The 144,179-nt window shown below is 37.0% G+C and overlaps 4 protein-coding genes, 1 long non-coding RNA gene and 3 pseudogenes across 22 annotated transcripts; 4 read left to right on the top strand and 4 right to left on the bottom strand.

The window, feature by feature from the left end:
* Positions 1–16,629: 16,629 nt before the first annotated feature.
* On the top strand, positions 16,630–18,370 carry LOC148867450 (acyltransferase GLAUCE-like). The gene is made up of 2 exons (XM_088980691.1): positions 16,630–17,121; positions 17,223–18,370. The coding sequence occupies exons 1-2, from the start codon at positions 16,669–16,671 to the stop codon at positions 18,111–18,113; spliced, it is 1,344 nt and encodes a 447-aa protein (XP_088836817.1). The 5' UTR covers positions 16,630–16,668; the 3' UTR covers positions 18,114–18,370.
* Positions 18,371–28,322: 9,952 nt separating this feature from the next.
* LOC148867449 (nuclear transcription factor Y subunit B-1 pseudogene) lies at positions 28,323–29,265 on the top strand (annotated as a pseudogene). The gene has a single exon (XR_016110571.1). The product of XR_016110571.1 is annotated as a nuclear transcription factor Y subunit B-1 pseudogene (transcript).
* Positions 29,266–38,081: 8,816 nt separating this feature from the next.
* Positions 38,082–54,201, bottom strand: LOC148867448 (cullin-1-like; annotated as a pseudogene).
* A 12,266-nt stretch (positions 54,202–66,467) lies between these two features.
* LOC148867447 (uncharacterized) lies at positions 66,468–72,195 on the bottom strand. Of its 5 annotated transcripts, none has more exons than XR_016109337.1 (4): positions 71,989–72,082; positions 69,241–69,344; positions 68,049–68,567; positions 66,468–66,787 (listed from the first exon to the last, which is right to left on the bottom strand). XR_016109337.1 is itself a non-coding variant. In XM_088975493.1 (3 exons), exons 1-3 carry the CDS (start codon positions 72,049–72,051, stop codon positions 68,344–68,346), a joined length of 348 nt encoding a protein of 115 aa, XP_088831619.1. In that variant the 5' UTR covers positions 72,052–72,190; the 3' UTR covers positions 67,701–68,343. The 5 variants fall into 5 exon arrangements, 2 of the variants coding, with proteins under 2 accessions (XP_088831619.1, XP_088831618.1); XR_016109335.1 differs by having other exon boundaries at positions 66,600–66,787; positions 69,241–69,325; positions 71,989–72,195; XR_016109336.1 differs by having other exon boundaries at positions 66,600–66,787; positions 69,241–69,301; positions 71,989–72,190.
* A 3,338-nt stretch (positions 72,196–75,533) lies between these two features.
* On the top strand, positions 75,534–82,373 carry LOC148867446 (kinetochore protein). Of its 12 annotated transcripts, none has more exons than XR_016110834.1 (16): positions 75,534–75,684; positions 75,863–75,893; positions 76,009–76,061; positions 76,633–76,672; positions 76,784–76,857; positions 76,950–77,063; positions 78,029–78,239; positions 79,247–79,578; positions 79,650–79,778; positions 79,852–80,009; positions 80,114–80,211; positions 80,396–80,487; positions 81,048–81,184; positions 81,655–81,809; positions 81,906–82,002; positions 82,103–82,373. XR_016110834.1 is itself a non-coding variant. In XM_088981335.1 (15 exons), exons 1-14 carry the CDS (start codon positions 75,661–75,663, stop codon positions 81,973–81,975), a joined length of 1,563 nt encoding a protein of 520 aa, XP_088837461.1. In that variant the 5' UTR covers positions 75,535–75,660; the 3' UTR covers positions 81,976–82,002; positions 82,103–82,373. The 12 variants fall into 12 exon arrangements, 7 of the variants coding, with proteins under 7 accessions (XP_088837461.1, XP_088837462.1, XP_088837464.1 ...); XR_016110837.1 differs by having other exon boundaries at positions 75,535–75,684; positions 81,038–81,184; XR_016110835.1 differs by having other exon boundaries at positions 75,537–75,684; positions 79,873–80,009; positions 81,051–81,184.
* A 765-nt stretch (positions 82,374–83,138) lies between these two features.
* LOC148867445 (uncharacterized) lies at positions 83,139–84,077 on the bottom strand. Its single transcript, XR_016110839.1, has 2 exons — positions 83,919–84,077; positions 83,139–83,781 (listed from the first exon to the last, which is right to left on the bottom strand). It is a non-coding gene; the product is annotated as an uncharacterized LOC148867445 (long non-coding RNA).
* Positions 84,078–92,059: 7,982 nt separating this feature from the next.
* On the top strand, positions 92,060–125,956 carry LOC148867444 (cullin-1-like). Its single transcript, XM_088975769.1, has 20 exons — positions 92,060–92,401; positions 92,923–93,099; positions 93,196–93,295; positions 115,613–115,798; positions 115,994–116,041; positions 116,127–116,330; positions 116,431–116,508; positions 116,656–116,745; positions 116,851–116,931; positions 117,024–117,086; positions 123,066–123,101; positions 123,189–123,275; positions 123,591–123,740; positions 123,849–123,904; positions 124,011–124,131; positions 124,232–124,393; positions 124,475–124,618; positions 124,750–124,968; positions 125,101–125,268; positions 125,354–125,956. Exons 2-20 carry the CDS (start codon positions 92,960–92,962, stop codon positions 125,453–125,455), a joined length of 2,235 nt encoding a protein of 744 aa, XP_088831895.1. The 5' UTR covers positions 92,060–92,401; positions 92,923–92,959; the 3' UTR covers positions 125,456–125,956.
* Positions 125,957–129,145: 3,189 nt separating this feature from the next.
* LOC148867443 (protein LATERAL BRANCHING OXIDOREDUCTASE 1-like) lies at positions 129,146–131,011 on the bottom strand (annotated as a pseudogene). The gene is made up of 4 exons (XR_016110263.1): positions 130,675–131,011; positions 130,270–130,519; positions 129,779–130,106; positions 129,146–129,650 (listed from the first exon to the last, which is right to left on the bottom strand). The product of XR_016110263.1 is annotated as a protein LATERAL BRANCHING OXIDOREDUCTASE 1-like (transcript).
* Positions 131,012–144,179: the final 13,168 nt, after the last annotated feature.

The raw sequence follows: 144,179 nt of genomic DNA, 5'->3' as shown, positions 1-144,179 counted from the left end.
GGCAACTGGTTTTGTTTTATCTTAATCTCGGTCCCTAGCCAAAAATCATTGAATCGATCAACGACCCATTGACCTAGTAGTCGAACTGTTGACCCGTTCAATGGTTTTTGGTTTTTTTTTTATCTTTTTAATTTTTATTGTCAGAATGGGCCATCCATTTGAACTGAACAGTCGAACCGTTGACCTGAAAACCAATGGCCATAACGATTTTGTTTTCAGGTTATATGAGTCACACGTTCGAATGACATAACACATATGATACTACTTAATGGACCTCACAAACTCATTTTTTTTTCCTATAATTTTTGTTGTCAGAAAAAACTGTCAATTCGAACCGTTGACCCAAAAATCGGTGGCCATAATGGTTTCGTAATTTTTTGCTTGTAACTTTTATTGTCAAAATGGGACATCCGTTTGAATCGGACGGTGGAGCTGTCAGTTGTCAAAATGTTATTAACAACATTTATCAATAATAGTAAGTAATTATACTATTTAATTAAATAATCATTAATTATAGTTTTAATAATATTATTTAGTTATCTTTAATATAACATTAGTTATAAAATTTATGAATATGATTTATTAACAATATTCATTAAATTAATAATTACCAAAATTAAATTAAATTAACAATATTTATCAGTAATTATAATATTTTATTAAACAATCAATAACAATACTTTTACTAACATCTTTAATTATTTTTAATATAACAATAATTACTAAATTTATTAATAGTATTTATAATTTTAATTTAAAGTAAAAGTAAAGTAAATATCTTTGTATTAACAATATCTATAAAAATAGAAATATTAATTATAATCACTAATTATATTTTTATTAAACTATTATAATAATCAGTAATTATTAAAACTGGATTACTAAATTTATTAATAGTATTTTTTAATAACAATATTTATAATTTTAATTTAAAGTAAAATTGATGTAAATATCTAGCTATTAAAATAATATAACAGTAATTATTAATTATAATTATTAAATTAATGTAATAATCAATAATTATTATTACAGTAATTAAGATTATTATTATCTATAGGAAATAGGTGATCGCATGTGGGATCTACTTGCACGAGTAAATTCCATTTCCTGGATGCAAAGAGCACCCATTTATATATATATATATATATATATATATATATATATATATATATATATATATATATATATATAAGATAAGGTTTTCTTAATTTTTTATAATTTCTATAGCGTTTTATATTTGAAGTGGTGAATTTCAAATATAATATATAGATAATATTAATTAAAAAATTTAAGTATTAGCATTTAACTAATTTAATATTTTTACAAGAAAAACTATTTAGTATTTCATTATCATTTCTATTAAGGTTATATTATCAAAATTTAAGCTTTAAGTTGTTATTTAAATAAATAGATATTAGCGGAGCGACCCTGCTTCACAGGGGCTGGAAAGGAACCGTTGACCCGGTCTTTGGCCAAAAACTATTGAATCAGTCAATGATCCATTGACTCAAGTGGTTGAACCATCGACCTATTCAATGGTTTTTGGCCTTTTTTTAATTTTTTATTTCATTTGGAACCATCCAAGCAATCGGTTCGGCTTTATCATAATCTCGGCCCCTAGAAAAAAATCGTTGAATTGATCAATAACCCATTGACCCGTCTAATGGTTTTTGGTCATTTTTTTTTTTATTTTTGTTGTCAAAACAGGCCATCCTTTCGAATCGAACAGTCGAACCATCGACCCGAAAACTGGAACGGTTCCGTCTTCAGGTCGTATGAGTCACACGCTCGAATGACATAACACATATGGTACTGCTTAATGGACCTTAGACACTCAATTTTTTTCTTGTAATTTCTTTTGTCAGAACGGGTTGTCCATTTTTTTTTCAAATTGGGTACCGTCCAGGCAACCAATTCGTTTTACCCCAATCCTGGTCCCTAGACAAAAATTGTTCAATTAGTCAACAACCCATTGACCCAAATGGTCAAATTGTTAACCCATTAACCCATTTAATGGTTTTGGGCTGTTTTTTTTATTTTTTTAATTTTTGTTGTTAGAACGGGCCATCCATTAAAACCAGACGGTCGAATTGTCAACCCGAAAACCAATGGCCAGAATGGTTCCATTTTCAGGTCATATGAGTCACACGCTCAAATAACATAACACATATGGTACTGTTTAATGGATCTCTCACACTCAATTTTTTGCCTATAATTTTCGTCGTTGTCAAAATGTGTTGTTCGTTCAAATCGGACGATCGAACCGTCGACCCAAAAACCAATGGCTAGAATGGTTCCATAATTTTTTGCTTGTAATTTTTGTTGTCAGAACGGGCCATCCGTTCGAACTAGACGGTCGAACCGTAGTAAGTAATATACTATTTAATTAAATAATCATTAATGATAGTTTTAATAATATTATTTAGTTATTTTTAATATAAAATAAATATTAAATTTATGAATATGATTTATTAACAATATTCATTAAATTAATAATTACCAAAATTAAATTAAATTAGCAGTATTTATCAATAATAGTAATTATAATATTTTATTAAATAATCAATAAGAATACTTTTAATAACATTTTTAATTATTTTTAATATAACAGTAATTACTAATTTTATTAATTGTATTTATTAATAAAAATATTTATAATTTAAATTTAAATTTAAATTTAAGTAAATATCTATTTATTAACAATATTAATAATAACAGTAATTATTATTTGTAATCATTATTTATATATTTATTAAATTACTGTAATAATAACATAAGTAAATATCTAGTTATAAACAATATTTATAATAACAGTAATTGTTAATTATAATCACTAATTATATATATATATATATTAAAATTACTGCTATTTATAATAGTAATTAATAATTGTTATAATAATAATAATAGTAATTTAAATAACAGTAATTTCTGTAAATATCTATATATTAAAGTAAATATCTATTTATTAACAATATCTATAATAATAGTAATTATTAATTAAAATAACTAATTATATATTTATTAAATTACTATAATAATCAGTAATTTATAACAATATTTTTTTAATAGCAATGTTTATAATTTTAAAGTAAATATCTAGTTATTAACAATATTTATAATAACAGTAATTATTAATTATAATCACTAATTATATATTTATTAAATTACTATAATAATTATAACAATAATTAATAACTATTATAATAGTAATAGTAATTTAAATGACAGTAATTACAGTTATTGTAATTAATAGGATAAGGGTGCTCTCACGTAGGGAATCTACTCGCACGAGTAGATTCCATTTGCTACATGGAGAGAGCATCCCAATCATATTAATACACACACATAATTTTTAGATACGTTTGAATTTTATTTGTATGCATATCCTAGATATCTGATCTGAATTCGGATCCCAATGGATAAAATCAAACAATGTCCAATTCCAGTCCAACTACTAATGGATTATATTTTTATATCCGATTATGCCTAAATGGATATCCAAGATCAACTTAATATTATAATACTAGTGGAGGGGACCCTCCATTGCAAGGGCTCGCTCATAAACTATCAAGCTTGAACTTGATTCGAATTAGAGAATTGAGCTTGAGACTCGAGCTCGAGCTCGAGCTCGAGTCAAGTCAAAAGCATGGAAGTTCGAGCTTGGCTACCTTTGGTTGCAGGTCTCTCAAGCAGTCGAGGTGCCGAGTCGAGGTCTCCCTCAATTGTCGAGGTGCCAAACTGAGGTCTCCCTCAACTGCTGAAGTGTCAAGCTAAGGTTTCCCTAGCAGGCGAGGTGTCGAGCTAAGGTCTCCCTTAGTTGACAAGGTGCTGAGCTGAGGTCTCCCTTAGTTGTCGAGGCGCTGAGCCAAGATCTCCCTCGGTGACCGAGGTGCCAAGCCGAGGTCTCCCTTAGTGGTCGAGGTGTCATCTAGCTCCAGCTTGATTCAAATTAGAGACTTGAGCTTGAGCTTAGAAGTTCGAGATTAGCTCAGCTCGAACTCGATTACTTTTGATTGTAGGTCCCCTAGTAGTCGAGATGTCGAGCTGAGGTCTTCCTCAGTTGGAGAGAGAGAGTGTGGCATTCTTGTAATTTGAAAGAAAAAAAGCAAAAGAGAGAGAGAGAGAGAGAATTGGTGTAGAGTGACATTTTTGTAATTTCTATGAAAAAAAGGCAAAAAATAATGTTAGATTCTATTTCCCTCATCCTTAAGCCCTCTTACGTACACATTTCAGCTTAATAGATTTATATAGATAATATGCAGCTCTATCGATAGGCTATAGGGAAGGCTGCCCTCAAGGATCACAACTTTGGCTAGAAATCGGAATTAAGCAATTAATGTCATGTTTGGTTCATTGCTCTATGCCCTATTTTTTTAATTCTTGTTCATTTAGGGAAAGAATGAGCAAGAATGAATAACATTAAAGTGTTGATTACAAAATTTTTGCCATGGGCCACATTCTTTTTATAATGAAAAAATATGCCCATAGCACAAAAAATTGAGGTAACCTACATCATGAAATGCCCCATCTTGCTCATTTTCATTCTTTGAGGAAACTTTGCCTACAAAACTACTACAATAGATGTTTATTAGCGGACTACCATGGAAAGTACTTTTATAAAAACACTTTTATAAAAGTAATTTTACACGAAACAACTTTATGAAAGCACTTTGACGAAAGCACTTTTATAAAAGTACTTTCATGAAATAATTTTTGTAAAAGCACATTTATAAAAGTAATTTTACATGAAACAACTTTATGAAAGCACTTTGACGAAAGCACTTTTATAAAAGTACTTTCATGAAATAATTTTTGTAAAAGCACTTTTTATGAAAGTACTTCCATAAAAGAGAAGTATTTTTATGAAAGTACTTTTATAAAAGCATTTTTACAAAAGTACTTAAATTACTTTTATAAAATTACTTTTAGAAAAACACTTCTATGGAAGTACTTTTATAAAAGTACTTTTATGAAAACACTTTTATGAAAGTAGTTTTATAAAAGTATTTATACTTTTACGTAGGACACTTGTCAATTTGAAAATAATTCATTTTTAGGAAAAAAGTGTTTGGTTCATAGTAATATTTTTCTCATTCTGCCTATTTTTACCCATTCTTGTCCATTTTATAATTTCATCTTGGGTAAGAACGAGAAATAATGAGAATTGAACCAAATATGGCCTAACCCATCCCATCTAGAATGTTCTTAGGCCAAGAGCCCATTATAAACTTTGGAGCCCAATTATGACTCAAATAAACTTACTTCCTTCATGTTAGAACTATTCAATATAAGATTTTTATATATATTAAAAACATAATGAAAATCACTTTTGGGTTGTCTTTTGAACTAATAGACCAAGCCGATAAATTAACCCAAATTGATTCTTCATAGTAGGGTCAATTTTACTAGTGGTTGGTTAGTTTTGGATGTCAAATTTCCCAACCCAACCAAGTTGGTTCAATTGGCCAAACAAATGAAACCAAACCGAACTGACCAAACACCCCTATATATTCCATTTATTTTAGTATAAAATAGTAATTTTTCAATCCATCTTTGATTTGACAATTAAATTATTTGAACCATCACCTAACCATCGTACTAGGTCCAGCTCTACTAAAACCTGTGAATTAGTAAAAAACCATTGACTTGGTCAAAACTCATTTGATCATGACAATTGGACCATTGACCCATTCAATCTAATGATCCGATCATGAGTTGCACAATAAATCTATATGCAAACTTTTGGATGCCATAACTTTATGCTCCAATGTCTAACTGGGGTGATCTTTATTTCCCATATAAATAAAGCAATGACCATTTTAGGCATAAAAATCCATTATTAAAAAGGGCATTTTTGTCCCATTCAAGTATTGGCAATTTCCCCTTAGGTGGGAAAGTTATTTATCCACTTAGGAGATGGGTACCACTTACCCGTGTAAGTGGTACCCAGGAAAATAAACTTTCCCTAATCCCCACATAAATCTGAAAAAAGAACATGCGATTCTTGGCCAATGAGAATCAAAATCCCATCCACCAACTCCCCCTCTCAAAATTAAGAAAAAGTACACCCCCTATATTCCAACTTTGAACATGTGGGAATTCGACTATTTCATTATTTGCCAGAAAAGTCCGAGTATGTAGTAGCACAACCCAAAAAAATAACTTATGGAAAACCTAATATTAAGTTAATTAAAGATATTTCCTCACTATAATTCATGGATGATTCGTGTTTATCCTTGCAATTGTAGATCCAAGGGTTATTCTCAATCCTTTGGTAATCGTGTCCTCTTGCACCAATCATTTTTTCCTCTATTTGAGTGGTTTTGAACTTCGTTGGGCTATGATTGGTTGTGGTGCAAATCTGAACCAGATATAAATTTTGCACCTAGTTCAGTTTTGCATTTATTTATTTCTAATTATAATTTGCATTTTACCCATTACAAAATTTGTACTTGTTATTTCATTTTCACTCACTAGAGGTATAAATTTAATACATTAAAATGATATATTTTTTGCACCACCTTAGTCCTCCTTCAATTCTCTCTCATATAAAGTGCAAACGAAGGACCACACCATTTTACTTTTCACAAACAAACAAGATAATATCACATTTGAAGGAAAAGTAAATCAAATTTTAGAAAAATTTACACTCAACCTATACTCTCATGCATTTGCACCAGTGCAAATGAAATATACACCACAACCAAACACAACCTTAATAACTTTACCTTGATTTTATTTTTGTTCTCTCTTATTTGCTCTAAAACTAAAAATAGCCTAAACATTGAATAGCTGCTAAGCAACAACATTTTTATTCTACCGTGCAAAATGAGGTTCAATTACCTTGATGGTTCTCTAACCTCATATTCACGTAGAAGTGTGCAGGTTAGACCTATTCATGGGTTGGGAAATCCTACCCAAAGTCCAAGCCCAATAATATTTGATATAATAAAAACATGTTATATATATATAATGTTATTCTCCTCTTTTCTAGCTCTATAACGAGATCTTTCAAAACTATGGGTTCCAAGGTCATTTAATATAAATAAATCAAAAATTTTGAGTAAAAAACAGGCTTTATAGTAGGGTCGAGCTCAGGCCTGAATGTATTTTGTTAATAAAGAAGGCAAAGCCTGGCTCAACCCGGCCCATGAACAGGTCTAATGCACATATAGGGGTGCAACTTGGGTAGGTTCAAGTTGGGCTTTGTCAAAATGTGAATGGGTCCAAGCCCAAAATAGTGCAAAATACTAACTACTAACTCAAGCCAACCAGAGTTGCACCCTATGCACATGAGACCCATACAACCAAGAGCCTTGTCCCTACAAGGTTTTGAGGGAAGCATATGATTAGAAAATATAAATAAAATATTGTAAGTTGAAACATAGATTTACACATGTATTTGAGGTAGATTAGATCAAGTTAACATTTCTACTAACTAGACAATCTTATGGGGAGTGGGATCTGCTTACAACAAAAATTGTACCAACATAGTGCCAACATGATTTGTCCACACATTTCACCATGAGGCTGGGACCACCATGTCTATGATGTGTGGATACAAATCATGTTGGAATGTGTTGGAACAATTTTTTGTTGTGAGCATATCCGACCTCCCTAAAACTGTTTAAGATGTCAATTCTTGGTTCAAACAATTCTACCATCCAGTCTAGTTAATGTTTGACAATACTAGTCAAGTGTATGCAAGGCAACATTTTTTGGTAAAAGCACAAGAAAGGTATGTGATGGATGGCTATAAAGTTAAACATGTAAAATTCTTGCAACAAGATTAGTAGAGCCTGCATCTTACAAGTTTTGCGACTTATGGAGTTTCTAGAGCACTAGTGTAAACTTGTACATCAATCTATCTCTACCCCTCTTTCTCTCTCAAAATGAATGGTTTCCTTTGACTTATTTCATTTAGAAGAGGGTTTTAGACAAGGTGACCCATTGTTAGGGGTGCTCACAGTTCGGTTAACCGAACCGTGGGGCATTTTTTGTAGCCGAACTAGTAGTACCAGTTTTCCAAAAACTGGTAACTGAAACCTATCGGTTAATCGGTTGACTGGTTGGTTCATCGCTTTTTTGTTTTCTTAATTTTTATAATATATATTATAAAAATATATAATATATAATAAAAATTTATAAACATATATAAAATATTATATTTTAAATAATAAATAATATATCATATATTATAAATAAATATATGTATGTAATATACATAAATATATATAAAATATTGTTAGACAATGTATGCCCTTAACTCCAATCAGATTGATGTACATTTGACATTTATTGTAAATGAATAAAAGTACATAATTGATTCACGTTATATCTAGTATGTTTCTGCGTAATTACCCTTAAACTGGACAATTATGAGACTCATGTTATTTTAGAATATTCTTAGCCATTTGATAAACTTGGGGATGTTTATCCTGCCAAGACTGACACTAATGTTCTTAGCCATTTGATTTCAAACTTGTTTGAGATTTGTTTTGCAATATATATATATATATATATATATATATATATATATGTGTGTGTGTGTGTGTGTGTGTGTGTGTGTGTGTGTGTGTGTGTTTAAGAAAAATGTTTGCAAATGTTTTAATTTAGGGATCCATCTAAGTAGAGAGTGTGACATTGTACCTTGCAACCAAAGGAGAGGTCCTCTCTTGTCGGGCAGTGCTTGATCATTATGGACTGAGAGGTTAAGTGTAAGACCATTTAGGGATTTCATACCTGATGGGCTAATCTCACTTAATACCATAGTCCTCGGGCCTTCATAAGGTAGCTGGACTTAAGGACCATTTAGTGTAAATGTTGGGTCCATTAAGAGCCTGCTGATGGACTTAGGGTTCACCGTGTTCAGTAGTGAATTTGGCCAGGCCTTGTAACAGAGGCTAGGCTGAACCCATATGGCTTTTGTGAAGATCAATGTAGGGTCCCACGCCATTCAAAGAGAGCCAAGTTAGTCAGCAATTAAAAGGGAAAATGAGCCCACTTACTTAATGGGCCTAAGGCCGAAGATTAATATGATTAATCAATATGGGTGAATCTGGGTTTAGATATGGGTTTGGATCATCAGATAAGGATAAGAGGATAAGTATTATCCATTTAAAGAGTCCAGATCCAAATAAAGATTTGGATTAGGAAATCCTAATCAAATTAGGAGATAAGCTCTTTAAGATCTATTTAAATAGAGGAGGGTGTACTGCAAAAAGGTTACATACTGCTTTCAGTTCTCCCTCTCCTTCTGCTCTTGCCGCCATATACCCTGTTCGATCTCCATTCTTGGACTGATCAAGATTGGATCTTGATTATGATTTTTGTAAGAAAAATCAGATCTAAATTCATGCTCACTTCCCTTGCCTGATCCTTGTTGAAGGATTGCAGTTCTTGTTGAAGGACTGCATTGCTGATCCTATTTCATCTCAAGTTGCGCCATCTTCAGTGGAGGCAGGATTTGGTACCCTTGTTGGGCGTGAACACCTAGTTTGGGAGTTACGTTTGTGGATTTCGTATCAGGTATTGCTCTCTCTTATTTTGGTTTCAGATCTGGTCCGGTTTGGATCAAGAACGATCATTGAAAATGTAGTTTTTCTAAAACTATGAATATGATTCTTGGAAGGGAGAAAGAAAATTTTTGAAATTTTGCCTAGCCACCCTGCATGGTTTGGCCATCCATATGATGGATCTCCCTTCCCTTCAAATGTATAGAAATATATGTGTATCAGTCGGTTCAGTTAATTGCCAGTTTTTTATATTGGTTAACCGAAACCGAACTAGTACCTTTGATTTTTTAAAAACACCAAACCGACTGGTTTAGTTAACCAATTTTTTGGTTCGATTTCGATCGATTCAGTTTGTTGACCTTCAAACCTCCACCCATGGACGGATGGGCTTCTCAGGTTGGTGATCGGTTTGAAGGCATCAAATGGCCCAAAAGGACCTTGGATTCCCAAGTGTCCTAGTGACTACACATCTACTAGCCTTCACCTAATTGGTTGATGGGTTGCTATATCTAAGGCAAGTAAGTGTATGACATTGTGAGCAATCATGCGAAAGCAAATAAGTTTGGCAAACAAATTATGCATAACATGGACACATGTTTGAAGTTTCAAATCCTAGAACTATTGCATATACCCTAATTGATTTCTAGGTGGCCATGCTTGAGTAATGCAACTAGTTCTTGCTTTATTTCATAACCCAATTGGGGGAGTGCATCCTAGTTGTAGTTTGAACTTACACAATATCAAGCACAATGAATCACAACATGAATGGAAAGCATATTTCAAAAAAAAAACTTTCATTTTTGGGTTATTTTCCTTGTTTGGCAAGAGAAAAAATCTGTCGGAAGATAATGTAAGTGGGTGTGTAAGGTGAGCACCAAGCAAGCAAAATATAATCAAGACAACATGGTGATTTATCTTTTGATGACAAAGGAAATGAGCATAACAATGATTATGTAAAATTTACTTCCATGAATAGGGAACGAAGATAATTTTTGAAAAATAATGCCGAGCCCATGAGTATTTGATAAGGAATAAAGTGAAAAACTTTTAGATGAATGATCAAAAGACTAACTCCAAGAATCAAAGGTTGAGGTATGAAAGTCTTGTGTCTTGCCTAGAAAATTTGCAACAAGCTTCAACATATAAATAAAACATGCTAAATTAAACTTTGACATAGATGGAAATGGGATTAACCAGTAGGTCGATGACAATAAACTTATTGTTCGGTACAACACAGAAAGTTAAGTTGGGCAAACATAGAAAATATCATGATATGAGGCAAGGTGTGGACAAAACAAGTTTAACCAAGATCCAAGTGAGTCGATGACAATAAACTTACCCTTCAACACAACATAAAAGGTAGGGCAAAAAGTTTAGGTGAGAAACACATATAATGTGTCCGATACAAGTTTAACCAAAATCCAAGGTCAAATGAACTACCATCCATTGTACAACTATACCAACTTCTTAGCTCCAAGTTATTACTGTTCCCAAAAATTAAATACAAACAAAGATCACTATGCACATATCCCAATATCAATAAACAAGGCAACCACCACCTTAGACTTGCTAGTTTTTTCTGTTCCTTTGTCCTTTGTTTGTTTACTTTTGGTAACAACCAAATCTTAGCAGTTTACTAGCCTTTTAAAACAAATAAACCAAGTCTGTTGACCTGATTCTAGATTCTCCTTTCCCCAACAGAGGTCTGAAATCACCTGAGACATTGATGTGGGTAGCTAGCTAGCCTTCTGAAACCTAGTGCTACCAACAATCTTGGGTTAAGTTCAAGACTTCAATCATTGGGAAAAGAACTCAAAACCTCTATCCTACCCCTTTGTTGTGAAACCAAGAGCCTGCACCTTTCCTCTCTTTCCTAACACTTCATTAGTCCTAAAGCAGCTTAGGTACCATTAAGGTCTAAAATTTTCTTCCACAAACATGATTTTAACACAGACACATTTAGCTAGGCACCAATAGCAAGACCTGAGATTAAAGCTGAGCATCAACCACTTTTTATAATCCTAAATCACAGAGGTTCAAGCTTGAATTGAGTTTGAGGATTATCATGCTGCATATGGGTCCTAAAGGAACACCAAAGCCAATTCCAAGGGCTACTAGTTGATATCAAACTTGAGGGTTAGAATGCCTTCTTTAGTTGTCCTTCTTTTCCACCCTTTCCTATAAGAGATTTTGCTGCCCAAAAGCAACAAAAGCACAACTCAAACTTGACTAAGATGACTTTAAAGCCCCTTCTTTACTCCCCTTCTTTGCTTTAAAACCAACCAGGACTTGCAAAAGTAGTCATTTCCACCATTTTCAAGACATAGGTTTATACTTCAATAACAAAGGGTGAAATTACACATACGTGCTTCAGAGGATACAAGCTAAAGAGTTCCTTAGTCCCATTTAAAAGAGAGCACCTTCAATTAATTGAAGCCATAGTCTCCAACCTTCAAGATGAAGACCACCATAAACAAAAGATTTCAGAAACCCCAATGGCATAGGGTGGCAAGTAAGCATATTCTAGCTCTCATACTTTATGATTTTTAACTCGCAGTCTACTATGAAAGTACTAACTTAAGCATCGGAGCGACCTCGTCGGACTAGCCACCCCGAGCTCTCTGATCGTCTCCTTGCAGATCAACCTTGTCTGTCGTCTAACTAGAAGCCAGGTCACCTCTAGCGGGGAACAACTAGATCACGCTACATCACCATACATGTTGACATTCAACTTCAATTGCAAAACATGATTAATAAAACCTTGTAAATGTGCATAGCTGAAACAAAATTGTGATATGGAAAACTGAGATTTCAAACCACAATCAGCTTTAAGACACAATTATATTGGAGCTTAAGGTTCAATACTATGAGAGCCAATGCATTATGAGGTTAAACTTGTGTCAAAGCAGAATTTGGTTTTTCATGCAATTATAACAACAATCAATTAGTTGTTAAGGCTAGAGCTGCATTTATTTGAGCACAAAATAAAGGAAATTGTATATAGAAAAAACACATTACTTTGCATGCCATTTTCTTCTTTTTTCCTCTTTTTTTTTTTTTTTATCTTGACTTGCTTCAATAAAAGTAGAGAACCAATCAATTTATTTTGGGAGACAGACATAATGGTCAAAAAACACAGCTAAACTATAGTGACAAGGAAATTACAAACTAAAACATGAAACTTGTTCAAGCATCAAAATGTAGGACTCCTTACCAATTGTAATTTAGTACGAAAAAGAAAAAACAAAGCCAACCATCCTCCTTGTTGGAAGCTGAAATAAAACAATAAACTTTCAAATAGAAGATACCACTCTCTAAAACAAAACTTAAATCTTTGAAAACCTGTCAAACTTGAGATTAGACTTGTAACAGGGTTTGCACCTTGTAACTTGTTCTAGATTTAAAAATGGGTTTGAGATTAGTTGTTCAAGGTTTCATATGAAAAAAAACTAAATTTTAGCCATCCTTCCCTTTTTTTTTTCTCTTTTTTTCCTAAAATAGAACAATAAAGAATTTAAAGATAACAAGGCTCATCTTGCTATTAAATCCAAAATCAATTTGCCTAATAATAAACAATCTTGAGATAACCTATAAATCAAAAAGCCCATACAGATAACAAAACATTCACTAAGTTGTAGTGATACAAATAGGACCCATTCAAGTAGAATTAAACAAGAGCAGGTACTTGAAACAAAGTCAAGAGTTGTGAAATCTCTAAGAAAATCCTTCGGTGAGAGAGAAAGAGAGAGCCCTTGCCTTTCAAGGGCTCACTTTGGCTCAACCCCAGTGGAGTTTCCATATGTGAAGCTGAAAATTTGGCTAGAAGCCTCTTGGAGTTGCCACTCACCATGAACTCATGGTGTGAGTCCCTCCCTAAAATTTGTATAATTTTCTTTTGAAATTTCTCCATAGTGACTCCAAATACCTGGGCTGCTCAAATCTAGACTCTGGGATTCTTGGCCTAAGAGAGGGAAGGGGTGAGGCACCCCTATCTCATACATGATGAATCCTTAACGACATAACTAACGTCTCTTGCAAAAAAAAAAGAAAAAAAAAAAAGATATGAGAAAGGAGTAAAGATGAATCTCCATGAGTGCTTTACATCCAATAAAAGAACCCTTAAATCATAGAAGTGCTTCAGGTTGGAATCCAACAAAGTTGGTGATATTGGGGTTCCCCCTTCACACCTTTCTTGGAACCAACCCCTACTTGAGATGAAAATGGTATAGAGCTTTAGATGGACTCTTCATCCCTCCATTTTCACCTTAATAATCATAAAAGGCAACCCAACAATGAACAAAAACTTAACCGAACATGTAGAGAGTGAGAGAGACTTGGTAATCACCATTTTGCTCAATGCATCTCTCCCTTCTTCTAATTGGTCACCAATGAGGGTGGATTTAATGGGGTTCTCCCTTCTAACCTCTCTTGGAACGAGTTCATGCTAATGAATGGGGAGATACAAAAGTCAAAGACACTGACCAGACCTCACGTCTTAAACATAGCATGGAATAAAACCAAAATCCAACATGGGAGAAGATTACCAATGTTTGTGTTTGAAGTAGATTGTAGAGAACTATGCATATATATTTTTTTTTGAGAAAATAAGATATTATGCATCTCGAATCTCTATTTTGCTTGGATCCTAAATAATTGCTACTACAACTGGAGGGAGGTGGGATCTACTATGGTCTTGGGTTGATTTCAGTTCAATCCTTTGGTGTCATTAGAATTGACCTCAAGGGGATAAACACTAGAGAAAGAGGGGCTAGCAAATGTAGGTTCGAGGACAGGTGATGGTTTAGACCCTTATTTAAGCATGCTCCTGACTAGCAATTTTTTTCTGCCTTGAATCTCTCTTTCTCCCGTTTAAAAAATGTAGTAAGAAAAAGGAAGAATGTAATACAAAAAATGATGAAAGGGGGAAAAAGGAAATAAATTAATTGAAACCTCAAAATATATCAAGAAATCTTGTATGGTGGCAAGAATAATGTGTCTCGAGAGTAGTTTTTTGAGAGAAGTTAGATAGCTCGGTTCCCAAGGTTCTCCTCATTATGGGTTTCCCCTCCCCTCCCTAATTATTGGCTTATTGTAGGGGAAGTTTGGGTATTTAGAAAAGATATAGGGGTATGAGAGTCCAAGAATTTCATAAGCAAGGGCATTTTGGGATAAAGGGAAACTGAAGATAGTTTAGATGCTTTGGAATTTTTGGGGGTAGAAGTGTTCAAAGGTGATAAGAATATGAGTATTTTGGGGAGAGGGAGGGAAAATGAGGGGTATTTTGGATATTTTGAGGGTTCTCAACGATAAACTAGTCCAATTAGGGTGAATTCAGGGGTATTCTAGGTAAGAGTAAAGGTGAGGGTTTAATTTTGGATATTTCCAGGGTTCTTATGGATATTCTATTAAAAGCTACAAGAATGAAATATTCTCATCTAAGGGTTGGCAGATTTGTGTGGCCAAGATTACCTCTGGAAGGGTTATCATGTTAGTGCTAGACCATAGGAAAGTTGTGCATAGCAAGGACAACTTGCGAAAAGGAATCTTGCCCGATTTGAATGTTAGAGAAGGAGTTTTTAGGTGAAATTTGGCAGGGTGGGGTTTTCATGGGTCTTGGACTTGTTGGTGGGATCCAATGGGTCTAAAGAATCTTGTATTTAGGGGATTCATGAGATGATGACTCTTGATCAATGAGAAGAGCTGAAAAAGAATGTTGCTTTGATTGAGGGGTAAACGAAGATATTTTAGGGCAAATTTTGATAGGCAAGGGTTATAGGGTACCTAGAGTCTTCTAGTAATGTCCATTTGGTTAAATGAAGTGTCCATATGGGAGGTTATTTATAATTTAAGGGGGTGAGGTATTCAATTTTTTTGTGGTGACACCAATGGCTAAACCAAACCAAGGTAATCTATCTAAAATAAAAATAGGAAATAAGAGAAGTTAAGGCTCCTCTTACCACAAAGCTCATATGGACCTCCTCGTCCTCTTCTCATCTCTCACACAAGTGATTAGTTTTTTAATAATCAAATTCTATGATGCATCCATTGCACCGTGTAACAAAAGATGTGATTGATTGAATTAATGTGATGGTAAATGTAAAATACACTTTTGTAAAATGTGAACCAATGGAAAGTAAGAAAATTTTAATGTCATTGGTTGAGATCTAAATATAATGTGCAACTAATGTTATTAAATGGACCATAGTTGAACTCTAATTAAATTAAATTATCAAAAATACAATAAGTCAAAATAAAAACCCGTAATTGTTTCTACAAAATCCATCATTACTCAAATAAAACCCTCTATAAAATCCATTATTACTCTCTACAACAATCAATCAATCTCTCTCTCTCTCTCTCTCTCTCTCTCTCTCTCTCTCTTTCTCTCCAATTGTCAATGTTTGTTACATATTCCCTCCTCCATTAAATCTCTAATTTCCTCTTAAATCCCTCTAACACTCTTAAAATATTTTGGCTCTATCTAATAAAGCAGGGTATAAACTTGATGGACATGGGTCAGGCTGGTGTTTAAAGTTTAAACCCTAAATCCTAAAATCTATATTTGAAGAATTTAGATTTTAATTCAACTATGGTCCATTCACTAATAAAATTAGTGTGTACAATTTAAATTCTGAACTCAAAAACCCTTAAATCCTAATTAAATTAAGTGTGTAAAATGGGTAGTACTCCAACGTGATAGGAGCCAAGTATTTCGCAAACTGGATGGCTGAATGGCTTAATTAAATTAATAAAGAATATATATATATATATATATATATATATATATATATATATAATGTATCTCTCTAGAGAGGTCTTTACATACATGTTCTTGGAAATCTATAGTCTATGACTATATAAATGAAGGAAATGCCAATGTCGTGTCCACATCTTAAGATGCATGAATGGGGAGCTTGCATCATTATTCAATAAAGAACACTTCTTCGACCAATCAATAATCAATATAGACTTGTGAGCGAGAAAATCCTTCTCATGCTCTTCATGCCCATCATTAGTTCTAATCTCTGGCCCTACACACAATAGATATCCATTTGGTTATATATATTTATATAGAATAAGATTCACATGCATTCGATCGTTCAAGTATCAATCCAGAATATTGTTACAACCAGCTGCGGTTTCTGTGTCCATGGAGGTCGTCGTGTCCATCTCAGTCCAAGATGTAGTGAAGGAAGAACCAGTAACACTGTTTTCTCCCAAAAATCCAACCCCAGTAGAGAAAGTTTTCCTGTCTAACATTGACCAAGCAGTGGCGTTTCCTGTTGAGACAGTCTTCTTCTTTGAAGTTCCTCCATGCAAGATTTCATGGACGCTAGGTATATCAGAAAGAATGAAGAAATCAGTGTCTGAGGTGCTTCTCATTCCTTACTATTTCATGGCCGGCAGGCTTAACTTCAACCTTGAAACCAAAAGGTTGGAGCTTGTCTGCAACAATGCTGGGGTCCCCTTTGTGAGTGCAAAATCAAGGCTAACATTGCAGGAACTCGGAAATTTATCTCTTCCCAACTCAACCTTCCATCATCTCATTCATCGACCTGATCGCTCTCTAAGCCTATCAGAAAAACCAATATTCACAATTCAGGCAATCTATGCTCATAAGCCTGTCAATTCAAAAGCAGAATATCTCCATGAAAAAAAGCTCTGATTCTGTGAAATATGCTGTGTTTGTCCAATGTTTTGCAGGTCACAAGGTTCGAATGTGGAGGTTTCTCAATTGGGTTCATGACAAACCACAGTGTACTTGATGGGAAATCAGCTGGTGAAATGTTTCAGAACCTTGCCTCCATTTGCAGCGGGGAAGGCCTGAATATCCAAGCCATCTACAACGACAGAACATGCCTGAAAGCAAGAAACCCACCTCAGATCAAATACCCACATACTGAGTACACAGAGAAATTAGAGATAGCTTCAGTAACTTCCTCATTCTCCTCTCCCAACCAACCCACCCGACTGTTACAGTTCTCCAGAGAGTACAGTCACCAGCTCTTCTGTTTTACCTCTAGCATGCTCAGCATCCTCAAAGGCAAGGCCATGGTCAAGTGTTCAAACTTTGAAGCCATTGTAGCTCACCTATGGAGAGCAAGATCCAAAGCAGTGTTTGATAACCCAGATGAGACTTCAACCATTCTATTTGCAGTGGACATAAGGTCCAAGATATCTCCCCCTTTACCACATGGGTTCACAGGAAATGCTGTTGTCACAGCTTTTGCCAATGCAAAGGTGGTGGATCTGGCTGAGAAGCCACTCTCTTTCTGTGTGGAGCTGGTGAAGGGAGCAATAGACAGAGTGTCAGATGACTACGTAAGGTCAGTGATAGACTGGTTAGAGATCCATAAAGGGGTTCCTGCAACCATAAATGGAAATTTCTATTTGTCAGCTTGGTGGAAACTGCCTTTCCATGATCTCAACTTCGGCTGTGGAAAACTCATTCATTGTGGGCCGATTGTGAGTGGGACTGATGAGTTTGTGCTGTTGCTTTCTGATTTCATGGGGAATGGGGGAGGGATCAATGTCTGGATGGGCCTTGAGAAAGAGAAGATGCAGAGATTCATGCTTCACGTCTATGAGATATGAGACGTGGGGCTCTTCTCCTGAAAGGAGAAAAATTTGTCAGAAGACTGGTCAGTGGTCACCATCCAGAAACTAATAGCATCCATGAACAACAGACCCATCAACTGACCCTGTTATTATTCAGGCTTTTCTTTTCTTTTTTTTTATCCTTTTTTTTTGATACTCCCACAAGACTGGATTATGATAAGCATACTCTTGGCTATCTCTACTCAAAATATCTTAATATGATTCAGCTTTAATTGAGGAAATGCTCCTTTCAATGGTGGATAACAAAGCCACGTTATCTATAGTATAGTGAAAGTTTCTATTCTTTCAAGCATGCATATGCAGGGTGTGCCTCTTTCAGAGGTTTCCTTGTCTTTTCCTTCCTTTCCCTACCTTTTCCTTCAAACCAAACATAGCTATCTTTCTGCATGAACAATATATTTAAACAGAAATGATTTAAGGGGCCATAATTTAACAATGGATATGGCTGTAAATGCAATATTGGAATAATGGTAAAGGAAGCATGTAACCAATCTCATATAATTGAGGCATAGCTTACACTATGATGATGAGTATTCATATACAGTGGGTTATCTACAAGCTGTTCCTGCATCCATACCCATGGGACATTATAGTTGTTCATTGGGAATATCTTCCTTGTTATTCATGTTTTCCAATAACCGTAGTGGTGTTTTGTGGGTACAAATTGATGTAGGAACAGTTTGTGGGTAACAGGTCTAGAGTGAAATATTAAATTTGAACTAATATATTATAATCCTATCATATTGAATTTCAATATCTAATGCTCCTAAAATTATCATTTATATAGCTAAGTGGAGGTTGGGTTAAAAAGTAAGTAACTAAAACTTGAATTGAAATGTTAATGATCAACTGAGTGGTGGCCAATTGGTACGTTCGCTGGGTAGTCCCATCGTGGCATGTGCAGATTCGAGTCCCGCTATTACCACCTTCAAGAATAATTATCGTGTTGTGTTAAATACCAAAAAAGAATCTCTAGTGCTCCTCCAAAACTCCCAAAATATATTTTTTTAAAGATTTGTAATAGATCCAAATCTCTCCACCCCATTTCTCTTGAAGCCCTACATCTTCTACTCCCTATTTCATTTTTTTGTTTAACTTAGCCTCTCCAAAAGAAATTTTCTGACTCCACCACTCATCTAAGCCATCAAATCATGGATTAGATCTCGTAGAAACAATATATTAAGCACATTTATTGAGCACTTGATATATATTCTGACAGTCAAAAGTGGTTTTTAATTCTTTTCAAGGATAGGTGGGAGGTATTTTCAGGGACATAATTATCGTGTTGTGTTAAATACCAAAAAGGAATCTCTAGTGCTCCTCCAAAACTCCCAAAATATTTTTTTTTTAAAGATTTGTAATAGATCCAAATCTCTCCACCCCATTTCTCTTGAAGCGCTGCATCTTCTACTCCCTATTTCATTTTTTTGTTTAACTTAGCCTCTCCAAAAGAAAATTTCTGACTCCACCACTCATCTAAGCCATCAAATCATGGATTAGATCTCGTAGAAACAATATATTAAGCACATTTATTGAGCACTTGATATATATTCTGACAGTCAAAAGTGATTTTTAATTATTTTCAAGGATAGGTGGGAGGTATTTTCAGGGACATGGTGTCAAAAAATTTTCTAAGTGCTCATTTAACGTGCTTAATTACAATCTTGTGCATGCCTACCTGATCCAGACTGATCGAATCATGCCTCGAGATTGAAATACATCGATCATTGAAGGAGATGACTTTGCACTCCCAGGTCGAGTTCTAACTTTAGACAGTCAAGTTCAATGCTTGGAGCTTATCGTGCAAATGCAATGCCGCTTATCAAGTGGGGTTTATCTACTGATAGATGATGCACCTTTTGAGATATTCGATGGATTAACCTTAGCAGGAATGCTGGGAGGTGGGAGGTGATGCCAAAAGCAAAAAACTATTTTGTTCCCTTGTATCCAAGATTGATGGAGATGTGACTTTCTACCAACAAAATGCTCCCAATACTATCCCAACAGTCCATGAAGTTGCACATTGGGAACGAGTTTGGCTTTAGTCAGAGCAAGCCCATGCTCACACCGTTCCAATAGCCTCTTGGAACTTTGCATTGGGAATATCTACTCATGAAGTAAAGCACATAAGTAGGGAGATATTCCCAATACAAGGCTGTAAAGGTTGTTCGAACAGGCTTTGCTCTGAAGCCAAACTCATTGGGAACATCTCCTTTGTCATTCACGAGAGGTGTTTTTGATGTATGGTTGCAATAGCTGTTGGGAGGTTTGTTGGCAACCTGAATTAGTTTAGATTAGGAATGACAATTTTCCAAATTTTCTCGATTCCCGTGGGGATCCACCCCGAATGGGGAAATTTTTATCCCTGTTAGCGGGGACGTGGAGATCATTCCCCACCCTGTGAGATCTCCATTGATATATATGTATGCATATGTTATATATACACATATATCTATATATTGATATTTTTTCAAATATGGTTGGATATTTTCTAATAGGATTATAAATTTTAATTATTTTATTTTTAAAATAAAAACAAAATGGTTAGTATTACAAAAAGTCATGGAGAATGGGGATAACATTGTCCCTATTAGCGAGGACGGTGATAGGGTTTCCCTTTTCCGTTGTTATTACTATAAAATTTAAGCGACATATATCGAAGTCGCTTTGGTCGAGTGGTTAAGGCGTGTATCTGCTTTCATAGTTGTTAGAGAACCCATTTAAGTAAGCGGGGGAGGTCTTGACTTCGAATCTCAATGAAATCAGTCATAATTTATATATAATTAAATAGCTAAGCGATCCGTTCACTTGATAGTCGAACTTATTTCATCAATCCGCGGATATTGGTTTTAGCCATTTTTTACTTTTTAAGTCAAAACAGGCTATTCATCCAAACTGGATGTAGGCAAATAGCTTTCATAACTCAGTTGGTTAGAGCACCCGTTTAATAAGTGGGAGGTCTTGAGAAGCAGTCAGTGACCTGTTCACTTGGTGGTTGAATTTATGTTTTCATAACTTGCATGCAGATAAGATTCAAGATTTATGTTTTCAAGGCTTAAAAGCACAATGCCTCAACGTGGGATTAAATGTGTTTTGGCTTTAGTTTATATTGTTTTAAAGGAACTCTTACCATGCGCTGGACACTTAAAGCATTATATATGCCTTTGGAGTTTTTTTAATGCTACAATTCCCCTTTTATTGTGATAGATTCCTTCACCTATCTATGTTCTTAGCTAATACAGAGCTATAAAAATTTATGAGGTAGAAGAATTTATAACCCCATCAAAAAAAGAACTCATGCCAAATGCTCAAAACACGTACATCACATTCAACCACAATTTTGTTTTTTATAGCCCAAAGCTCAAGAAAAAAAGTGAAAGCATGTTCAAATGGAGCATAACCCCAAACCATAAGGGGTGAATAAGTCAATAGGTAAATCTATGAGGCCTTAGTCGTCGTCATCATCATCATCTAAGCCTTATCTCAACCATATGTGGTTGGTTACATGAATATTGTTTTGCTAGTCCATTCTGTTTAGTGCCAGTATCCATTGCTAAACTATTGACACTTAAAAATCATTTCTTACTACTTATACCCATGTTTTTTTTTTTCGGTCTATCCCTCACCTTTCTAGCTTCCTTCAACTTGTAACAAATCACTTCTTTTTATGGGCAGGTGTCATTGGCGGTGTTCTATGCACAAGACCAAGCCATCTCATTAAACCATCTATTGGAGATATTACTAAATCTCTACGAGCGACTTCCATTTCTGATCCTATCCGTTGTAGTTTTTTCATTCATCCATCTCAGCATACACATTTTTGCCAAATTCATTTTCTTGACATATTATTTCTTAATTATTCCATACTAAGGTGAGGCCATAATATTTGACTGAAATCATAGTGATAGTACAATTAATCTAACAAAAAAAAGTACTAATCAAAACATAGAAAATTTGAAGAGTTCAATAACATTTCACCAACAGAGGGAAATGCATTCCAAAGGAGGTAAGCAATGGTCGGAGCCTACTATGTGGGCTTAAAGGGAAAAACCTTAAAATATGTTAAAACAAAGCACTGAGAATTGAAAAGGCAATCAATCTGTTACTTTAGTTAGAGTTTGTAGCATTGGTCCAAGCCCTATTCTCTCAATATAGTGCCCACACCACTTGTACAAAGAGGATGGGAGGAATCTTAGCAAAGTGGGTGGGCTACTAGGCTGGGCATGGCCTCTAAAGAAGGGGAGAGGTGTGGAATGTTACGTCTTCTTAGGATCCTCAAAAGACTTTCCACTTCTAGGGTTTTTACAAGTTCCTTTCACGAATTTAGTGCCCACACCACTTGACAGATTTCTTTAATCCCTTGATTGTGTTGGATTCCCCTAATAAAGTCCAAACCCTAGATGGGTCAATGGGGAAAAGTGCTTCTCTAGTTTTTTATACAATAATGATTGTACATTTTGTACTGGAGTATGGAAAAAAGAAGGGTACGAGCATAAGCTAAAAAGCAAGTTTAGGAAACCCACAAGTATGTTTTTCCTTAGTTTTTATTTTTTCCTCCTCTTTGTTTAATACTTTTAGCCAGACGTCTAGAGATAAGCTTCATTTGTTTACTTGGATGATGATGCTTATTATGGACCACACGCCATGTTTTAACTTGAAGAGAAGTCTCAACTCTCAACTTGCTTGGTTGGTAAAAGCTTATTGGCAGTGTTGAGTGTTGACACCACAGACTTGGGGTTCCACACAACCCGTCTTAACGCACTAAATCATCACTACTTGTGTCTCATCATTGGTTGGTTGAGCAGGAACGAAAATGGTCTTTTGCAATTTGAACATATAGATACATGTAGAGAGTTTTAATAGATTTCTTTCCCTAGAAAAAGGCCAAGGGAACATATTCCTATGAGTTCTTGGTGGGAGAATAAGTAAAGAGGAATCCTGAGGTATTTACGCAACTATTGGTTAGGACAATGGTGACCCATTTGTTTATGTATGTAGCCAACCGGGTTAACCCACCTCACCTTGCATCTGGATTATAATATATATGTGTTTTAGCAATTGACACTTGTTTTGTATGAATGGGGGGTCCAAGGAATCTCGGTTATATGACCGGAATGAAGGTTTGGAACTTTTGCAGAAATTTTGCTTGTATTTCAATCAATTTTGTACATGGACCAGCTCCCTTCCCCGGCGAATTTGTCATACATACTATAGCCAATTGCAGAAAGTTAACTGAAGAGTTTACTTATATTTCAGTCAACTTAGGCCGCGTTTGGCATGCATTTTCGCTTTGGCTGTTGGCTGTTTAGAAGCCCAGCAACCCCGTTTTGTCTTTTTCCGTTTAATTGGGGGAAGTTCTAGCCACCGAAAGAATGTGCCCCAGAAGACACAAGAAGCTCGATTCGAACTTATTTTGGAAAGTTAGAAATGCATCTTTTTGCCATTTTTTTGTCTCGTTTTCACATAGAAAGAAGCATCTCCAACCAAACGGATTTATTTCAAAAAAGATCCGAACTTATTTCGAAAAAGACTTGCCAAACGACACTTTAGTCCTTTGTTGGTTTTTGAAAAAAAAAAAGAAAAAGACTAAATAATAGATATTAGGGTTCGACTCTGATGTCGATCAGAAATACATGATACCAGAAAATCTTTTTACCAATCAACTATCATGATAGAAATGATAGCCAATTTGGTGGATTTTAATCAAAATTGATGGGATGGTTTTGATTGGTTAAAAACCCTTTATGGTATCATAGATTTTTCCTTGATAGATGGAACATAAAGCTTGTACATTGGAGAGGGCGGCTCAGTTGGCAACATCTTGAACAAGGGCAAATGTGGATGTATCGGCCTCTATTGGTGTTTTTTCTCTATTTTTTATGTTTTTGTGGAATATGGATTCGATTTAAGGCCGGTCTACCCCCTGCATCACTACTGTCTGACCTGAAACACCCCTGTAAGGACGTATCAGGAAGCCAGCCCCCAATACGATACGTACTGGCCAATCATACACCTACTGATGTTGATCATCAGAATTTCTCAATGATGCTATCTCAGTCAATCATGGTGTGCATTTCAGCACCATATATGTTTTGCTGCAAATCCATATATGAACTAATGCCAAAAGGCCCAAAAACCCAATAATCTGCTTATCGTTTAGAGAATGGCACCCTTTGTGCATTATATGTGTTTCGAGTTTGCATTCTCCTTGAAGCTAGCCTAAGAAGATTAATGCACATAATTAACTATCTTCAAAGTTTTTTTAATTAATTTCCCTTTTACCAACAAATAGCTTAGATCTGCTCCATGTGCTAATGCAGTCTCAGACTCAAGCCAGGATTGCCATTGCTTCTAAAGGGTTATAGTAACTTAAATTAATTGCTTTTAAGGGTAAAACAAGAAAGAATGCAAAACCACTGTCTGAAAAATGGATAATTTCACCCTGTTTCATAGACCCCAATATTCTTTAGTTCAACACACTTTGATGCATGATTTTTATATGAAAATCCTAAATTTTAAATCCTAAACTTATAAACTTTAACCCTAAAACTTAAATTTAGAAACCTGAACTCTAAACCCTTAAATCTGTCAACCCTAAATTTTAACTAAAAATGCACCATTTGATTGGACACAATTCCTTTAACCAGGAAGGAGCCAATAATTTCTCAATTAAACCACTTTCTTAGACATTGTTTGAAATAAATTAATTTTACTAAATATATAAGGGGCAAAGCTATCTGTTTATAAAAGCAATGAGATTGTAGCTTGTATCCAGTCATGTTCCATCACTCAAAGCAATTACTTTGGAAGCAATTATATAGGAAGATTGCTCTTAATAAATGCAACTTTAATATTTGGTAAATTTTCATTGAAAATTTGATAGAACCCTCTCCATCGATCTACAAATGATCGAATTATAAGCTGAGGACGGATTCGACATATTTAAATGGGTTTAAGAATTGAATTACCTACTTTCACACCAAATTAATTATGAGCATTTTAATTTAGTGAACTTGGTTGGCTTAAAAAGAAAGAAAAGAAAAAAATAGTAAACTTGGTAATAAGATCCCTAATTAACGAAGATTTGTGAATTTGATGGATGAGATTTGACCAATCAAAGCACCCCATAAATTTGATAAATACCATTAGATTGGTCACTTCTTTTATAATACTGATTGATTGACTATAAGTTTTTCTGGTATTATAGTCGAACCCTTTAAAAAAATACAAATATAAAGGCTAACCATTCCAAACAGTACTATAATATGTGAAAAAATACAAATATAAAGGTTAACCATTCCAAACAATACTATAATATGTGAATGGGTTTGCTAGATGAGTCATATAGCAAAAGGACATATGAGCTTTAGAAATATCCAATGTCATCCATTGATTTGATTATTTGTTTACCAAACAACTGGAGCTCTAGAAATATCCATACTTCAGCTTTGGAGGCGGCCAAAAAGAACTCCACCACATGCTCGGCACACGACCTTTATCATAATGAAAATTCGAGCCTAAACATATGGGCCCTTTCTTCTCAGTATTTCTTTTCTTAATCCAAAATTTAGTACTACAAGGATTACATTATTTGGAATGGAATGGAGGATCAATGCAGGATGAGGGCAAAGAGCCGACATGTACTAAGACTCTAAGACACTAGATGGAAGCTAATTTAGGGCGACCCTTATCTCATCAACGGTCTGAAATGGCTGTCTATCTCATTCCTTCACATGGGTGGAATTGGGAATGTCCTCTTCTGAGACTGAGAGATGCTTGATCCATTTAGTGGGTGTTCTCCAATTTGAATTCCTTTTCCTTGTTGTGTGAATTCAAAAACAAATCAGAAGCATCTGGCTGTTTAAAAAGAAAGATTCTTAAAACAAAAATGTGTTGAAATTTTTGTTTGAAAAAACATGTTTTCATCTGATAAACCCATGTAATGTTTGAAATAACCTGTTTTTATTTTAAAAATTAACTATCATGGCATCATTGTGATGGTTTAAAAAACAATAAGGCTATGTCTGGTTGCAATGCAAATAAATTTGCACTGGTGCAAAATTATGGCAGTATAAATTCTTACATTTTTTGTTTCAAATTTTCACTTATTTTGTTTGATTGCAATACAAATGGAATAATTTAAAACATGAAGCAAAATAAAGTAAAATACAACACAAAATTAAACAAAAATTTGCATTCCCATGCATTTCTACTAATGCAAATAAAATTGCGATGAAACTAAACACAGCCTAATAGATTTTTAAAGCAAAACTAACTTGTTTTCTTCTCAAATAGAACATGTTTCAAATTTCCTTTTACTGATGTGACAATTTTAAAAATAAATAAAAACCGAGACATCCATGTTGTAGACCTACCACTTAAGTTTTATAATGGATGCTCATGTCATTCAAGCCTATGTAAAGCTAATTACCATAATCACAAGCCTCAAAGCATACTTTCATGTGGTTATGAATATTTGGCAAACACTTGTCATGCCAAATTAGGGATCTGATTAAATGACTATATATGTATCCTTCCATCCATCTGTTCTTATTTATTTATTTGTCTAAATATGCTCCCAAAGTTTTAGTGGTTATCACTCTATTCAGTTAACTACTTTAGGGAAATTAAAAGTCAATAAATCAAGGCACTTAATGAACATTGATTGATCAAAATTCTTTGACATATTGTTTTAATATCTTTCTTAAATATATGGCATAATAATATCCATGGTACATCCGCTGCATTTTGTGTACTAAAAGACGTGATTGTGATTGGTTAAACATGATGATAAGTACATCTTATTTTATTAAACGTAAAAAATACATTTTTCAAATGTGAACCGATAAAAAATAGGGGTTTTTATAGTTCAGTCCAGTCCTAGAAATCTTAGCTCCACCGTACAGGTGGGGTAAATCTTGACCGTGGATGTAGGATGCAGTTTATGGGGGGTACTAATAGGCTAAGAGGGGGCTATCATTTCAGATTTCTGAGGGGGACTGCAGTCTATTTATCCCTAAAAAATAAACAAAATTTAACATAATTAACTGCGATTTGGATTTAACATAATCAATCATGGTGAATGCATTACTTAAACTTTACATATGTTGATGAAAAATTATTCGAAAAAATATACTGCTATCAATTGTAGAATTCTGAATTCCATTGCAACCTTATACAATTCAAATAACAAACACCCCACCCTAAAATATCAAATCTCGCCTGTAAATTGACATCAATTCCAAATTGGCACCTACCCAATTGTACAGTGGGCATAAGAATTGTTAAGCCCATAGAATGGCAGCATGGTTAATCCATATATCATCTATCCACAATCAAAATGATTCCCCATGTACAGACAACATATAATGTATACAAGGGATTGATTACTAGCTAGGTTTTTAGGGTCTAGTAGCATAGGATCTAGTTTTCATTTTAGGAATCCGGAGTTCCGGGACAAGATCACAAGCTTAAGAAACTTATATAAATTAAACCCAAGACAGATGAGAGAAGTTCTGCCGTCGTATTGAGTGACATCTTCCCGTTTGAAGTGTGTGATTTGATTGGGAGACACCCCTGTGATGAAGACCTAAGCAGTAGGTAATCCAACACCAGGGTTTCTTTATGCAATAATCAACATTTGTTTAGGTATTGTTTGGTTGGATTCACAATGCCACAAGCACACGTGCACACACCTAGTCCGTTAGTTCTTTGCTTATTTATTCATTTCCTACATTGTTAAGGCTTATTGGGAGCATAAAAGATGAAAGACTAATTACATGGAGAGGGGGACCATTAAATAGGAATGTGAACATTTTGATCAAATTGGGTTTCTCTTTCTCCTTGGAGCCTTTCACTGTTCAGATCAAAACTTTAATTAATTTGCTCCAAAACTACCTCAATATTTTTAGCTCCCCGGGGAATGGGCTTAGCTAATTTTATTACATAAATCTTCAATATTCATGGGAAGATATTCCCAAGATTGCAAGAGACTGTTGGAACGGAGTGAGCACAGACGGACTTGCATTGGATGAAGCCGAACTCCAACCCACCAAACCCAAAATTCTCAACAAGAAAGAGTACTAGCTCTTGCCTCTTAGTCTGAGTCAATGAGTCATGACCTAAAAACTTTACCATGTACATATGTATATATGAGAAGCTTTTATATATATATATATATGGACTATATTCCTTCATATAGAAAAGAGCTTAGGTGGAGGAGGAGGAGGAGAAGAAGAAGAAGAAGAAGCAACGTGTCTATGTATGAAAGCATCAAGTTTGATCTATCTCTAGAGATGGTTGATAACATTCGAGGCCGTAGCCCAGATTGGGAAGGCAATAATAAGTACAAGAGTACTGCAGGTGGTGGAGCTTCTGCGATCCGTGGTGCCTCAGCCTCAGCAGCAGGCGACGATGGGAGCATTAAAGAGCAAGATCGGCTGTTGCCAATTGCCAACGTGGGGCGGATCATGAAGCAAATCCTGCCACCCAACGCCAAGATCTCCAAAGAGGCAAAAGAAACCATGCAGGAATGTGTGTCTGAGTTCATTAGCTTTGTCACTGGGGAGGCATCTGACAAGTGTCACAAGGAAAAGCGGAAGACTGTGAATGGAGATGACATTTGTTGGGCTCTCGGCACACTAGGCTTTGATGATTATGCCGAGCCCTTGAAAAGGTATTTGCATAGATATAGGGAGTTAGAAGGAGAGAGAGCAGCTAATAATCAAAACAAAGGTGGCAGCATGGAAAATAAACAAGTAGTAGCATCCATCTTTGCGAGTGATCATCAGACCAGCAATCAGCAACCTTTCTCTTCTACTCCTTTGAGGTTCAATGTGATTGATAAGAGTAATATTAGATCTGCCTCACATCCATTTTAACATCTTGGGAAGAAGAAATGAAGAAGCTAAGAAGTACTGTGACATCTATCTACTAGCTGCTAATTTGTATTTCTGTACAAGGTTAGGTATCCTGGGTTTGATCATTAATTGGTTTACTAGTTGTTAGAGTGAAAATTGTGGATGGTTTTATGCTAACCATCTTGTTGTGTTGTGTCTCTGGGTTTTGTCTTTGTGAATTGTAGTATGAAAAATAATTATGGTTTTGATTAATTTAGTTGATCTTGCTAATGGGGTTGTACAACATTATTTCAGAAGCTGATGATCTCTTTACCTTGATTTGAATGTTGATCGAAATTTTGGTGATGAAACGGATTATAAATTCCCCCCTCTTCAACTACTGGAAGTAGAATGGAGAATTGTTAGTTAATTAGGTCAGTCTCCACAACCTACACGTTTGTGTTGAGGATATAAGACTATGATTAGTTTTATTGCTAGACATAGGGTTTTGCTTTAGCTTTCTTTTAGGATCACAGCCAATTAATTGATTGTAGTGTATTAATTCTTTATCAGTTAGTACTGGTTTATTATGATGATTACATTAATTTCATATGAAATTTGAGCATTCTCTCTTCATTTTTGTTCAACAATGTCTCATCCTCTGGTATATTTTTCCCTCATTTCTCCTATATTCTCTTCAAATTTTGAAACTCCAAACTGGCAACCAAACGAGATGTCTAGCTATCAGTGACCTTATAATTAACTCATTTATCACCCAAAAAAATGCTAGGTTGTGCATTTAATTCATATCTAGGGTTAATTATGTGGGTTCAAAATCTGAATATGTGAAGTAAGTATTAACCAGTATTTATGTAGATGTAGAATAGTCAAAGTTGACCAAGGCTACATCTTCCTATAGGCTGTAGGGAATAGGGGTTAGGGTTTCCTCCAAGTAGTCATCCCGGGACCAGTGCTACGTGCCTCAACATAACATGATTTGTCCTATAAAAACCCATCAAATCTCGAGCATGTTGACAATTACTATATTCAAATGGATTGGGTTATCTTCCCACAAGTGAGGATGACTGGACTGTCGAGCTAATTGGAGTTTTTGAGGAAAAGCTAAGAGATTGATCAGAGAGAAGATTAGTGGTTCTAGGTCTCTCTCTCTCTCATTCTCACACACACGTATTAGGTTAAGGGTTGGATCCTTTTTGAAATAAAAGAGAAGGCCATCGATTTGTGCGCCCCTTGTTTTTGCTAAAAGGGAGGAATTGTAAAGGCACAGCTGTGTCCATTATTATAAGCAGAAGAGATGAAGTTTAAAAGAAAAGAACATTTGTTTTTGATGGCACGTTCATCTTTATTACACTATCCACAGTTAAAATGGGGCTATATATTTCATAATAACTGACCTAATTAAACAGAGAAAAATCAGCCTTTAGAAGTAACCATCATGGATTTTAATTTAGATACACAGTTTAATCTTCTCCCATAAATTTTGCTGTTTTAATTTGCCTTAAACTTGAAGACCCAATTTTTTTTTTTCCTTCCTACTCTTTGATGATGGATTTATCTCCAAGGTGATGAAGATGAACTTAGTGTTTACAGTCTAACAACAATTGAAATTTGAAAAGTAAAAGAATAGGAGCTAGTGAGATCTAGGACCACCCTCAGAAGATGAAACATAGAAATTATTATTAGATAGGATACTGCACAAAAGGACCAAATTAAAGAGGAGCAGCAGAAACTGGACCAATTATACTTCAATGTCGTACTATGTACAGGTCTAGCTTCTTCTTTTAAGGATAATTATATTTTGTGGAAGTAAGGTCCCAGCGTTGTACTAGGGGAGCTCTCTTCTTCATGGAAGACACCCTATGGGCTCATAGTATGGGATGCTGATTGGTGCACGTAGTTGGCATTGCACGGTTTGTCCAGCAAGTGTCACTTAGAAAAATGTGAATGCCCGTATATACCTATATTATTAATGGTGAAGCCACACTCACTATCCCCCTCTTTGCAGCGAACTCTTTGCCAGAGCATGTGGCTTAGGAGTTCTACATGTGACACATTGCAGCTTGGTGCGATGAAACTTGTCAGGTCGCGGTTGACATGCGGCGCATTTTCTTATTATGGATAGTGTGTCTTTTTCCAGCCACACACTGTATCAGCAGTAGACCTGTTCATGGGTCGGGTTTATTCTTGGCTTTTGCCAAATTTTGAATGGTCCCGGCCTGAAGCCCAAGCCCGATATAGTGTAAAGTCAGGCCCCAAACCTGTCCTGTGAATAGGTTTAACCAGCAGAATGTTGACACATTTGCACATATGCCATGTGCAAACGATTACATCAATGCATAGAGAAATGGAAGGCTCATGATGCATATATATATATATATCACAATGTCAGCCTGCTTGGCATGTATCAGACCATGTTCAGCACCATGACTTCTGCTTTCTAGTAAGGCTCTAGGGTTTGGTGCATGCCTGTATCTGATTAGGGACTTGAACAAAGAATGCATTCACCTACAGGAAGGGAAATAACCAAGAATTTAGACCAAATTCTTGCTACAGAATTTAATCTAAACAGTTCTTAAGAAAAACCAGCTTTAATTAACCTCAATGCAACTCTCTACAACTGCTGAAAGAAAATTCTATTTTTCATTCAAGAAGCCTCATAATGTAAATCCAATTAATCATTAATTAAGTAGCCCATATTGTTATTTGTTAATTAGAATGCCAAAATCATTAATCACTTGGATATATATATATATATATATGACACTACCAACCCAAAGTGTTCCCTTCTAGTTTGTCCTCTGAATCCCTATGTAGTGCAACAGACAAACTCTTGTTTATTTTGTCCTTTGAATCCATGACTGACTTATTTCTTTTTTGTTGAAGCACTGCAACATGCCTTCAGACTAAAAGAACCATCAGGACTAAAAACCAAGCTTCAAGTAGATTGCTAAGTGAGGATGAAGCTTAATTACACCTATTAATTGTGAGATAGCTAGATAGTTGTGGGAAGTAAACCGTAGTTGTTTCTCTTTTCTTTTGTGCTAATAGTGGCCACCTTCTTCCAACCAATTTAGGAGTAGGGAGATAGTGGGCAAAGATACTCTTATACTCTTCTCAGTCATTAGAATTTCTATCTAATAAATTAAGCATAATAAAATATTATCTTAAATAATTAATTTCATGCATTTTTTAAACAAATTAAAATATTATCTTAAATATAGTAACTGGACTACTATATTTTATATACTAATAATATTATTAAAAAGCTATATATGAGAACTACTGATGCAAAGTCTTCAGTTTGCATTCAATATACTGAAGTTTTCAATTTGAAAAGAAAAATAATTAATACCCAGTTGAATAAGATAATTTGAACAGTTAGAAAACAGGATACTTTCAGAAAATGATCCATTTATTTGATGGCTAGGGGTATCCAATAAATCTGGTTTCTTGTGTCATGGATTCCATATACATGTGGTCTCTAGCTACAAGATAAAAGGTTTGAGTTCCGAAAGATAATCAACCAATTGTCTGAAATAGATTAGGTGATACTACCATACTTGTAGTAGTTCAAGGGCTACTAGTATGTGCTTCTCATCATATTTCATGGTTTATAAGTAGCATAAGTTAATCCAATAAATTACTTAAAATGCAAATTCTTTCTTCCCAAGAACATATATTTTAATAAACTATAGCTTAGGATAGTCACTATGCTGAAACTATTAACTCAGAAATTTAAACGTGTATAAGTTTTAGGGGGGAATATAAGTGTTTAGTAAAAAATTTGGGGCACACCATGTAATTCAATGAAATTACTATAGAGTTCTAAAGGCTGTTTGGCCCCTGGTTCATATATGACACCAAGAGGCCACATAAAAAGAAATAATCTTATCTATATATATTTTTTCTTTTAACAATTGAAACCATAAAATTTGTTGTCGGGATCGGGTTGATTTCAATAATTTAGTAACATTAGAGATAAGGTTATCTTGGGATTTAAATAGAGATAAGGTTAGAGCCAGAAATTATTACTGTATCAATTTCAGAAACTACAAGATCAGACCGTATAGTTAATATTATAATCCTTTTCTGACATTTTATTATCTTTTATTTGAAGAAGTTATTATATATCTTTGTTATTTTTTATTTGCATAGGTCCAACTGATCTATTAGGTAGGGGTTGGCCACAAAAAGAGAGGAAACTGTACAGTACATGGGTGTTTCACTAGTTAGCTAGGTTGATGCAAAAGGTTTGCTAAATTAGCGTATTCACAATACTTGGTGAGGATTAGAAAATTACATACATAAAATTCGAGGACAGAGTTTAATTAATTGGTGGGTTGTGTTGTTTCTCTTAGGCCATGTTTGGGAGTGCTTAACTTAAAAATAAGTGCTTATTCAAATAAGCAGTTATTTGTATTTGGCATTCAACTTTTCCAAGTACTTTTATGAAATCATTTTTACAAAAGCATTTTTATAAAAGTACTTCTATGAAAGTATTTTTATGAAAGTACTTTACATGTGTATCCATCATATGGAGTAATGTGTGCACATATATGAAAAACGGTGATGGAAATCACTTTACCAAACAGCATTAGTGTTGCTTAGTGCCTACGTGGCAAAAACACTACCAAACATATGAAGGTATTTATTTGTGAAAAACGGGTTTAGCATGCGTGGGCGATTTTTTTTTTTTTGAAAATCGGTCTCAAAAAACGCCCACGCTTCCAAACACCATCTATGTTATAACAAATGAAAGTATAAAAGAAGAATGCCATGAATATTGTTTGCACAAGTCGCTGCTATATCAGTTAAGGCGTTGAACCACACCAACCAACAAACTTGGGCATTATTTTAATTTTTCTCCCCATCATCAGGACCGAATTAGCTAGGGTTTAGGATCATGAGAAGGAGAATAAATACTGTCTTGGAAATATAGTGAAACTTCGGAGAAATTCATCCATATATATTGATAGTAGTTTCAAACAATATTAGCAAGCAAACCCATGCAAGGATTTGAATAGAAATTTGGATAGGTTTAGGTTGAAAAATTTAGGTTTTGATGTCAATTTGGTTCCAAGCTAAGGTTCACGTTCAAGGGTGACCTAGGGTTGGCCCTTAACCACACCCAACCCGACATTTAATAAGAAATAAGAGATTTAATGGGGGAAGGGAGATGTTACAAACATTGACTATTGAAGGGTGAGGGGGGGATTAAGAACATTTTTATTAGAGAAGATCTAGAGTAATGATAGATTTTAATAGAGAAACATAAGAGAGTTTTATAAGGAGACATAAGAGGATTTCCAATATTTCACATGTGTGAAGAATAATAAAAGGGGAGACGACTCCATGTGAGGCCTGTGGTGAGAGACCCATGGCCTCTACATATTGCTATTTCTATTATACTAGCGGTGACCCATGTGATTCACGAACTATTTTTTAAAAATACATTTTTAAGGGAAAATGAAATAACAATGATGCACCAAAGTTTTTATATATTTATAGTTCTTTACATATAAAATAGTAGAAAATATATTTTTCCTTTTTAGTTATTGAGCTTCAAACTTATTCCTTTTTAAGCAGTCAAAAAATGTGTTTAACATGAGATCAATAACCAATTTAAAAAATAATTTCAAATTTGAATTGACAAAGATAACCAAAGGCTCATGTTAAGTGATTTTTATTGTTGAACCAGAAGAATCCATGAAACAAATCTACATTAAATTAACAAAGTGATAGCGAAAAACATAATAATCCATGGAAAGGAAAAATGGTTTCTTTAGACTTTTATATAAGAAGAAAATTGGTTCATTACATATATTGGTGGGCAAGTTTAGGTATTGACATTAGTTTGAATTAAAGCTAGGGTTCATATTTAGTTTGGCCCTTAACCTAACCCGATCCATCCAATTAATGCCCCTGTTTTATTAGATAGAGTCAAAAGGGATTAGAAGAGATTTAAGAGGAAAAGAGGGATTTAATGGGGAGGGATATGTTATAAATATGGAATTTATGAGAGACAATAAAGACCATGGTTTTAAAAAACAACCTAGAAATGAAACTGTTCTAGCCACCCATTTTTTGGTCGACAGTTCGATCGTCCAATTCGAACGGATGGTCCGTTCTGACAAAAAAAAACTAAAAATAAAAATGGCCAAAACTGTTGAACGGGTCAACATATTGACGGTTCGACCACCTGGGTCAATAGGTTGTTGACTTTTTCAACGATTTTTGACCAAATATCGAGTTTGGGGTAAAACATAACCGATTGTCTGAACAGTTTCCGGGCCGAATGGTCTGACTATCCGGGTTTCAATTTTGCCTTGTTGCATGGGTTTAATTTGGTAAAAGGTTAAATTTCACACATAACTAACCAATCATATCTTCAGCTTGAGCTAATAAGCTTGACTTGATAAACTTGGGAATGGATTTAGTTTTGGGTTAAGCTTTGGCCCCCAAAGGTCTATGTCTTAATGTTAAACATGCTTCCCACACTCACACAAATGAACATGAACAACTCATGTATATCTCAACAAATCTACTGTAGAAATTTAAAACTTCACCTTAAGAGATATCTATCATTTTGAATGGCTTGACTTCCATCGCTCTAAGATATATAGATAAAGTGGGTCCTATAATTAATTGTTAGAGAGATTTTTTTTGTCAAGGTTCGGAAAACCATCAATGCATGTCGAGGTGAATTTGACCCAGTTACATGAGGGCATCCCTAGCCGTGTTAATTATGCTCTAAAGATAGAAATTCTGATAAAAATTGACCCAGTTATGTAAGTCATCCCCTAATAACTGCGCTGAAACATCAACTATGTAGTCATGGTTATGCCAAATCCGATACTTCTATGCATTGAAAATTTATATATTTTACTTTGGAGAATGTTAATGCAACATGCATATTGATCTAAGCACAAAGTTATAATTTATGTGTACATATCGAATGGTATAGAAGATTGTCACTAATTAATGAACGTTGAATTTCAGAATTCCTAAGAAAGTTTATGCATATATCTTTTTTGAGAGAGAGAGAGAGAGAGAGTTAGGCTAAAATAGTTACAGGGCAAACATATTGGGTTAATTAAGGAGAGATGAGGAGACATTTTGGAGGAAAGCTATTATGTGATTAGAGAGACATGAGATGTGGAGACTAGAGTGAAAAATAGATGAGTTCAGCTTTAGTCAATGCAAAGCCCGTTCAAACAGGCTTTACAGCCTTGCATTGAAAATATCTCTTTACTTCTGTATTTTATTTCATGGAGAGATATTCCCAATGTAAGGTTGCAAGAGGTTACATGAACAGTGTGAGCACAGACTTGCACTGACCGAAGCCAATCTCGAAAGAAAAGGGGGTGGGGGGGGATGTGTTTTAGGAAATGCATTAATTTGGGATAATTAGGCAGTAACCTTAGAGAGGTGAATAGAGGAGAGATAAGGAGATATTTCAGGAATATATGCAGGACTTCATAAAAACATGTTTTAGTAATCAGAGGAATTGATGAGAGACCAGAGGGCTATGTGGGAGGCTTGTGTGAGAGACCCCTATACTCCTACAAACTCCTCTTTCTATTATAGATATAGACGAGAGGGAGTGTTCAGTTGACATGTTTAAATTTGGACTAACTATATTACTCATGCATATTATGAGACTACACATGTAATGGATGACCTTTTTGATAGTATTAATGGAGGACTTGTCACAAACTGAATGCAAGTGTACAAAAAAGGGGTAATGAAAATTGAATACTAGACCACTTGGTTAAGAAGGCTCTGATGCCATACATGATAAGGAATTATTCAAACTAAAAGCTTAAACTGTCAGGTGAGGTTCTTGAATATGTTTTCATTCTCTAACAACCACCAATTTAGGGTCTGCATCTGCATCATGTGTCTCAATTATAATCGGGTCAAGATCGGTTTTAGTTATCCCAAATTAATTAAGATCCAAACTGACTATGTAATTGTATATACAAATATGTATATATGTTGCCATATTGCAAAGATATTACTGATCTAATATCTACTTTTCTAATGATGTATTTGTAATGTTATCATATTATAACGTTCAAATATATCATTTAGGCTCATTTTCGAAAGAGTACAAATACAAATATATAAAGTGCAAAACTTTGTATTTGGTATATATTTGTACTGTACATATATGTTTTTGTACTCTTTAGAGACAAATACATACAAAATACAAAGCTTTGCACTATACATATTTGTATCTGTACTTTTTCCAATCTGAGCCTTAGGTTGTGTTTAGTTGCAATGCAAATAAATTTGCATTGGTGTAAAACCATGGCCGTGCAAATGATTTGAATGTAAATTCTGACTAATTTTTGTTTCAAATTTTAACTTATTTTATTTGATTGCAATATGAATGAAGTAAATTAATACATGAAGCAGAATAAAGTAAAATTCAAAACAAAATTAAAAAAGAATTTACATTTTTTACATTTACACTAATGCATTTGTGCTAATGCAAATAAAATTACACAACAACCAAACAGAACCTTAGGCTCAATTTGAGAAGAGTGTAAATACAAATATATACAGTACAGATACAAGATTTAGAAATATAATAACAAGATTTTGCACAATAAATATATTTGTACTCTTCTAAACTCACCCTTGACAAATAAACGGATTTGTTGTCAGATTACAGGTTAAAAGTAACCTGTCAATTATAATCGGGTCTAACTGGATCAGACCCATCAAACCTCGAGAAATGAGAAATATGGAATCACAAAAATGATGAGAAGAAAATTGGAAATTAAAGAGAGAACAAAAGAAATATCCTCAGGCATCAAACAAAAAGAATTCATTTAATTAATGCACAAAAAGAATTCAAATTTGACATGAGTTCATAACTAGATCCTAATCCTTCTACGGCCACCCTAATAGTTGGTAAACCCCACTTTGAAGATTAAACAGAGAAGTAAAAAAAAAAAAAAAACTAGAACTGAATAGTAATAATCTCTATCGCCATGAATCAGTGGCCACTGATTCAGAGTACACCCCCTGTAGATGAGTTGTCTTTTTGTAGTTGTAGTTCAAAAGAAGTGTCGAATCATGCCTTGTACCTAAACATAGATACATCATCCTCGTCCCTTTCCAGGTAATCTCGGTGAATAAGATCTTCAATCCGTTTCTTAATCAATTTGACATCCGGCTGCAAATTAAAGGTTGCCCATGAACATAAATCAGTTACAGGGTTTCATTACATTAGTAACGGAAATGATAGAATGAACCAGTGTTTTCAAACAGCCAGTCAGACCGTTTGGCCCGGAAATCGTCCAAGCAATCGGTTCCATCTTACCCTAAACCCAGTCTGTGGCCAAAAAACCATTGAATTGGTCAGTGACCCACTGATTTTTTGCCGGTTTTTATTTTAATTATCTTTTATTTTTTAAGTTGGAATTGGCCGTCCGCTTGAACCTGATGGTTGAACCGGTGACAGTATTGGTTCTGGTTCCGGGTCGGTTTTGAAACCCTTGTTTCCAAACGGTTTTTGGAATTCTTCAAGCCAAAACCTTGATTTCAGAAAGAAAGAGGGTAGGAGAAGCTACATTGAAAGCAGTTGATGACTTAGTACCTTGAAAATACGGTTCAGCTGCTCCACACACTCCATAAGAAGCTGTTGGTAGCCCAAGACCTTCCTGCTCTTCATGATACGCACTACTGCAGCATCAATTGCAAATGGCCTGCTCCTGTCAATATCTACAGTCACCTTTTTCTTCTCTTCTGTGTGAGGAAGTGGAATCTGTATGATTGATATAAATGGATCATTATCACCAAGAACCCAACCAGTTTGAGTTTGGACATAAGAATAAAAAAATTAAAAAGTTGGAAGCCTAAAGCAAGAAGGAAAGAAAAAGGCAAGGGTGGTGATGGGTTGAGCCTGGTTGGTTCAGTTTGAGTTGTTAAATTATCAGTCCAAATCACTGGGGGAAGAAACCAGGTCCAGTATATTAGTTGGATCAAAATATGCACTGGGTTTGTTGGCAAGTTCAGTCATGAACCAAAGCTTTGCCAAACTGCAAAAATAAATACAGATATTGACAGAAAATGAATGTTTACTTTTTGGAGGGGAAAGAAAAGGTTTCATACCTTGATTCTCCTCATCTTATCAGTGAACATAGACTTAAATTCAAATACATCACTTGAAGAGATAGCCTTATTATCTGGTTCTTTAATCAAAACTTTGTACTTTGAACATGATAGTGAATGTAGCAGTTTCTTAACTTCCTCAGAGGGCAGGTTCAACTGTGACATGATCTCTGAAAAACTGAGCCTCTCTGATGTGTTGAAAAGCAACAATGTTGCAGCCTGTGTATTAAATCAAAAGGCAAAATCTAGCTGAACATCTTTGCATATACTCCCAATTAAATAAACTAATATATGGTTCAACCTAAGACAAACCTGATGGGTTGAAAGCTGCAGCTCAATAGGCTTTGGTTTGAATCTCCCAATCAGGTTACAGTAACTGATGGAGCGCAATCCGACTGGTCTTAGCTGTCCGCTGCCTTGCTTCCGAACGGGGTAGCAGGGAACCTGAAACGGAGGAGATGGGAAAGCTCCGGGGGGAACCCGGTGTAGAGGCTCCGAAGCTCAAGTTAGAATCCTTCAAAAGCAAGGTAATACCAGATAGCGCAATGTTTGCATACCTCCGTTGTCGGGGGGCAAGGGGCTCTTATAGTCACTTTGTGTACTCATCCCGAGGCCCTTGTCAGATCGGGTATGATTACCCTTGTACTTGTCAATTCGGCCGTCGTCCTTTCTGCTGAGACAGAACCGTCACTGCCTAACCGTCTAACTGGAGATGGCGGTGGCAGTTGGCCGTTTAGAGTGCTGCTGCCAAACGTCAGATCCCAAGTCAGTCAGGCATGGCGCCCTCGGGCATGGACTTCCCTAGTGTCAGGCATGGTACGACTTGTTTGGTTTTGTGCCCAGAAGGTGATGCGAGGTGCTGAGCGAGGCGGTCTTGAGCTCGGAGGTATCTATAGGGCAGGTCAGTTCGGCGAGGGGTATCCCGAACTGTTACAAGGTGGGTAAGTTCGACGAAGTGTATCCCGAGCTGTTACAAGGTGGGTCAGTTCGGCGAAGTGTATTCCGAGCTGTTACAAAGTGGGTCAGTTCGGCGAAGTGTATCCCGAGCTGTTACAAGGTGGGTCAGTTCGGCGAAGTGTATCCCGAGCTGTTACAAGGGTCAGTTCGGTGAAGTGTGTCCCCTTGTTCCCACCTAGGCTTGGCCCCTTTTTCCGAGCTGTTGTTTCTGCCACGTGTCACATAATAGAGAGGTCGGGCCAAATCTTCCTCCATCAATTGCCCCCCACTCCTTGTGCCGGGGGTCTTGCCATGGTGCGGGGAGTTTTCGCGAGGTAGCTGGTGGATTTGTCCCTTCCTTCGAACCTTCACTGCACGAGACGCTTTTGCTAGGGTTCTATCGGTTTCCGAGAAGGCTGGAAACGTGCTTACTCAAGAACGCTGGTGGTTGTGACCACGCGTTTTAAATTTCAAACCAATTCGCGCCGCTAGGACGTGACAACGGGTCATTTCAAAAAGGCGCGCCACTGCTGTACGTGCGCGGGCGACTGTCAGGGAGACGTGCAGTGCATCAGTTTCGAAAAGACGCGTGTCGAAGCGACGTCGGTTTCAAAAAGACGTGCGCTGACGTTTCGCTTTTTTCGGAAAGACGTGCGCCAATCACGTCTCGACCTTAAGGGTTGTGCGGTCGATAAGAACGTGGGTCGTCGGATCATCTTCGGTCTGCACGGTCGATTCTTGGTTACTGTAGCTATAAATAGTGGGGGACCCCGGTTGTTTTGTCACTTCTGCGGTTTGTCTACTGAGTTCGCGTCCAACCTTTCAGCTCGCGTCCAAGTCTTTTCCAGCTCGCGTCAAGGCTGGTTATACAGTCTTCATGGTTCTTTTGTTTTTCTTCAAACTTTCCGGTGAGTACTTTCTTGAATTCGTCTTTTCCCCAATGTCTAGCTTTGATAGCTCAGACGATTCTTCGAGTAGGGCCGATGTAGGTTCCACCAACCGAGCCGTGTCCCCAGACTGCCTCAGTGATCCTGAGGTGGAGTTTGAGGACTACGAATCAGTAGGTCGAGTCGCTTCGGGCAGTTTGGCGTCTACCTCCCACCGAGGTCGAATGCTAGACCGGTTTGGCCCTTCGACCATGACGCCTGAGGGGCTTCAATCCATATTTCTGTCTTACAATCTTCCTGGGGGGTACACATATTTTATTCCTTCGGGTAGCTTTCCTTGGGAACACGGTCTCGACGAGATAGTGATTTTTCGATAGCAGCTCGCTGCAGGGTTGCGACTTCCTTTCCATCCCCTTCTCGTCGAACTCTATTCGGAAAGACTTCCTTTCCATTGGCCAGCTTCATCCGAACTCTATTCGGAATCTGGTGGGGACAATTTCCCTTTTTTGCGAGCAGAACTTTCCCTTAGACTTAGAGATATTCTCCTCTATCTTGATGCTCAAGTGACAGGCGGGTTCTCTTCCTGGGGGGAGACGGGCGTATTACCTTTCTCCTCGCCAGGGTTTCAAGCTTCTGCACGATCTTCCTAATAAGGTCCCGGCTTGGAAGCGGGACTACTTCGGCGTGCGAAGTGCACAAGGATGGCCCTTTCAGACCGGGTGGGGTGAGGCCGCTCCCGATTTGGGCGTAACTCTTGATAAAGAGACGGAGAAGGGTCTCCGGCAATGGGCACGGCAAGGCTTAAAGTGCCACCACTACTTAACGGAGGCCAAGCTTATTGCAGCCGGCCTTAGTTCGGGTAGGTTTCTAGCTATGCGATTTCTTGCTTTCTTTGTTCATTTTTTTCTGATGTCGAACTCGTTTCTGGAGGTGTGATGGACACGGAGAGAACTCGTGGGGGGCGTTTGTTCCAAGGTATGAAGAGGAGGAAGCGGGTCGCCAAGCGAACTCATACCGAGCTGCCCCTGGATGAGGAGCCCCAAGCCCCAGACCATACGCCAGAGGATCTGCCCAGGGAGCCCGAAGTGACTCCACTGGTGCACGAGACTGCCGGGGTGCCTTACGCTGAAACCACTCATACGGGCGATCCTATGTACTCAAGTGCTCATGCTCACTCCGGGTCTGCTCATACGCGGGCTGGGCCCTCAGGCTCGGGAGCTCAAGGGGAGTTTAGGAGCGTGTTGACGTCGAACTATGCTCTTCAGAAGAGTAGGGACGCTACTTTCCCCGAGGAGGTCGCGGCGTGGACCGATCTTCCCTTGAATCAGGTCGGTTGCCGTGCCGTAACACATGCCATGGTGGTAAGTTAGATTCTGTCTTCCTTTTTTATTCTGTTGCTTCTGCTGTCATTTGCTCACTTGTTTCTTTTGGTAGGTGAATTCTTCGATTCATGCCTTGGCGGCCCAAGTGGAGAGGAGCTCGCGACAGGCGCGAGCTGCTGAGGCTGCCGCTCATGCTGCTGAAGAAGCCTTCCGTGCTGCAGAGGCAAATACCCGGGCTGCTGAGGCGGCTGCTTATGCTGCTGAAGAGGCTGCTCGCGTCGTGATGGCCAGACAGGCGAGGTCTCAGCGTGACACCGAGGCCATGGGGGTAGTTGTCAAGCATATGGCAGACTTGAAGTTGGATTTGCAGCATCAAGTCGAATATCTTCAGGAGGACATCAGGGAGAGAACACAGATTTTTTCCCAAGGCATTGAAGACGCCAAGAAGAAGGCAGTTGAAGACTACATTGCCTCCCCACGTTTTGACGATTTGATGGTGGACTCTTACAGGAGGGGGTTCAAGTTGAGCCGGTGGATGATCCGGAATACGTACCCCGACCTCGATGTAAGTGCCATAACCACTTCGCGTATAACTCAGGAGATGGCCAATGCTGCCGATGGTGAGTCGGACTCTGAAGGAGAGGCAGGGCCTTCGAGTGTGGTTGAAGTGCCTTCCGATGGCAAAGAAGTGGCTCCGGGCATGTAATTTTTTTTTTTTTTTGCCAATGTACTGTTTCTTGTAATGGAGTGTCTTTTTCCCCTTGCTCATCTTCCCCGACCTGTTTCTTTGCCGGGTTTTTAAATTTTCGTGGTCTTTTATGCCGCGAACTGATTTTTTGCCGAGCTGATAATGTGTTGTCTACGCCAAAGTTCCTCGGCTTGCCTTGTGGCACATAGGGCTTGATTTCGTCCACTTCGCTAGGTGGTTTATAGGTAGTATCGCCTCAAGTTCACGATGTTCCAGTTCGAGGTACTCGTTTGCCTTCCAAGGTTTCGATTTCGTATGCGCCCCCGAGCGCTGTTTTTACTTTATGGGGCCCTTCCCAATTAGGTCCAAGCTTGCTGATGCCGGGTTCGGGCACCATAATCTTACGGAGGACCAGGTCGCCGACTCGGAAGCTTCGTTGCTTTACTCTGCTATTGTAGTAGCGAGCTACCTGCTGCTGGTATGCCGATGTTCGGATGTGCGCGAGGTCCCTTACCTCATCCAGTAGGTCGAGGTTGGTGCGTAACTCGTCTCCGTTCGTCCGATCGTCGTATGTTTCTAATCGCAACGTTGGTATTTCGATTTCCGCCGGGATCACTGCTTCAGTGCCGTAGGTGAGGTTGAAGGGGGTTTCTCCCGTGGCTGCTTTTTTGGTCGTTCGGTGAGCCCATAAGACACTTGGTAGCTCTTCGGCCCACAATCCCTTAGCTGCATCCAGACGTGCTTTTAGTCCGCACAGGATGGCTCTGTTCATTACTTCCGTCTGACCGTTTGCCTGTGGGTGCGCGTCTGACGTGAAATTTTGCCGAATCCCCATGTTCTGGCACCACTCTTGGAACTTGATATCCTCGAACTGTTTGCCGTTGTCGGAGATTAAAACCCGAGGTAACCCAAACCGACATACTATGTTCTTCCAAAAGAAGTTTTGTATGTTTCGAGCCGTAACAGTTGCCAGAGGTTCGGCTTCTATCCACTTCGTAAAATAATCTACCGCAACAACTAAGAATTTTCTTCCACCTGTTGCTGGTGGGAATGGCCCTAGGAGGTCGATGCCCCATTGTGCAAAGGGCCACGGGCTGGCGAGGTATTTGAGGTCGGAGGCAGGTTGATGGTGGATGTTAGCGTGCTTCTGACACTTGTCGCATTTTTTGACGAGCTCGACAGCTTCTGCCTTCATCGTTGGCCAGTAGTATCCTTGTCGAAGTGCCTTTTGGGCGAGTGCTCTGCCCCCCAAGTGTCCGCCGCACAGGCCTTCATGAGTGTCGCGGAGTACGAACTCGGCTTCGGTAGGTCGCAGGCAACGCAAATAGATGAGTGTGTACGACCGTCGGTATAACCGTTCGTCTATTACGACGTATTTGGCCGCCTGGCGCTGCACCCTCTTGGCCGCATTGCGTTCTGCAGGGAGGGTTCCGTCTATCAGGAAGCTCGCGAGTGGATCGATCCAGCTCGACTCTGCTTCTAAGACGGGAGCGACCTCCTCTGTCCCCCCGAAATTACGAGGCCGAGGTAAGTCCTCTATGTACACAGTTCTCATATTGTTGTGACTCGTGCTGGCTAACCGGGACACGGCGTCGGCCTCAGTGTTTTCTGACCTCGGGATTTGCCTGATGATGTGTGACCGAAAGTTGAGCAGGGCTTCTTTTACTTTGGCCAAATATGCGATCATGGAGAGATCGCGTGCTTCGTATTCGCCGATAACTTGGTTTACCACGAGCTGAGAATCGCTGCAGATGACCAAGTGTTTTGCCTTAACCTTTCGCGCTAGGTCCAGCCCGGCGATCAGTGCTTCGTACTCTGCCTCGTTGTTGGATGCCGTGAACTCAAAGCGGAGTGTGTATTCTACTTTTGCGCTGCTCGAGCCGCACAAGACTATTCCAGCTCCGCTGCCTTGCCGGTTCGAGGAACCATCCACGTGAAGGATCCAGGGCTCCTCATCCAGTTCGCGCTTCACCTGACCAGGAGAGATGCCACACTGGCTGCTACTTCACGGGGTTTGGACTCTATGGGCTCAGGAGCTCCGGGTTCGTTGCAACTGGGGACCTCGGGCTCGACCAGTGGGGCTTCGTGGCTGAAAGTGCACTCGGCGATAAAATCTGCCAAAGCTTGGGCCTTGATAGCAGTTCTCGGTTTGTACTGAAGGTCGTACTCGCTGAGTTCGATGGCCCATTTCGTCAGTCGACCGGAGACTTCGGGTTTGAGTAAAACTTGTCTAAGAGGTTTGTCAGTTAGGACGATGACGGTGTGAGCCTGGAAGTGCGGGCGGAGTTTTCGAGCTGCTATTACTAGGGCGTATGCTAGTTTTTCTATCTCCGGGTACCTTGCCTCTACTCCCTGCAAAATTTTACTAACATAATATATGGGTCGTTGGACCCGGTCTGTTTCCTTTATCAGTACCGAACTGACCGCCTCGTCGCCCACCGAGAGGTACAGTTCTAAGACCTCGCCCACCTCGGGTCGGGCTAAGGTTGACACACTAGCGAGGTAACCTTTTAGTTTGTCGAACGTGAACTGGCAGTCCTGGGTCCACTCGAACCCTTTGCCTTTGACTGCCTTGAAGAAGGGTAGGCAGCGGTCTGCTGACTTAGACAAGAAGCGGCTTAGAGCGGCTATGCGGCCGTTTAGCCTCTGAACCTCTTTTACTTTCCGAGGTGGTTTCATATCTAGAATGGCTTTTATTTTGTCCAGGTTGGCCTCAATACCGGGCCGATTGACAATGTAGCCTAGGAACTTGCCCGAGGTGACGCCGAAGACACACTTGTTGGGGTTCAACTTCATGCTAAACTGACGCAGGATTTGGAAAACAGAATCTAAGTCTTGTATTAACTCTTGTGAAAACTGTGTCTTGACGACCATGTCGTCTACATAGCACTCTATCTTCGTACCAATCAGGGGCCAAAATAGCTTATTTAAAAGTCTTTGGAAAGTCGCCCTGGCATTTTTTAGTCCGAAGGGCATGACTTTGTAGCAATATAGGCCGAACTCGGTTATGAAGCTGGTTTTTTCCTCATCGGATGGGTCCATCCTAACTTGGTTGTAGCCCGAGTAGGCGTCCAGGAAGCTTAGCAACTCGTTTCCCGAGGTCGCGTCCACTAGGCGGTCAATTCTGGGGAGGGGGAAGCAATCTTTCGGGCAAGCTCGGTTCAGGTCGGTATAGTCGACGCACATGCGCCACTTGCTGCTTGCCTTTCTTACCAACACCGGGTTGGCCACCCAGCTCGGGTAATGGACTTCCCTTATGAAGTTTGCTGCGAGGAGCTTCTCGACCTCCTCGTCGACCGTTCTCCAGCGTTCTGGGGCTAAGTTGCATTTCTTCTGTCTAACGGGTCTGACTACAGGGTCAGTATTAAGTTTGTGAGTTATCAGTCCGGGGCTAATGTCGAGCATGTCGGCCGCGGACCAGGCAAAATTATCTAAATTTTGAAGTAAATAACTCACCAGTTCGGCTCATAGGGGGTCTTCGATGGAAGCTCCGATGCTTAATGTGCAAGTTGGGTCCGTAGCTAAAGTTGGGATTGTGACTGTTTCCTTCGTGGGCGAAGCTCGCTCCTCACCTTGCTCCGCAGGCCGCTCCAGTTCGAGGTCATCGGCCGCCTTGGTTTTTCCCTTCAGGGCGGCAACGTAGCACTTGCGGGACTCGAGCTGGTCGCCCCGCGCTGCCCCTATACCGAAGTCCGTAGGGAACTTCATGGCCAAATAGTAGGTGGAGACCGCCGCCCGTAGGATATGCGTGATCGGCCGCCCTATTATGGCATTGTATGGGGAGGGGGTCGTGACTACCAGGAAATCATGGTTGAGTCTGACCGCACAAGGCCATGTGCCGACTTCCACAGGGACAGTTACTTTTCCGAGGGGCCTGATTTCCTCTCCGCTGAAACCTACCAGGGGAGTGTTCGTGGGCTTCAGCTCGCTCCTCTGTAACTGCAGCTGGTCAAATGCTGATTTGAAGAGGATGTCCGCTGAGCTGCCCGAATCGACGAGTACGTGCCTGACCTCGAAGTCGCTGATCCTTAGCTTAATGACAAGCGCGTCATCATGTGGGTAGTGGACTCCTCGCGCGTCGTCCTCCGTGAAAAAGATTGGTTCTTCGGTCTTTGGTCTCTTTGGGGGGTTCCGTTCTTTGAGGGCCGCTTCGCGAACTGAAGTCCGGGCTACTGCCGAGGTACACCCCGCTACCACCGAACCTCCCACTATTACGTGGATGGTTCCCCGAACTGGCCTCTCTTCCGGAGGCTGCTTCTGCAACGGTTCGGCAGGTCTGTTGCTAGACTCAGGGGCATCCTTTTTGTGCTCCTCTTATCGACATGCTTTATTGTTATTGCTGTGCTGTACAAAGTTTCTCAAGTATCCGCGACGGATGAGTCCCTCTATCTCGTCCCGGAGGTTATTACACTGTTCGGTGCTATGACCATGGTTTCTATGGAAACTACAATACAAATTCTTGTTTCTCTCGTTCGGATTTCCCTTTAGGCGAGGTGGCCACTTAACGTACGGAGCGTCTTTGATCGTCATTAAGATCTCTGTCTGCCTCGTGTTTAACGGCGTGTAGTCCGTCCGAACTGCTAGGGGGGCTCGGAAGGACTGGTTCGGCTTCGGCTCCCGGGTCAGGTTTTTTCTATTTGCCGGGTTGGAGAGCTCGCCTTCTCTCTTTCTTTTCTCGTTCCCGCCTTCGGTTCGTTGGTTGATTTCTTCCTCTGTCCTCATGAACTTATCCGCGAGTTTGAGGAATTCGGCCACAGTCGCGGGCTGGTTGGCCCCCATGTGCCATTTGAATTCTTTGTGCGTCACCCCTCTTTTGGCCACCGCGAGCTGCACTGCAGGGTCCAACCACGGTATCTGCAAGCATGCTTTGTTGAACCGCTTGATGTAGCCCCGAATAGATTCTCCTTCTCTTTGGACCACTCCGAAGATGCTTTCCTCTGTTCTGGGGAACCGTCGGTTGGTGACGAAGTGTGTGGTGAAGACTTGCACGAACTGGGCCCAGCACTTTATCGACCCGGGGGCCAGGTTCCTGTACCAAGTGCGGGCTACCCCCCTGAGGGTGGTGGTAAAGGCCACGCACATGCACGATTCGCTAGCCCTGGGGAGGTGCATTTGCGACTGAAAGGCGTCAACGTGGTCATTGGGGTCGAAGGACCCGTCGTACTTGTCCAGAGGTGGGAGCTTGAAGTCTCTGGGTAAGGGGACCGCCAGGAGTTCCGATGCGAGGAGGGAAGGAACGGAGAGAGCCGGGGCAGCCCCTACCTCGTCCGAGCTCGTGTCTTTGCCTTTGAATTCCGACAAGGCGCGGGTGGCAGTTCGGCGACTTCACCGGCGCCTTTGCTGTTGAGCGGGCCTTGTGCTGGCTCTGCTGCCCTCCGTGTTACCGAGCCCGATGGGCCCGGAGTGCTAGTAGCCTGCCGCCAGGGCGCTGAATCGGTTTTCGGTGAGCGGGAGCTCGGGCTTGGAGCACCGGGGTGCCGACCTCGCAGGCGAGGTTCTCGACCCGCCTGCGGGTTGCGAGGCGGGGATGACATTTTTCTCTCTTCTGCCTGGGGACAAGGCCTGGCTGTTGGGGTGGTTCTGGGGCCAGGAGGCCTTCGCCGGGCGGGGGCACCCATCCTGCGGGGAGGCCTTGACCGGCCTCGGAGCGGGGTGGCGAGGTGGAAGTAGTGGTTGGTTCAGTGGCAGTTATGGGAACTGCTGTTGATAGTGATCCTGGGAGATGTTGTGCAGCACTTGGTGCTGGTGAAGTTGGTGTTGCTGGAACTGTTGCATTTGGGCTTGCATTGCCCGCATGCACTGCATCAGGTCCTCCAATCGGTTTTGGCTAGCTGCCAAGGGGACGGCAGTTGGTTCAGTGAAGGTTGTCTCAATGGGGAGAGGAAAAGGGACGCTTGTGGTAGGAGGGTTTACGGGTGCCACTGCTTGTGGCGCGTTCAAGATGGGGATCCCATCCGTCAAAAGGGGATGGTGAACTGTCCAACGCACACTACGGGGACCTGAAGTTGCTCCCCGGTGGCGTTTGTCTCCGTGCCATGTTCGGTGTTGCTAGAGGAGGCCATGAGTGTTGGGTTTTTTGAAGAAAAAGGGGTTATCGAAGTTTGGAGGGAGGCTTTTTGAAGCGTTTCCCACAGACGACGCTAATTGATGGAGTGCGATCCGGCTGGTCTTAGCTGTCCATTGCCTTGCTTCCGAACGGGGTAGCAGGGAACCTGAAACGGAGGAGATGGGAAAGCTCCGGGGAGAACCCGGTGTAGAGGCTCCGAAGCTCAAGTTAGAATCCTTCAAAAGCAAGGTAATACCAGATAGCGCAATGTTTGCATACCTCCGTTGTCGGGGGGCAGGGGGCTCTTATAGTCACTTCGTGTACTCATCCCGAGGCCCTTCTTAGATCGGGTATGATTACCCTTGTGCTTGTCAATTCGGTCATCGTCCTTTCTGCTGAGACAGAACCGTCACTGCCTAACCGTCTAGTTCGGCGAAGTGTGTATCCTGAGCTGTTACAAGGGTCAGTTCGGCGAAGTGTGTCCCCTTGTTCCCGCCTAGGCTTGGCCCCTTTTGCCGAGCTGTTGTTTCTGCCACGTGTCACATAATAGAGAGGTCGGGCCAAATCCTCCTTCATCAGTAACCAAATTGAGACATCCAAGTCAGCTTTCGGTTTCTGGTATTTGAAGTATAGAATCTACTAAAAACTTCAATACATCTAATCTGCAAGGTGAGAAGAGTGATGAGAACTATCAAACACTCTGAAAGAATAGGTCATTCCAAGAAATTAATGTGATTAAACTGTATGTTCCATAATTACCAATTCTGTAGGAACATTCAGTTCGGAGGATTTGTATGTGGGCTAGAATCTAGTCGTTAGGACTGTAACTGACATGTCTGTTCCTCTATTTTCATGTGGGTTGTCCCTTAAATAATTCCCAAATTCAACTTGCTTTTCCCTTCCTAAGATCAAATCTTCGACCTGATTGTGCATCAAGAATATCAAGAAAAAAGCTCAAATGATTGGTTCCATTATACTTTGGCTTCTGCCAAAAGGACAAAGCAATTAGAATAAAAAAAAAGTAGGCTCTAAAGTAGTTTAAAAAACCATTCCCTCCATCTTTGATGTGAACTGACCACCAAATTGCTGCTTGAGTTTAGATAACAGAGACATTTCATGTTCCTCGTTAACACTCCTATCAGAAAGGAGCCTACGGGAAAGCTTTTTCCTGCAACAGAGTCCAATAAGATAGATTTTGTGATAGATGTGAACCATCTAACACTGGATGAGATGGGGATTGATTACAACATGGAAGAGTAATTTCCAAAAGAAAGTTCTACCTGCAGAACTCAGCAAAAAGATCCTTCTGATGGAGATGTACAATTAATTTTACAATCTGTAGAGTAAAAATGTTTTGAAGAATTAAAACTAACTTCATGAAAGAAGATACATTACAAATCAAATTAGACCTTATCAAGTGTCTCTTCAATGGCTTCATCTGTTAGCTTCTCACTTCCACCATCTTTTTTGAGGATACGGTCACAGAATGTTGCAAATATTTCTGCACTGGAGACTCCTGCAATTTGCTTGTTGCAGAAAACCTCAAAAGCTTCATCAAGTGCCTTCAATTCAAAACAGCCAATGAGCATCAACTTCAACTAATTGAAACTTGATGCATAAAAACCAACAAAGGAATATAGATCAAAGAATGTGATCCAAGGAAAACTGCGTGGAAAACCAACCTTCTGAAAGATTAAATTATTCATAAAGCAGCCATTGACATAGGATAAGTACTTGTCGTGTAGATCAATCACTTTCCTAAGAAAAACCTGAGGATCATAAAGGAAAGCATAAATTACTATGGTGATGAGACCACTGCAAGGTTTCTTTTCTTTAGTTGGTACATGGTACAACAACATCTAATCTAGTTATATAAAGCAATCCCATGTGAGAGATGATTACATTTAATTTAATTGGTACAGCAACATCTAATTTATTTCAAGAAGAGTTAATTTATTAGGTAGTGAAAATCTAAGGAATTATCAGGAGATTTGTGGAAATATTGGAGATTTCACTGAAATCATTACCTGCTCTGGGAAACCAACAATGTCTTTACTCTCCACCTGTAGAAAAAAATGCTCAGATCAGCAACTTTGGCATGCATTATGGATGGATTTTGCAAATTACAACAAAAAATCTATGCAGATATTATATATATAAGCATTCCACATTAGATTTAACATAGATTGATCACATGTCCACCAAGTTAAAGAATAGAAGAATATGGCCTTGATGTCTTATATTTCATACAACACAAAATTGAAACTCAAATAACCCAATTTCCAAATTAGTAAATGATTTTACAATAAAAACTATGAAAAGGAGAGTAACTGTCCTACCTTTTTGTGGCTTGCTTCATCTGCTGCATTTCTAACCAAGGCTTGACCAATCGAAGTTACATGCTGCAGCACATAGGACACATTAAAGTTGCTACTACATGTTCTAAAGACAAACACATCCTTATGTATTGATTTTCTAGTAGTTTGTTTGTCTTTTCACTAGGGATTTTCCTGGTTTTTCAAAATAAGGGAAATGATCAAATCACCATTTGTGAAACTCGTACCCACCTCTCTAAATATTGTGGATACTGACTCTAGTCCATTGGTGATTCTCGAGAAGAATTTATATATCCTTGACAGATCTTTTGCCTATATCAAATAAAAATAGGTCAATCAATTTCAACATAAAGAGAAAGACTTCACTTTTATTTGCACCAATTACAAGATGACACTGATATACTGATACAAATCTGACCATCTTCAAGAAGTCTACTCAATCTAGAGCTTTCCTTTTCAAGGAGTTGGTTTGCATGTACAAACAAAAGTTCACGTTATGTTTTCTGTTTTGGCAAATTACATTGGATAAGGTTACAGTGTTACCATGCATGTCATCTCTTTCCAAAGATCAAAGTAAAGACTACATAAATACCTCTAACAACTTTGGTTCAGTGCTTGGACATAGGTAATGAGAAACTCTCTCTTTCTCAGTTTTCAAGCATTGTTCCACCTGAAAAATATCATAATGAAATTATTAACATTTTTGCAGCTGACCCTACAGATTTTATTTTTCACTAGATCATTGAGACGGAACAAATACCAACCATCAACATATAATCTGGGCAAGAATCCACCAAGATATGGTCCAAAGCTTTTCTAGCATAGTAAACAGATGTATTTTCAAGCATGTATACTTCAAAGTCATTCTCATATAGTTCAATCCCTGAAACCCCTACATCTCTAAACATAGATACAATACTTCTAACTAAATCTCAATCAATCTGCCCACCTTCCCGCTCTTGTTCAATCTGAAATGAAAAGAAAAATGGTTTCAATTAGCTAATACAAAAGTTGAATTTAAAACTGTTATATCCCCAATTGAGATAGAACCTACTAAAAAATTTATTTCATCTTTTGCTCTATCTTTCATCTCATTGTATACCTGAAATTAACAAGAAACATGTTATAACTCTGAGGAGCATAAGAGGACTTGTTCGTAAGTGTTGTATGTGCCCAAGAAAGAGACATATGAAGTTACAGGATTTACTTACAAGATCATGGAAGCATGCTTTTCCAACTTCATCAAGGTTAGGGAGAGATTGCTTCACAACATAGTAGCGATCAAGATAACTGAAGAACTTAGAGAGCCATCTGACCATAATGTTGTGATTTGACCACCTTTTTTGAAGCTCTCTCAGAAAAAATATGCCATGTTTCTTTCTTAAAGAGGGCAACACCTATTTATGGGAGGAAAGAAGGAAATTAAAAGGCAATTCAGTAGTTTAATTCCATGAATGGACTATTTTGTGATCTAATTCAACAGAAATGTTGAAAAAAAAGTAAATTTTCAACAGAAAAATGGTGTAAGCAGTGTAAACTAAGAATCATACAAAACATATGAAACAGGAGATAAAATATGCCAATTAAGATGCGAAGACAAAGGAAAGAAAGGACACAGCAAGGCATAATTTGAAATTCAGTGACAATGATGAAACAAGCTTTTTAGATTAGGAAATCAGAAGACCAACAGAGTTGGAACTTGGGTGATAATTTTTAGATTATAAATTCTCAATCCTTTTGTATTGTTTATCAATTCATCTATGTGTTTTATTTTTCTCCTCATTAGATGAAGTTTAATTGCTACTATTTAATTAAAACACTTCAACATTTATTACTTTTAAAACTTGACAGTTTAAAAAGAAAATTATATATCTAGCTGGAAAAAAAAAGCCTATGAAGATTCCCATGGAGCAGGTTTATCAACAATCTCAAAAGAAAGACATCAAAATTTTCAAAGCTGACATTCCTCAAAGCTAATGCCTTCCTCCTCTTTAGGGGTGAGCAAAAAAAATCAAAAAACCAAATTGACTGAAACCTGACTGAAAATTCGGTTAACCAAATCGGTTGGTTTGGTTCCAGTTCAGCATTTAAAAAAAAAACGAATGTATCGATTTGGTTTCGATTAACCAAAATAGAAAACCAACAATTAATCGAATTGACCAGTATACATATATTTATATATATATTATATTTTCTATAAATTATAAATTAATAAATATACATTATATATAAATATATATTTATAATATATAATATATTATTTATTATTTAAAATATAATATTATATATATTTATAGTGTTTTATTATAAATTTTATATATTTTTTATAATAAATATTATAAATAAAAAAAAACCAACGGTTAACCGATCAGTTTCCATTCGGTTTCGGTTACCGATTTTCAAAAAACCGAACTATGAACACCCCTAGCCCTCTTGAATCTCTGAAAACAGACTATGCAAGGAAAAAGATTACAAAGAATTGAGTTTATAATAAAGAGAAATGTTGTCTCACCATCTCATTGATGTACTCATTTATAGCTGAACGGTATCTTTTGTATAGCTCTACCGCATATTCAGTATGATCGGACTTTCGGTTTCGGGTACACAAATTAAAAATGGTTCTGTAGTTTAACAAGTAAAGGATATTTCACACAATAAAAATCTTCTATGGCCATCATCACTAAGCATCCTAATTAAGAAAGAAAACAATAATTAACAACAAATCATGAAAGGATACGTGTACAGCTTTACGGATTCTTCAAAATCGAATGGAGAATCAGATTGACCCTCGAGAGTGGCCTTAAGTTTGGCCATCCATTTCTTCATCTCTTCCCAACCATTCTCCAAATCAACAGTCTTTGCCATCTCCTCTCACTAATCAAGAATCATGGTTAGTGCTTGCAATAGAATCCTAGCTACTAGAATCATCTTCAATGAAGTCAACCAATTAACCCACAAGGATAATACAATTAACAGAGCTATCTGTTATTTCTTTATTTCATTACAAATAGCCAGAAGAAAGAAACCATAAAAAGAAAATTTTGAGAAGATGGAAATTTATCTCATACTGGATGGACATTAATTGCAGTTTCTATATATGTACACCTAGGAACTGAAACAATAGGGTTCAACCAAGAGGCTTTCTTATGTCTATTGTGTAGGCAATTCACAAGATGAAGCTGGGGAAATTTTCAATGAGTGAACTTGTCTGTGCTTGTCTGGGAAACCAAATTATACCACAGAAAATGTTTGCTACTAGACAGACTGCATCTTTTTATCATATAATTGGCATAGTCAAGTTATAAGATCAAAGGGAGACAAGCAGAGGGATCACCAAAGCAACAAATAGTAATTTATTTAAAAATTATGAACACTAACACAAAACACAAAACACAAAGAATGCTCTAACTGGTTCTCATCCCTTCAGCCCATTTAATTTATTGACGCCAAATCGAATCCCCAACTGTAACACACACACATACAAAAAAAAAAACAAAACTAAATAGTTTCTGCTAGCCAGCACTCAGGAAAAATTCCATTCGAAATCATGATAGAGATGAAAGAGATAAGTAAGGTTGACAACTATTACCGTTATCTAATCAAAAGGTGGAAAATACTGTGGGTTTTTTCAAATGACAAACTGCAGGAAGAAGAAGAAGAAGAAGAAGAAGAAGAAGAAGAAGAAACTCACAACTCTTTTCATCTGCGGAACACAATAAGCAATCTAGAGTTGTGAAGTTTTTCTACGAGTTTTCAACTTCGAAGCACAAACAAGAAAATTACTATATCAAGATTCTTTTTCTTTTTCTTTGGTGTTACTGTATCGAGATTCAAGAACTCACACAAATTCTGTCAACCAAACGATCTAAGACTTGTTCCAAGCAACACAAACTCCAAATAAAAAGAAACGTGAAGAAAATATATATTACAGGAACAAGAGCAATCAGAAACCAAATATTATTATTTCAACAAAAAGAACATCGATCGGTTACCGTGAAAGAAAATAGAGAGATATATCAACTTATGTTTCTGCAACTATTTTCACACTAATTAACAAAAAAAAAAAAACGATGTCAAAAACCTACTGCGCACAGCAGAAAAAAAAAATTGAAACAGTTTATCAGAGAGAGAGAGTGAGAGATTGAAGTACGAAGGAGGACTGGAGGAGGTTAGGGCATTAGTAGAAGAGCTTCGGAAGAGAAGACAAAGAATAGCAGGAAAAGGAGAAAGAGGAGGATTGCTAGTCCACGTTCGTTTCACTCAATTCCCAAGTATGAAACAACTCACTTCTTTATCCGTTGTTTTACGTCTCTTTCCCTCTCTCTCTATGTTTCAACGTAAAGGGTACCATTGTAATTTTGAATACTGATTAATGGAGGGTATACCCGGTCCTATCCTAGATATATCAGTCCAATCGGTATCAGATAAGATTCATGCCACTCCGAGGTGAGATATCTGTCCAAGCCTCCAAGGCAAAAGGCAAATCCCCGCTGTCTCGGCGCCAAGCTTGCTAAAGACCATGGTTATTTTTCTGCTTGTCTTTCTGTTTTTTTTTTTTTGGCTCAGTTCGAAAATACAAATAATACAATTTGTACTCCTGAGATTATTTTTATTCTTATATTAGTTTTATTAATTTTATAATTTCTAAAGTTGAAAGGTACCTAAATCCAGATTCCAGCCCAATTATGAATCGGAATTTGTTCCCTTCACACCGACCTCACAGCACATCCCATTGTCTGTTGGGAACATCTCCCCCGTCAATAACAACACAAATCTTTCCAATATGCAGCTGAGACGTACTGTAAGGTTGGTGTGAGGAGCACCATGTGAAGAAAAGATCTAGAGCTTGTTTGGTGTGTCTTTCCATGCAGTTTTTTGGCTGTTTACAAGTTGAGAAGATCAATTTTTGGTCTATTTCTGTTTGGCACGCAGAAGATCTAGCAGTCAAAAGACAAAGTGTCGAAAAGACATGAAAAGCCCATTTTGGGCTGCTTTCGGGAAGCTCCAAATGAACATTTTTCGTGTATTTTGTGTTTTATTCTCACACGGAAAGACGCACATATGCCAAATGTGCTTCGGGCTACTTAGATCTTCATGCAAAAGCTCAATGCATCTTTTAACTGTCAGAACTACCAGAAGATCTTCCCAAAAAAGAACTCCAAATGGGCCCCTAGACTCCCCAATTATTAGTTCCTAGGCATATCCACTTCTAGACCCATTAACCATATCCATCTGGGATTCATTAATAATTTGGCTCGGATCTTTTTTTTTTTTTGTGAACTGAAGAAAGCTTCCATCGAAGATAAAGGAGAACAAGCATGATCAATACAACATAACCAAGAAAATAAATATACTAAAACAACAAAACTAACTACTTACTACAGACCCTAAAAAGAGAAAATAAACAGAATAAAGAAAACACAAAACATTAAGAGAAAATCCTATCATCTTCCTTTAAAGCTTCCACCGCCCAACTTGGAAATGTGTTCATTGACAAATCGGATTCAAACCTACCATGAACTGTTGCTAGATGAGCTACCTTGTTTGCTGATCTGGGGACAAAACAAAACAAACATTGGAAGGAACTTGCCAACTTTAAAATATCCCAAATCACAAAGTAAGTTCCAAAAAGAGCAATTTGAGCCTTGGCAAGAAGTACTATTAATAAGGTCTTTACAATCACTTTCTATTAAAAACTTCTTTAGTTTTTTTGAGTAGCGGCTTTTAGTGCTTCTAGGATAGATAAGGTCTTTACAATCACTTTCTATTAAAAACTTCTTCTGTTCTTTTGAGTAGCGGCTTTTAGTGCTTCTAGGATAGCTAGAGCTTCAGCTTGGCTAGCTGAACTGGCCTGACATCTACCAAAACAGAGGGCTTGGCATCTTCTTTCTGCATCACGAGTCACTAACCCATTACTAGCAATACCAATACTAACCACAAAAGAGTCGTTCACGTTTATCTTCATCCAAGGATGAGTCGGCTTTGTCCAAAACGGGGAGGGGACCTATGGGGCACTAGAAGGGTGTTGATTTTGTCTCGGCTTTATCATTGCTTGGCTCAGATTCTTCATTGCTGATATTATTTCCTTTGTATTCACAAAAGTTGGGTTAGGGGCCTCATTTTCAAAAATAGCATTGTTTACCCCACAACAGTCTTACTGAGAAGGGAAGTAAATTGTTTCCTTTGTGTTCAGGCCTTCTACACATTAATACCCAATTTTTTAGCCACTCTTTAAAACTAGAATTTAAGTTCAGCTCATCAATTCTAAGCCCAATGCCACTCACAAACCAAACACTTCTAGCATGGTCACACCTAAACAGATCATGCATGATTGTTTCATTCTCATAACCACAAACCTTGTAGATTCGATCTAAGAAAACATTTCTATTAACTAGATTCTAAGCAACTGCCACTCCATTGTGACAAAATTTCCATACAAATGCTTTGATCTTTGGTTCTACCTGTAATGACCAAATAGTTGACCATAGGCCCCTTTCATCTTCTTGTCTTACACCATCTATCTCCAGAATAAGGGGGTTACTTAAGCTTTTTGCTTTAAAATATGTCGATTTTACACTAAACTTGCCATTTCTAGAAGGAAGCCAAACCAGCCTATCTAGCCACTCAAAGAAAGGGAGATTTATACTTAGCACTTTTTCAGCCACTGATGGAAGGAAACAACTCCTTATTAGGTTTTCATTCCACTTTCTATCATTTGGGAGCATGAAATCTTTTACAAACACAATGTTTTGAGGCCTTGGTCTAGGCCCATAAATTATGTATCCTTGTAAATCACGGATCCAAGGGTCATCCCAAATCTTGACATTTTCACCAGAACCAATGCTCTAACAAGCACCTTGTCTAAGAATTTCTCTCCCATCCAAGATACTTCTCCACCTCCAGGATCCACTGCTAGAAAAATTTGCACTCAGAAAGTTTTTATTCTTCACATACTTTACTCTAATTACATTGGCCCACAGACTGTCTTCCCCAGAAGCAATCCTCCAAGCTAATTTTGCTAGAAAAGCCTTGTTAAACAGCTCAGGATCCCTGAAACGACAACCTCCATCCAACTTATTTTTACAGTTCTGGTTCCAGTTGACCCAATGAATTTTGTTACTTCTTTCAGTTTTACCCCACTAGAATTGCCTCTGAGTCTTTTTTTAGTTTATCACATATGGTTTTTGGAATAGAAAAACATGACATACAGTAGGAGGGGATAGTAGTAACCACTACTTTGATCAAGACTTCCTTCCCCGCATGAGAGAGGAATTTGCTTTGCTAGCTTTTTGTTTTGTCCTCAACCCTATTCACCAAGAAGTTAAAACCTTCTTTTTTGGACCTACTTATCTAAGGGTGAAAGCCAAGGTATATAGAGGGTTTTCCACCCTTCTTAGTCAGGGACTTCTAGCAACCTACTTTTGGATTTTTTGGTGGATATTTGAACTAAATTTGACTTCAGATTTTTCAATATTCACCTTTTGACCTTATGCTTGTTCATACAGTTTGATGATATCCAAAATTTTGTGACCCTCTTCCAAATCATCTTTGGTAAAGATGTAGCTATCATCAGCAAAAAACAAATGAGAAATTGTGGGACTTTGTTGATTTAACTTAACACCAGAGATGCTACCATTTGACACTAATTTATTTAGGAGAGAGTAGAAAACATCAGAGCACAACAAAAATAAACATGGAGACATGGGATCACCCTACCTAAGACCTCTCTCAGGCCACACTTTCATACTTTGAGATCCATTAATCAGAATTTGATAAGATGTTGATGTTATACAATTCATTATCCAACCTACCCATTTCTGGCCAAAGCCCAAATTTTCCATTACCCTTCGAAAGAATTGCCATTCCACCTTGTCATAGGCTTTGCTCATATCTTATTTAATTTCTATGAGACATTTTTTAGCTTGTCTTCTTTATATGGTGAAGAATCTCATGAGTCAAGAGAATATTATCCCCTATATATCTATCTTGAAGGAAAGCACTTTGATTTTTGGAGATTATTCTCTCCAAAAACCTCCTTAGCCGATTTGCTAGTACTTTTGCAGTTATCTTGTAGGAGGTATTACAAAGGCCGATGGGCCTAAAGTGGTTGATGTCCTCAGGATATTTAACCTTAGGAACAAGGGTAATAAAAGTTTGGTTCAGATCTGGTCTAATTAGGTTATCTTGGAAAAAACTTTTAACTACATTTATGACATCTTCTCCTATAATATTCCAATACTTTTCATAGAAAAAAAAATATGATAACCATCAGGCCCATGGGCTTTGTGTGAGCTCATATGTTTTAGTACTTGTTCAATCTCTTCATCTATGACCATCTCTTCCAATGTTTAGTTGTCATCCACTAAGATGACACTTGGGATGTGGCTGATTGCTTCTTCAATGTTGGATGGGTTTGAGGATTTGAAAAGGGTTTGATAGTAGTTAGCAAAAGATTTTTCAATCTCTTTCTGCCCTACAATCCAAATCCCATCCATATCCTTTATTTTTAGGATCCTATTTCTGTACCTCCTACTTTGTCTTTTCTGGTGGAAAAACCTTGTATTTTTTATCACCCCATCTTAGCCACTTACACCTCAATTTTTTAGCCCAATGGGTTTCCTCCCTTTTTAACCAACCATCTAAGTCTTTTCCTAGCTCCTCTATCCTCTTTTGGTTCCTTTCATCCCTAGATTTCCACAGGTCCACTTGATGCTTATCATTTACTCTTTGAATTTTTTCTTGCATATTTCCAAAGATTTTCCTATTCCGTTTCTTTAACACTCCTCTGAGTTGGATTCCTTGTTTTTGAAGTTTGTGTTTGGAATTACCTCTCACATCTTTATGCCAAGTATCTTCAATTATTTTTTGGCAATCTTCATAATCAACCCACATTTTCTCAAATCTGAATGGCCTCTTTTTACCTTTCTCAAATTGATGGGTTTCTAGAGCAAATGGTAAATGGTCAGATCCCCCACTTATTAAATGGAAAACACACGCCTGACTGAAAACTTGACTCCGTTGTTGATTGCAAACTGTTCTATCCAAAACCTCCTATATTGCATCTTTCCCCTCCCTTTTGTTACACCACGTGAACTTTGGACCAAAACTCTTAACCACTTTAAGATCCCACTTTCTTAAGAAAGCCCTATTTCTATTCAATTCCCATTTTCTGCACTCTCTGTCACCCTCATTATCCTCCTTAATAAACAACATATTGAAATCCCGCACTAAGATCCAAGGGTTGGAAATAGAGGAGGCTAAGGCATCCCATTCCACCAGGAAATGCTTTCTTTTTTTCCTATTTGCCTCTCTAATCTCCATACACAAAAGTGCGGGCCCAGTAGTTGTTATCATTGTCCCTGATCTCAATATGGATGAAATACTGAATAAGTTTTTTAATACTCAGATTCAGGTCCTACTCCCAAAATAGAGCTAATCCCCAGTCCTACCTATAGGATCAATACCCCATCTTTTCCAATCCCTTATGGATTTTAATTTATTTGTGCATTCTAATAAAGAGCATTTAGTTTCAATTAAGAAGACAATTTTTTGAGACAGAGTTCGGATAACCTCTTGCGTTGCATGAACTACCAGGGGGTTCTCAAGCCCTGACAGTTCTAGCTGATAACCTTCATTGCACAATTAGTGACTGATCCGTTACAGCCACCAGAGCCCACTTATTATTTTCCCCTGTTTGAACAACCCTAACAAACTTGCACAACTTACTACTTAGAGGACATAGAGGTAAACAGATCCGCCTAATAGAGCTAATCATCCCCAAAAACCTATGATTGGATAAACTTTTCCTTGACGAGAAAAGAACCAGAAGCAACCGTAAAGCTAATTTCCATTGCTTAGACTTAAAATCACCATTCCTTGGCTTATTTATAGCAGGTAAATTACGTGGCCATTTTCTTCCCCAAACTAGCTGCTTTGCCACTGCAATCAAGGTATAAGGAAAGGATACCCCATCTCTAGGTCTTTTTATTAAATTAAAATCTAGACCCAAATCAAGGAGTATTGGTCTCATATTTAACACAAATTGCTTCTGTCTCTTTACTACTCGGTTCAAAGAAATTTTTCCCACTTGGGTCCCATGTTTTATGGGATGTTTTGAAATTTCGTTGCTCTCTCTAGTTGCATTTTGGACAGTAGGTTTTGGTATTTTAAGATCCCTCAGCCTGGATTCATGTGCAGAGTGATTTTTTTTTCCTCTGATCCAAAACCTTCCTATCCAACTTATAAGTTCCAAGAGAGAGTCTCTTTTGAAATCTTTTTGAGAATGAGTTTATAATTTTTCTTGGATGGGGAAACAGAAGAGGTACCTTGTCCAGGAGTTGAAAGATCATGGTGTTGTCATCATCTTTTTTCTTCTCGCACATTTCAATGTCCCCTTGGAAGTTCCTCATCACCTCTATGTAAATGTCCACATCTTCGAACTTCTTTTTTTTTTTTTTTGTTTACATTCTTCCTTGTGATGTCACCTAGCTCCGGATCTGAATTCGCAAAATTCTCAGCCTGACCGGTTTGCTTCTTTTCTTGCCTTTTGTCGAGGGAGGATGTGATTCATTTCTTTGGGAGCTTTCGTGGTCAATAGACCTATCTTTTCCTTCACAAATCTCGAAACCACTTTTCAACAATTGAGTAACTGAGTTGCTTCCACATCAACAGCCTTCTCCATATCTTCCAAAATATCAATTACAACGTTTGAGACTTTCCCTTTTTGAAGAGATTTCAGCGATCTGTTCCCTCTAACCTCATTCACACTACTGAGATTGGCAATACTCGAGCCCCTCCACCTCTTCTTACCTTCATCAGCATTAGGATTGTCATGGAATTTAAACCCATGTCGGAGTAAGGAAGCCGACAACACGAAAAAGTTCAGATTCCGGTTAAACTCTTGCACCTAGTGCAAACATAACTCACCATGTTGTTCTTCCGAGGAGAGGAAACTACTAGTAGCCAATAGAGGAGCCAACTTACTACAACCTTCAGCACTCCTAATGCCATCTTCAGAGTTTGATTTTTGTTGTATCTCTTCAAAATCACTGGAACTAGAAATAACATTTTTCTTTGACTTGTCTCTTTTAGTTTTTCCAATTTCTCTACTCAGCCTCATTGCCCCAGCATTTATGTATTTTTATTCTTCTAGGTCGTCCTTTGCTCTTAGCCAGTCTCCATACTCTGTGGGCATCCTATCCCTCCCCATCAACTGATCTGCCAATCTTCTTGTAAGGACCTCCACTGCATCCTTTCTCTTTGTGAATTTACATGTTGATTCACAATGTCCTATCCTCCCACAACCGTAGCAGAACATGGGGAGTCATTCATATTGAAAAGGGTACCAAACTTCTTCACCATTTTGCTTCTTCTCCTTTACTCCCTTCTCAAGAGGCTCATTCATGTTGATATTGACTCTAATCTTCAAACATCAGTCTTGAAGTGTTAAGATCCTTTACTCATCATCTGTTCAACTGGGACATCCAGGATTCAAATGGTGATATTCAAATCTTCAAACATCAGTCTTGAAGTGTTAAGATTCGGACCCCAATGCTTCAACAAGAAAGGATACCCAAAGACAAGCCACAGCTCATATTTTAACACTCTTTTAACGTCTTTTTCTCTTTTGAATATAAACCAAAAAACCTCACCTCTGAGTTTTTTGACTTCATACCCTTTAGTTTTCTTCAGTCACATGTTCGATAATCTAGCCATTACCCCATTCAGATTCAGAGCTTTGTCTATTAAGATTTTTCCATAGAGACATTTCTTGCACTTGTCTTCCATCGAGAATTCTTCCCCCATCTCCTTTTTCTCAAGAGATGTCAGATGCAGGGACATGTAGAAAGACACAAGCCAACCTATACAAATGCAAACAACAAGAGGGAAGAAAAGAAAGGACTAAGAGAAGAAAACCAGCTTACACCAGGAGCATTATTGGGTTCTTGGCTCGAATCTGTTACTAACAAACTTTTCCCACATCCCTACCCAAAGGAATGCTTGTGGGTAGGAATGTGGGAAAAGTTTGTGGGTAGGAGATCTGGAATGCCATTATTTAAAAAATAATAATAAATATTGGCTATGAACTAATGCCATTTCATGAGAGGTGTTTTCTTGAGAAAACAATACTGTAGTGATCTGTCATTTTCTCAAAAAGCATTTTTTTTTGGTTTGGAACTATTTTTGGTTGATGCCACATAGGTGTTTTTTAATGCCACATCAGCATACTGTTGCTAATGACAAGAAAAAAAAGTAAAAAACACCAATAAAGACCTTTTCTCAAACTACACCTTTCTCGATTTTCAAGGCATGGTCTGAGAGTACATTTTTCAGAAAAAAAAATATAACCTAACACCTAGAGTAGGCATTTAAAAACGGATTTCAATGTTACGTTGATACGATGTCATTTTTCAAGAAAACGACATCAATTCTAAACACTGGCATTGAAATTTATAGGAGTAAAGAAGAAAATCCATTAGTTTTATTATCAATTATATGCAAACAATAAAATTCAGATTTTAATGCTTTTCAATAAATTTGTGTGAATTTCCAAATACCTAATTAATCCTAATCATTTGGTGGGGCCAAATATGGAATCCAGGCCTAAATTCAAGTATCCAACCAAACTCGAAACCAACACATAAAATAGGGTTAATTTTTCTTTTCTTTTTTTTTGTAAAAAGGGCTTTCTCTTAGGCCCTGTTTGTTTGCCGATATCTCATAGGGGGTAAGTTGGTCAATTGCTTGCATTTTCATGTCATTATAATGGGTTCCATGGAAAATGGATTTTCCGGATAAATGATACTCTCTTGGAAGGTGGGTAAGTTGCTTACCCACCCGTTAGCCGAAACATTAATCCTCTCTTGCATGGCTACCTCCCTCTTTATCCAAGCGAAAACAAGACTAAACATTAGCACTGAAAGTTACTTGGGCAACTTTTGCTTAAGAATCACTTGCCAAGGTAGCATCACTCAGATACCAATAAACGAACAAGGCCTAAAGAGCAAACAACAACAACCCAACAAAGCAAAGACACAAGGCCAAAGACCGGACCCAACACTAAAGCACAAACACCACTCTTAAGAGACTCCTTAGACCTTTGGCTCAGTTTGGAAAGAGTACAACTACAAATATTTTGGTTCAATTTGGAAGGAATACAAATACAAACATGTAGAGTAGTAATGATCAGAAGTCTCTTAAGAGTACACCACCAACTCTCATGTAGGATGGTGCACTCTCATGAATTTGTACTCTTTCCAAACTGAACCTTAATACAAATACAAATAAAGTGCAAAACCTTGTATTTTGTATTATTTTATATACATTTGTACAGTACATATTTGCGTTACTCTTTCTAAACTGAGTTTGCACTCTACATATTTTATATGCATTTTAGTACAAATTCATGAGAGTGCAAATTCTGATTCAATTTTGCTTTGATTTTTACTTCAGGTTTTATGTTACTTACATATGCACTATAAGCAATCAAAATTAGGTAAAAACTAAAATCAAAATAAACCAGAATTTGCATCATACTTAGCTGCACTTCCGTTTTGCACCAATACAATAAAATTGCACTGCAAACAAATCAGGCCTAAACGTTTTCTGTTCATTTTTTCCACCATTGCCTCAATGTTTTCCTCATGCAGTGTGGTTGCGCCTGGGTCAGTTATACATATATCCAGATCAAAAGCCTATTAATACCCATCGGTTCTGTAAGATCTAACGGAGTATGGGCCAAGGCATGACAGAGGCTATTCTAGACCCGACCAACCAGATAATCTGTGTTAATCCTTACAGTTGAGTAGTATGTCACGAAAATAGACAATTTCTAGATTTGTTGCACACAATTTTAAGGAAAAAAATTGGATTTTATTCCCTTTCCATCTATATATTCCAAGAAGCATATGGCCATTACTAGATATTCCCTACCTTATTGCAGTGCAAGTTCAAAATACCACAAAGTATCAATGCAAATTATATTTTGCAATACTTGGGGCTTGTTCAGTTTATGGATTTTGAGAGGGGGAAAAGTAGTCAATGATTTTGATTCCTATTGACCAAAATAGCCATGTTCATTTTTTTCAGATTTATGTGGGGTTCATAGAAAGTGATACCCATCCCGAAGGTGGATAAATAACTTTCCCACCTGGTGGTGGGAGAATTGCCAACACTTTGATGGGGCAAATTTGTCCCTTTCAATAATGATTTTGTATGGCTAAAACTGTAATTGTATTATTTCCCTAGGAAATAAAAGAACATGGATAAATGCAATTAACTGAATAAGTATTTCACAGGAAACACTTACTTGAATAAATAACTTCCCAAAAAGTGAACAGAGACTTAGAGTTAATGCTAATAATTTGCAAATTTTGAGACCAAAAAAAAAAAGTAAGTGATTAGGCAATACTCAATTTTTGAAGTATATTAACACTTTAAACCTTGGAGTTTCCTGATTCGAAGAATATCAACCACATCAAGCTCAGGCTCATTTAAAATTTTGCAAATGTCTATCCTACCTGACCCAAGTTGCACCCTACCTAAGGCCTTGTTTGTTTGCAGTACTATTTCATCTGCATTGATGCAAAAGCATGGGAGTGCAAATAATGTTAATGCAGATTCTGATTCATTTTCTTTTCAGGTTTTGCCTTGTTTTGTTCGTTTGCATATAAAACCTGAAGCTGATTAAAGTAAAACCCAAAGCAATAAGTGGACCAGAATTAACATTTTTCTCATTTTGCACTTTCATGTATTTGTACTAGTGCAAGTGAAATTGCATTGCAAACAAACAAAGCACAATGCCTTGTTCTGAATTGCGTTCCATAGCATCGAGATTTTAGATTTACACACATTTGAAGTCCCATCGGGTGAAATTATTATCAATCTCAATTCTCACGTTACTTGACCCTTCCTACATTAGTTTTTCCAGATGCCATCATTTTCTCTCTTCCTCCATGTCTTTCTGGCTTTTCCATTAACATGGAGAGCAGCTCTTAGAAAAGCTTCCTTCTAAATTTTTCCATCTAAGGAGTCTTAAATGAATGCAATGAACTTAAGAATTACATAATTTCAGTAAAGAACCCAAGGATAAGGCACCCAGCATGTTGCAAAAAACACTTGAAATAGAGAACTTTGTAACATGAACCAGGCGACTTCCACCAAACTGGAACCATTTTAACTTCAGGACCAACCTTACCAAATGAGTTTTTCCTGTTTCTGTTTGTTATGTGTAAGACATCTGTTGAGAAACTTCTGACATACATAGGTGAGAATAACCATCAATCATTAGATGTACATACAAGGGCTTCATTTCAGCTTTCTTTATATAACTGTCTTAAACATGTATCTGCTGAAAATTTTATGTAAGCATGAACTTTGAAGGCAACAAGTCATTGCAGACTTCACAAAGGATATAGCAGGAGACTTCAAGTCATTGCAGACATGATGAAACCTGTGATATCAGCATTCAAAAGTTGGCAGGGATCTAATAATCAACCCAATCAATACCTACTAAATTGCCTCTAATAACATATATTTATATGTACAATACAATGTGGAACTATAAGTTGGCTAAAATCAAACTTTGAAGTTTTTTGAAAAAATATTTCCAAAAATAATGGATTTTTTTTTTTTGAGAGAGAGAGAGAGGGGAAAATGATGGATTTAATTATCAGACATCAAGTATGAGACCCCATCTTACAAGATTAGAAAGGCAAAATTTTTTAACATAGTGGGAACTCCTTTATTCCATTGCCAATCCTGTATCTGATTGTCATGCAAGAGGATATATCCCAAGGAATGAACTCTTTTAGCTCTGGCCTTCTAGTATATCTGATTACCAAACTGAGTATTTTTGTACATCTCTTGCATGAACATTGGACAGCTTACTGTTGCTTCTTTATTGAGTTTTGCATAATCATACGTGTATCTTCATTACTCACATAACACATTAATGCAATATCTAACTATGGATATATTTACGTACATATATTTATATTTATATACATGACCATCAAAATCAAACAAATTAAAGAAAGAAATCGTACGAATTCTGATAGCCAGAAATCATCTATTGGTTTTATTCAAATCAGTGCTATTATGTGTATACGTGTTGTGCATACATGTGCCTACATGTATATACATGACCATCAAAATTGAACAAATTAAAGAAAGAAATCGTACGAATTCTGATAGCCAGAAATCATCTATTGGTTTTATTCAAATCAGTGCTATTATGTGTATACGTGTTGTGCCTACATGTGCCTACATGTAACCGTATAAACTACATCCCATAAGGCCATAATATGCAAAAAACAAAAAAACTCAAATTTTGCTTGTTTAGTAAATATTAGAAAATAGTAATATTTTTTTGAAGATAAAGAAAAAATTTTATTAAACAAAAAAAGGAGGTACAGGAAAAGGTGATAAGCAATCACCTGAGGGAAAAGAAACTCCTAATGAAGACCCAACAAAAGTAAAAACAAAACCTGGTCCAGACTAAAACGCCCCAAACAAGCTGACCCCTCACCAACTAAACCCCTTACAATAGTAATATTTTAAAAAAGGAGGTACAAGAAAATAGTAATATTTTAAATAAGTCGGTTTTCAGATTCTATCAGACTACTGGAGTTGCCGATTTACAAGATTCTAATTATTGAGGCCGCCTACTGTAAATAAGTAAATAAACAAGTTCTACAAAAAGGACCACGCACCAGAAGAGAGGCATGCCGTTATGAATTTACTTTTAGGATCCTGATCCAGTCCACATCTGTTTTAGAGGCAGTTTATGCTGATTCACCAAGGAAAGATGATCTTCAGCAGCTCTTTCAATACAACCAAGTTCTTCCCCAACATTTTCTTTCCTAGAGTAACACAACATCAACATCCACTGGCTGCACTCTTGAATCTTGACTGCAGTTAAGTTAAGATCATCCCTATTTGGAACCTTTTCCAAGGTGAAGAAGGGAAAAATAAACCATGCAACATAATTCAAGAAAAAATCAATCATCATATGATTTGATCCACGAAAGCCTCTATATAGCCCCAACCATCTTCAACATCAGGTCCCACCCAGTACCCGTACATGACTGTGTAGGTACTATAGTCAACATTTGAATGACTAGAAATAGATCCAAGAATATGTCTACTGGATGCCACCAAAAGGCCACAATGACCACAATCCACAGTGATGCTGCTTATTCTCAAGCAGCAAGGAACAAGAAGCTTGATTCCTGCAAGTGTACAGTGAATTTGTTAATGTATTTGTACATGGAAGAACCTAGAGGAAATTCACCATGAATATATGCATTCTGTTAGTAAATCAACTTCGAAAAGACAATACATAGCACCAAATAATTTAAGTTGAAGATTGAAGGCAAGACTAGATGACACTGCAAAGCTGCTTCTTGAGGACAGTTGCAGTTTCCCACATGCAAGAACAATCCAGTAAATCCATTCTCAAGGAACCAACCAAGACTACACTTAACATTAATTGTTCAGACAAGCAACTTCTCAAGAGATAGGCATCTATATCTAATCTCCTTGGCTTAAAATTACTTAAATAAAGTTGCTAATATGTTTTGAAGAAATAAAAAATAATGAAAAAGAAATTAGGAGAAAAGACAAACAAAGCAAGAAATTATTGTTTTGCTTCTTAAATACATTTCCAAGTTCAACACCAGAATAGGAACATTGGGAGGAAAACTGCCTTAACATTTAATCATGATGATATATTTCTGCAAAGGGATCAGACTAGGAGCCCTTTCCTGTAACCTTACCTAAAAACATAGAAAGGAGTAGAATTTCAAATTACAACAAGGACTAACCTGAGTAAAACAATCCAAATAATGGGAATACTTTTGCAGAACTAAAAGGTTAGCAACAATAGAAGAGTCAAGAAGGAACCTGCCCTAGTGGTTGTATGGTTTGATAAGCTGACCAAAACTGATTTCTTCGAGCATGTTTCCTGTTGGGAGTCAGTCCCATCGAACTGTAAGGTCGACAGAAAACTATGTAGAGAACAATTTGATCGTGTAAACATCAAATAAGAAATGCATGCAATCATCCAATAAGACATTATGAAAGCGTAAGGTTGAACTATGAAATTACATGTAGCAAGCTGCAGATATGCATTTAGCAATCAAGATCCTTCAGTAATCCTTGAAATACTAAGGCTCGGTTTGGTAAGAGTACAGATACAAATATGTATAGTGTTGGCAACTTGAGAGTCTGTCCAAGAGAGGGAAAATTTTATGGGAAGTGGTCCCGGCAGCAGTAGTTTGGTCTATTTGGGGAAGAATCTATTCTTGGTCTGCAATGCATAGACAGCTAAAGGATATTCCTTTTAGTTCTTTTTTTGTATCATAGAAATCTTTTTGTATCTAGTTCAGACATGTAATCAGCTTTTGCTTTTCTCTTCCCTGCTTCAATTTCTTTCTGAGCAGGGTTTGTAAATCTTTTGTTTCTCTAATACATTACCCTTTTCTCAAAAAAACAAATATGTACAGTGCAAATACATACAAAATACAAGGTTTTGTACTCTGCATATTTGTATTTGTACTCCTTCCAAACTGAGCCTAATATGCCAACCTAGTCAAAAGTAATTAAACATAACCACACCACACCATTGTGGAGAAGGGATAGAAAAAAAGATGAAAGACAAAATCAGTCCACCCAGAAGAAAGTCTATTAGACATGAAGCATATAGATGAGTTGCGTTTGACTGAATAATCATGGTTATTTGAAGCACATTTCAGTCACTATGCAGTTTTGCATCGGTCTAACATACAATGATTCCCAAAATAATGTACTTTTCAGGAATTATGAGCTTTAGGACTCCATACCAGCAGAGGCATTCAAAAGCCGTAGTCATTGTAAACAAATGTTAACATCAAAATCAAAGAACTAGTTACCTAGTGAATAAATGAGCACTGAAGCAGGGTTAGTCTATACTTGTTTCACTTAGAGAAACGTTAAGTACTGTACCTCAAGAAAACCAAGCTCAAAATTCAAATTAGGAATGTCTCCATATCTTTCTCTGGTTTTTTTTTTTTTTTTTTTGATGAATAGGAATATCTCCATATCTTGAAATAACCAACTTAAGAAAGGAGTCTTGAAGTTGGGTTACTTAATACTTCTTTCACCAACAATAAGAGTAACAGGAGGTATTCTCACTTGAACCAAGACCAGAGATTAAACTAGGATACTTTAATGTGTTTGAAAGTTGAAACTAAGATAATTCATAATTCGATGGGTTCTCCACTTGAACAAACTTCTTTACCCATTGAAGGTTTACCTAATCAGAGATGCATGCATCATAATCAAGTTCCCTACTATAACAGAGATCGTGTAATGTGGTGTAAAAACAGTAATACAGATTAGTTTAAGATAAGTAATGGGCAAATATGGCAACTAAAATCTTTTTTTTTTTTGCTGACTACAATTGTAGAATGGGTAATGCCATGCCAAATATGGTATTACCGTGCCATCTAGGTTTTCATTTGCTTTATTGATAAAAAACTGTTAACAATCAACCATTTATAGCTGAGCTATAAGAACACAACCCAGGTTAAAATACGCTGACTTGCTCAGTTCAGTTCGGTTCCATAGCAGAACCTGGAACCTACCCTGTAGAGGTCGGTTCCAGGATTTTGGAACCGGAACCTACCCTGTGAAGGTCGGTTCTGGCCTTAGCGGTTCCGGTGTTGGTTCCAGGGTCTTCCCGTCAAACCTGTTTTTTCTTTGCTGTCCCCCTTAAAAAAAAAAAAAAGAAGAAGAAATATATTCTTATAAAAACTTGACATTCAATAAATATAATATATAGTTTAAAACTTACATTGTTTTTATTGTTGAAATTGAGTAATTTAATATATAGATTATCATGATATATTAATGTATTGCTCAAAACTTATCATTATAATTTAAATTTTGTAAATATTAACTTTTACATTATTTTTATACACATTTAAATATTAAAATGAAAACAAATGATCAAATCACTTAACTCAATGGTCAAGTGAGACCATGGCCTTTTTAACCATGAGTTGTTTATGTTTAAATCTTTCACATCCTTATTTTGTGATTTATTTCAAGGCCAGTTCATCGGGTGGGTAAACCCGTAGACTCTAGAATCGGCCCAAGAATTTGTAACCATACCCTACCCTGTATAAAATTGGCCAGAGTCGGTTCTAAGGCCAGTTCGAGGTCGGTTTCATTCGGTTCCGGGTAGAACTACCCATGGGTGGGCATACAGTGTTGCTAGATACTAAATTACAGAGACAGGATATCATCAGCAAACCCAGAACGAGTTATCCTGAATCAAACAATTTCCGGAACTACTTCACTCAAATATCATATTTTCAAGTAATATTGACCGTTCTAAATGCAACAAACCATCAGCTAAATCACTGTACGAGAAACCCAGTAGGCTCAGGTCCGACATACAGAGCAAATCGCCCTGGTAAAAGCTCACAGTCCATTTGAGCACTCGAAGACCAGGCATATAATATCAGATTTCAGGTATGGAGTTAGATGAAAAACCGCAGATAGTGGTCATTCTGGTAATGCCTTGGCGGCAAAGATGAGAGGAGATAGCATTCAAAAATTCAAAACAACATGGTTTACGAGAATAGCTCTTCCGTTTCTATTTCATACCTGATTTGTTGTTTGTGAAGCACGGAGAGGAGCAGAAATGCAGAGGCGCATCGAGGAAGCCATGTTCTTACTCCTTACTCCCAATTCCTTCTATACCTTACCAGTTACCCTTGATTCAAGTTATATGGTGTTTTATTATTATTTTTTTCTTCGATAAAAAATGGGAAATTTGGAGTGGAACTATGGCTCCGTTTGTTTGCCATACAAACGCCGAAGCGGGGTATTTATGTACACCGGTTCGTGTGTTTGTGAGCGTTTGTTTGATATGTAAAAAAATAATCATTATCAGTAAGAATCTATTTTCAGACATTTTTATAATCTATAAAAAGAGCATTATTATACCTATTTTTTTTATACAATTTTGTGTTCTTTTAATAATTAACTTTTTGACCAAATACAAATATGTATAGTGCAAAACATTATAATTTGTATTTATTTGTATTGTACATATTTATACTTGTACTCTTTTCAAATTGAGCTCCAGTACTCCACCGAACACACAACTACAATGAGTATATTCCACGCAGTATCCATAGGGATGGCAATTTTCCCCATTTCCCTTATTGGGGATTCGCCCTGAATGGAGTGAGGAGGGTATCCGTTTATCTTAATTTCATATTCGACTGTGATCCATATTTTCGACCCGCTTGTATTTGTATATGATATGGATTCACACATTTGGATATGATTAACTCCAATCGGTTTTTATTTGAATATAAGATTGTAGAATGTAGATGCTCATACCGTCAATATATGCTTAAAATAATTACTTAAAATACCTTGAATTCTCTCGACAAAAAAAAGGCACTTTAAATCAAGTATGCATGATGCATCGGTAGGGGAGTATCGGTCCTTTTTTACTTTTTTATTAATTTTTTTTCAAAACCGGTTCAAGGGCCGGTTTAAAGGTCCTCCACCCCCTGAACCTGTTAGAACCCCGATACACCCTCTGTAGGGGCATATTGGGGCGCTCCCGATACTGGCCGATATGCATTAATACTTTGAACCTTGCTTTAAATGTTTGAGAACCTACTTAATAACCCACAATGTATAACATAATAATATAACTAGTGGGGACTCGTGCGATGCACAGGATTTATTAAGTGAAAGCTAAATAATAGAAATGGTCATTTAGTAAAGTACCCTTTATACTTTCATGGATTTACTAAAATACCCTATAGTTTGCATTTTACTAAAACATCACTTATAATTTGTAATGGATTTAATCAATCTTCCATTAAGAATTAAAGATTATTAGTAATAAATATTAATTGTTTTGAAAGTTATTTTCTCAATTTATTACTTGATATAAGTAAAATTAGTTATTTACAATATTATGTTATAATTATTTTTCTACTTTTTAGATTTTTTTTTAGTTTATTACATAATTTATTTATTTTATATATTTAAAACCAATTGAGCAAACCAAAAATCAATCCAAACCAATACAACCTGATTTAATTGGTCTTTACTAATCGTTAGTAGATTTCGAGTAACCAACTCTCCAACCTGACCATGTCGATTTGGTTGGCCAAATAGCCTAAATCGAATTAAACCAGGCCGTGATCAACACCCCTAATTTCATCTAAATTAATATTTTAATCTCTAATTAATAAAAGTAGTTTAATCTCCAATAATTATTAAAACTTTATGACAAAAATACATAATTATTGAAGATATATTATCATAAATAACTAATAAAAATAAAATAAATACAAAAATACAAAAAATACTAAAAATATATATTAAGCTAATAAAAAAATATCATAATCTCAAATAACAATTTAATATTTAATAAATATCAATGAATAAAGTACAAAAAAAACACAATACATATAATAAATTAAATTTAAAAAGTTAAATAATAGTAGTTTAATATTCAATAATTATTAATTTTTTTTTTGTTAAACAACAAAACAAAATAGATTTATACATAATTATTGAAAAAATATATAATAAAAACTATAAATAATTGCTAAAAATACAATAATTATTAAATTTAGTATATTAAATATATAATAAATATAGATTAAGATTTTAAAATCATTATTAATGGTTATTATTTTTTTGAAAGTTATTTTTCAAGAATTATTAATTGATGTAAGTGAAATTGATTATTTAAAATATTATTTAGTTATTTAAATACCTTTATTTAAATTCTATAATTTTAATTATTTATTGAGTTTAACAATCTATAAAATTATAATTTATTCTATTATTGCATGAATTCATTATTAATTTTGTAAAAATATTAAATTATTATTAATTTGAATATTATGTTAAGATTTTTTTTTTATTTTAAGATTTTTCTATTTTATTGCATAATTTCGTTATTTTAACTATTTAAAATATAGTTATGTTAAATATTTTGTTATTTAAAATGTTTAGTTATTTAAATATTTAAATAATATATAATATATTTAAAAATACACATTGTTTGGATTTAAGATACTTAGTTATTGAAATATTTAAACAATTAAGTATTTTTTCTATATAATTATTTAGATATTTTTAGTATTTTATTATTTAAGATATGTAGTTATTGAAATGTTGAAATAGTATTTTATTTTTTAATGTTAAATTTCTATTATTTGAATAACATTTAATTTGAATAATCTGAAAAATGATAATTTAGATAAAAAGTGGCAAAGAGAATAAATAAGAATTAGAGATAATTTGGAGTGAAATGCTATAGTAAATTAGAGATAAGTTAAGAGATAATTTAGGAGAAAGTGGGGGAGGTAGTTTAGGATAAAGTTTAGGAGATGAAAGATTTTAGATAAATTTTCATGAGGAATGAGAGCATATCACTGGTTCTTTAAAAAAGTGACATGGAATAAAAAATAAAAAATGAGAAAAATGAGAAAATTTCTTCACTGCTTTATTTTACATACTACGGTCCCCCTTCATGGTCGGCTTGGTAGGGTTTGCGTCAGCTTTGCCTCTATATTAATATAAATTGGGTAAGAAGATTTTGTTGTTTTTATTCAACAATAAAATTAATTTATTTATATTAAACTACTTTAAAACCCAAAAATACTAAAAAGATCTTACTATGGTTTGAGAAAAATAGAAAATGAACAAAGAATAAAAATTATGTACAAAAATATTTTGTATATAAAACATTATCAAGTCACACTCAAGCTTAGGCTAGGTCTTTTTGAGAAAATCCCAAGTCTATCCCCAAAAAAGTCAAACCTAGTGTTTGATAAAAAAAAACATATACTTTATTGGAATTCATATTTGCATCCATTACAACTGAAAACCTGTAAGAAGGTAAAATTGTCTGCAAAACTAACCCAATTTTGCAAGTCATATAAACTATTTTATACTTTATATTTGCATTTTGCAAGTCATATAAACTATTTTATACTTTATATTTGCATTCACACTTATTTGCGTTGTTTCCAAACGCAGCCTTAACCCAACGAGGAGAAAATGTTGAAATCTGAAAGATTCAGGATGTCATTTTGCAAACAAAGTTTGAGGAGTTAAATGTCTTTTTGCAAACAAATGTTGAAATCTGTAATTTACCCAAAAAATTCTCTTGCAAACCAACGGATACCAACTGAGTCTTGTTTACTATAGCTATCGTCTATCGATGATCAACCCAATTTTCCCAGACAACGTGGGAATGAAAACCAGTAACAAGATTTGCAGACTGCAGACCAAATGTGGCGGCAAAACTGTTTCTCGGTATAGCTCACTTCAGGACCGCATCCCCCTTACTTCCCTCTCCCTTCTTTTTCTTCCGCTCAATTTCCATCTCACCGGCATACTTGTCAACTAGATGTATGTGTGTGTGTGTCTGTTTTGATGCTTAACTTCTCATTTGGATGTTTTCCTTGTCGAATTTGTTCGGCTGTGTTTGCAGGAAAATGAAGATTCGGATCAAAGCATCTCAGGTGCTTTTACCATGGCATTTTCTGTGATCTCGAAATCTGTCAAACGAAAAATGGAATGGTGATATTCAGGATGAATTCGTATGGATTAATATTTTGTTTGTTTGTTATTTGGCAGATGGCGAAGACCCTGAGGACGAAAAGTCCTTATGTAGACCTGAAAGGAAGAAGGTTATTCACAATTATTGAATGATTTGTCGATTCAGTCTCTATGGTCCACCCCTTTTTTCCTGATAGTTTCTAGAATTTGTGTTATTAATTAGATTATATGGTACTGAGAAAACCAGGTTCAAGATTTAGTCGCCTACGTACTGGGTTATAGTTTTGATTTATGTTAATTACTTAGAAGATAAAACTCTAATTGTTCTGCTGGGTACTGAACTGGGCATTAGGCTAACGACGTAATAATTTAGAAAACTCTAGATTTTATTGGGACGGATAATTTGAAGACAAACCTATATGATTAGTTCCATTTTATTCGTGTATAGAACAGAAGGGCCATGTCCAAATGATGGTCCTCGCAATCCGGGGTCTTCGGAGGGGTAGACTGTATAGGGACCTAACCTTTGACATTTTTTTTTTCACAGAATTGCCGCTCTCAGACTAGAACCTGTGTTATCACAGAAATAACCTTTTTTCAAAAGAAAACATGCAACTTTATTTTAACTACATTTTTCAATTAAGTATTTTTGAAGGTAAAATGCAAATTATAGTTCTGAATTCTGGTGTTTTACTTGTATAGGATCAACTACCAGTTCTATCACAACTTGAGACACTTAAAGGTATAGTTGATGGTTCCATTCTTATGCTGCTGATTTTATTATAGATTTGTGTAGTTTCAGTAACGATAGCTAATTTATCACAAATGAATTCTTCTGGTTTACACTTTACAGAATGTGAACGTCCTCCTGGAGTGGGCATTGATGAATTGGGTTTTGGAAGGGAAAAGAGTTGGAGGTCATTTCAGGCATGCTTTACTTGAATCTGGTTTTATTTTTGAACCATCTAATCTTTTCTAAGCATTTATGTATGGCAACATTATTAAATTACCATGCTCAGAAGCATATGGGTGCCTCTTTTGAGGAGTCTGAATTGCCTGGTCTCCATGATGGCAAAGGGGAGAATGCATTCGCACACAAGTCTTATGATGAGGAAAGGATCTCTGATGATGAGGTAGGTGTTAGGATGAGACTTAGTCTTCATGCTCTATAGATTAGTCTTTTTGGTTATCCAGGTTAGGTATATATTTAAACCTGGAACTATGGAAATAGAAACTTGGAATTTGTTGTTAGGGAAGTCTTATTCATTAGAATGTTATGGAACTCTATTATTTTTGGACTTTTCTGCCTATGTCATTCCTTCTCTTATAATTATGTTGTGTCTATGTGTTTATTGTGCACTGAGCTTCAAATAATGTGGTGCTATATAATTACGCTCCTTAGTTTTCATTACACAAAAAACTTTCAGAGGACCTCTATCTTATTTCTTCTTATGAAGAAAAAGAGAGGAACTAGAGGCTTAAAAGCCTCAGAACTGGAAGAAATCTTTGTTAATTGTGATGTTCTCTTTATTTTCAAACACTATAATTACCAATCTTTATCTGTGTTTGTTTTGGTATTATTTGGCAATCATCATCATCATCAAATCCTTGCGCCAACTTTATGGGGTTGGCTACAGGAGTCCTGTTTTTCATTCCATCCATCCATTGTTAAATTGTGGGCCCTTAAATCATTTGTCACTACTTCAATCCATGTCCTTATTTATCAAAAAAAAAAAAAAAAGTCCTTTTTGGCCCACCCCTAGTTCTTCCATCCCCATCAACTTGTAATAGGCCGCTTCTTCTTACTGGTGCCGTAGATTAGTAAGGACTCTATGTCCATTCATTGATTTAAAGGACAGATCTTGTCATGAATTTTATGGAGAAAAACTTAAGGCATTTCTCCTCTTTTAACTTTGTGCTGCCGATGCAGTGTCGTATGTTGAAGGTGACATGGGCAAAGTTGAACTTTTGCACCTTATGGATAGTGCCTGTATGCTAGATCTGCCCATAATGTATGGTTTAGGTTGGAAATATTCTGTGCAACTGTATAATCTAATTTGCAGGATACTAATACAACTCCTGTGATTTGTTGGAGAAGGATTACAACATGGTCTCAAAGTTTTCTGTGATCTCTGGAGCAAACAAGTTTCAGAAAGATCATCTCCATATTCTTGAGAACGAGAACAAAAATGAATCATGCATACAGTCTGCAGTTCTTAAAGAAGCTAATAAATTTCTATTTTCACATAAAGAGGGTGGCAATTATTCTTCCCATACTGCAAATTCTGAGACCAGGAAAATCTGGAAAGGTATTCTTCCTATCCTATTACGGATGATACAAGGATCTTGTCCTTCATTCCACTTGCTATGTGTTATCAATTGGAGCCTTTTAGGTCTACCATCCACCTTATTTCAAGAAGACAATGAAGAGGCTGTTCCTATTTCCTCTGGTTTGAAATTTAACTATGCTTTTGGCCTTTTAGCCTCCTATTTGTTTCATAATTTCCTTCAAAGGTTCTACTTTAAAATTGGTTTCCTTTGGCTTCTTGCTATTTTTACACCTTTTTCCTGGATAATTTCTTTTCTATTTACATGTAGTATTTTCTTATGATCTCCACCTCTAAAAAGTCTAAACATGTTTATGTTTTGCATCAATAGATGTATTTATCGACATGCCCATATGCTTTTTTCTCAAAATGGATTCCCAAATATTATCCATATGCACCAAAATAGTTTCCCATGGATATGAATTCTGTGCTACGATAAGTTTTACACATCAAAGTGATCTTCATCAAAATATCTGTAGACCTTTTACTTAGGAGTTATGGGTTTTGGAGTATGTAGCAAACATGGGTGTGTTATTATAGACGCATAGACATACACACATATCATGAAGTGGTAAACAAATGTTATGATCTTCTGTCAGTCTGTGTAAATCAGGAAAGAAAGTTTTAATTATGTGATGCAGGAGCTGAGCAAAAAATTGGAGTTTTCTGAAAATTTACGTATTTTTTATTTTATTTTTGGACATAAGGGATATTTTTGTCATTTTACAATTTTTCTGTGGGGTCCAATGATATGGTCTGATTTGTTTAGTTATGGTTTGGTCATGTTTAAAGTTTCAAGGGCATTGAATAAGTAGTATAAGAGTTATTGAGTCTTCTTTGCATTGAAATAGGATAGTAGGCTTTCATTTTTGAATCCTAGCAGGATTCTTATGAGTCTAACAGTTTGAATCCTAGGATTCTTATGAGTCTAGAGTCTATAAATATGTATGGGCGTTTTACACAAAGATCAATGAAATTATCTATTGTAGGTAGAAGCAAAGTGAAGCCCAGGTTCTCCATTCGCCACTGGTTACACAAGGAAGCGACACCCTCATTGTTGATGGTGAAGGATGAGGATAATAAATCATCCAGTGTTCCTAAACTGTACGAGAGATTGGGAAATCTTGAGCATAAAGTTATGGGACATTCGATGACTGAGCTTCTTGAAGGTTTGCAGGAAGAAAAAGAGACACAACCTGACCTTCATCTGGGATCTGTTGAAAGAGTCATTCCTGGACATGGGAATTTGGAGCATTCAATGACTGAGTTTCTGAATGGCTTTCAGGGCCAAAATTGTGAACTGAAACGGACCTATAAGATGGTTTGTGTTATTCCCTGACCAATTATTTGATACCTGTGTAGCTCTCTGTCTGATTTGGTTGTTTGGTGCAGAATAGTAAAACAAAAGGAAGAAAGTTATGGCCTGGTGCAAAGAGAAATATGTCTCACCTGGGTGATCGAATCCTTCAGAATGAAGAACTCCATGAGCTCATTATTAGTGAAACATCAAGCGAGGATGAGGTGTCCCTTTGTGATTTTTATTTTTGATCTTTGAATTTGTCTCCTATCATTGCTTAATGCTTCATTAATGCAGACTGTAAATCCTCTAATTCAGGCCAATGATCAAAATCAACTAAAACTGACAACTGTAGAAATTAAAGGGCAAACAATGGCTGATAGATTCCAGGAAGCTTTGATTGCTTCAGCTGCAACTGAAGGGGGGAACTTCTATGTGACATCTAAAAAGATAGGGTGAGCACAATTGACCTGTCACCTACAGTAGATACTGTTAGCTAATTGCAAGGAAAAGGAAAATTTCTAATTCCAATGCACTTATATGCCTGCCAAATGTGCAGAACTGGATATTATGGAAGGCTGCAGCAAGTCATGCAGGCCGAAAAGGAAAGACATATGGAATTCTTGAAGCAGGTGCAGACATCAGCTAATTCACATGGTAATTCTACTCTTCTTTGTCCCCTCTATTTTAATTTTAATATGTTGTTATATATACATGGTTTTTAGTTGGAAGCACGAAAAGAACTTCATATAAGGAAAACAAAGCAGAAACTTTGTTTGGTATACATCATACATGTATTCATGCACTTGATGTTTATGACGACTTCCCCTTGTTTCTTCAGATGCAGTGGGATGCATTGATGTTAAAATATTGTCAAGATACTTGGATGCAAAGTTGACAGTTTGTCAGTGTACTGTTGGTGAAAACACTAAGGTGTGCATATCTTTTGACATTGTGAATGCTGAGGCATTCAATCTTGCTTTATCTTGGTTACAAGAGTAGTAGATAAGACATCAAGGGTCGAATAATGGCATGCCTGTTGTTTTATACTGCATAAACAAGACCCATTTTCGGTGGCTAATCAATGTCAATTGGCACAATTATATAACAGCTATTAGGGGCACAAGTTGGGTACCCGATTTGAATAGGGGTGCAACTTGGGTTGGCCCAAGTTAGCATTTTACACTGCTTTGGGCTCAGGGCCATTCAGATTTTGGCAAAAGCTCAACTTGATCCTGCTCAAGTTGCACCTTTAGGTTTGAACAATTTACATCACCAGCCCCAGGTCCATTCACATTTTAACAAATGTTCAACCTGATCCCACCCAAGTTGCACCCCTAACAGCTATAATGAAATATTCCATAAGCCACAGTAGCTGCTACTATTTATGAATCATTTGCCTACATTTGTAGCTGGTCAGCTATAATTGGATACACATAATTGTATTGTGGGTAGGATGATTAAATCTAATGATTAACTTTAGCTTGTTTCAGCAGAGCTTGCAATGTGCACAGAACCTCCGAGGGATTAAGGGCAAAGGAGATGGGGAAAAGACCATTATCTTCAGTCCAAAATTTTGTGGAAATGTGGAGCTTGAAGTGGGAAACTTGATACGTGTTCACCCTCCATGGTATAAATTATAGAACTGGCACCCTTCTTTTCATGGACCTTCACTCTTTAAGTATTGATAGAAGGGAAATATTCTTACACTGTAGTTAGATGAGACATTATATTCAGTCCATGCCTCCATTGATATTGTTCCTCTTCCAAGACGTAGAGAAAACCATTTTTAATGGACTTCCGTTTAGTTGGTATTGCACTTCAGCACAACCGTATCACAGGAATCATTGGAAGTACATCTCAGAGTTTTGTGTTCATGGTAATTAGTAGACATTTGACCAAAATGGGTGCTGAACAAATCCTGTTCAACCTGTAACTATACCAGATTACCCATTGATGATCAAGTATGTCAGTAGATTCAGTACATGACAAATATTTAAAGCAAATTAAGTCCAATCTACTTAGGTCAATTGGGATAAATCCTAGGTCATTCAAGCAGCAAATCTGTCGGGACATGCAATTAAATCTGTCTTTATGCAGATTTCGTCTGGAAGCCACCTGACAATCAAGGAGACCATTATCAGCTTACCAGTTAGATTTGGTGGGGTCTTTCCTTGTTTTACAATTATGGTGTGATTGGTGATAAAGGTGCTACTGAACTACTGTAGCTCAAGCAAAATATTGCCTCAAGTTTGGTGAATTACCAATTACAATCAAGCTAGATGTTTATGGTATAATCTTGAAAGAGCACTAAAAATCTAAACAAGTATTGTTCTGAACCTTTTGAGCAGGAAAGAGGTAAAGTCTACAGGGAGTGGTAGCATAATTTTGTGTACATATTTCTCCCAGATTGAGACGTGAGTCCAAATTCCTTTGCCAAGAGAGCATGTAAGCTTCATTCGCTACTGTGCTATTAACTTTTCAGCATGCTGTTTGCAGTAATTCTACTCCACTGCATCTCTCACCATTGGCTCTTCTTAACATGCAGTTTGAACACATTTTCAGATTCTAACTACTTTCTGCAACCAAGTGAAAGTCGCAATTGTGTCTGCAGGAGGCAGGATATACCACCTATTTTGATATCTATCTGCTTGTAAATTGAGAAACTCCTTTTACTTCAGTTCTTTCTATTGCTCTTTTAGAAGAAAAAGAAAATTCCTTTCTAGGATCTCAATGCATGTCTACTTAAATTTTGATTGTTCACATTGTTGTCCGTGAGTTTGATTTTTTGTAATGAAAATTTTGACTGTGTTGGTTCATTTTGTTTGAAAGTTTTTCACTGGAGGAGTTAATGGAAACTTTTTGTGATGCGCAGCTTCTCAGTTGTTCCAAATCCTAGTCTCAACAGCCTGGTCTTACATGCAGTCCATCAATAATCTGGACTATTCTATATACCCAAAGCCCACCTAAATGGCCAGGCAGAAGCTGCTGTTTCCACAAGCAGTTCAAATCACTTGAAGTCTGTTCTGGCTCATTCATTTTCAATGAACCCCAAGATGGCTAGGACCCAGTCTGTTGATTCAAATGGTTCCAAGATCCAGCTTTAAAAAAAAAAAAAAACTCCACGTGTTCATTACATCATCTTCAAGCTTCCAAGTTCCAACAACACTCAATCTTACGACAAGAGAAAATCCTTTATTCTAGTCACTTTTTTTTCCATAGCTCAGTTTGGAAAGAGTACAAATACGTAGAGTGCAATGATAGTCCCTGATACAACAAAGATAAAAGAATATGAAGTGGCAAAACACTTGCCATGGTGTCTGGAGAGGCCTTATTTGTATGTGTGGGCTCTCATTAACGTTGGAAAAATATTTTTGTTGGGGAGTCCAACGGTTACGAGATCAGCTTGGATTTAGCATCATTTGGAGCTGTTCTGCCCGTTGTGTTAAGTATAAGTGGCCACTAGGTAGGATTAAGTGCCCAGAAATTTTCAACCATCTAGCCAGCCTATTGACTATGCCAAGCAAGTGAGGTTTACATGGCAATAGTTTGTTTAGTAACAAAAAAAATCACACAAAAAGATATATAAATAGTAAATAAGAATAATACTGCATTAAACATAAAGCTAAGTTTGGAACAAATATGTAGAGTGCAAAACCTTATATTTTATATTTGTACTGTACATATTAATATTTGTATTCCTTCTAAATTGGTAGCACTGAATCGACCTCCAAACAATGAAATTGTTACTTTTCGATGCTTTGGGGTCGTTCGACAGCACCTCCTAACTCATAATCTGAAATCTGAAAATTCCTTTGAATCGTTCAGCGGGTCTGCTACCTCCGAACACGCTCAGAGGTAGCGGACTATATTTTGTTCTCCAAAATACCCATTTATATTTTCTTTCTCCTCTTCCCTCCTCCCTTTCTCCTTTGTTCCTCCCTCCATCGTCTTCTTTTGTAACAAGGATCGTTGATTGCCCTTTGTAACAACTTAACAGGAATCGCCAACTGTTCTTCCATCTTCTTCTCCTCCTCTATTCACCGGCGACATAGGATTGCCAACTATCCTCTGTAAGAGCGTAATAGAGATCCCGATCATCCTATGGAGGATCGCCGAACTAGGATTGTTGATTGTTTTTATTCTCCCATATCTCCTCCTCCTCTTCTACTTCTTCACTGCGATGAATAGTGGAGCGACGAATCAGGATTGCCGATTGTCTTTGTTCTTTGTAACAAGGATGGAGAAAGTTAAAAAAACAATAATCAAATAAAAACAAGAGGATGAGGGAGAATGAGAATGAGAATCAGGTAAAACAAATGGAGAGATGGGAAGGGAAGGAGGAGCAGTGGCACTGTTCTTACCGTTGCTACTTGCGAAGCAGAGTAGATGTGTCCCCTCAAAAACAAAAGCAATAGATTTTTTGAGAGAAAAAGTTCTCTCTTATGTGTACCTCTATCAAATATTAAGAAAAAATGATTGATCCCCAACCCTCTTTTCCTTCTTCACTCCGTTAAAACTCCATTTTTTGTTGCAACCTTAAACTCCATTTTAACCTTTTTTTATTTATATTTTTCTCCTTTTTCTCTTTCTTTATAATTCTAATATTTTCTATAAAAAATTAAGATGATCTTTTTATTAATAATTTATTCTCTCTCATTTTATCACTTACTGAATATATAGATGCCTTCATTCCTACTTGTATCATTTCTAGTTTTTCTATTCATCCATCTTAGTATTCACATTTGTATCACTTATTTTATCACCATGTGATAGTGTAAATCTATTATGTTACTAGCATTTTAAAAATTAAGTTTTAATTTTTTTCTTTAAAAAAGGTCAAAATTTAATTTTGCAGTCTATGTTAGGGATGTGTATGAGACTACTAGATTGGTCTATCTTCCTAGGATTTTTAAGCCTGGTTTTTTTTATAACCCATAATCACTCCAATAGTCTAATCACACTTTTGTTTGCTTGTTTGTTTGTTTTTTTTTTTTTTTTTTGTTTTTGCAAGTGCATTCCACGCCCACACCCTTTTATGTGTGCATATTTTACAATAAACCAAAATAAATGATAAAATCTCAGGCTAACAAATGTGAGAATGTGGGTTCTAATATGAGAGCAGCCACTTTGTGCAAAGCTCAAATCTTCTGATCACAAAATGCTGGTCACATTTTTTGTACAAGACACCACAGCCTTGCACCAGAAACATCTCCCAGTGAATGACAACAATAAATAGTAAATTATACAAGAGATCTTTCTGATATGCAGCTATAAAGTGGTGTGTGCAGTGTTTTGTGGTCAGCAGATCTGGACTCTTTTTTGTAAAATATGACAAATAAGGTTAGTTTTTCATCTAGTCGACCCTCAGGCCCTTGCAAAAGACCGTATATGGTTTGGAACAAGTATTAGGTAATGGCCCTTTTTTATATTCAATATTCAATTGAAACCATCTTAATCTTTCTTTCAAGCTTGGTGTTTATTTTCAGGTTCTGGAAAATGGTTCTCCACGAAAGAGGAATGATTATTTTTTCTTCTAATCCACCCCTCCCAAAGACCCTAGGTGGTTGGAACAAAGTCACAAACATTGGGTAATGACTAATGACCCATTTTTATATTCAACTGAAACCATGATTAATCTATCTTACAAGCTTCAGTGTTTATTTCAAGGAGGATCACCTGAAAATTAAATGTTGCTCCATTTTTACCAAAATAAATAAATAATAGAGTTCCATTAATGAGGAACGATTAGATTTTAATCTAATTCACCCCTCCCAAAGACCATATATTGTTGGAAAAATGATTGGGTAATGGCCCTTTTTTAATATTTTTATTTCAATTAAAATCCAGCTTAATCTTTCTTATAAGTAGGGGGTGGATTCGAGTCAAGCAAAGCTGAATATTTGGTTATTCGATCTCGGCTCGCTGAAACTGTGTTAAGCTTGTGCTTGAGCTTGGCTCGTTTCAAAGCTGAAAATTATATATATAAATATTTTTATTTTTTACATACAAAAAATTAAGAAATATAAAAATTATTTACCATTATACATAAAAAATAAAAATTTTATATATATAATAAAAATTATTATATATTTATATGTATATGTATATGCATGTATATAATAAAAATGATTTATTTATTATACTAGGCTCGTGAGTCTCATGAGGCGGACTTCACTAAGCTCGAGCTCGTCCCGATTAGCAAACAAACCTATATATCAGGCTCGAATTCGGTTTAAACTGAACCGAGGCAAGCTCGAATAGCTCGTGAGAATCTTGGCTTGTATCCACCCCTACTTACAAGCTTCATTGTTTATTTCAAGGAGATTCACCTGAAAATTAAATGGAGCTCCATTTCTACCAAAATAAATAAATAAATAAATAAATAAATGGAGCTCCATTAAAGAGGAACGATTATATTTTTATCTAATCCACCCCTCCCAAAGACCGTATATTGTTGGAAGTTGGAACAAAGATCGGGTAATAGCCCTTTTTTAGCATTTTTATTTCAATTGAAACCATGCTTAATCTTTCTTACAAGCTTCATTGTTTATTTCAAGGAGGTTCACCTGAAAATTAAATGGAGCTCTATTAAAGAGGAATGAATAGTTTCTAATCTAATCCACCCCTCCCAAAGGACCTACATCATTGGAATAAACATTGGGCAATGGCCTTATATATTCAATTGAAATCATGCTCCTCTTTCTTATGAATCTATTTTTTTTTTTATTTGGTTCACCTGAACAAAGTTTTTAAAACCAGACCGGACAGGGAATCATTCTGGGGTCTGGTTCCCAGGTCAAATGGTCAGAATGAATGGCCCATTTTGAAAAAAAAAATGACCAAAAATTATTGTCCAGTTTGACGGTTTGACTACCCAAATTAACGATTTATTTACTAAATCAACAGTTTTTTGCCAACAAATGGTTTTGGGGTGAAACAAAACTAATAGGTGACCGATTCCTGGTCCAACCGTCCACTCTGGTCTGGTCTGGTTTTTGAAAACACTGTATCTGAAAACCAAATGAAGCTCCATTAAAGAGAACTGATAGTGCCACTGCCCATTACCCCATTACTGCCCATCTGTTGCTCATGTCACTATAACACTTCCTCTAAATGCAATTTCCATCAGAACCTTTTGCCAGGGAAAAATCATGTTTATAATAGTTTGAATTTTGCATTTGTAAAGATGTGAAATCTCTATCAATTTGATTGCCAAAGCAAATAGCCAAATGCATACATACATATTGATTGACATGACAATTGTTTTTGCTTTGAATAACATAACCACACATATTGATGGACACAGCCTTGATGCTTTTAGACATCCAATCCATCCAAACTATCGTATTCTAGAATCTTAGGTAGGTTCACCGTTTATGTGGTTCAGATCCAAAAGAAAATGTCTCCTCTTTTTCTTTTCACAAATAAAGCATAAATTTGTACTTACATGTTTTCACTGCAATCCCTTTATTATTATTATTATTAATTTTTTTTATAATCAATGCTATAAAAAATAAGTTTTTTTTTTCATGTATACTTTACAGCACAACATAGAACATTGTGTCATTTAAAGTGAGTCACTATGTTTGGTTTGAAGGAAAAGGTAGGAAAAAGGTTGCCTTTCCCTACTTTTTCCTTAAAATCAAACACAGCCTTGGTATAAGCTGGACAAAAGAAAGCTCAAAGAAAACGAATTTGGATATTTCAAACCTTGGTTTATAGGTAGTTGGAGTTTCAATTAGGGCTATTAATAGTCAATAATTAGATTGAATTTGGATACACCACTATTATGTATATATGTATGTATGTATTGTATATATAATGTTAATGCTTGTCTTTGCTTTACATCTTAACATCATATGAAAAATCTAATTCATTTATTTTGTTTGTCTACATTTATTTTCTTTTCTTTACACTTTTTACCACTCATATACAAGATAGATAGATGAAGAGAGAGAGAGAGAGAGGTTAATATTAATGTATTTGAGGTAATAATTTCCAGTTTTTGGATTTCTAGAATTCCTTTCTTTATTCATATGGTTAATTGGGTTTGAATCAAATAGAAAAATCTATCCAATTATCCAAATTCAAATCGGATCCAACAAACCCTAGGCATGGGGGTTTGTGAGTGGAATAAAACTTGGAGCCGTTGCTTCAAGGGCTGCAAACAGTGTACATTTTTATCTAACATGATCCAATCTTATAATATTTAAACATATATACTTATAATATCTTATAATTTTTAAACGGATATACTTATATGTGCATAAAACATTAAAAAAATGGTTTTAATGTTGCAAATTCAGAAAAAAAAAAACAATGATTAAAGTCTCATAGAAGTTATTTTTCATTTCCGTTTGTTCATAAGGCTGAACCTGGTCATTTGCATTGGTGTAAATGGATGGAAGTATAAAAGGGCTAAGTATAAATTCTGTTTTACTTTTACTCTAAATTTGACTTTGGGATCAATTTGGAAAGAATACAAATGCAAATATGTATAGTATAAATACATACAAAATAATACAAAATATAAGGTTTTACACTCTATATATTTACAATTGTATTCCTTCCAAATTCAGTATTGTCTTATTTGTTTGTCAAATCCAACTTCAGTCCGTACAAGCCTTGTTTACACACCATCATGAGGATGTGCCACGCGCCCTTTAGTGCAAACAATGCATATGAGAGGAGAGTAAAAGGCGTTTAGCTCTTAAAGGGTGCCTCACATGCACACCCACCGTGCATTGGGAATATCTCCCCTGAATAATAATTTATAATTATGGGAGATATTCCCAATGCATGGTAGGGTGTGCGTATGAGACGCCCTGTGTGAGGAGCAGGTCAGGTTTCCTTCCAACAACCCCTCTTCGTTCTCTCCCTCTCCTACCAGCGGCAATGATGTGCATAACCAGCGACTGTTAACACTCAAGAGCTGTTTTTCTCCGAATTCGTTTCAATTCTGAAGTTTATTTCATGCAACAAGAGCTTTTTTTTTCTTTGCTTTTGAAATTTTAGCTCAATCATAAGATGGAAATGTGAAAATATACATCAGGCATGAGGTACATAAATGTTGTATTTGCTAGTATAAATTCCATATCAGGTAGGAGACAACTGTCGGTTGCTGGTTGGATAGGGAGAGAGTGAACAATGTTTTGTGTGTGTGTGTGGAGAGTGATTTGGGAAAGAATAAAAAAGAAGAAAAGGATCAATACTTGATGGTTTTTTGTTGGTCGCAAATGTTAACAATTGTCAGTGATGTGCTTTGCGGCCGCCGGTAGGAGAGGAAGAGAATGAACAAGGGTTGGTGTGAGAGCTAAACGTCGTTTACTCTTCTCTCGTTTGCGAACGGGGCTTGCATCGACTGAAGTCGGATTCTTGTTTGTGAGAAGTAAAATGATTTTTTTTTTTTTGTTTTGTTTTGTTTAAAACTTAAACTTCATTTAAAGATAAAAAATAAGGATGATACAAATTTCGACCATCATTAGCTAAAGCCTTTTTAGCCATACAAGTAAGATAGACTCATGAGTGAAAACAATTATAGGGCCAAGGCTCTTTGAATTCAGCACATGGGTCAAACCATTGGTTATTCGACTGACATGTGTGGGATCTGGTGAATTGAAACTGTTATTATTATTATTATTATTATTTATTTTTTTTTCTAAAACCAGTTTAGGAGGGCCGATTTAGGGTTTCTCCACCCCCTGAACCAGTCAGACCCTTGATATGCCCCTATATTAGGGGTTCCGGAACAATATGTATTAGGGGTTTAAACGGATCGAATTCGAATCTAACCAGGCAATATTTGAATTTGAATTCGAATTCGATTAGAAAATTCGATATTCGGTGGAAATTGAAAATTAATATCTGAATTTGAATCCGATTATATATTTGAATATTTGATCCGATCCAATTCGGATTCGATTAATTAATTATTTTAGATAACTAATAAATATATAAAATAAATATTTTATTGTTGTAAAGTATATAAATATATAAATTATTTATATAACTTAATTATTATATATAAAGTATATAAAATGTTTTATATTATATATAAGAATTAAATAATTGGTCGAATTCGAATATTTATCAAATCAAATCAGGTCATATCTGAATTCGACCAATTAAATATTTGATTTATCCAAATTCGATTATGCCAAATACTGAATTCGAAATTGGATATTCGAATCTGTTGACACCCCTAATACGTATCGGCCAATATAGACTAATACGTGTCAATACTTTGAACCTTGGTGGAAAAGGTAAGGTAAGGCAACAATGAGGCTTACCTGAAAGATGGTAAATGGCTCTTAGAGTATAGTGCGCTACAATGATAGATTTATTGTTGCGTATTGTAGAGTGTTTGTTGTGATTCAAGGGTCGTTGCATTATGGAGGCTCAGTTTGAGAAGAGTACAAATACAAATATGCATTTGTATTGTACATATTTGTATTTGTACTCCTTCCAAACTGAGCCTCAATTGCGGTATGAGGGTTTTAGGCTTATGTTGTGATGTGAGCACGCTGTGGTTATGCGTTCGAATGCCCTTCAACGTAGTTTCTATGGTGCCTAATTCTATGTACTTACAACATGACTGAAAGAAAAACATCAAAAGCCTTGCCTCAAAGAGCATATATCTTCAAAAGGAGCTGGTTGGAACAAATTAGGATCCTTAACCGTAGCCACCACTTGGAGAGTCTCCAGATGAAACGTTGAACCTTTAACAATGCTTGGATCGGCCAAATCTTAATCCAAATGAGGGGATCAACTCAAGCAGTACCCAAATGATGGGAGTATCTTTTGCATCAGAATTACTCAGGGAATTGGCAGAATTACTTTAGCCTCTTCTTGGTAGAATAGGGAAAATACTCAAGCATGATTCCACCTCTTGAGGTCCACAAGAATAAGGTTCCTCACGGGCACTTCCTAAACTTTTGAGGGCGACCTCATTGAACCTTACCATTTGGAAGCCCCAAAACCCAAGCATCCTACCAATTAAATATTTTCACCATTTTCAATTTGCCAAATTAGATCCTTTTTGAGAAGCACCATACCTGCCAAAATACTTTTGGAATCGGTGTAAAAGTTTATACCGGTTCGATTTTGTCTGGGTTTGGAAGGAGAGTGTAATCGTGGTTGACATAAAATTCCAGGTTGAGTTTTGCGTATGCTTGGATGGAGTGGAGTTTTACATCGATAATTGATGTAAAACCTATCAAACGTAAAGTTTTACATCGACAATTGATGTAAAACCTATAAAACGTAAAGTTTTACATCGATATTATTGATGTAAAACTTTACACTCTTCACCCATCGCATTTTTCAAAAAACAACATTCACTTTCACGGTTCAGTGTTTTACACCGATGACATTTTACACTGATTCCAAAACACAACCTCAAGGATTTTAGCCCAAATCACCAAATTCTGCAATAATATCTAAACTCCCTTAACCAACAAAGCTTCATTGAAGATGGATAGATCTCTGAAGCCCATTTCTGCATACAATTTGCTGATGGAGTTTTTTTGATAGAGCTGTAACAACTGATTTCTTTCTTTTGATAGAACCAGAAACTAGAAAGCCCATTTCTCCAACAAAACTTCCTTTTGGAGTTTTCTGTGGCTCGTGGAGTAGGCTGAGAGAGATGTAACCACTGATTTCTTTCTTTTTTTTTGTTTTTCAGAACAAGAAAACACTTAAAGGTGTCAACGGATTGGTTGGTAAGGTAGTGGAGACTTGGGATCGAATCCTGCCTGCACTTGGGTTGGGTTTGGGGAATGATTATCCTCTATTGTATAAAGTGCAAAACCTTATATTTTATATTATTTTATATGTATTTAGGCTATACATATTTGCATTTGTATTAATTCCAAATTGAGCCTAACTTCCCCCTAACTTGATAGATTTCTTTTCCAACCCCTCGCTTTATCGATAGTTTTCTCCACTATCCCTTTTAGAGTCAAGCATTTTTATCTCCAAAAAGCTTTTGACTTGCATTTTAAAATGGAAGAGAATGGAGCTAATACGAGATTTATTTGTCTATAAATAAGATAGGATATAAGATGATAATGGTTCCACTTTATATGAGAAAGAACTAAGGTAAGAGGTGATGCAAAATTTCATATTTTTTTTGGAGAAGTAAAGGAAAGCAAAACTGAATCAAGTACAAATTTTGCACTCGATTTGCATTGCAATCAAACGTAGCCTAATATACAATACCATAATCAAATTCAATTTATTTATTAATAATTTATAATATTTTAATCAAAATTTTATTTATCCAAAATCAACCCGTCCCGTATCCTATCTGAATCCATGGATAAGACTAGACCCGATCATTTACAGCATATTCAAGGTGAAAAAGAAGCATGATTTGATTGATTTTCCAAGAGGGTTTTTACAGCAACAACAGTAGAAGATTTCAAGTCGGTTTGGATTTGGAAATGACCCGGCTGTCAAACCGGTCCAGTTATAAAAGAACTAATAAAAATAATTTTAGTTCGAGATTAAATTTTCTTGTTTCTTGGATTATAGAACAATTAATAGATATAAAAAATTTGAGCTATTTGAATCCGATAAATAATCAAAATTAATTTTAATGACTGTTCCAGATATATGAACAGAAAATAGGGGGTGTGGGGGAGAGAAAAAATATTGGAGAGAGAGAGAGAGAGAGAGAGAGAGAGACCAACTTTTGGCTTCCTCCTCCTTGAATGCGCTTTGTCGGAGGTCTCTCACCATCTCAATCGTTTCAAAGCGGCGTCTCTGTCGCACTACTCCACCGCCCTTCCCTCCCTCTAGGGCTTGCTTTCTAGGGTTAGGGTTCGTGCTTGATTCAATTCAGGTATTTTCAATCCCTATATCAGGTTTTCAATACTTTTATCTATTTTTTCGTTCTTTCTTCCTTTTTCTATTTTGCAACTGTTCGTTTCGTTATTTCTTTATCCAGCTCTAATAGATTTTATTTTATTTATTTTTTATTTCTTTCCTGTGTTTTTTTTTTGATCATTTCTCATTCCCCTGGCTTTACTATTCGTCGTTCGCAATTTCAATACAGTGACATATTCTGGGTTTTTCCCTTAATTTAAGGATGGATTAGGGGTTTCCTCTGGATCGTCAGAGGCTTTTGATCAGGGCATCGTGTTTTCTGATTATTTTGATTTAGAGGAGTAAGAACCCAGGACTTGCGTTTGTAGGAATTTCTAGGTAGAACTTAGTAAACTGGCAAGTATTAAACGAAATTGGATTTGGGGATTTTCCTAGCTTTTTGCTTGTGCAATTGGATTAGTAGTAGGTTTTAGTTGTTAGGATCTTTTATTGATCATTATATTCGGAATTGTGATGTTTGGCAATTACACTTTGCAGAATTTAAACTGGAGAACTAAATTTAGAGGGTGGCGATATGACAATGGCTGAGCGGAAGATTATTGACTTAGACCAAGGATGGGAGTTCATGCAGAAGGGGATCACAAAACTCAAAAACATTCTAGAAGGGCTTCCTGAAACGCAGTTTAGCTCGGAGGATTATATGATGCTCTACACGTATCCTTTTTGTTTTGTTTATTTCGTTTTAAAGCTTTATATCTTTGGGTTTCTATGGCGCTCCTTTGATGCATTTGTGCTTAACTTTAAGGACAGAACCATCTACAATATGTGTACTCAAAAACCTCCTCATGATTACTCTCAACAGCTATATGATAAATACCGAGAGTCCTTTGAAGACTACATCACTTCAACGGTGAGGAAATTGCAAATATTTTCAGAAATCAAGCCTGCACTGACATGGTTGATCTTTATAGTTTGATCTATAACATTTGGTCGTATTTATAGAGCCAATCTATTCCTTTTGGCCTTATGTATTTATCGATTGTTCGATCATTCAACTTAAATTTTTAATATCATCTCTGAACTTCATCCTACTTATTTCTGAGACGCCTACCTTCTCACATACTGCCCTACTCATTTTTGAGTGCATTGTAAAAAATCCACTCTGCTGATTCTCATTCTTGTTAGCACAAATTTTAGCAATTGCACCAAACAGTGGCCCTAAGACGTGAACTTTCTTTTGTTAATATCAGTTTTGGTTGTTTGGAGATCAACCATCAGAATGTCATGGTTTTTATTGATGAGACATCAAAATCCTTTGAATGGGGGTTTGATGTGCAGGGATGCAGGGAACACATCAGTTATCTTTTTCATTCATTGCAAAAGTGCTGGAAGAGAATTGAGAGATATAGGGATGGTTATCTTACTTCTTGGATGGTCTTCTGGTACACTTGGGGGTTGGTTATCATCATTAAATATTGTACTATTTGTCTCCATTATGTTCGGGAAGAGTGCAAGAGATCCTTGAGGTATCAATAGCTTGCTGGTAACATTATACTGGCTTCTTCATCAAACGGGTTTCAAAGTTTTTAAATGTAGGAAAGAAATTACGCGGATATAGAAGTCAAGGAACAAAACCTAAGAAAATCTCTCTGTTTAAAGTCGGAAAGTGGATAGCATCAAATTTCTACCGGAGATCCATTGGTCAGTGGAAATTGATGGTGACTTCATGGATAATAGGTAAAATTTTTATCCATGAAAAAATGTAAAACATTTAAATCAAAGCATTTGGGGATGGTTTAGATATTGCTACCGGTTTTTGTGCAATGATCCTATATAAGGATATCAATATACCACATATTGTATTCTATTGTATTTGTATTGTGAACATATGCTTGAGAAGGTTAAGATAAGCTATGGTTCATTAAATAAAACTTTGTTTAAAATCTAAATGAACTAAATACAAACCGAACTTATTATGATACTACCTCTATTACTACTAATACTGGAAAAACAATGCATGATTTAGGCCAAGTATAAATTCTCCTTCCCCATAAATCTTATAAGAAGATCCAAATCTAATTATTATTTCATCTGGTAAACATGCTACTTAGAGATCTTCGATCAATGAAGTTAAGGCTTTTGGCCTATTTCGTCAAAACAGATTAAAAAACATAACAAAAGCTTGATTTTCATTTTCATCTGTTGCCTTTGTCTGAGATGGTGAGAGGGTGATAAGGTGAAGTAAAGACAGGGTTGGTGAGAGGTGAGGAACTGAGATGGGAGAATTTGTGGAGGTAGGCCGTTGGAAAAAAGCTTTGAAGGTTGAATCTAAGGAGCTCCAATTTGAGGAATTGAGATTAAATGGTCAGCTGAGCTTGAAAATTAGGGAAGCAAAGAGAGGGATGGTGATGTTAGAAGGTTTGGGGGTAATTGAAGGGCTCAAGGAGTTTGTGGAAGGTGCAAGTAACAAAGGCAAGCAAAATAGTTCGAAAGAGCTTCTCTCAGAAACTGGAAGAAGGTTTGTTGTAGAATGTAAGAGAAACCTTAAAGGTTACTTTATTTCCTTGACAGAATTTTTTGGCAAGGGTAGAAAGCAGATGATCTGCTTCCCAGAAGGAAGGAAGAGTCAGGGCTAGAAGGCAGTTCATGGCGCCTTATGTGAACTATTGCAACGCTTGAGTGCTAAAAGAGAAGCAATAGTAAAAAGGAAGATAAGTAGTTCTAGTAGTATGGTGAACAATATCAAGCAAGAGACTCTTTTAGTGATAGCTGGGGCAGGTAAATACAGAATGGGAGTAAACATACAGAGATGTGATTGGGAAAGTAAACTGATAGTTAAAGCTTCAGCTCTTGACTGGAGGAAAGTTGCAGATCTATTAATAGCAAGGTTAAAGTTGAAGAGCACATTTATTTTAACACCTTTTGAGAAGGACAAGGCTTTGCTGGATCTACTTGAGAACAAATTAGAAGTTGAGGCTTTAAATATCCAAGCTAAACTTGGAAACTTCACAGTATCAAGATGGTGTCCTGGATCAAACTCCAAAGATTTCTTTGTTGAAGATGGAGTGATGGTGCGTCTCTTAGGTCTTCCCTTTCACTTGTGGAAGCAAGAAACTGCTGAAGCCATTGCTTTGATGTGTGGAGGATCACTAGGAGGTGCCTTTTGGGGAGACCTTTGTTCAACTTCCATTTTATTGAATGGAGTAAAACCTGAGGAGATTCCTCGGAAGATAGAGGTGCTAGTTGAAGGGCAGTGCTACTCAGTGTGGCTGGCTTCATCCACTGAATCGGTGCTCTGGTAAGAGGCTCGTAGGGAGGGAGATGAGAAGGTTGAAGAAGAAGAGCTGCGTGGCAAGAAAGGGTTGGAGGATTCAAACAAGAAAAGCACTTTCACTAAAATGGAAAAACAAATGCTGGAGAAACAAAAGGGTAGCATTTAGGGGTTGGGATTTTCGCGTGTGGAAGCAGTGAACAGTCTGGAGGGTGGCAGGTCCTTTGCACAGGATATAACCGGTGCCAATCTGACTTGTTTGAACAAGGAAAAGGGGTTGGTCCAAGGAAGAACCGAACTGAGACCTGTTAAAACCAAATCGAGCCCAGGGTTGGACGTGCGTGACCTTCTTAAAAGTCACGTGAGCTCGCGGGTGTTTAAGAATGGGCCAAAGTACAAGCCCATGTGGATTGCTAGTGGTGTTTTTAAAGGCCCAAACAGGTCAGTGGGTCCGACCCAGCTTGTTAAAAAGGCGCGTGAGCCTTTAATGAAACACGTGACTTGGATTTCGACTAAGATAGACAACGGTTACGGTCTATCATCGTCCCCAGTCGCGAGGCAAAATGGGGAATGCGCGCAGTGCCAGAAACCAGAAAAGAAGCGGGCTTTACAGTGGGTCTCTCGACGAAGTCTGAAGGAGCTTAGCCCCTTGCGAGGCTTCTCAGAGAGGCTGAAGCCAAGTTTCACTAGGGGAAGAACTGAAGAGAAGAAAGAGAAGATTGAAGGATGGGTGCAGTGCAGTGAAGGTGATGATGAATCGGAGGACCTTTCTGTTGATGGCTCTAGCGTGGGTAGTGTAAACGATGAAGGCTGCTGTGCTGGAGGTGACAAGGAAGGGTGGAATATTGTAAGATTATTTTAGGGTGAAGACTGCAATCGACTTATCTCATTCCCAAGACCACAGAGTGTGCAAGGTTTATCAGAAGGGGAAAATCGGGAGAACCGGAAGCAGAGCAGGAATACGCCATCTAGGGGTGACCCAGGGGTAGAGTGTTAAGATCACCAGGTTGACCAAAGGACAGAAGTACTTCCCAACCAACTCAGGAAGATAAATGTTTACCAACCTCCGGAACAAGAGAGGGAGGCCGGGAGCAGTCCTTTTCTAGCTTGTCCATCAGTCCCAGGTAACCTTGTGATTTCGGTTTGTGCTACTAATGTGTCTCCTCTGTCTTTGGTTCCAGATTCCGTTCCTGTACCATGTTCTGTAGCCCATGAATATGCAACTGAGCTAGTAGGCGGTCTCTCTGAGGAGGGGGAGAGGGGAAGGAAGGAATGTGGGAAGGTGCAGGAAGAAAGGTATAGGAGTGGAAAAGTGTGGGAAATCATTGAAAGAGTGTTTAAGGAAATGGAAGGGAAGTTGATCTGGAGGAGGGAAGGGGAAGAAGGAAGAGAAGAGGGGTTAGCAGAGAGGAGGGAAAGGAATGAGGGTAGAGATGGAGAGGATTACGGGGAGAAAGCAGGGAAGGAGGGAGGTAACATTAAAGGGAGGAAGGTTGGAGAGGAAAGAACTAAGGTGGGACTAGAGGAGAGGAAGGAAAGGCAGGTGGACAGAGATGAAGGGGATTCTGTAGGAAGTGTAGGGGTGGTGGAATCGGTGAGAGAAGACACGATAGCAGAATTTGTAGGGAAGTTGGGCTGTAGGCTAGAAGATTTGAAAGAGTTGAAAGAAAGTTTACATAAGAGGAAGATGCAAATCATAACAAAGAAGAGGAGGTTGAGTGAAGTAGACAGATTAAAGAGAGATGTAGAAGGAGACAAGAAGCTCGAGGTAAAAGGAGATAGAAGGAAAGGGGAAAAGTAGTGGGTAGGTGGCAAGGGGTTTTTAAAAAGAAGTGGAATGAAGATTCTTAGTTGGAATGTGAGGGGAATTGGGAGTGCGAAGAAGAGAGCAACAAGAGGTAAGACGGTATGACCCAGACATTGTGCTGTTGCAAGAGTCTAAGAGAATGGAGTTTAATGACAAGTGGGCAAGGAGTGTATGGAAAGCTAGGGGGATTAGGTGGGTGGCGGCTCCATCGTGGGGTGATTCTGGGGGGATTGTAACAATGTAGAAGAGGGATGTGGTTGAAGGTCTGGAGGAGTTGATCGGAAAGTACTCGATTTCCATGGAGTTTAAGCAGCAAGAGGATGATTATATGTGGGTGCTCACAAATGTTTACGGACCGAATGACTACAGAGAGAGAAAGGAGCTGTGGGAGGAACTGGCTGATGTTAGAGGGTTGTCGGATGGGCCTTGGTGCATGGGTGGGGATTTCAATGTGATTAGATTCTCGGAGGAGTCCAATAAGGTTAACCGGGGGGTGACAAAAAGCATGAGGAAGTTTAACAGTTTTGTGGATGCCTTAGAGCTTAAAGAGATTCCCCTAGCACATAAGGCATTTACATGGTCAAATCTCCAATCTAGACCCATTTGCTCTAAGCTGGATAGATTCCTGTTCTCTTTGGATTGGGAAGAACATTGGGGAACCTTGGCTTCTAGAGCTCTCTCAAGGGTGACATTGAATCACTGGCCCATAGTGTTATGTAAGGAGGAAATAAGGTGTGGAGGTCCTACCCCCTTTAGATTTGAAAATATGTGGTTACTTCATCGAGGGTTTCCTAACAAAGTGAGGGAGTGGTGGCATGAGTGTAACCCGCTGGTGGAGTGAGAGGGGATGAGATTCCATAAGAAACTACAATTCTTGAAAGCAAGAATCAAAGAGTGGAATTTGATGGAGTTCGGGAGGATAGAAGAAAGAAAGGGAGACTTAATGAAGAAGATTGAAAGCCTTGACTTTAAAGAGGAAAGGGGAGAATTTGGAGAGGAAGACAATGACCTTAGGAGAGAATTGAGAAGACAGCTAGAGGACTGCCTACACAAGGAGGAAATTAGCTGGAGGCAAAAATCTCGGTGTAAATGGTTGCAAGAGGGAGATAGAAACATTAGGTATTTCCACTCTCTAGCAGATGGCAGGAGAAGGAAGAACTTTATCTCCAAATTGGAAGTAGATGGAGTTGAGTTAGTACAACAAGAGGAGATTTCCTGGGCTTGTGTGGAGCACTTTAAGTCTATTCTAAGAAGGCCTGTGAGTAGAAGGGTGTGGGTAGAAGGTTTGGATTGGCCAGATGTAGGGGTGGAGAACAGGAGAAGGATGGAAAGAAGCTTTAATCTAGAAGAGATCAAGGAGGCTGTGTTTTCTATAGATAGAGAAAAAGCTCCAGGGCCGGATGGGTTTACAATTGCTTTTTATCAGGATTGTTGGGATATCTTGGAAGATGATCTCTTGCGGGTGTTTGAGGAGTTTTTTAGGAGAAGAATTGTCAATCCGGGTGTGAACTCTACATTTATAGCCTTAATTCCAAAAAAGAAAGGTGCATCCCACCCGAAGGATTTTAGGCCAATAAGCTTGGTTAATAGCTTGTATAAGATCATTGCAAAAGTGTTGTCTTTGAGGCTGAAGAAGGTACTGCCAGATAACATCGCACACTATCAAGGAGCTTTTGTGAGTGGAAGACAAATTATTGATCAGATTTTAATTGCTAACGAGAGTGTGGAGAACTTTAAGAGGGACAAGAAGAAGGGAGTGGTCTTTAAGTTGGACTTGGAAAAGGCTTATGACTTGGTGGACTGGGATTTCTTGAGGAACGTTTTGACTAAATTTTGGTTTGGGGCTAGATGGTATAAGTGGATCATGGGTTGTGTCCTGAATTGTCATTACTCAGTGCTAGTGAATGGGACAGTGGTAGATTTCTTTCCAGCCAATAGGGGTATAAGACAAGGAGACCCCCTTTCTCCTTTCTTGTTCATTCTAATTGCGGAGCTTTTGGGGAAACTGATTCACATAGCAGATTCTAGGGGGCTCATTAGAGGCTGGAGGGTTGGGAGGGTGGAAACCCCCCTCACTCACTTACAGTTTGCTGATGACACGATTTTGTTTTGTGAAGGCAGTGATGTGAGGTTTATCAGGAACCTAAAGTCGGTGATACAACTGTTTGAGCAAATGTCCAATTGAAGGTTAACCTTGGGAAAAGCTGTGTAATGGGGGTGAATTTGGAGGAGGGAGAGATCAGGGAGAGTGCTGAAGTGCTGAGGTGTGAAGTTTCGGGGTGACCTTTGAACTACTTAGGATTACCATTAGGTGATAATCCCAAGAGAGAGAGTTTCTGGGACCCGGTGATGGAAAGGTTTGAAAAAGGATTGGTATCCTGGAAAAAGAACTACCTCTCTCTTGGTGGGAGAATTACACTAATTAAGGCCATGCTTGCTCACTTACCCATCTTTTTCATGTCGGTGTTTAAAATCCAAGTGAAGATTGCTAACAGATTAGAGAAGATAATGAGAGATTTCCTATGGGAGCCGGGAGAGGAGAAGAGGGATCATAGAGTTAGCTGGGAAATAGTGTGTAGGAGTAAGTCGTGTGGTGGTTTGGGGCTTGGGAGTATTAGGAGAAGGAATATGACTCTGTTGGGGAAGTGGTTGTGGAGGTTTCCTATGGAGAAGGAGAAGCTATGGGATAGAATAGTGGCAAGTATACATGGGCTGGAGCACAATGGATGGGACGCTAGAATCAGAGCTAGGATTACAAGCAATTCTCCTTGGAAAGCCATTCACGACCTGCTACCCAGTTTTCTTTCCTAATATCAGGTATGACTTGAATTCCGGTAACTCCATAAAATTTTGGGAGCAAACCTGGGTGGGGAGCGCCCCTCTAAAGGATCAGTTTTCGTCTTTGTATGCTCTTTCTGGTTTGAAAAATGAGCCAATCTCGTCTTTCACCACCCCGTCCTCTTCCACTTCTGGGATTGGGTGGAACTTGGGTCTAAGAAGGGATTTGAGGGACTCAGTCTTAGACTGTATTTTGAGCCTTTCTGCACTTCTTGATAACGTTGTCTTAGACCCCACTAGGGCGGATTTTTGAATTTGGACACCTACCCTCAATGGCATTTTCTCTTATGCTTCGTTCTTCAAAGTCTTAAGTCAGTCCACCAGTCCTACCTTGTATCCTTTCCCTGTTGGTGAGGTTTGGTGCAGAGCTATACCTCCTAGGTTTGGTAGTTTTTGTTGGGAAGCCTATCTGGAAAGAATCAACACTGGTGATCTGCTCCAAAAGAAGAGACCCAATACTTGCTTGTCACCTCAGTGGTGTGTTCTGTGTAAAGCAGATGGAGAGACTGGTTTTCACCTAATGGTGTAGATTGGGCTTTCTCCTTATTTGGATGCAGTTGGAATCCCCCATCAGACATGCAGGGCCTTTTCTTCCCTTCCTTTTCAGGTGGCGGTTAAAAAGGGGAAGGACAATGTGGAGAGGACTAAGGGTTGCAATATGTTGGACACTGTGGGAAGAAAGAAACTCCAGGATATTCTCAGAAACTCAGAGAGGAACAGCAGATCTGAGGGCTATCATACATTTTAGGGTGGTACAGTGGCTGAAATCTTTGGAAATATTCACAGATTACACTGTGGATGACATGTTGAGGAAGTGGGGTGAAATTGCAATTTGCACGCAGTCCAAGTCAGTAATGAGTGTGGCTTGGACCCCCCCACAAGTGGATTCTTGAAATTAAACTTTGATGGATGTAGTAGGGGAAACCCGGGACAATCGGGGATCGGGGGTGTTTTTAGGGATGAAAATGGGGTCATCTTTGCTATGTTCTCAGGCCCAATTGGAGTGGGTGACTCCCTTAGAGCTGAGATCTGTGCAGTTATGGAAGGAGTCCAGAAAGCTAAGGAATTGAACATCAAGAAACTTATAATTGAAGGGGATTCAGAGGTGGTGATAGGGTGGCTGACTAAAGATAAAAATGATTTATAGAAGTATAATAATGAGAAGAGGAAATTCAAGTGGCTGGTGCGGGAGATGGAAGTTAAGACATGTTGGATTAAAAGATCTGCTAATTCCCTAGCTGACGGTTTAGCTAAACAAGGGGCAGAAAGGGATTAATTGTTTTGGGCTAAGCTGTAACATTAGTGTCTTTGTATTTTCTTTTTTCCTTTCTTGAAGCTCTTTGTGACTCTTGGAAGATAAGTGTGTTTGTCTTCCACTTGTAAATTTTCTACTGATGAATTAATGAAAGTGTTATTGATCAAAAAAAATCTGCAATGTAAAGCAATATCCTATTATAAGCTTTTGATTATTTGTGCTAAACAAAAGCAACAAAACCTAGTGGTAATGTGAAACACCACCATACCTTTATTTGAGATCCATGGTATCGATGGATTTTCAATAAATTAAGGGATTAAATTTGCTTCATTTGTGTTGTTAGCATAACAGAGAGGAAGCATAATATGACTTTTGATTCTAACATATGCATGTTGAAAGTCTTTCATAAAACACTTTTGGTATTCTTCTTCTAATGAATAAAATAGAAGAGAGGAAATTTTTAAGGCAACAGTAAAAAGCCATAAAATAGGTGCTGGAGAGTATTGAAGAATGATCCACGTTAAGCAAGAAATTCAGATTTATTTTTGTCTTGATTGAATGCCTTCTGAGCAACTAGGGGGCTCCACCTATGTTGGTGATGGCAGTCTTTTGGTTTGGTTTAAATTGATAATAAATTCACATAAAGGCATGTATTATCCATAATTTGCAAGGCACCTGGCAGGGGGGGGGGAGGGGACTAAAAGTAAAGTTTGACAAAAGTTCAATTGACAATTGGGAACAATTAGGTCTGAGGCGAGTTTTTAGAGACTTTGAGTTGAACATTGTGGTAAGTCATGCAGGACCATCTGGAGTTGAAAATTCTCCGATGGCTCTACATCAAGGTTTGAAGTTAGTAATTGATGCAAGCTGGAGTGGGATGGTGATAGAAGGCGATTGTCAAATGGCAGGCAGCTGGTTTCTATCAAATGTGTAAAGCCCTTGGACATTTGGATATCTGATAAGGGAAGTAAAAGTTTATGGCATCTATTCTGAACTGCTTATTCAGGTAGGTCCCAAAATTGGTAAATGCTTCAGCTGATAGTATAGCAAGACTATGGTGATAAAGATTTAGATAGGGGCATGCCAGGGTTGGGGATTAGGGAAGTAAATATTTATGGCATCTAATCCGTCTGAACTGCTCATTCAGGTAGGTCCCAAAATTGGTAAAAGCTTTAGCTGATAGCATAGCTTGACTGTGGTGACAAAAATGAGCTTGGTGCATGCCTGGGTTGGGGATTCATCATAATTTGTAATCTTTCAAAGGAACTGAATAGTATGGTCTCTACATTTATTTATCTTGGGAATATAATGGTATGTTTCCTTTTTCAAATAAAATCAATAAAATATGTTAATGATGACAAAAATTGGTGGAAGAAACAATGTGGCTGAGATTGGTGGCAGATTTTTCCATGGTAAAGAAACTGAAGCCCCTTAGGCTGTGTTTGGTTTGTCAGAATATTAGTGATAAAAGAAAAAAAAATCTTGGGAAAGTTCTTAAGGCATCTTATTAAATTTATTAACAACCTTCATTTTCTCATTTGTACTCAAAGAATTCCTAAAGAGCTGTAATGAAGAGATTTTGGGAATGCTTCTGTTTACAAAAAAAGAGGTGGGAGTCTTCAGAAATTAGCATACTTGGAGCAGTTGGAATAGGAGGATAGGTTTCCTAGATGGGTAACTATTGAGAGGAGAAGAGGGATGGAAGTGTCACTGACAACCCATAGGGGTGAAGCATGCTGGGGGCGAAGTCTATGGCATTATAGGTTTTTTTTTTTTAATAATTGAAAATGAAGTCTATGACATTATAGTTGAAAGAAGGGTTGGTTAAAGGAGATATTATGTTGGTTTCATCCAAGGTTTTCTAAAGATGCTGAACTGTAAATGGGTACAACTGCTACATTCATCACCTTAGTTCCGAAAAAGAAGGGGCTATAGAATTAAAAGACTTGAATCTTGTCAGCTTCATCTCATGTTTCTAAGATATTATTGCAAAATTCTCTCCAAAAGGCTGTAACTGTTTTACGTGATGTGATTGGTCTAACTTAAATGGCATTGGTGGGGGGAAGACAAATTTTGGATGGAGTTTTGGTTGCTAATATATTAGTGGATCCAAGACTTATAGCCAACATTTTAGGATTGATTTGCAAATTGCAAGATTGATATGGAAAAGGTTTATAAGATCATGCAGAATGGCAATTCATGAAGGGGTAGTTGGTTTGATGGGCTTTGGGAAAGGGTGGAGTAGTTAGGTTTTTTTCTTGTGTATTTTTCAGTATCTGTGTTGATTTTGGTAAATGGCTCATTGGTAGAATTTTTTTCATCCTTTTTAAGGCTTAAGATCATGCAAATTGGGGATTCATGAAGGAGAGTTAGTTCCTTTTCATCTCCATTTTCTAAGGTAAAGTGTTTTTTCTGGTATAAAGGATAATTTCAGTAAAAGTGTAATGATGGTGGTTGTTAACCATTTGAGCTTCTTAAAGAGTTTCCTTGGTCATTGGGATGTCAAATTGGTAATCTTTTGTTTACATATTTGGGGCTACCAGTTGGTTCTAAATAAGGGTGCTCATGGTTTGATTAACCAAATTGTGGGCACATGTTTGAAATTGAACTAGTCCTTTCGGTTTCTGTAAAGTGCCAAAGCGAATCGGTTAGTTAATCGGTTCATTTTTCTGGTTTTTAGGTTATATACATACATACATATATATATATATATATATATATATATATATATATAATTATAATCTACATCTAATATATGTATCATTTTATGTTTAATTTATATTTTTTTATTTCAGTTTTAATTTTTGTTTATAAAAAGAGTGCTAAAAATTGGGAATTGAGGCCAAAAATGTTAATTGGAAAAAATAGTGGGGCAAGGGTGGATTTATCTTTGTTTATGGCAGTTGTGGAACAAGGAAAACATTTTTGTGGAAAACTCTAATTGCATTATTGCAAGGTGTCAAACTAACAATAAAATTGTTGCTAATAAAAAAAAACTAAACAAAAAAATTGTTGCTAATAAAAAAACTAAACAATAAAATTGTCCTCTCAGTTGCTTCGATGCTTCCTCAAGGATTTCTGCTCTTTTGTTACTAGGTGGTAGAATAACTCATTTAAAATCTGTTGGGACCCAAACACTCCCTCCGACCCAACTATAGGAGTGGAGCAGACCATCACCAAACAACATTTCACTAGAAGACAGAGAGGCTAGCATGACATGCGGCAGAGCCTCCCAGAGTTAGTTACACTCGGCCTCCCAGAGTTGGTTACCCTCGAAGGGGCTTCCGAGGTGAGCGGTAACTCATCAGATTGCTATCAGAGCTAGGCTATCCAAATCCCAGGCTTCACGATGCAACAAACACATTCCACTACCGTGGATGATAGGGTCAACCAGCTTGAGGTTGGATTCCACCAGGTGTTGAACGAACTCAAGGAATTCAAAGTGGTCGTCTCCAGCTTCGCCTCTCAGCAACAGTCCGGCGAGACTAGTCACCCAGCAGGAGCGGAAGCCTCTGCTTCCAGTAGCCAAAGAATAGGGTATTACCCCACCAGAAAAGTCACCAAGATCAACTTTCCCAACTATTCCGGTGGAGATCCCATTCCCTAGATCTTCCGAGCAGAAAGATATTTCGAATACCATGAAACTCTTGCACACCAGCATGTCTCCATCACCTCCATTCATCTAGAAGGAGATGTGATTCTATAGCTCCAGTGGTATCGCCAGAATCATCCCCAGGTAACTTGGGTGGAGTTCACCGAAGCCTTGTGCATCCGCTTTGGGACGACGACGTTCGTGGACTACGACGAACTTATCACTCGGTTGAAGCAGATTGGAACAGTAGCAGAGCACCAGCTCGAGTTCGAGCAAATGGCGACCAGGGTACATGGCTGGCCGAAGAAGGCCTTAGTAGGATGTTTTGTGGGAGGTCTCAGAGAGGATATCCGTCTGGAGGTGAGGGCTCTCCGTTCGGCGACCATCATGGCTGCGGTGGGATTGGCTCGCCTACAAGAAGAAAGAATCGACAACCTTTGTAGAGCTAGCAAACCGACCTACCCGAATTTGAGGACTCTTCCACGGGTCGACCAACAACCCATGAAACCGGCTGGGGATCATTAGAAGCCCATATTGCACCGGCCCACTATGCCCTTCAAACGTCTCTCATGGGCTGAGATGCAAGCCAGACGCGAGAAAGGCCTTTGTTATAACTGTGATGATAAGTTTGGCTCGGGCCATAAATGCTGGGTCCAACGGGTGTTTCTCCTACAGACAGAGGAAGAGCAGGAAGAGACAGACCCGAAGCACTTAAATGATTGTGAACTGATTCCGTTTGGCGCAGAACCTGATGGGGCCAAGATCTCCTTACACGCCTTCATGGGCCTCAACTCTCTTCAGTCCATGCGCGTAGAAGGAAGATTGGTGGGCCAGACTGTGATGATTTTGATTGACAATGGCTCTACCCTGAATTTCATCACTTGCCTTTTGGCTAAGCAACTAGGTAATGGGAGTCAATCCACTCCGCTTTTCAATCCATGTGGCTAATGGGAGTCAGATGTCGTATAATGGTGTATGTAAGAAGAAAAATATCCTTATACAGGGCCATAATTTTGTGGTGGATCTCCACCCATTGGATTTCTCGGGGGTTGATATTATTTTGGGGATTCATTGGTTGCATGGCCTAGGCTCTGCTCTATATGATTGGGCCAAAATGACAAAGGATTTTCACCAGGATGGCCAGACTTGTCATTTACAAGGGGTGTAGCCCCCTAGTCCACAAGGTGACACTTTAGCCTCCATGATACGAGCCTCCAAGGATGCTGGCCAACCCATATTTATGCACTTGGCGATGTATTCAAGGAGTTGAACCAATTACCTCCACCCCGGGCTCATGATCATCAGATATCTCTCGTACCCGGTTCTAAACCAGCCAATGTGAGGCCATATAGATACCCTTACTTTCAGAAGCTGGAAATTGAGAAGGTAGTGAGAGAAGTTTTGGAAAAATGGCATATATAGACCAACACCAGCCCCTTTTCATCTCCAGGGTACTATCAGATTCAGGTCCACCGGGTTGACATTCACAAGATGGCCTTTAGGACCCACGATGGCCATTATGATTTTTTGGTTATGCCTTTTGGACTCACCAACGCCCCCTCCACCTTCTAGGCCCTCATGAATGACATCTTCAGGCCATTCCTAAGGCGATTTATTCTGGTATTTTTCGATGATATTCTAGTGTACAGCAGGGATTGGGACACGCATATGGAACATCTGAAACTCACCCTCTCAACTCTAAGGGGGCACTAGTTACATGCCAAAATGACAAAGTGTTCCTTTGGACAAGGACAAATTCAATACTTAGGCCATGTGGTTGCAGCAGGTCAGGTCATGGCAGATCCAAAAAAGGTAGATGCCATCCAGAAGTAGCCCAAGCCCACTATTGTAAAGGCTCTGTGGGGCTTTCTTGGGCTTACCGGGTATTATAGGCACTTCATTAAGGGGTATGGGCTTATGGCCGTCCCTCTAACACGTCTATTAAAGAAGGATTCCTTCAGTTGGAATGATAAAGCCCAACGGGCTTTTGAAGACTTGGAAGACAACAATTTCTAGCCCTCCTGTTCTCTCTCTTCCAGACTTCTCTCAGCCCTTTGAATTATAATGTGATGCGTTGGGTGTAGGAGTAGGGGCTGTCTTGATGCAGAAGGGGCAGCCCATTGCTTATTTCAGCAAGGCTCTCTTAGCAGCTCACCAAAGTCAGTCCACTTATGTCAAAGAAATGATGGTTGTGGTAATGGCCGTGCAAAAGTGGCATACATACCTATTGGGACGCCAATTTGTTATTAGGATAGACCAACAAAGTTTGAAGTACATAGCAGAGTAAAGGGTGCACATCATGGAGCAACAAAAATGGCTTAGTAAACTGATGGGCTTTGACTACCTCATACAATATAAGCCGGGGCCCGCAAACAGAGTAGCTGATGCCTTGTCACGAGTAGAAGAGTTAGCCCATTTGACCTGCTCTCAGCCAAACTTCTCTTTGTTCGAAGCTATACGGCAAGAAGCCAGGTCTGATCCGCAGTTGCAGGTCATTAGAGATAAGTGGAGGTGAGACCCTTCACAAGTTGCTGGTTACCAAGTTGTGGGGCATGATCTTTTCTTTAGGGGTCGGTTTTTTGTTGCTCAAAATTCGGTCCACAAAGCTGAACTGCCAAGGTTGTTTCATGACTCCGCCTTGGGAGGGCACTCAGGGTTGCTACGGACCCTAAAGAGGCTCAACAGCCACTATCATTGGGTAGGAATGCGTAAGGATGTATTGCACTATGTATCTGAATGCCAAACCTGTCAACAACAGAAATACTCGTCACAGTCTCCCACTAGCCTTCTACAACCCCTCAAGATTCCAGATCAAGTGTGGAGGCGAGACCCTTCACAAGTTGCTGGTTACCAAGTTGTGGGGCTTGATCTTTTCTTTAGGGGTTGGTTTGTTGTTGCCCAAAATTCGGTCCACAAAGCTGAACTGCTAAGGTTGTTTCATGACTCCGCCATGGGAGGGTACTCAGGGGTGCTACGGACACTAAAGAGGCTCAACAGCCACTATCATTGGGTAGGAATGCGTAAGGATGTATTGCACTATGTATCCGAATGCCAAACCTGTCAACAACAGAAATACTCGTCACAGTCTCCCGCTAGCCTTCTACAAGCCCTCAAGATTCCAGATCAAGTGTGGGAAGACCTTTCCATGGACTTCATCACGGGTCTTCCTCGTTCTGCATGAAAGGAGGTTATCATTGGTAGTGGTTGACCGTCTCACCAAGTACAACCATTTCTCTTCATTACCTCACCCTTACACCGCAGCAATGGTGGCTGACATCTTCATCCGGGACATCACCAAGCTGCATGGACCTTTGAGATCCATTGTCTCAGATCGGGACCCTGCCTTTCTGAGTTCATTCTGGAAGGAATATTTTCGGTTGCAAGGAACCCAACTGCACCTCTCCACGAGTTATCACCGGCAGACTGATGGACAGATTGAAGTTCTTAATCGTTGCTTGGAAGCCTACCTTAGATGTTTCATAGGGGAAAAGCCTCAACAGTGGGCTCACTGGCTTCCGTGGGCTGAATACTGGTACAATTCGACTTATCAGACGACTGTAGGAATGACACCCTTCAAAGCTCTATATGGAAGAGAATCTCTTCCCATATTACCTTATGAATATGGGTCATCCAAGGTGGTAGAAGTAGAGACCCATCTACTTGCGAGAGACGAGATTCTTAGATTGCTTAAGTCCAACTTGATAAAAGCCCAACAGCGAATGAAGGCCCGCTATGACACTCACCACTGCCCATTAGAATTTCAGGTGGGTGACTTCGTTTACCTTAAGCTCCAACCTTACCGCCAGATCTCGGTAGTAAGACGGGCTTGGCACAAGCTAGCACCCAGGTATTATGGGCCTTAAAGGTTCTAGAGAGAGTGAGCCTTGTTGCTTATCGGTTGGACCTCCCTGCAACCTCAAAGCTTCATCTAGTGTTTCAGATCTCACTTCTTAAGAAGGTGGTGGGAATATACACCCGTCTCACCCAACTTACCCCATTTCACTGAAGAAGGGGACATTGACACGGAACCTATCAGAATTGTGGATTTCCATTGGGTTCGACGAGGTGGTCAGGTTGTGCTAGAAGCCAAGGTAGAATGGGTTGGGCTTCCTCCAGATGATGCCACTTGGGAACCTTATTTGAGGCTGAATGAGAAGTTTTCAAACCTAGACCTCGAGGGCAAGGTCAATGCTAAGGGGGGAGGAATTGTTGGGACCCAAACACTCCCTCCGAACCCAACTATAGGAGTGGAGCAGGCCACCACCAAACAACATTTCACTAGAAGACAGAGAGGCTAGCATGGCACGCAGTAGAGCCTCCCAGAGTTGGTTACACTCAGAGCCTCCCAGAGTTGGTTACACTCAGAGCCTCCCAGAGTTAGTTACACTGCCACCAGAAAATATTCTCTCCATGATTGCATACATGTAGGCCAGCTATATAAGGCCCTGAACGTGTAATAAGTGGCGTGAATGAATATCCCTTTCATCTCTCTCTGAGTCGTTTTCTTCCTACCTTTCCCCTCTCTTTTCCCCCATCTTCTGTTTCAGGAGGTTAAGCCACCCTCGAAGGGGCTTCTGAGGTGAGCGGTAACTCATCAGAATCTCTATAAATTTACATGGAGCATCATGTTATTCAATCAACCACGAATTGAATTGGCAAACTTAATTTAAAAGTTGATTTGATTATTTGGGATGAATCTCCTATTTTTAATAGGAACACATTTGAGGTTGTTGATGGGATTTTCAGACATTACAGAAATCAACATTACTAAATGCCAACCAGTGGGCTGGTAAGGTCTCTTGTTGGTCGTAGCGGAGACTTGGGATCAAATCCTGCCTGCACCTGGGTTGGGGGATGGGCTACCCCCATTGTGTAGCCCTTCAAAAGAAATAAAAAACATTACCAAATGCAAAAAACACTGTTTTTGGAGGAAATTAGTTATTCTAGGAAGGGGTTTCTGCCAAATCTTGCTAGTTGTTAGGAAAAAAGGTCAAGAACAATTCGTTGAATCATCCATTGAGAGTTCATACATTTGGGAACAAATTGTTGATGAAGTGCGATTTGAGTTGCAAGAATTTGCAAATTAGGTTCTCAGTGTTGGAGATGAAAAGGTGCCACCTGCATCTTTAATGAAAGATGAAGTCTCAAATTGGATACAAATTTTCAAGAAATTTCTTATGTATACAACTGTAATGGTGTAAGCCCCACAATTTTTTTTTTTCACTTTCAAAAAAAAGTTGGGAAGTGGCTGGACCCCCTAGAGGGGTTGCACTATGTACCCTAGAATGAAGTGCGATTTGAGTTGCAAGAATTTGCAAATTAGGTTCTCAGTGTTGGAGATGAAAAGGTGCCACCTGCATCTTTAATGAAGATGAAGTCTCAAATTGGATACAAATTTTCAAGAAATTTCTTATGTATACAACTGTAATGGTGTAAGCCCCACAATTTTTTTTTTCACTTTCAAAAAAAAGTTGGGAAGTGGCTGGACCCCCTAGAGGGGTTGCACTATGTACCCTAGAGAGGGATCAGGCCATCATAGTTCTAGTGGTAGATCTGAGGTTGGAGAGGGGGTGAGAGGGGCAGATGGAGAGGGAGAGGCAGTGCCCTAATTTTGGAGTGTTGTCCTCCTGTTCCCTAATGCTTTGGGATATTTTCACTTTGTTTTGGCTTATTTACCTAGGTTTGGTCACTGGACCAAGTTGATTTGGTCTCAGTTTGTAGTGGTTTAAATTGGATTTGTGGATGTTTATGTTCTTACAAATGGAGGAATTGAACTTTTTATTGGTACTATATATATCCACATTTCACGGAGAAATACTTCGATTGGACATATCTACAACATAGTGGTATATTAGCTTCGAAAAATGTAGATGATGAAATAAATCTGAAGATGGTATCTCTGCTACTAGAAATGTGTAAAAATACCTGAATGTTGATAGCTTAGTTTCTACATATGGTGATGAAAACAAGCAACATATGATTTTCCATGATTCGATACATTCACTTAACTTGGCCTCCCAAACCATCAGTTAGATCTTAAAGTTGGGACACTAGTAATGCCTTTTAAATAATTTAAATCAATCACTTGGCTTATATAGTGGAACTCAATTAATAGTTTATAAGATGAATTCTTTAATTCCTTTGCGATTGGATTTTGCTATGGACATCAATAAGAGTTAAGGACAAACATTGTAGCATGTAGGTATCTATTTGCCTTAGTTTGTATTCTTCTATGTACAACTATATGTTGCTATATTTTGTGCAACCTCTCTATTTGGGTTGAGGATTTTAATTTAAAATAAAGATGGTCAATTTGTGACTTTACTTGGAACATTATTTACCATGACTTTATAATAATAAAGTCACGTAAGAGACAAGTATCATCCAAGGGACATGATAGGGGGCATTAAAGTAAATTTTAACAAAGGGTCAATTGAGAATTGGAGACAATTGGGTCTAAGGTGAGTTTTTAGAGAATTTGAGGTAAACATTGTGGTAAGTCATGCAAGACCATAAGAAGATGAAGATTCTCCAATGACTCTACCTCAAGGTTTGAAGTTGGTGATTGAAGCAGGCTACAGTGCGATGGTGATAGAAGGCAATTGTCAAATGGTTGTCAACTGGTTTCTTATCAATTGTTCAAGGCCTAATTATAAAAAAAAATTGTGCTAGGCCTTGGAATACTTGGATATCTATCTGTTGGTGTGAAAATTTTAATAAATTCTCATGCAACATAATTCACTCAATCAAGTGATTGAGTTTTTATTATTTTGGATAAGGCCCATTCAGGGAATCATATGAATTGTTCCCCTTAATTACATCCCCATAGGAAAGTAGAGAACACCTTTTGATTCTGACTTGGAGAAATGAACGCATAGAACAAAAGAAAAGAACAATAGGATACTTAAAAAGAGCTTTTCATTTGCTTTTCTTTTACATCGGGTGTACAAGAATGAGAAGAAAGAAAAAGAAATTACAATTGAGAAACTATACAGCAATACATTTCTCTTTTCTTTAATACAAAGAAAATTTCCTTCTCACTCCTTTCTTCATAATACGTTGTAGTCAATCAGATGAAATTCTGATTGTAGACAGCCTTACTCCTTGGAATTTTGCATACAAAAAGGGAACCGTAGTCAATCAAATTGATTATTTGATTGTAGACGGTTTTCATCCCTCTATTCTTCATTTTCATTTGAAGGGAACCATAATCAGCCTTTGAGATTTAGATTATAGATGGTTTACTCCCTAATTTTGTCTTGACTGAGGGACCATAATCAACCAAGTAGAGGCACCTGGTTGTAGATGGTTCATTCCCCCCCTACTCTTCATTTTCATTTGAAGGGAACCATAATTTCTCTTGAAAGAGGGACCATAATCAACCAAGTAAAGGCACCTGGTTGTAGATGGTTTATTTCCCTCTTTATCCTTTCTCAAAAGTAATAACAAAAGGGAGAGAAAGAAGGATACATAGCAGAAGACATAAATAGGAAGTATTCACAGAGAGGACTTTTCTTTTCTCTACCTGTATTAGTGAGACTTTTCCTTCCTTGCCTTCCCTTGAGCACTTTTCTTTTCTTCTCTCCTTATCTTTGCCTTTCTTAAGAATCTCTTGTGAAAATTTTCTCCGAAGAGTCTCTTTGTGTGTCTATGTTTCTAGCTTCCCCTTAAGGAGCTTAAATAGGGAGTGGGGTGGTTATGTAACTACCCCCTCCTCCTAGGTGAAGGACACCTGTCCCTCCCACTTAAAGAGAGGGAACTCCCCACTTAAGGAGAGAGAACTCCCCACTTGAGGAGAGAGAACTCCCCACTTAAAGAGAGAGAACTCCCCACTTAAGAGGGGGAACTCCCATACGAGATACTTTTTTTATAATTTTAATGATTTGGCTAGTAGACTAGCTAGCCCACTTATTACAAATTATTTGAATAAAAAAATGACTTCAACACTATCTAATAAGGGGAGTAAAAGTTATGGCATCTTCCAACATTAGGTACTTCTTTAGACGAATTCAAATAACCATTATAATCCCATTTTTAGACAAATTTCCATAACTAATAAGCAAATTATTGTCTCCTCTAATCTTCTTTCAAATCCTAGAATGATGGCTTCATTTCTCATAATTATTTTAAATTGTAAATAATGTTTTGGGTGAAGTTATTAGGTTGACCATCTTTATTTTGAATTAAAATCTTCAATTTAGATGGAGAGGTTACGTGGGATATAACAACAAATAGTTGTCTATGGGAGAATACAGGCTTGGGCAAATAGACACCTACATGTTACAATGTTATCCTTGACTCTTATTGGTGCTCATATCAAAAGCCAATCACAAAGGAAATTGTCTTTTTCTTATCACAAATGACAATTTAGTGTCAAAGGGAGAGATAATGATCTTGATATGAGTACATTATTTTCAATCTTAGTCCCTATTATTACTGACTTTGATAACATGATTTATCATCTTTTAAACTATTAATCGAGTTCCATTACATAAGCAATTGATTGGTTTAAATTTCGTAAAAGCATTGTTGGTGTCTCAACTTTAAGCTTTGATTGATGGTCTGTGAGGTGAAGAAAGTTAAGTGAATGTAACTATTCATGAGAGTTCATATTATGCACGTTTTCATCATCATTTGTGGAAATCAAGCTATCGACACTCAGGTATTTTTGCACATTTCTGGTAGCACAGATACCATCTTTGCATTTGTTTCATCTACACTTTCTCAGAATTAATATACCACTTAGTTTAAGATATGCCGAATCTAAGTATTTTCCATGAATTGCAGATATATGGTAGAAAGATGAATTCCTTTGTTATAGTTGTCAATAAGAAATTATTGGGAATTTGTATCTAATTTGAGATTTTATCTTCCATAATACAGCTGATTTTTTTTTTTTTTTTTTTGGTTTCCCACACTTAAAACTCAATATGTAAATTCTTGCAAATCAGATCACACTTGGTCAATGGTAGCGGGAGATACAACAACTTATTTGTTTTTAGTATAAGAACTTCATAGTGTTCTTAAAGGGGGGTGTGATCTAGGTCTACAGTCTACTTGTGTTAGGAGGGGAGACTTTGCTAGGGAAATGTTCAAAGTGTTGGAGGAGAGATACCTGATGCCTGCGCAAGAAAAAAAAATTGTTATGATGGACTCCATTGGGATTGATGTCATTTCAACTCAAGGTGCTGATCAAGAAAAGTTAATGTTGGATATGAAAAGAGGGAAGATGATGTGGAAATCTGTGCGAGTGGTCTTGATATGGACTATTTGGGAAGAAAGAAATGGGGGGATCTTCAAGGATAAGAGTAGGACAGAAATGGAAATCTTGGACACAATAAAAATAAAAGCTGCATTCAAGCTGACTTTGTTAATAGATGCATATTGCTGTATTCAGGTTGGATTTGAAATCAGGCAAATGGATATTGTTTGCAGCTGTAAATACAGGTTTTTAGTAATCTCAACCAAAGCTGAGAATGAGTGGTCTAGTTATTAGAAGAAGAAGAAGAATATATGTTTTTTTTTAAAGAAATGATATTTCTAATGTGGAAAAAGCTATCAGTTACAAGTTAAAGGGGCTAGAAGGGCTAGTTGAAGACCAAAAAAGACATGGGTCAAAGTAGTAAGAAACGATTTAAGTGCTCATATTTAATAATGGATATGACAGGAAACAGAAAGGATTGGAAAAGACAGGATTCATGTTGCACACCCCATATAGTTGGGAATATGCTTAGATGATGATGATTTCCAATGTGGAAGATATGGATAAGTCCTATTCAAATTGAATAGAACATTGATTGCTTAGGAAATGAGTGAAGAAACTATTATTATTGCTTGGGATTTCTAGTCAGAAAATCAACATTTAAAGGGTTGAAACAATGATTGAGCAAAGCCATGGAACTGGGTTGATTAGTGGTTATGAAACTACGAGTTGAGCATCTTTAAGTTTATTACTTTTTGAAACATATGAACCAATGGTTCTCCTTTTTTCACCACCCAGAACATGCTTTTTGGCCAGTAGTTGGAGCCATTAAAACTGAAGTTTATGGGGTCTGTTTAAGTTCACTTTACATTACATGTGTTCCTTATTTATCACATACTGTTTAACAGATTACCTTGTTGATCAAACTGTATATTTGTCTAAACTACTAAGTATCTGGTGACACATCAAGTGTTTTGCAAGTTCAACTGAAACTAATGTAATATCTTACTTAAATGAACTTGTGATTCATGTAAAGCTTTACCATTTGCATTTTTGTTAAAATTAAAATGGATGTATTGGTGTTTTTCCCTGTACAGACAGTTTATCTCTTTAGAAATGCATGGGTAGCTTTTTGTAATAGATTAACAACACAGCATTGCAAGAGAAATACTAAAGAAAAAAATAGCCTCAAGCAATGTTAAATGCACCTATCCTTTGTCAGAATACAAGTTTAGGTTTTGACAGTAGAACATTTTTGCCAGGTTTTGCCATCTTTGAGAGAGAAACATGATGAGTTTATGCTAAGAGAGCTTGTAAAAAGGTGGGCCAATCATAAAGTTATGGTGAGGTGGCTTTCCCGTTTCTTCCACTATCTTGATCGCTACTTCATCGCTCGGCGTTCGCTTCCTCCACTCAATGAAGTTGGATTAACTTGCTTTCGTGATTTGGTATGCAACAAATTCATATTGTCACACATAATCTTAATATCAATTTGTTTTAATTTCAATTGCTTTAGGATATATATATTTTTCTATATGAGTTAAAAATTGTACAAATCACTTTTGTGCTAGTTTTTTTATACTTGCCTCACTTAAAGGTATATTATATTGAACGTTTTAGATACACATTTATCTCTGTTTCAGGTGTATCGGGAGATAAATGTTAAAGTGAGGGATGCTGTAATCTCTCTGGTATGTGTTTTTCTGTTGTTGTGTACTGATTAGATATTTTTCCTCTATTTCTATATGATGATTTACTAATTATTTTCTGTACCAGATTGATCAAGAGCGAGAGGGAGAACAAATTGACCGGGCCTTGTTGAAGAATATTATAGATATTTTTGTTGAAATTGGAATGGGGCAAATGGATTGTTATGAAAATGATTTTGAGGCAGCAATGCTTAAAGACACTGCTGCTTATTATTCTCGTAAGGCTTCAAATTGGATTCTGGAGGATTCTTGTCCAGATTACATGCTAAAGGTAATCGTTTCTGACTTTCTGTCTTCCCTTTGTCATTGGATGTGAAGTTATTTATGTCGCCAATTTTTATCTTGCTTAAGAGCTTCTGTTTTACTCTCAGGCTGAGGAATGCTTAAAACGGGAGAAGGATCGGGTTTCTCATTACCTACATTCTAGCAGTGAACAGAAGTTGTTGGAGGTCTGTTCCTGAGTTTTTTCTCTGAGGTTTAATGTTGGGCTATTTTAGTAGTTTTACCTATAAATATCTCTGCGGGATATGATGGAAATTCATCTTCAAGGGAATTTAAACTCCTATAGACTTATTTGTTACTTTTTCTTTCTGTAGAAAGTGCAACATGAGTTATTATTTGTATATGCAACTCAGTTACTTGAGAAGGAACATTCTGGATGCCATGCCTTGCTTAGGGATGATAAGGTACTTGTTAGGTTAATTGTGTTGGCCATATACTTCATTGCTTTGGTAATCTGGAGACTGCATTATAATTCAATATACTTGTCCTTAATTTCTTTATTGTGTTAGGTGGAAGACCTATCAAGGATGTATAGACTCTTCTTCAGAATACCTCGTGGTTTAGATCCAGTTGCTAATATTTTTAAACAGGTGCTTGCATTTAGCTATTCTGAATCAGAGGTAGTCTTAAATGTGTCACATCAATTTTTGTTTATGTGCTTTCTTACTATGCTGTGCTGCAGCATGTTACTGCTGAAGGTACTGCCTTGGTGAAACAAGCAGAAGATGCAGCAAGTAACAGAAAGGTATTCGGGTTTTCTTCTGTAGTTTATCTTACATTTAACATTTGGCATATACATTGTAAGAATTCATTAGGCTCAGTTTGGAAGGAGTACAAATACAAATATGTAGAGTGCAAAGCCTTGATTTTGTATACATTTGTACTGTACATATTTGCATTTGTACTCTTTCCAAACTGAGCCTTAGGTACATGCTAGATGATCTATCAGAATATTCATTCAAGGTTACTTCTTTTTTTTTTGATAATTGAAAGAAATTTATTAATCAGCAATTCATGAAATCTACCCTACTTTCCTCAATTCCATCCGGTATGATGTGGGACAAGGTAATAGAATTCTGTTTTGGGAAGATCTGTGGGTAGGGGAAACCCCACTAAAAGACAAATTTCTTGATCTCTTTGCATTATCTAACCTTAAGGGGAAAGCTAGATCTATGTTAGGATCTCTGTGTCCAACTGGTGTGAACTGGAATTTAGGCTTTAGAAGGGGACTAAGGGAGTATGAATGTGAATCCTTAACCCGTTTGCTGAACCTCTTAGGGCAAATCAACCTGGACCCTTCATTGGAAGATTCAAGAATCTAGATAGGCTCTCTAGACGGCCTCTTTTCTTGCTCCTCTTTCTTCAAAGTTCTTGCTTCCCCCAACCTTCCCTGTGAAAGAAATCTAGTGCAGGCCTATTCCCCCAAAGATCCAAGCTTTCTGTTGGGAAGTATTCCTTGGTAAGGTTAACACTTGTGATATGCTGCAGAAAAGAAGGCCATATATGTGCCTTTCTCCTCACTTGTGTTCACTGTGTAAGGAAAGTGGTGAGACCTTTTCTCATTTAATGATATCTTGTTCTCTTGTGCATCGAATTTGGGATTTCTTTTGCACTCTCTTTGGCTGCAGGTGGGCTCCCCCTCAAGATGTGGCAGGACTCTTCAACCATGATTTCTTGAGACAGAGAAAGAAAAGAGGGATGGTAATGTGGAAAGCAACAAAGGCAGTAATCTGTTGGGTAATATGGGAAGAGAGAAACAACAGAATCTTCTTGGAAAAATGTAGAACAGTAGAGGAAGTGATTGATAATACCAAAGTGAAAGTAGCCCATTGGGTAAAACTCTTGGACTGCTTTTAAGTCTTCTCAGTTGAAGATATTCTAAGAACATGGTCCAAAGTAGCACAATCTTTGAGAGTAAGAGATAAAATAAGGCCGGAGTGGAAACCACCTGAAGTCAATAAAGTAAAGCTGAATTTTGACGGGTGCTCATATGGAAATTCAGGCATCTCAGGAATAGGAGTAGTATTAAGAAACCTTGACAGGAGGATATTGGGTATGTTCTCAGGGCCGATTGGCAATGGAAACTCACTGAAGGCTGAGCTACTGGCATTTTTACAAGGGTTAAAGCTAGCCAAACAACTAGGATGCAGACATGTTGAAGTGGAAGGGGATTCAAAAGTAGTAATTTCATGGGCAACAAATAGCAGCCACACCCCATGGATGTTTAAACATGTGAATAGGGAAGTGGAGAAGATTGCCAAGGAGGTTGAGGCTGAATTTAAATGGGTCCGTAGAAGTGCAAATGGGCTAGTTAATGGATTAGCAAAACAAGGGGCATTGAGACAACAATTATTTTGGGCTACATTGTAATGAGGGATAAATAGAGTGAGGAAAAGGGATCAACGGTCCCATCATCAAATTGCATAAAATGTTTACAATTTGAATCTGAATTTTAATAAAACATATTTATTGATAAAAAAATAGTACAATGTCCCCAAGGAGAGGCACGAGATGCAACCTCTCGAAGTTAGTTAAGTACAGTTTTCCAATATACTATAACAAGTTACAATGTAGCACAAAAAAGATCTTCCCTGGAAACACCCCCTGTTCGGCCAAAGAATCAGCCATAGTATTATTAGCTGACCTACTTACCCATTTTACCTCAATTCTCATATTACTAGTTAACCACTTTACTTTTTTGATGAGGTCTTTGTAGTCCCAAATGGTAGCATCCGGGTTTAGAAGCCACCTTGTTACCACCTGAGAGTCCCCTTCAACTAGTAGATGCTCCACCCCAAGCTGGTTAGCGATCTGAGTTCCTTGTACTGCAGCTAGTATTTCTGCCCTTGTAGAGCCCCCCACTCCCACTGGTCCTGAGAATAAGGAGACGATGGTGCTGTCCTTATTCCTCAAGACACGCCCTATACCTGAAGGCCCAGGGTTAAGTTGGCTGCTTCCATCAAAATTTAACTTGATGACACCTTCTGGAGGCGGATCCCATTCCAACAAACTTCTATTCTTCTTTGTAGAAGTATTAGCTATTACTAACCAATTCTTCTACACCATAGTTTTAAAGGCATCTAGGTGATTCTGGGTGACACTGGGGCGCCTAGTCACCTAAGTGATAAAAATTTTATAATATAAAATTCTGACTTTTGGCTAGTTTCCTAGTTTTATATACCATTCAGCATGTATGTTAAATGAAAAAATAGCAATTCTCTTTATTAAGAACATTAAATTTCCTCTAAAAATGTGGCAAATCATCACATCTAAAAGATACAAATCTTTTACATATATTAATTTCATTATTTTCAAAAATAATACTACTATAATAAGAGTATTTAATAGAGAAAATTCATATTAATTAGCAGCTAAAGATGTTTATCAACTTTATATGATAAATATTCAAGATGGAAAGTAAAATAGAAAAGAAAAACAAGGATGGAGTTTCTGTTTTATTTAATTAGAGAGAGAGAGAGAGAATAGAAAAAATAACTTTATTATTCTATTCTTTCTTTCCTCTTTCTTTTCTTTCTTTCTTTCTTTCTTTTTCTCTTCTCAAAACCCTTTGATCTTTTAAATTTCAATAGTAAAACATTAAAACAAAGTATAATTGATATATATAGCATATAATAAAATGTATTAACACATACATTAATAAGACACAGCAATATAAATGATATTATAAAAGGCGCCCGCCTTGTCATTTTTGTCGCCTAGAAGGGTGCCTAGTTGCTAAAAGTCGAGGCGTTTGGGCGAGGCGCCCAGCCAAGGGTGCCTAGTCGCCTAGGTGACTTGCCTTGACAACTATGCTCCACATGTCATCAAAAGAGAAATCAGCAAATATATCCAAGGTTTTCGGCCAATGTATTACTCTTGTTTGGATACAGTCCACTTTAGCCAATGTATTACTTCTTCCCTGTAGAGTTCTAAAAAAGCTTACATTACAAGGCCTTGTTACATTTTTTTTCTTACAAGTAAATATTGTATTATTACTGAATTTCCAATATCTAATACTTCCATGTATTTTCTCCATAACACATAACAAAGGTTATACCATCCTCACGTTATTGTATCAAAGGTGTTCCTTTTTTTTTGATCAATAAAGATGTTCCTATTCAAATCATAGGAAAAAGTTCCTCAATGCCAAAAGACAACAACATTCTCTATTTTGCTGTTATACTCTGGGTGGCTCTTGCAATCAAAATTCTGCTATGCGTTCTCTTGCCATTTTCCAACAGATTGCAAATCTGACTAGGTTCTTAAGAATACAACCTGTTTTATTAAAACTCTTCACTGACCAATCTTGGGTCAGTGAAGGCATATTTTCCAGTTTTACCCATGCTGCCTAAAAAGTTTCAACAAGATGCAGTTGTTTGTTAGTGGAATATGCACTGGGGGCAGAAGTATATTTTCCATTATCATCTATGCTGTCTAAAAGCTTTCAACAAGATGCGGTTGTATGTTAGTGGAATATGCACTCGAGATGGAAAACCAATTCTTGGAAAGAGAGACCAGTGAATACAAGTTCTGCATATACCATTGTCTAAATAATGTTTTATCAATTGCTAAAATACTGGAAATTCGCAATCCACTTAAGGATGGAAACCTTAGTTGGAATGTTTGTCTGGGTAATTGTATATTGATTAGCTGATCTTTTGTAGTTTAACTTTAGAATATTGGTTGCTCAATTTTTTTAATCATGCACTGATTTTGAGTTTTTTTTTTCTAGTTTCCTAATTGGTCTGTTTTTAATGTGATGAAGCGATTACTAGTCATCTTGGTCTCTCAAGTCAATGCAATGACCAGTCAGTACTTAAGCATTGACTAGTCCATAAAAAAGAAGATAATCATCTAAATGTGAGATTTGTATGCAATCTCATAAATAGATTGGTATAAACTAGAGTTGTGCAAGAAGAGAAAGATAACTGCAGTATTGCACATAATTCAATCTGTTTTTAATGTGATGAAGCGATTACTAGTCATCTTGGTCTCTCAAGTCAATGCAATGACCAGTCAGTACTTAAGCATTGACTAGTCCATAAAAAAGAAGATAATGATCTAAATGTGAGATATGTATGCAATCTCATAAATAGATTGGTATAAACTAGAGTTGTGCAAGAAGAGAAAGATAACTGCAGTATTGCACATAATTCAATCTGTTTTGCAAGAAAAGTTAGGATGGATAGGCTAGGATTAGGAATAGCCTTTATTTTCCAAAGAAAGAGTCAACCTTATGGATAGGCTGGGATTAGGAATAGCCTTTATTTTCCAAAGAAAGAGTCAACTTTGTGGATAGGCTAGGATTAAGAATAGCCTTTTTTCCAAAGAAAGAGTCAATTTTGACCTTTTTTTTGAAAATAAGTAAGAAAATTTTATTAGACAAGAGAAAAGAGAAAGACAAGTACACACAAAGGAGTCACCCTGAAAAACGATAACAAAACCCAAACAATCCAATTTTCCAGCCCTTACGAACAATAAACTAAGCGCATGGATAGAAAAACCAAAGCATCAAACACCCAGACAAACCCCCAGAAATTTCCAAACTTGCATCTAAACTAACAACATTCATCAAAACAGCTCCACCTTTTTAAGCTTTATTGTTTGATGTGCCATTTGCTTGTGGCAACTCGGTACCAACATACCACTGATTGGAAGAAAACATAAGGAACTCCACTGTCATGTTTTTTTTATGCATTTTTCTTTATTTTACATAGCATCAATCCATTCATACTCCAAGAGTCCATTACTTTGTTTAATGCTAAAATCTCTTGCTGACAAGCATGGGAATTAGAGTTTGGTGTAAATGCCCATAATTTAGTGATGGATATGGCTCTGGGCACAACAGAATGGAAAAACAGGATTTGAGTAGCCAACCCCACCCCTATAGTTGGGACAAGGCTTAGATGACATTGATCTGGTCCTGGCAATAATTGTATCTTTCAGTTTTCCATGGCCATTTAAGCTTGGTCTGAATTCAGAAATAGCGTCCAATTAAGAAAATAGCGTAAAAGAGATCCTCTCTCTCTCTCTCTCTCTCTCTAAAAGTGGATTTTCTTCACTTACAGAATTGAGCATTATTTTACACCAATTTTGTCAGTCTTGGAATACTTTGTTATTTATTTTATTTCATAAAAACTTAATTTTAATTGTATATACAATTTTTTGGTAAACAATTTTGCATATACACTTCTATCTATCAAAAATAGGTTAGACACATTGATATCTAAAAGTAGAAGGGGAATAAGTAATTTTTTCCCATTATGTCTTTTTTAATGTTTACAGCCTGGTGGTGTTGGAAGGGGTAAAGAAGGCAAAGGAATATTTTATTCAAAAGCATAGAAGGGGATTCTAAACTGGTGATAGGCTAATAATAAACTCTGGAAATTTGCTAATGAAAAAAGAGAGTTTGATTTGGTAACTCGGGAATAGAGATTCAGTTTCATTAGGTGAAGAAATCTGCAAATTCATTTGCAATTACTCTGGCTAAACAAGGGGTGGGAAGGGATTTTTTTGTTTTGGGCAGTGCTGTAACTGTTTTCTTCTTTGTCTTTCTTGGGGAGGGTTAAGAGCTTTTAAGAATATAGAGGAGTTTTACTAGGAATATTTATTTATTTCTTATTTTTTATTTTTTCTTTTTAAAAAAAAAATTGAGCTACATGCATGAACTCTAAGTTGTCATTATTTTCTACAATTACAGTACTAACATTTTTGTACTGTACAGGCAGAAAAGAAGGATGTAGTTGGCTTACAAGAGCAGGTAAATATCGTAACTTGTAAATCTGGTCTTCGACTGGATAGTTGGTTGAAAGAAATTAACTTTTTTTTTTTTTTTTTTTGTCTTCAGGTTTTTGTGAGGAAAGTAATTGAGCTGCATGACAAGTACCTGGCATATGTGAATGATTGCTTTATGAACCACTCTCTTTTCCACAAGGTTTGCAATTTTGCATTTAATTATACTATCTTAGTTGCTTTTGTTACCATAGAGACCAAAATTCTCTAAGCAACTTGAAGAACGGGAAACTGTCTGAAGGGGTGTCTTGAATGATTGACCACCCGCCTTATGTTTTATTAAGTGTGGCTGTATAAGTTGCATATGTGCTCCTATTGGGCAAAAAGAAAAAAAATAAAGAAAAAATGCTATGGTGCAATAGTGCACACTGTCACAGTGGGTCTAGTATGTTCAGTCCCTCTTTCTATGGTCCTGGTTACATCCCATTATTTCTGCACTGAGTTTTCTATCTTCTAGGCACTCAAAGAGGCATTTGAGGTTTTCTGCAACAAGGGTGTTGCTGGAAGTTCTAGTGCAGAACTACTGGCTACTTTCTGTGATAACATTCTCAAGAAGGGTGGAAGTGAAAAACTGAGTGATGAGGCCATTGAAGAAACACTGGAAAAGGTAGTTTGTTGTTACTGCTGTCAGATTCCATTTACCCATTCTTTGCCCGGACATTAATGGTTATCATGTTTTTTTTTTCTCTTCCTCTCCCATCAATATAATCTGCAGGTTGTAAAGTTGCTTGCTTATATCAGTGACAAAGACCTCTTTGCTGAGTTCTATAGGTAAGGACTGTAGTTTCTTTGATCTGCTTTCAGTCAGCATTTGGTAATGTCCATTTATATTTTAATTTCTTGGTATCTGCACTCCATTGTTAATTGTTATTAACAGGAAAAAGCTTGCACGCCGACTTCTTTTTGACAAGAGTGCTAATGATGATCATGAGAGGAGTATTTTGACAAAGTTGAAGCAGCAGTGTGGTGGACAGTTCACATCAAAGATGGAAGGGATGGTCAGTAGTTGAACATTATTCCCCCTTAAATTAGTAATTTTTATTTTCTGCCGACACAATTCAGATATCACTAAGTGTGATGGTATTTTTAATCTTCCAGGTCACAGATTTAACATTGGCAAGGGAAAATCAAGCTAACTTTGAGGAGTATCTTAGTACTAACCCAAATGCAAATCCTGGTATTGACTTGACTGTTACTGTGTTGACTACTGGATTCTGGCCAAGTTATAAATCATTCGACCTCAACCTTCCAGCAGAGATGGTAAATTGACCTTTTCATTTGTTCTTGAAAATCTTGGGAGCTCTAATTATCCATAAATGCATCTTGGAGTTTGTGTTTCAGGTAAAATGTGTTGAAGTTTTCAAGGAATTCTACCAAACAAAGACTAAACACAGAAAACTTACATGGATATATTCATTGGGTACTTGCAACATTAATGGGAAGTTTGAACCCAAAACTATGGAGCTAATTGTGACAACTTACCAGGTTAATCTTTGTACATATATATTCTCCATTTACGTGAGTTTCTGATTGTTTTTTTTTTTTTTTTTTGATAAATGTGAGTTCCTGATTGTTTCAGCAATGCAAGTTGACCTCCTAGTTTTCCTTGTTCACAGGCCTCTGCCCTGCTGCTTTTCAACGCTTCAGATAGATTAAGTTACTCAGAAATCATGACGCAGTTAAACTTGACGGATGATGATGTAGTTAGGTTGCTTCATTCCTTATCATGTGCAAAATACAAGATTCTTAATAAAGAGCCAAATACCAAAACCATCTCCCCAACCGATTGTTTTGAATTCAATTCCAAGTTTACTGACAAGATGAGGAGGATAAAGGTCAGATCTAGTTTTTTCAGAAATCTTGAATGCTTGCTTTCTGATGACCATTTTCTTGGTTCTTTCTTTTCTTTATTTGTGTTTTTTTCTTTTTTTTTTTACTTAGAGATGAACTAACTTTGATAATTGCAGATTCCACTCCCTCCTGTGGATGAGAAGAAGAAGGTCATTGAAGATGTTGATAAGGATAGGCGATATGCGATAGATGCCTCAATTGTCCGCATCATGAAGAGTCGAAAAGTTTTGGGGCACCAGCAGTTGGTGATGGAATGTGTCGAGCAGCTAGGCCGCATGTTCAAGGTATTTATATTGTATTCCCTTTACCTCGTTTTGGTAAGTCAGCAGTATTTCTCATATATTTTGGATGGTTTGTGTCCATAATCAGCCTGACTTCAAGGCAATCAAGAAGAGGATAGAGGATCTGATCACCCGAGATTATCTTGAGAGGGACAAGGACAACCCCAACATGTTCAGATACTTGGCTTGAGTCGAAGTGCTGTATGTTGAATTGGAGTAATTCATGATTTGGAGCTGCTTCTGTATGGAGGTGGATCTGCTGGCAGTAGTTTCAAAGAGTTGTGGTGCTGTTGGATGTGTCAGAGTACCAACATAGTTGGAATGCTACCTCTGCTGCATAGCCTCTCTAGGTGATATACTTAGGACCAGGAGTGAGGTTTCTTGTAAATTTTGCTGTAACATGAATATTGGGTAACCACTTCACTTGCGTTGAAGAAAAAGGGAATTATTATGGGGCAGTGCCGCATCAGCCAGCTTTTGTGCCACGGGAATCCCCTTGCTACTACTTCGATGCTTGTTTATTAATTTTCCCCCTGCCCCTGCAATTGTAATATTTTGATGACTCAGATTTCTTTCTATTTTCCATGTTCAGGAACTGTTTTGAAAGAGTTGTTATTGCCCATGAATGCGAACACTATTGTTCTTTACAATTTCTCTGGAATTGAAATGCTAGAGGGACCAAATGCTTCAATTGCATGTGCTCAACGAAGATAAAAATTTTTCTAAGTATCGGGCATAAGTCCAGAATTCAGGGTAAGGGGTGGATTGCTAATACTCGTCTATTTAGGTTGTATTGGCCCATATTGACTGATGTACTGATATGTTGTTTTCAAGGTTTTTTTTTTTTTTTGTGTTTGTTTTAGGCATTATGATGTATGCTTTCTCCAGTCCCTCTTTAAATTTTAAAGTAAAAAAAAAACAAAAAAACGATGCACCCCTTCCACTGTATCGGGGTGGATTTTAAACTAAGGATGGCAATCGGGCAGGTTTGGGGAGGGTTTTGTAATTTCTAGACCCTACCTACCTTCTTAAACCTCCAAACCTATATTTGCCCCAAAACTCAGTGGATTGAGTAATATAACAATCACAAACAACCAATAAGTTTCCAATTATTTGATTAAAATATGTAAAAAACACATAAATTGTTAACTATTCTTTACATAATTTTTTTTGGTACAGAAAAGAGGGGAGGGGGTCGCACCTAATTCTTTCAATTTCTCTCGTCTTGAAGAGAAGTGGAATTTGGAGATCTCTTGTGACGCAGGTTTGCCAAAAAAATCTTCCAGAAAGTTTGCCTCTCTATGGATGTGAGTGAACTTGAACCTCTTCTGACTCTACACAATGCTTGAATGTTTTTAATAATGCTAGACGAAGATTACGGATTTATGGTTACTTGCACTTTGACTTGATGTATGCGATGGTAAGGGCAGATCTCCTTCGATTGTGAAATCTTTAAATGGTAAAGAGCTTTCCATGCCGCTCAAGCCCCAGCCACTATAACATTGTTGAACCTCATTGGTTTCCTAGACGGTTTTTGGGTCAAATGATCTGACCATCCATATCAACGATTTTTAGAAAACCATGCATCTGTCCTCCTTGAACCCCACATTAGCGGGAGCTTTGTAGGGCAACAAGTTGGGCTAGGTTAGGTTGGGTTGAGGTCAATCCTAGCTGAACCCTAAGTTCTAAACCCCCAACTGTAATCCTAAACCAACACAACCTACCCAACCCTAAGGCTATGTTTGGTTTAAAGGAAAAGGTAGGGAAAGGTATTGGTTTCCCTGTCTTTCCCTTCCTTTCCCAACATTTTTCCTTCAAACGAAACATAGTCTAACTAAATTCCTTCAACCCTAACCCAACGCAAAGGGCCCAACACAACATTCTTCCCATCCCTTAAAATCTCGTAGAACATAATTTCAAATCTTAACTTAACTTTCACTAATTATATTAATCATATGTTTTATTAGTATTTGTTTGTTGATGTTTTTATTGGTTCTTTAAATACAAAATTCAGAGAAAAAAGTATTTGAAATGACTATAGTTTATATGAATTATGACCTATAATAGATCTTTTATGGGCAACAAGTTATGGGTGGCAAACAACTGAGAGGAGATAAAAAATGAAATATTAGAAAAACATAAATTTTGTTATTAATATTTTTGTATTTCTAATTAGGATTAAATGAAGTGATTATCTTAAAAGAAATAAATGATATTATGTGGTGGGGGGTTATACAACTATCATACATCTAAACAAATCAATATATACCATAGAGTCGGGTTTGGTTTGAGGTCGGATTGTCCGAGGGGTCAATCCTAATCCAATCCAAAATAAAATTGGATTCATAAATTTTAACCCTAAGCCTAACCTGAGCATCAACCAACCCAAGTTGGATTCGGGCCAACTCGGCCCAAGTTGCAGCCTTAAAGGCTAGAGCCTCGTGTGTTGGAATATACTTTTACTGAATCCAAAAAAGAAAACGTAAGTGGATCAATGAACGGGATGGGGCGTATAGTGTGTCCAACTTGTAAAGCTGTGAATAATGGTGAAACAAATACAACGGCTCTCCTCCCAACTAAAAAAGACTCCATATCGTGTTTCTTTTATAAACAACAAATTGGGTCCAGTCCCCACCTCCTGAATGTGGCCGTTCACTTCCCTCATATTTTAATCGTTTTTGGCATTTGCATTTCATGCTCTGTCTTGGCATATATCTTGGGACCCGTTTGCTGCCCTCACCAGTCATCTTCCCCTTAAAAGAGAAAGCCTGCAACCATAATATAAGAAGTTAGAAATAGCACACTTGAAATAAATATCAGGTTCTTTTGAGTGGGCTGTCAAAGTCGAAAGAGCAGCAAAGGGTTGTTCCTTTTTGTTTTGCCCTCTGTCAGCTGGTTATTTTAAGGGCTTTTGCCTGATTGAGTTGGGTTTACAGAACCTATAAATGAAGGATAACTAGATTAATAATCTATTGTAACCCAATAAAATATTTCATTTTTCACTATACTCTAGTCTCTAGCTAGGTCACATTTTATTTTTGTCTCTATTGGCTTATTTATTGTAGTAGAAGTAGAACTTTGTCTCTCTATCGCCTCCCCTGGCTTAGAGAGATTGGATTGGAGGAGTCAAAAGTGGAATTTGTTGGCTGTTTTTGATAGTACCGCGGTGCCTTCAATAATGAGTGCTTTCCCCACTGGTGGGGCTCTGGTTGGTAGTCTCTGATGGGTACACATATACCACTTTTCTCTGTTCAGAATCTGGTGGTTCTTCAAGCATCCATTCGAATACTGGTTGGAGAGACAGGAGAGCACAAGAGAGGGGTGGGGGTGGGCGAGGGGCTTATTGGAAGGCATCCATTCCAACTGAGGAAAAAGCACCTGCCATTAACAATTACTTAAAGTCATAAATGAAACTTGTGGTGGGCCTTTGACAACTTTTTGCATCTAGAAAGCATATTAATTTCATATCAGACGTCATGGAGGTTTGAATTGAATTTGATTCTGTTCTCCAACTGTAAGCACTTGGTTACATACTGACATATCAGCTAGCACCATCAAGGACCCAAAGTCAATTTTGCTTTGCTAGTTCTTTTCTCAGGCCAGTAGAAAACATACATGCATGATCTGTTGAGAAAGTTCTTTCTCCATAAACAAGGGAACACCCATTATCATAATTTGATTAAGGGAGAGATTTTATGGTGGATAGATGCTTAATTGGCTATTCCCATCAATTGCAGGTCTTTTTCCTTTCCAGGAATCTAAATGACAAATTAAACAGTAAAAGTGATTGCTTATGTTCATTGATTCTTCTTACTTCTCCATTATTTTATTTTAGGAGAAGAATCTTCAAAAACAAGAACACAACAGGAGAAAGTTTTATATAGGCAAGCGGCTCCACAGTCGTCCATTAATAGTCGTGAAATGTACAAAGGAAAAGTTACATATAAACAGTAATACCCATGAAAGATGTAGACTGATTTGAAGTACAGAACCTATGCTTTTTTTTTTCGGCTCTACCCTATTCACAAGAGTTGAAATCAAACTACCAACATTACTACCAGTACGTCATATTTTCACATAAAAATCTAATAGGTGGTGTGGTGAGGACCGAGGAGTGGGGTCTTAAGTGGAGATCTTGGTCGTCTGAATCTTGGCGAATTCCAGAGTTTTCTTCCCTTGCAGTTTGTTAGTGACGTAGTGGCGATTGTATTCTCCATGGTTGTATGTTCTATACAAGCAAGGATGGTTGTCGTCCACCAACTCGGGCAGGGGGCGAGCTCGATCTCATAGCTTGGAGCGTAGAAAGTGACAATTGAGAGTCGGTCCTTCTCCTTGTGCGTCATTGCTCTGTGCTCAACACTCTTGTACTTCCCATTTGTGAGAACCTATATATACATATGATCATCAGAACTTAGAATTAGAAATGGGCCGTCTTTGATGAAATTGACGATGATGTAACAAATTAGCTAGTTGACTAGATACCCTAATTATTAAGGACAATATTAATGCTTACTTCCATGGTGTCCCCTATGTTGATGACAAGAGCATTTGTCACGGGTTGAACAGGCACCCAGGTGTTGTCCTTGAGGATTTGAAGGCCAACTGAGCTACCTGCGCCTTGCTGCAACACAGTTAGGGCGCTTCCATCTGAGTGTGGACTCAGACCCAACACGAGATCAGGCTTCGAGCATGGTGGGTAGTAGTTCATTCTCACTGCTTGCACAGACACCCCGAACATATCATTGAACGTATCCTGGTTCAAGCCCAGGGTCATGGCTATGAATCTCAGTAGAGTCTGGCATAACTTCCTTACTTTTGTTGAGTACATCTCAAGAGTCTCACTGCATATATATATGTGTATCCAAATTAATTAATTAAAGCCCCAGATATAAATGTATTACAGCTAGAAGCGTTAATCAATGCAGAAGTAGTGTTACAGTTAAACCCCACGAAATTTGTATTAATTAATGATGCCAACCAGAATTGTTACGTATATATACATACCTGAATTTAGCTGGGTTTGCCGGTCAAAGTTTTGGGTTTCTAATGTAGTGGGGCTCAACTCCAAGAGCCAACATGTTGCACCAGTCCAGCTTCTGATCCTCCGAGAACACAAAGGCATGGCCATAGCCCTGGATGGTCCCTGGTGCCATTGGATATTTCTGTTTCTCCTCCAGTGGTAACATGAAGAAATCCGTTGCCACCTTTTCTATACGCTCCAACAGATCCTTGTCAATCCCGTGGTTTATAACCTATATATATGTTAATAACGTGTTTAGTTAAGTAAGACGAGAGATTCAGAGTTTGTAATTCAGCAGTTAAATTATATATTAGATGGAAGAAATTAAACATATATAACGATTAACGAACGTAGCTAATGAAGAGAAGTTTATTGCATGAATTTTCCCTGAAAAAAGCCCCACTCCTCACAGGAGGCAGCGAGCTTCATTAGTTCTCTCCGAGCTGCTTCATCATCACCGCCTTGAACAAGCTTAGAAAGATCGATAACTGGAATGTCCAGGGATTGAGATGGGGATGAGAAGGTGGGTACCGTTGGCCGCTCAGCCATGTTTCGGACATACCTCTCTGGGACCGTTGTTGGTCTAACCTTTGTCAGCTCTTGAACATCATCTATGTGGCCGATCTTGATGGGAGGAATGAGTACAGGAGCCATGGACGAAGTTGGATATTGGAGCTTTAAAGCGTGCTGATATTCTAACTTGGGTATGTTGGTAGCTTGGGCTAATTAAAGAGATGCCTCTATGTCTCTATATATAGAGTTGGATGACAAGACTCAATGCACAATTGCACATAAACACGTGTTATGTATGTATATATTTATATTTATATTACAATTAAAAGTGGAAAATAAGGTCTATATTGTGATTTTTTTAATAAAATATATTTATTGTTGAATTTGGTTTTTCTTTAATTTTAAAAGTAAATAACATAATTTGAACTGCTACTTATATTAAATTCATTATTTCAGGTGTTAATTTTCATCCTCTCTAATTAAATCTTATATATTTACGTTTACTATGTATTAAGTGACCATTGAGGGGGGGGGGGGGGATATCCAAAAAACCAGATTTGATCTAAGTCATGCTTGGTGAAAATCCAAAAAACCAGTATTGGTGTTCCGAACGCAATAAACATGACTATAAAGTGAAGCTAGTGCAAGTAACTTGTCCAGAACACAGGTGATTCGTGGCCAAGACTTAATCACTGTAACTCAACGCACAAGCCTTTCCAAACAAGAGCTAAATAATTGTGCTTTGTGGACTAAACATCGTACTTTTGAATTTGGTCATTCTCTAATTGTGAGGGCAAAAAATATAATTTAAACTATTACTTTTCGCTTCATTTAATTCTCTCTCGTTAAGGTGCAACTCCCACTCTCTCTCCTTAGAACCTTTATTTAAAGTATTTTTGTTTCTCACCAAAAAAGTCTACTAATTAAATATATCCAATAATTTTAATAATTTAAAATATGTATTCAAAACCAACACGAAAAATAAGCCACCCTTCGAAATTGGTCAACCTATGGTCTTGTAGTTAAATAATAAAAATTTAAATATAAATAAAAATGCAAATATTACAAAAATTACAAAAAAAATATCGTAAAAAAAATCTAGGCACATCTCTAGTATTATATATTTATCATATTAAGCAATAATAAGCATAACAAATGAGAATTATTTTTATTAATGATGGAAATGAAATACAAGATTTAAAACTAACACAAAAAATGAAACCATTTTCCGATTCAAGAAGTGAGTCAATAGTTCAACCTTTTAGGTTAAATGGGTCAACCTATGATGTCATAATTAAATAATAAAATTTTAAAAAAGATAGAGACACAAAAACTATTAAAAATATAGAAATTCTATAAAAAAAATTGGGTGCATCTCTAATATTATGTATTTATCATATTGAACAAAAATAATTGTGATAAATAAGAAGTATTTTTATTAATGATAGAAATAGAATGAAAAAGTAAACTTGAAAATAAAACTATTTTGCATCTAATATAATTGGTGGTCAATGGTCCGTAGGGTGCAAATTGGGCAAAGCTTAATTTGAGGCCGGATTGACCCAACTTGCAAATCTAGGCGGGCTGACTTGGATTTTCGGTCCTTGAGTTGGGCTTAGGCCTAGGCTAAAAAATTTGGGCTTTTTTATTTTCAACTTGGGCCTAAGCCGAACCCTTAGGTAGCCCAAACAAGGCAAAACTACATACATACATACATACATACATAGACATATTTGCATACATGCATGCAAATGCAATTATACACATACATTTATGTCAGATTTTGTCATGGGGTTGATTAACTAGCCCAAGTTTGAGTCCAACCCAAGTGAATTAGATTTTAGTGCAAGTCGAGTCCAAGCTCAATATATCAAGATTGACTTTGGTTTCGAGCCTTAGGCCCAAAGCATAGAAATAGAATTAAAAAGTAAACTAACTTGAAAAGAAAACTGTTTTTACATCTAATTGGTGGTCAATGGTCTATAGGGATGCAAATTGGGTAGGCTTGAGCTCAAGCCAAACCATATTGCATTTTATGTTGGCTTAGATTTTTGGCCCTTGAGCTAGGCCAAAGATCAAAAGTTTGGGATTTTCTATTTTTCCCTTAAGTAGCTATATATGTTTTCATACATGTTTGCTCTCATTTATTGATTTCCCGTTCTTTTGTTGCAGAAATATGGAATTGGCTTTTATCTTTGTTCGGGAGCAGGTGGTTCTTACCAGCGGAGTGTACATATATATACATTATACATAAAATGTGTATGTTTAAATATATGCGGCCCAGACTGGGCTTGAAGTATTAGGCCCAGGCCCGACCTTAAAATTTATCGGCCAGATTCGAGCTTGGGCCTAAACACAAAACCCAGGCCCAAGCCCAAAATTTTCCAGGCTAGGCTGAAATGAGCACCCCTAGGATAGAGATTCACTCATTCAAAGAAGAGACTTGCTCACCAAAGAGAGGACTCTCTTAACTCTCAAAAGTGTAGAGAGAATAGGCCGAATGGGCCTAGTATCTATTCTTGTATCTTTGTAGTGTGTTATTTATTTGTTTGTTAATGGGCATGTTACTTCTTTTTTATAAGTTTACTTTAAGTCCTTGCTTAGTTGGTCACCCACTTAAGGGCATACTTGTAATTAACTTAATGAATGAAGATTAACAAAAGGATTAGAGAGGGGAGAAAGGAGACTGTCAAACTCTTCTTCTTCTTCCTCTTCTTATTCCCTCCTTCGGGTACTATGGCAACATTAGCAATCTTAGGCTTTCTTATTCCCTCCTTGGCTGAAGACATCCAAAGATAATGCTGACTTATATGGGGTTGCATAGAGTTGACCAACCATCCTATTATTGTATAGCAAGGATCAAAATATCGGTATCAGGTCTCATATCGGATAGTTTGGATACGGAAACGGATACATATACGCTTTGGAAATGCATGGATACAGACAAAAGATATGAAAACACATGAATACGCTACAAAAATAATACAAATTTCGTAAATTCATCAATTCCACTAATTTTAAAAGTCAATAATCACAAATAAAGAATAAATACATAAACAAGTATATTACTAATATAACAAGATACATGAATATCTTACAATTCTATTAATAATCCAACAATTAAGAGTCAAAGACTCATATTTTATAGTTTTTACAAAGTAAAACATGCACAAAACCATTATTATGTTAAATTTTATAAGTCCAAGACACAAAACATATGCAATTGTTATATTTTAATTTCTATAGAAATTATTTTATATTTTTACTTTTCAACATTAACAAAAAAGTCAATTCAATATTAAATTTTGAAATGTTTGATAATATCAAAATTACTATCATATTAAATTTATAATTTTTCTAAGATACATATATTATTATCATATTTTTACTTTTAATCTTAACTAAAACTATATCAAAATTATTAAAATTTCTAAAATACATATCATATGAAATTCATAATTTTTAATTATTATAGTAATGTTTCCATTATTAACATTTTTATTTTCTATAGTTTTTCTGGAATAACATATCATTTTTATATAAATTTAAATTAGTGGGTTTGATAAATTCAATTTAATATTATATTCTTGAATATTTTGTGAAAAATTTTTATTTTCGTAAATAATAAATATGTATTTTTAGTCTAAATTAAAATATAAATGAATAATTTATAAACAAATTAATAAAATTTGAAGATACATATAATGTACAAATTTATGAAATTCAAGTACTAAAATAATTATCTATTATTAATAAAATGTATTTTATTTCAATTAATATTATAAGTTGAATGCTAGCATAGTTGTTTAGAATCTTAGCGCAGAGTGGCACAGGTGTGCGCACCAGTGCGTGTATTAGTGTGTATCAGAGTGTATCGGCTGATGCAAGCCGATACAGTGCGATACACACCGATACATACGGATACAGTGTCGATACGCACGATTGGACGTGTATCGTACCAGTCGTAGCATATCTTGTATCCTTTCCTACCGATACCGATACGATATGCCCTGTATCGGGCATATCATGTCGATCCTTGTTGTGTAGTTCTCCTGCATCCATTTCTTAAATTTAGGGTCTATCTCTTCGGGTTTCACCTTACTGCCTGTGAGATACCCTAATTTACCTCTATTATAGACATAAATCCGTATAAATTGTGCCCAAGCTAGGTAATTGGTTCCATCTAACTTAATTTTGGCCACACCAGTTAAAACGAAATCTACCGAGCCAAGCCCGAATACCGGCATCTGCTTGAACTCATTTCTGTATTTCTCTATTGATCAAAGAAAAATAAAAAAACTAGAATTTTAGTCTATATAAACTTACTTGAAGTCAAAATAGTACCCAAATACTTGAAAACTAGGGTTTCACTATGCCCGGCTGTTAGGGTGAAATAGAGAAGTTACAACTGCTCCTACCAGAGCTTCCCAATCTCTTCCAAGACTGAATCACAATCATTTAGAAGTCAAAATACACCTCCCAAGAACTGAGCACCACACCAAAAGCTTCTCCTTTACCTGTAACTTCGAAACTCTCTAATCGTCTAGGGTTTTAGGAAAAAAAAAAACATACAACATCACTTCTTAGAAGTTTTCGACCAAACTTCAACTCTCCAAACCCTCTACCAACTAGGCAAAACATCGTTTGAGCTATAGAAAACCTATCTCTCCATACATTCTCCTAATCGAAGCGTGTATTGGAAAAGAGAAAGAGAAAAAGAAAAAAATGGAAGAAAGAAACCTAATCTGATACCAAGAAGTGTATCAGTCCTCTGAAATTGATATAAACTTGATTAAAATTAGAGAGAAAAGTAGAAAAAAAGTAGAGGGCAGCAATACAAAAGGAAGAAGATGGAGAAAAGAAGAGGAGGAAGAAGAAGAGTTTGATAATCTCCTCTCTCCCTTCTCTAATCCTTTTGTTAATCTTTATTCATTATGTTAATTGCAAGTATGCCCTCGAGTGGGCGATCGGTTAAAGCAAGAACTTAAAGTAAACTTATAAAAAAGAAGTAATATGCCCATAAAGACAGGCCCATTAACAAATAAATAAATAACACACTAGAAAAATAAAAGAATAGATACTAAGGCCATTCAGCCCAGTCTCTCTACAGAAAAAAAAAACTCTATCTAGAGAACAAAAAATAGATGTTGGAGCATTAAATGAAAACTAATTGTTGGAGTATTAAATGAAGAATTAGCTGTTAGAATTTTAATGAAAAACTAGGTGTTATAAGTATATTAACAAATAACCATATGATTCTATATTTCTTAGACCTTGATTGTAGATTACATCAAATGCTATTTACAATGAATGTATATTCTTTGAAATTAGTGGATATAGTGTGCCATATAGCTAGGCATGATTGACAAAGGGATTCTGTGTGTGTGTGAGAGAGAGAGCACTACTAATTTTTCAAACGAGGGAAATGATAACATGAGATTAGGGACAAGTGGCCTCTACTCCACTGCTTGTCAGATATAGCAGTAGATTCAAATTGGACGAGATCCAAACGGGATTTCCTACTCACTTTTCCTACCCACTCTCTACGCACTGTGAATTGCAGCCATACATCTCTATTATGGATTGAGAGATTTGTGGCTACAATTCAAATTCAAGAAGGGTAGAGAGTGGGTAGGCAAAGTGAGTAGAAAATCTGGGTTCTGATGATCGTCCTGATGTAATTTCTCTCATTTATCATCCATTGAACTGTTCCTAGCTTCGTTTGAAAAGTTTATTTGTAACTACAAATTCACCGCATATTACTTCAGAAAGCTCATTTCTAACCCTGTACAAACAACGTACCCCATTCAAAGCAGGTGGCATTTGCCTTTTCAGCCTTAAAAAAAGGGGGATGCTGCAAGTACAGGCCTACAGCCATTAGTAAAAACAGGCTATAATGAAGTAATGAACCAGAGAAGCTGCAAAGTACAGCAAGCAGTGAAAAGAAGCTGAAAAGTGATGACAAGTGGGGGGGGGGGGATCTTAGGCATGGATGTGCGAAACAACTAAGGCAGATGGCAAGTCATGGGACCCATTTAATTGTGGACCCACCCCAATCGATCTTAACTAAGATACAGATGGCAAGTCAGGGACCCCTTGACCTCTGATAGAAACCTGAAATCAACTTGGAATCAGCTTCCAAGCAAACGTCTTTGAATGCCTCAGACCTGTCTCCACAAGAATATTAATGCAAGATATTGGTGTCCATGCAGCTCGATCCATGCCACATGCATCAGTTATTCATAGCTTAGCCTTGACTGACTGATGAAGGAAAGTTTGGAAAAGATGAAACCACATGGGTCTACGTCCCTTCAGTACCTTATCCTTATATCTTTTTGTTTTTCTTAAGCTTGTCTGAATTAGTTGGTACTTGCATTGTGCGGGAGTGATGAAGAGCCAAAGGTGCCAGACCCAGAACAACGGCCTTTTCCTTACACTCAACACCAGCCTCACATTCTACAATCATGTACTGTACGTGTGGTAACTTCAATTTTATTTTCCTCTTTTTTTGGCTGAATACTATGTAGTAGTAACTTTTCTTTCACTCAGAGATCCCAGAGAATATGGGGAAAAAAGAAGAAGAAATATAAAGCTAAGTATGTCTCTCTTGTCCAATTTGATGAAAAGGAGATGGTCCAAACAATCAAAGCATCTTGGTTGGTTCTCACTTCTCCTCACTACCCTTTCTCCATATATATTCCATGGGCTCAGCTCAGCCACTCAGGTTTTGATCCTAAGCCCCACTCAGGTTTAGATTATAGGGTGGTGTAGGCCTGATGCAGCCATTACTCATTCACTTCCAATTATTTATAAAAAGATTTGGGTGGGAACTTTGAAGCCTGTCTTGTGGAAATCTTCTGTCCTTTGGATTAGCTATAAGGCTGATGTCTTTGTTTATTTCCTACCAACACATGCATTCCTCTTAGTCATACTAGCCATCTTTATTCCTCTTAACTTCTTTCTTCTTTCAAATAAATTAAAGAAGAGAGTAAGTTGAGTGCAGCAACATGATTGTCAAAACTGCATACTAATTGATGAGCTCGTGCATTTCACATATATCTGTGGACTAAACAGTTACAGGTTTAAGAAAACCACGGCTTGTAACGGTGGATCTGGGTCCGAACTTAGTCCCGAATAAAAAAAAGGGTAATAGCATATAAGCGCAACTTTTGTGCTTTAATATCAATAAAAGTAATATATTTTAAAAAATTTCAAAAATAGGTTAACTTTTTAAAAATAATATTAATAAAGGGAAAAAATTAATGTTCGTCCTCTTCTTCTTGCCATTTGTTCATTAGAGCCGTCGTCCGTTGCCACCCGCCACCCACCTCTGCCGCCGCCTCCAACAACGTTGCCGGAGGTGATCGGAGGCATAGGTTACAGTGGCGGCACTGGTGGTTTCTTTGTCCAACGCCGCCACCTCTGGCAATGTTGCCGGAGGCGGAGGTGGCTGTGGGCGGCAATGGACGATGGTGGTGGGTGGTGGCGGACGGCGGCAGGCGGTGGCTCTGGTGAACAAATGGCAAGAAGAAGATGAACATTGTTTTTGTCCTTTATTGATATTATTTTTAAAAAGTTAACATATTTTTTAAAATTTTTTAAATATATTACTTTTATTGATATTAAACCCCAAAAGTTGCCTTTATATGCTAGAAACCCATAAAAAATAAAATAAAAATAAAGAACCCACTTAGGCTTAGTTTGGAAGGGGTATAAATGTAAATATATAAAATATAAAACCTTATATCTTGTATTAGTTTGCATGTATTTGCACCGTATATATTTGCATTTGTACTCTTTCCAACTGAATCTTGAGTTGTGTTTGGTTGCAATGCAAATAAATTTGCACTGATGCAAAATAATGACAGTACAAATTATTTGAGTGTAAATTTTTACCTATTTTTGTTTTAAATTTTAGCTTATTTTGTTTGATGGCAGTACAAATGAAGTAAATTAAAACATGAAGCAGAACAAAATAAAACCCAAAACAAAATTAAACAAAAATTTGCATTTTTTTTACATTTGCACTAGTGCAAATTAGTTTGCAATGCAACCAAACACAACCTTAGGAGGAGATTATTGTTCTCAAGAATACCTTGTATATAAAATCATGGTTTTCAAAACCAGATGGTCAAATTGGAAACCAGGAACGATTTCATTTCATCCTAAAATCACTTTTTGGCCAAAAATCGTTGATTTGATTAGTGAACCGTTGACCCGAGTGATTGAACTGTCAAACCTATGACTTGAACAATAGTTTATGGTTGTTATTTATTTATTTTTTATATTTTAAGTTAGCATCAGCCATCCGTTTGGACCAAACGATTGGACCATTCAACCCGGGAATTAGTCCCTAGAACGGCTCCCTATTTGGTTTGGTCATCATACATCTCCTTGCTTCAAACCCCCCTTCCTAATTTTCTGTTTTTTGAATTATTTAATTTTTTAATTCCACATAATTACCAATTAAACCAATAAGTAAATCACATATACTTAACTATTTCTAACAACAAGGGCTTTGCTTTTCTAATGTTCAGCCAAGTGGCGCCACTTTCCCCCACTTCCTCCTAAATTGTCTTTATTTTCTATTTATTCCTAAATTATCTCTAACTCCTATTTATCTCTTAAATTATCTCTAATTTAGTAGAGAGATTCTCTCCTAAACTATCTCTAATTCCTATTTATCATCTCTGCCACTTTTTATCTATATCTATCTAAAGAAAGTTTCAATTAAAAAAATTCAGAACTATTTAAATGTTATAATGAAATTATATACTAAATTTAAAATATTTATTCAAAACACAAAAATTAATAGATTTAATAATATTCATGTTATTAATAATTCAATATTTTACAAAATTCATCATGAAATTATGTAGTAACACTATAAATTAGAATTTCATGAATTATTCAATTTAAATGTTACTCAAATAATAACATTTAACATTAAAAAATAAAACATTATTTAAATATTTCAATAACTAAAAATATTAAATAAAAAATAAAAAATAGCTAAATAATATAACCAAATATTTAATATTATGTAATACCATTAAAATAAATAAAATGAAAAAAATTAAAAATTTTACATATTCTATAAATATTTAAATAAAAAAATATTTAATATGACAAAAATTTAAATAGTTAAAATAACGAAATTATGTAATAAATTTAAAAAAAATCTTAAAAGTAGAAAAATAATTATAATAGAATTCATGATATTCATATTAATAATAATTTAATAATTTACAAAATTAATAACAATTTATGTAATAATAGTACAATTATAATTTTATGGGTTATTAAATTCAATAAATAATTAATATTTAAGAATTTAAATAACAATATCATTTCAATAACTAAATAATATTGTAAATAACTAATTTCACTTAAATCAATTAATAATTATAGAAAATAACTATCAACAAAATTATATTTATTAGTAATAATTTTACAATAAGAGTGTATATTCATTATATATTTATATATACTATAATTAATATTTGTTTTATTTTAAGTAATTATTTATTATTTTTTATAAATATACTTTCAATAATTATTTATAAATCTATTTTTATTTTTTATTTGATAGAAAATCATAAATAATCATTAGAGATTAAACAACTATTATTTAATGGAAAATTATCAACTATTATTTTTGTTATTTTTAGTAATTATATATTTTTATAATTTATAGATTAATACTTATTAGAGACTAAACTATTATTTGAGATTGCACTATTTATTGACTAATTTAGTATATTTTTAATATTACTATAATTTTGTAATTATTGTATTTTTATTATATATTTATTATATTTTCATTATAAACTTATTTTCAATTATTTTGTACGTTTGCTATAAACTTTAAATAGTTATTGGAGATTAAACTATTGTTATTTATTAGAGATTAGATTATAAATTTAGTTGAAATTAGGAGTGTTCAATGATTAGTTCAGGTCAACTGCAGGCTGTTTCACCAACCAAATCGATCTGATCAAATCCGTAGTTTGTCCATCAAAACCGATTGACCATTAGTGAAAACCCACCAACTCGGGTTGTATTGATTTGGGTCTATTTTCGATTTAGTTTGTTTGTTCAAAAGATTTAAACTTAAAAAATAACTTTAAATTTCATAAATTACAATGATATTTTAAAAAAATAAATTACAAAAACTAAACCTATGTTATAAAATATTTTAGACTAAGAAATATGAGAATTTTCCTACTTTTCAGTATTAACAAATTAAATTTAAAATATAAAATATTATTATATATTTATTAAACCGAAGCCGATTTGAAATACTAGAAAACTGACCAACTCGGGTTGAGTTTGATTGGATTGTTTATTAAAAAGTTAAAATATAAAACAATTATATACTCTTATGTAATTCTATTGTTTAACTTTCGCTTAAGAAAGCTCATGCATCGCACAGGTCCCCGTCACCATGCCTCTCCTTGCTCCATTATCCCCACCCAGCATTCTCTTTGACTTTCTCTCCTCTCTGCTTCCCACCGCTCCCATTAAGCCATGTCACCCAACCACTTAAAAATATTCCTATAATCTCTCTCCTAAGGTATCTCATTTAAACCAATAGGAAAGTATCATGTTGCCCAATTCCCTAATCAATTCCTAAAATGCGTCCCCTCCCCCCAATATATATCCACTCTCCCTCATTTAAAATATTTATATTAATTAATAAATAGTTAAATACGGTTATATTTAATCACACCCATATTCAAAGAGTATTAAATAGTGTTATTTCCAAAAGTTAATAAATACGGTTAGTAAATTACCAAAAATTAATAAACATTGTTATTAATTAACTCATTAACAACATTTTATAGAAATTGAAAACTCTTTAACTAAGTTCTATAAAATTGAGAATTATATTTAACAATTATCAAAAAGTAAAAAATTTTAGTTATTCTTATTATTATAATTAATAACCAAATACAAATGGGGGAACAAATATATTATAATGTTAGAAAATTAAATTATTAATTAATTTATATTGAAAAATAAAAGATAAATTAGTGTAATTTTGTTAGTAAACTACCAAATAAAAATATAAATTTAATAACAATTTAAAAAATTCAATAAATCTCCATAGTTACACAAATGTAATAAAATTTTCAAAAATTTTCATAAAATAACATTTTTTAAATTAAAAGATATAAAGTATTTGAAAGTTTATTTAAAATGCATTATATAATTCTTAGAATATTTTGGAAAACCATTAAAAATTATGTAATATTCATTGCAAATTATTGAAAATTATTAAAGATAAATGACTATGGGAAATGGAAAAATATAATTTGAACAAATAATTACACAAATTATTAAGATAAATTTGTATAATATTGGAAAAAGGAAATTAGTGGTTAGTTTATATTGAAAATTAAATTAGTATAATTCTATAAGTAAACCATTTAAAAAAATAAATTATTTAATAAAAATTAAATAAATTTGAATAAATTTTCAAAATTACACAAGTACAATAAATTTTCCAAAATTTTCATAAAATTACATTTTTGAATATTAAAGGCAATTTAGTATACTTTTAAAAATTTACCATGTGGTTGATACTCAATATATCATTTTGATAATTTCTATCATCAAATTGAATATTGGGTTGATGAAGACAGTGTTTTCAAAACTGGATCAAACTAGATGGTTAGACCAAAAAATTGGGAACTAGACATCATTTCACCTCAAAATCGCTTTTTGTCCAGGTCAAACCATCAACCCGAACAACAGTTTTTGGCCTTTTTTTGTTTTTTCTAATTTTTTATTTTTTGTCAGAGTGGGTCATCCGTTCGGACCGAACAAACCGTTCGACCCCAGAATAGTTCCCTATCTGGTCCAATTTTAAAAACCTTGGATGGGGAGTTGGTGCCTTGCCTTGAGCTTGGCTTAGTGTGCGACATGTCCTGGCCCAAGGCCCGACCCATGGGCCAACCCAACCCATGGCACGGCACGGGCTCGTGCGGATTCGAGACATGGGCCGTGGCGAACCGACCCCCCCAAATTATCCTAGAGGAGGGAGGCACGACCCGGGACGCTTGATGGGCTAGCACGACGCGACTCGCACTTTGTGCGGGCCACATGCGGGTCGTGTCGTGTCGACCCAGTACGACCCAATTTACACCTCTACTTGAACCCGCCCAATACTGGGGACGGGACAGGAAAATTCGAGGATTCTCCATCCTTGATGAGGAGTGGAGTGCCTTGCCCCTGAACTTGCTCGACATTGAGGAGTGATTACTTTGCCCTAAACCGCATGACACTAGGGACGAGGCGGGGATGTGATAGAGTGTCTTGACTATGGGGCAGGGAAAGGGATGGGGTGCCTTACCCTGAACCCACCCCGTTGTCAATCCTATATAATTATTAATTATTAGTGGAATTAATAAAAATGTTATCTTTTATAATTATTTTTATTTATTTAAAGTTAATCAAAATTTCATTTAAAAATAACAAAAGAATAAAAATTATTAAAATTACTACAAATTATTAATAAAACTAAATTTATTAAAAAATATTTATTTGTATTCAATTAACAATAATTATTTTTTATAAATCAACATTAAATAAAAAATAAAATTATTAAATCTTTCAGATTTTTCCATACATGACACGGGTCTGAACTGAAAAATCTATCCAGTTGTACTAGCGTCAACCACAAGCACACGTACATGAACAAAAAGGGGGACCCAAACCTGCTGTGCAAGTTCCTGATGATGCTAGCAAATCAATAGTTACCGCATTTAAGCTAAAGCATAGAATGCTTATTCAGTAGTGATTATGTACAACGATTATGAGTTTTTCTTTCTTTCCTTTTCTTTTTAAATAAACATAGCTATAGAACCCTTTCTTGTCTTTCATTCATGTTTTGTTCTTGTTGAGAGAGAATAAGAAAAGAAGAAACAAAAGATAAAAGTGGAACGAAAACCTTAAAATTTTGATGGTGGTAATAACACTATATTTGGTTGGGTCGGGGAGAATGGGGACAGGTGCTTGCAATTTGAGAGTAGGCCATCACTATAACCGCACATCTAAATTGTGCCCATGAGATAACCATATATTCCAACTACGTACTGCTTACAGCTGCTTCAAACTCAGTTTCCAATATTCCATCCTTAATCCAATCTAACGAATGTTTTGGACCAATTTGGACTGGTTCAATTCAATGTCTGGATTGTCCAATTTGTTCAAGCTCATTTTGATTTAGATTGGTTTCAATCCAAACCCGGTCCATTGACATTAAGGGTGTCAATGGAACGGTTTTGGATTGGATCCCATCCAGTCTAAAATTAATTTGGACGGATTGGACGGACCAATAAGACATATGGGATTAGACCAATCCAGTCCAAAATAT

Source organism: Nelumbo lutea, chromosome 3 (genome assembly GCF_056320005.1).
Source record: "Nelumbo lutea isolate HS-2025 chromosome 3, American lotus-T2T, whole genome shotgun sequence".
NCBI classification, from domain to species: Eukaryota; Viridiplantae; Streptophyta; class Magnoliopsida; order Proteales; family Nelumbonaceae; genus Nelumbo; species Nelumbo lutea.
Note: the sequence above shows the minus strand (reverse complement) of the source record. Positions and strands in the feature narration are given on the sequence as shown.

Coding starts and splice junctions, on each gene's coding strand:
- LOC148867447 (XM_088975492.1), bottom strand. CDS start 72,051: ATGGCTTCCTCGATGCGCCTCTGCATTTCTGCTCCTCTCCGTGCTTCA. Junction 69,326..71,988: donor CTTCACAAACAACAAATCAG/GTATGAAATAGA, acceptor TCGACCTTACAG/TTCGATGGGACTGACTCCCA. Junction 68,568..69,240: donor CCATACAACCACTAGGGCAG/GTTCCTTCTTGA, acceptor GTACACTTGCAG/GAATCAAGCTTCTTGTTCCT.
- LOC148867444 (XM_088975769.1), top strand. CDS start 92,960: ATGACAATGGCTGAGCGGAAGATTATTGACTTAGACCAAGGATGGGAG. Junction 93,296..115,612: donor AAGACTACATCACTTCAACG/GTGAGGAAATTG, acceptor CATTTTTGCCAG/GTTTTGCCATCTTTGAGAGA. Junction 124,394..124,474: donor TCAACCTTCCAGCAGAGATG/GTAAATTGACCT, acceptor TTTGTGTTTCAG/GTAAAATGTGTTGAAGTTTT.
- LOC148867450 (XM_088980691.1), top strand. CDS start 16,669: ATGGAGGTCGTCGTGTCCATCTCAGTCCAAGATGTAGTGAAGGAAGAA. Junction 17,122..17,222: donor AACCAATATTCACAATTCAG/GCAATCTATGCT, acceptor AATGTTTTGCAG/GTCACAAGGTTCGAATGTGG.
- LOC148867446 (XM_088981335.1), top strand. CDS start 75,661: ATGTGGCGGCAAAACTGTTTCTCG. Junction 77,064..78,028: donor AAAGGATCTCTGATGATGAG/GTAGGTGTTAGG, acceptor TTGTTGGAGAAG/GATTACAACATGGTCTCAAA. Junction 81,185..81,905: donor ATACGTGTTCACCCTCCATG/GTATAAATTATA, acceptor CCTTTTGAGCAG/GAAAGAGGTAAAGTCTACAG.